At 42.0% G+C, this 144,179-nt stretch overlaps 2 protein-coding genes across 6 annotated transcripts; both read left to right on the top strand.

Moving 5' to 3' along the window:
* Positions 1-15,932: 15,932 nt before the first annotated feature.
* SPI1 (Spi-1 proto-oncogene) lies at positions 15,933-45,394 on the top strand. 3 transcript variants are annotated; one of them, XM_044436814.1, is made up of 5 exons: positions 15,933-16,210; positions 31,524-31,617; positions 39,105-39,319; positions 41,883-42,033; positions 43,372-45,394. In XM_044436814.1, the coding sequence occupies exons 1-5, from the start codon at positions 16,166-16,168 to the stop codon at positions 43,686-43,688; spliced, it is 822 nt and encodes a 273-aa protein (XP_044292749.1). In that variant the 5' UTR covers positions 15,933-16,165; the 3' UTR covers positions 43,689-45,394. The 3 variants fall into 3 exon arrangements, with proteins under 3 accessions (XP_044292749.1, XP_044292746.1, XP_044292745.1); XM_044436811.1 differs by having other exon boundaries at positions 39,102-39,319; XM_044436810.1 differs by lacking the exons at positions 15,933-16,210; positions 31,524-31,617; positions 39,105-39,319 and adding an exon at positions 41,333-41,755.
* A 7,435-nt stretch (positions 45,395-52,829) lies between these two features.
* MYBPC3 (myosin binding protein C3) lies at positions 52,830-142,902 on the top strand. Of its 3 annotated transcripts, none has more exons than XM_044436234.1 (35): positions 52,830-52,988; positions 68,972-69,238; positions 70,514-70,621; positions 72,073-72,159; positions 72,264-72,412; positions 73,264-73,381; positions 77,942-77,990; positions 81,182-81,226; positions 83,306-83,362; positions 84,858-84,860; positions 90,117-90,140; positions 91,418-91,584; positions 92,517-92,649; positions 95,402-95,404; positions 96,229-96,353; positions 99,016-99,121; positions 108,926-109,092; positions 109,473-109,638; positions 111,240-111,346; positions 112,617-112,646; positions 112,767-112,894; positions 115,775-115,858; positions 116,901-117,060; positions 119,446-119,550; positions 122,646-122,834; positions 125,900-126,034; positions 127,204-127,371; positions 130,279-130,367; positions 133,246-133,441; positions 135,353-135,492; positions 135,791-135,950; positions 137,014-137,150; positions 137,944-138,130; positions 139,449-139,491; positions 140,816-142,902. In XM_044436234.1, exons 1-34 carry the CDS (start codon positions 52,964-52,966, stop codon positions 139,457-139,459), a joined length of 3,825 nt encoding a protein of 1,274 aa, XP_044292169.1. In that variant the 5' UTR covers positions 52,830-52,963; the 3' UTR covers positions 139,460-139,491; positions 140,816-142,902. The 3 variants fall into 3 exon arrangements, with proteins under 3 accessions (XP_044292169.1, XP_044292168.1, XP_044292170.1); XM_044436233.1 differs by having other exon boundaries at positions 112,767-112,903; XM_044436235.1 differs by lacking the exons at positions 135,791-135,950; positions 137,014-137,150; positions 137,944-138,130; positions 139,449-139,491; positions 140,816-142,902 and having other exon boundaries at positions 112,767-112,903; positions 135,310-135,479.
* Positions 142,903-144,179: the final 1,277 nt, after the last annotated feature.

Raw genomic sequence — 144,179 nt, 5'->3', positions numbered from 1 at the left:
TCCCAAATTTCAGACAATTTTTAAGGGAAGTGCAACCCCATTCAAAACAGGCTGAACCACAGATCCTTGACTGACCTTCTGTTGGGCAGGAACATCTGTGTGCTTCCTGGATGAAGTTTCAGTTTTTCCACCCCTGTCAAGTACATTAGAGCTACCAGGTATCCTAGAGGTTTAAGCCAGATTCAGCAATTGCACTGAGACTTTTGGATTCATGGTGAACCATATATAAGCTCTTTCCAAGGTGCCTAGCTAGCATTTTTATTGTTTTACAAATTTTTGTCAAGAGTGAAAAGAAAACATCATTCGAGAGTCTGCTGGGCATTTACAGTCAAAAGAAAATTTGCAGTGTATTCAGACATACAGGAAATGCATGCATCATGTAGGTGGTCTCCAAAGGGACTGCCAAGATGGAGTCTGTAGAAGATGCTTTTATTATCTATCAGTTACATACACTGTTTGAAGGAGGGTGGGGGATTAAGACAATACAAAGAGAGAATTTCCAGGACAGGTAAACAACTGGCATATCGAAGAGTGTACCTCCAAAGAGCAGGCCTTTCAGGACAGGGACATTAACATTTCTAAGGCTTATGTGGGAAGCAAGACTTCTAACATGGATTCCTGTTAAGAATCTCATCTTAAATCTAAAGTTGTATTTACAGTGCCAGGCTTTTAGCAGCCATATTATGGCAAAGCTTTTGCTCATCTTGTCCTGCCACTTAACTTTAGTATTATGGCTGGGATGTTAAAATAACTTCTTTATACTCACTCCAGAGCTTGTTAAACCAAGTGCAACATTTGACCTCACCCCTTTCAAAGGCAGATACACCAAGGTCCAGCTGTTTCAAGGTGAGCCACCATGGAAACTGTTTCTTATAGGATGGGATATTAAATAAATGAATGCATCTATTTCAGTTTTGAAACTGTTTTCCATATCGTACTGCAAGGAAGCAAAACAACCCAAAGACCCACATGGCCCCCAAAGAGCAAAGTGGTTCTTTGGATTCAGGTCTAAGGGTCGAAGTGATATATGGGCAAGGCCTAGCCCTAGAGGATAATAATGCCTTTCCTGTTAATCACTGTATGCAACAACACAAATGGGTGCCAAACAAAGCAGTTCTTCCTCAGCTACCTAATTAACAGGAATTCTGCACTCATACAAGTGAAGCCATAAGAATTATAAATACACAGTCTTGGTTTTGTTTTAGCACTGGCTCCTCCTAATCGCCAACCATCTCCTGCAATGAAACAAACCAGTTCCCTTTTTTAAGTGACCACATGTATCATTTAGGGAAACTCCAGAATATGCTGCACAAATTCTGATTCACTTTTGCCCCCAGAAGGATTGATCTCATTCTGGGAATTGCTATAAGCTAATCCAGCCCAGCACGCTAAAAATATGGCAACTTCCTTTTTCTTTCTTTTATTATTGTCAGGTTTAATGCAAGGTTAGTACGCAGTCCGATGACCTCCCGGTGTAGTCTGGGGGGCATAGGATTATTCAGCGTCTCAGTACCAAGATCCTGTGACCTCAGAGTTTGGACTCCGATAGCCAGACCCTCCAGACATAGTCGGCATAGAAAGAACGGCACCACCTGCTACTCCCAAGGTGGCAAATACTCTTCAGAGGGGGAAAAGGGTGTGCTGGATGTGAGGAAGGAAGAAAGCTGCAGCCCTGGATTTTTACCAGTGCTTCTTGGTATCTCAGCCTCCTTCTTTCCCCTCTCCAGAGCTTTATCTGAGTGACTGAAATCACTGTCTCAACAGAAATCAGAGTGCAAGGTGCAGTGCAGATGCTTTGGATCACAGGTTGCACATCAGCCTCCACCTCCAGGCAGGGTTGACAGGCCTGTGCTCCTCACGTCTTCACCTGTTCTGCCATCCTGCAGGTGACCAACAAGATTCTGTCCCTGCTTGTCTCCAGTTGCTTTGTACTAGTTCTAGTTCAGGAGCCATGGAATATTGGTTCATAGATAGGGCACAGTTTGCAGAACCCTTTTTGCTACTTTTAAAAAGGCCCACAAAATTCTGCAGGAATGCATTCCAATTCTTACTCAAGAAAATTAAATTATGGTTTATGTATAATGTAGAGAAATGAATGATATTTGCTTAGTGGACATACTTTATGCCACTTTGGCCAGTTGCAAGAAGAGGGATGCAAAACTATATAAGGTATGTTCCTTGACCTCTCTACCGTTCAGTTAAATTTCATTTCAAGTCTAAGCACATTATTTTGCAAATGTTACCCTTCCAGACATGATCAGTCTCCTTTTCTGGTACAGATACATTATTACTTTCAGCAACTTATAGAGTAGACACTTACACATGGCCAAAAATGGGGAAAGGTGTCACCAAAAAGAGAGCAACGGAGGGCACAAATTTGCATAATATTTGCCTGTGAAAATATTTGTTTTTAGGGGCAATTTTTAAAAAAGTACGATTCAAATAAAAATATACTCAGTATCACTAGAACGGAGAAGACTGACTAGGTGGGAGATCACCAGCAGCAGAGCAGAAGAAAATGCACAGGCTGTCTTGGTTCAGCTGCCAATTTAGGTCAACTGTGCTACAAAGCTTCTCATCCAGGCCAGGTGCCTTCTTTGTATATATTTTGGTGCTGGGCCAAGACGTTCTTATTCTCAGAGCATTCTAATTGTTGTTCCTTTTAATTTATATTTTAATATTTGCTATTTTCAACTAATGAATTTTAGAATTTTAACCGTGATTTTGCAGACGTATCCACTATGTTAATGCTAATTTATGCTATTCACTGGCTGGTGGTCCTGCCGAAGTGTGGATGTTTTACTGGTCTTGATGTTTGTTATTGAATTGTTTATGTTGTTTTTATGTTTTGTTAATGGTTTTGTTGTGTAAACTATCCAGAGGGCCATATAGCTATTGTGATGGTATAAAAAGGTAAAAAGGTAAAGGTTTCTCCTTGACGTGAAGTCCAGTCATGCCTGACTCTAGGGGGCGGTGCTGATCTCCATTTCCTGGCCGAGGGAGCCAGCGTTTGTCCCCAGACAGTCTCCGTGTTCATGTGGCCGGCATGACTAAACACTGAAGTGCACGGAACGCTGTTATACACAAGCGTTAAATAAATAAAGCCATCACAGTGCAGCATGGCGACAACCCTGAAGTGGGTGACACCAGAGGGCTCTTCTGGGGGAAGATGCTTTTGGGGAAGTCACAAAGCCAAGGCTCCCCTCCACAACACGTGTCTGTTGGGTTGCTCAGAGCTCTTGGGGGGTATTTTTCCCTCCCAAGGGGCTGAATGTCTTCCCCCACTGATTGAGGCCAAGAGGGGAATCCTGTGGGGGTCCCAATTAGTGTAGTGGCAGGCAGAGGGCAATATGGTGTTGAGGGTAAAGCTAGCCAGGTAAGGGATTAGATAGTTAATGGTGAGCCGGGTTCTGGTCCTGCTTGCATCCTCAGGCCTACTGGTTGCCCTGCCAGCCTGCCCTTGGACCCCTGGATGTGGCTTTTGAATGCCAGGTCAGACTTAAAAGTGAATCAGGCAGCTGATCTGGCATGAATTACCGAGACTTGCGTGGGTGAAAAGTCTCTCCCAGTTATGGTCCTCCCACACCCAGGGTACTTGGTTCAGCATCAAGGAAGACCTGAGGGCTGGGGACAGAGGAGAGAAATGGCTGTGCTCTCTAGCATCCTTCCCCAACCTTGTACCTTCCAGACATGTTTGGACTGCAGCATCCATAATTCTCAGTCAATGGCCCTGCTGGATGGGAATTCTGGAATTGAGGTCCAAATGCTTCTGAAGTCCACCAGGTTGGAGAAGGCTGGTCTACAGGATTCTGTGTGTCTCCAGGCTCCCTACTAGTCTACCAGGTTTGCATCTGAATCAGTGAGAAAGATTAAGGATTCTGTTGATGTTTTGGTCTCTTATAGGATAAACACACATGGCTAAAAATGAGGAAAGGTATCACCAAAAAGGGATCCCTATCTGAAGCTTCTCGGGACTTCCTGGACTCCATGACACTCATGATACTATCCCAACATGTCATTGGCACAACACAGATAGTGGGGCACACTCTGGTTTTGTTTTCTTCAGGGAGACATGGTGAGTGATCTGAAGGTGAGGGATTTTGAAATGGTCCCTTTTGACATGCTCAGATCATTGCCTGCTAAGAAGGAAATAAGGGTGGGAGGATTCATTAACATGGTCCATCTCTGGAGGCTAATGCATCCATATGAATTCCAGAGTACCCTTGATATCTGGCTGATATGGCTGGCGGTTTGGTTGAATCCCTGGTTGATCTCTGTAATATGGAGATGACCCAGGCAGTTGATACAATTGGTCTTGAGTGCCTTCTCTGTTGTGGAGATCATAGAGCTGCATCACATACCCCAGAACTAAGAGGGAAATAATACAGAAGATGGCTTGGGTATAAATGAAGAAAAGCTCCTAGTGGTTGCAATCAAGCCCTGCTAAGAGGCTACAATATTTGGGGCCAGAGAGGGCAGCAAAAACCCCACATCTTATTATCCAATCTTCTGTTTGTCACCCAGTGGAGGATCATCCAGGGCCTGTTATATGCTGGCTCCAAGGAGAACTTAGATTCATCAGAAGCCTGCTCCAATATATTTGCTAAGTACTTCCAGGATAACACTTTCACTCTGGCGTCTTCTGGGATTTAGATTCCAATTTTGCAGCAGTTGAATCAGGTGAGTGTCTCAGGACACACTCTGGTCCAGTTTTCCTAGAAGACTTTCAGTTGATGCAGCTTGAGAATGTTGACCAAGTGCCTGGACAGGTCCATACAACCATGTCTGTTTTGGATCCTTGTATCTGTTGGCTGATAGAAGCTTGTAGGGAGGGAGCAGCTAGCTGGGCCTGAGAAGTGACCTATGCCTCTTTATGGGAGGGGTTGTCCCCATGCTTCCTTAACTTGGTGGTGATGAGACCACTCTTGAAGCACATCTTCAGGAGGCAGATCTCTCTCTGGACCAAGAAGACCCAAATAGAATTAGGCTACTGGCAAATTTTCTCTTCCTGAGCAGTGTGATTGAGTGGGTGGTGGCAATCAGCTCCAGGCACTGTTGGATGAGACAGATAATCTGGATCCATTCCAGTTTAGGTCTGGTTTTGGTATAGAAGCAGCTTTAGTCACTCTGTAACTTCACTATGCCAGGTGAGAAACAAGAGGAGTATGACCCTGTTGATACTCCTGGATCTCTCAGCAGGATCAACCAAGGTATCCTTCTGGGGCAGCTATCTGAATGGGAGTGGGGAATACTGCATTGCAATGGTTCCACTCCTGCTTGGATGATCAGCTCCTGAACATGATGCTTGGGCAATATTACTAGCCCTGTGGACTTTCCAGTGTGGGATTTCTTTGATTGCATTGGGGGTTGGTTTGGTTCCCAGTGCTATTCAATGTCCACATGAAGCCATCAAGTGTCTAGATGTGCTAAACTGTGTTTGGCTGCAACAATGGACTGGATGTGGCCTAGCAAACTGAAGATAAGTCAAGATCAGGGTGCTGTTGGTGGGGGGTTCTGCTAAGTGGATGGAGGGCATGCAACCAGGGGTTGCAATCCCCTTAAAGGAGCAGGCTTGTAGCCTGGGGATGCTCCTCAATCCATCTTTGTTACGTAAGACCCAGGTAGCCTCAATGGCATGATGCACCTTCTACCAGCTTCAGCTGGTGGCTCCATATGCCCCTATCTCAGCAAGGATAGTCTGGTTTCAGTAATCTACATTCTGTTATTCTCTAAACTAGAATACTGCAAGAACACATGGGTTAGTCGTATTGTCAGCTGTATTTAGCAGGCATACTGGTATGGTCTTATTTGCTTAAGTTATGAAAAAATGATTTAAAATTTTAGTGTAATTTTATGATATTTTTGCTGCTATTTATATTTTATTTGTATTTGATTAATTAATTTATACCACTCATATAACTTCAGCTATGGGACAGTATAGAAAGAAAACCAATATATGGATAGATGACTTATGCACCTGCTCAGTCTTCAGGCGCTAACTATTGATGGGCAACTTCAAGGTCCTTGCTCTTCCTCCTGTTGGTGATTTGACTTGAAACCAGACTTGGGCTGCACACCCCTTCAGACAGAGGACAATTCCAAGGAGAGGAGTGTTTTCAACCAGCGCTCCAAAGCAGAGAACTACCCTCTGTAAAGAAGGACACCTGGTCACCCTAAGTCCCTTAACTCTCTTCTCTCAAACACACACTTCAAGGGTTGATTTTTCTGTTAAGAAGAAGTCGTCACTCTGCCTAATGGGACTTTGAGTAGTGTGGAAGTGCAGAAATGTGTTAGTTCTTCTGCCGCAGATGGGAAGACATGTCTGTGGGATTTTCTGCCTCATATGCCAAACTTTCTGCCCTTTGGTATCATATACCTTGAGTTGGTGGGCAGCGTGCATGTGGGCTTCTCCTGCTCTGCTCAGGCAGCAGAAGTTTTGGCTAGCACACCTATATTTACTGTTCATCTTCTCACTGGTTTCTCTTCTGTTTCCTCTTAAAGCCTTTTCAGCCTTTAAAGCCTTTTCAGATTCAGGGCTGAGTTCTGGTCATTCAATTCATTACCTGGATTTACATGAAACAACAGCCCATCATGGGCTGCTACTCATGATGCCATGTTCTGACAGCATGGACGGATTTCCCCAGGGTAGCTTATACACAGGCAGTAAGTCACCCCAAGAACCCATGGCTTGTTCTAGGGGTTGCTTTACCCATTATGGGTTGTTGCTTTTTTCTGAACCCAGACAACTAACCCCATTGGCCAGTGAATCCACTAGCCATAGTGACAGAATAGCTTTGCTTCTTTTCCTACAGGGCTTTTCCTACAGGGCTTTCCATGATGCCCATGCATCATGGGGAAAAACCCAATTGTGCCAGCTGTCCTCAAAGTGCCTAAGTGACTCCCCACCGAAATTGTGAGCCATCTGAGGCTCGCTGCAACTTTCTAGCCTTGTCTTACGGAAAGATAAGGAAAGCAAGTGATCAGACATATGTCACAGTCCGCAGTGCACAAACCCCTCTTTTTAAAAACTCCCAGAATTTTGTCAGTCCTTTCCCTTGGGGAAAAAACCCAGGGGGAATACACTTTCCTGAGCATCTAGAGGCTTGGGAAAGTGAAAAATATACAGCCTGGTGGGAACTAATTTGAGGATTTTCCTGTGAAGGGGGTTTAAATACCCCCAAACTGTTTTCACCACTGAGGAGTGCTTGCAACTTTCTTGACAGCTTGTCATCTGATAACCGTCAGGTAAAAACAAAGTGGGGAGATGAATTTACAGCTTTGCCTGGGAAATATCCAGGTTTGCTATCTGCCACCCCTGGGAGCAGGCACCCACCTTGACATTGTCCCAGAAAAAGCAAGGAGGAAAGATGGTCAAGAAAATCCACAGTGGAGAGAAATACATTTGGAGTCTGTTCTGGACCAACACTGACTGCCCATTGGCAGTAGGCACCACCCTGGACTTTGCCCCAGGCAAGACTTCAAACTGCACCCCCAGTCGCACAACTGGGGTCATTCACATTTTCTTCAGAAAGGCTTGACAACCCCAGGCAGCCCCTCCATGGGCCAGTGGGGTACTTCAAAGAGGCTTCTCGTAGTTGTCAGAGAAAGCAGGTGTGGTTGCCAGGTTTCTTGGTCTCCAAGAAAGTAAGGCTAAAGAGCAATGGTGGGCCCAGAGTGACTCATCATGATCATCAAGGGGAAAGGTGAAAACACCAATTCCTCCTGCAGCATTTGGTGGGATACCCACAGATAGACCAAGGTGAGAAGAGAGTGCCAACAACCGAAGGTGTGCCCATCATTTGTTGGGCTCACAGTGTGTTGTTTTGCACACAGTCAACCCACTGTTGCTTATTGTCAGGGTGGGTTAACATGTCATGCAAATGCATCCATTTGGTTATTTCTGCACACCCATCCTGAGTTTGTTCAAAGGCTTGTAGAGTCTTAGATTGCACGCAGAAGTCGTGCTGCATTTCTTAAAGGCTTGTGCTTTAGAGCCAGAGCAATGTATGCATTTCAAATATTTGTGCCCTACAAGGCCTGCCATTCAAGAGGACTTACAGCATGTGTTTTTAAATAAGCAACCCCATAACCAGAGGAAAATGACAGAAGTAAATAAATAAATAACTGTCGACAGATGGCAAGTATGGCCTATCAAACTATGCCATAATGCAGGAAGGCATCAAAAATGAATTATTTAATAGCAGCAGCCCACATCCCAAAAGTTTACTGAACTGTGTGAGCTGTATATTTCTTCCTGAAAGCAGATTGCAACATGGCACTTCTATAGACTGAAGACTCTGGCATGCACAACAGCATCTACACACACACAGCTAGTCACGAAGTAGACCATAAAAAAGAAGAATGACGTGTATTTCACAGATGTTTCCTGTGGGGTCAGCAAGCTTGTGTTCTCTGCGTCCAGATACAAGCAAAAGAGCAATTAAAGGCATTACAGGACAGAGGGGGTGTTTAACTACAGAGTTAAATGAGCCCAACGGTCATTTCACTTTTCTAGAGAACCCTGGGTGCCACTGTGCTGGGTGGGGAGATCAGGGATCTTCAGCAAAGCATTCCTAACACAGTCACCAAATGGCAATGTCTATCATTCTTTGGGAGACGCCATGAAAGCTAAACTGGAATAGATTTGTGATATGAATCTGCCCTAAGTGGGTAGAGCCAGGGCACTAAAGAGAGATGATCCTGTTGTTTCTGAATGTGCTGCCCATATATAACATACAGCGGGCATATTCACATGACACATCAACCCACTCAGGCCATAAGCCAGAATGGGTTAGTTGTCCTGTCAACAACCCATGGCTCATTCAACAAATCAAGGGGCTCATCATGAGCTGTTCACCCTTCCCTTCCCTTCCCCTTCCCTTCCCTTCCCACCCCACTCAGTCCTCCCGCAAATATCCCAGGGGACCTCATGGCAGGACTGACTTGTCTCTCCTTCTCTGTCAAAATTGCAAACCACTTTCAGCTCACAGTGGCCTTTCTCTCCCTTTCCCCTCTCCAAGGCTTGTTATCTCTGTCTCAACAGCCACTTTCAAGGCATCAAGAAGCATAGGTAAGACGTGAGGTCTGGTAGTGTGCCAATAAATGTGTCTCTTATATTACAGACAAGGCAAGAGAGAGGGAAAATGTGATTGTGAGACAAGGAACTGAGATAAGAACTAGATAGGTGATGTTATATGTGGTTTGGTCGGAAGGAAAAAGAAAGCACCTTAAAGAGGATGCAGTGTGAGGGGAAATAACCTCAAATTGATGTGGTTGGCTGTTACAAGAGGGGAAATGGACTGTTTGCTTCGGAGGTAGCAGTTGCTGCTGCTGAATCTCTGCCCTATCAGTAGAGGATTATCACTATTTAAGGACAGTGAAGTTCAGGGAACTTGATGTTCCTGCCAGTGACTGTCAAACATTTTTGGATAAGGCACATCTCCTCTACAAACAACATTTTTTATACCAGATTAACTGACCTTTATTTAATTATTGCACCTTTCTGTCAAAAGCATTTATTTATTAGATTTATATCCTGCCTTTTTCTTTTTTTAAAAGAACTCAAAGTGGCTTACATCATGCTCCTCCTTGTAGACTTATCCCCGCAACAACAACCCTGTGAGGTAGGTTGGGCTGAAAGTCTGGGACTGGCCCAAAGTCACCCAGTTCGCTCCATGACTGAACAGGGGCTAGAACCCAGATCACCCGAGTCCCAGTCCTGTGCTCTTAACCACTGCACCACGCTGGCAAAGTACCACTACAGCACAATACAGATTAAAACAAAACCAGTTAAAAACGCAACACTAAACCCATGGCTAACTCACAACAACAAGAACCTGCCCTGGAAATCTGCCATCTGAGGCCTGTTTAATGGGGATGTAAGAGAGCCTTTGCAAGGGCTGCGTCCAGGATCTGGAACTCCTGCCAAGGGTGGATATCTTGATCTCCTCTCTGCCGTCCTTCTGCCAGCAAGTAAAGACATTTCTATTCTGTCGGACAAGTCAGAGGGGACAGGATGATCTCACAGTGGGGCCTGGGAGGACAAAAGCAAGCAGTAGTCCTCTTTCTCCCTCTCTATGATTTTTGGAAGGAGTAGCTGAGGCTGCTAATTTCCCTCCCTCTGGCCTCCATTTTTTAAAAAATCTCTGCTGTTTAGCTCCATCACAACCTCATATAGCCAATTGAGTTAAAAATAAAAACCAACCAAAAACAAGGAAGCTTAAAAGAGCAATTTCCCTGCAGACATCTTTCCAATTCCTCTAATTCCAGCTTCTTCCACAGTTGCATTTCTGTTTGGCACAGGCTCACATATCAACTATGCTTTGGTCATTAGTTTGTATGTCACTGCAACTTTGGCATAGATACCACAACTGAATTCCCTCATAAATCGAAGGGGCTCCAGTCTAGATCATTCCCTGGCTCCTGTATCCTATACAGAACCAACTTCCTAAGAGTTGAATAATATCCACTGTTAAGAGGTTTTGCTTTCCTGGAAAGTTAAAATTGACCTAACCTCTTTTCTCAGAATTTAGGGAAGCCCATGGAATAATAAGGGTTTTTTATGTTGGTGGCCTAAATGCAGAGGAATGTATTTGAAAAGGCCTTTGCGATAAGGCAGGGTTATGGCAAGTATTTAATTTAGCTAAACACACTCTATCCTCCTACAGACTTTAGCTGATGGACACAGATGCCTCGGAGGCACTGCCACCTTCTCAGCTCTCGTGAAGGCAGGATCAGCCCTTACACAGGGCTCCTATGTCTGCCAGCTAGGAGTAAGGCAATAGTGCTTTTGTTGTATTATTCCATGCACTTGCATGATTAAGAACTTCAATTGGCCTCATGATTTGTTCATGAAAATCACATCTTTGCTATTAATTCGTTTACACTTGTACATCTGGTTCAATTGTGCATTGCACACATTACATTTTCTGTTGTTCTGTACAATGGAACAATCCTATTGGGATGCCTGTAAACTTCCAAATTTGTAAAATTGTTCATAAAATACTGCTAGCAAGAGGAAGTTTGTTTTGCTGCAATTAAAATACCCAAAGTAACAGGGAAAGAACAAAAGAGACCTCCAATATTTGGGTGTCTGATAATGTAACCTCACTTAAAATGATTTTTAAAAGTCATTTTTACACCACAAGGAAGGTTGGGAACCAGAGTTCAATGACAAGGGCTAACATTTAGAACAGACAATTCCCACCAGTATGCTAAGATTTAGGGACAAAGCAAGAATTTAGTGATGTGCTAGGAATCCAGTTTGAGGTTGGGAATTCCTCCGATTTTCTTGGCTCGGTTCCCCAGACTCCAGTCCACTTTCTCTCCGCCCAGAGTCTGACTTGTGCTAAGGGAGATATCTCGCAGGAAGCCAATCCCACTGCATATCACGGTGGACTGGTTTGCAAGCATATTGGCCACATGCCCATTGCACAAGCAGAGTTCTGCTTCCAGACATGTGACTCGTGGGCTTTTGTGTATTATATGGGCCTTGTGCCCATACACTATAGCTGGTGGCAGGGACTGTGCATGCACACTTAGCACTGCTGGCAGGTCATACATGTTGTGCTTGGTCCAGGTAACTGCATCCTTAGTGGGAGAATAATTCACTAGTCCTCATGAGCACTTCAGTTTTGATCTCAGCTTGGTCCATTTCCTAGGCCAGGAATGAGCATGGGAAAGGGGTTTGGTGATTAAGGGAAGCAGATGCCAGGCGGATCTTTACATCACTGCACATGATAGATGAAAGACCGATATATGTTCATAATGGTTGGCAGAACAGTAAATAGATCCGCTGCACCCATGGCAAGGCACATAGTTCCTCTAGCAAACAATGTGCTGCCCTTTCATAAAACCTGAGGTGACCATTTCATAATAGAAGGGAACAACCCCGTGATTATGAAAGCTCCCCAAAAGTCATCTTGACTCAACTCCTTTATCTCTTTATCTTCTATTTTAAGGCTGTGCAGTTCTGCATGGCTTAACAGCAACTCACTTTCAACAAATACTAAATATGAAGAATATTAGTTACTGACCTATTGATATCATATTGATATATCAATAGATATCATATTTCCCTCTGTTGCAATAACAGAGGTAATTATAGTTTGGTCAATTTTTGCATTCTAATTTCATTTTATGGGGAAACCTGGATCTAAAGATTGGCAAGAAAGCTTTTATTGAACAGATGGAACAGATAAGCCAATTTTTATCCAAGAGCTACTAGCAGGTTCTGATGGTGAGTTTCTTCCATCCTCTGCTTTGTGTACTAAAATGAGTTGCCAGGAAAACTGAGAAGCACCACCTGCAACTGAAACATTTGCAGGAAACTGGGTCTGACCCTAGTGCTTTCACTGCTTCAGAGTCTCTTCTGTTATTGGAAGAACGAATCAGGGCTGAGCAGCTCTCTCCATGTTTATAAATACGTTGGTGAATAAATAGGATACAAAGGGTCTTAAAAATGATGGAATAACAAATTTGATTGCCCTATTTTGCCCAGTCAGTGGATTGCTGCAAATCTATCTCAGAAGGGTTAAAATTTTAGGTCATGTTGAATCCAGTATATTCTGATATACTGGATGCCACAATATCTTTTCAATGCAGGTTTATCTAAATCAGGTAAGTGTTGGAGGTGTAAGAGAGCTAAAGTTTTTCTCACTTGTATGTTCTATCAGTGCCCAATGGCTACCTCTTATTGGAAAGATGTTTAATACTTACTGATACACATGTTCTCAGTTACTGTACCTACCTTTTCTTCAAACTTAATGCAAGGTCAATGTAAAGAACATACATCATGTTTTCAGTTTTCACTTTTACTTGAATTTCAGATCCTTTATTATTTTGGATACAACAAAGCATTTTTACAAAGCTGCCCCTTCAAAGTTCAACATGAACTTCTTTTCATTACTTAAGGTTGCAGTTTATCCCATGCATCCTTGCTTAGGAGGAAGCCCCATAGAAATAAATGGGACAGTAAATGTGTGGAATTGCACATTAAAATCTGTCATTGGAGCAGATTTTGTCATTTAATAGATATAATTGCAATATTTCATAGATATCAAGAATCAACCAACCTTTGCATGCAGACATTATACTTCCTTCCATCTGCAAATGTACTGGGGAATAAGCCCTTTTTTACACAGTAGGATGATAAAGAAAACGAATAAAATTAGGCTGTACTATTTACTTCTCAGTGTAATATGTGACACGCATAAATTTGTAGTGGAATAAACAAGATGGTAGTCTGGCATTTTAAAATAAAGTATCTATTCAAGCCAGTGTCAGTGTTTCATTAGCTTGGCAAATACAGGAAATGCAAAACTCAGAGTAAATGTCAGTGAGTTAATGGCCTTGAAACCAACCAGAAGCAATATATAGCAAACAATCTGCTGCCCTTTCACAAAACCCGAGGCAAACATTTTGCTCTGCCGGCCTCATCAATTGAAAGTTTCCCAAATGTCATCTTGATTCAATGTCTTAGTTCAATGGTCTCTAGTTTAAGTTCTCATAGTCTGATGGCTTGATAGTTTGAGTTTTAGTTTAAGTTCTCATAGTTGGATTTCCAAGGCATAATAGCAACTAATTTTCAACAAATACTTAATATAAAGAGTATTAATAACAAGTCCATTGAGTTTCTGTCAAGGACTCCTGTCATTGTTAAAAGGAATATCGGTGACAGATTTTTGGCTAATGATACCACAGTTCCTTCAAATTAGATCAATTAAAACTGGGCTTGATGTAGTCATGACAGTGGGCTGCAACTGTTCCAGAGCTATCTCCATTCTGAGAGAGTTGTCAAAACAGGAATTTCAGATCCTTCTAAGAGAAGAGCTTCCCTTTAGCACTTTTGAGGGCAACTATGAATACTAGTTAGTACCATTCTTATCTTGTATTTAATCACTGTGAAGGGTCTTCAAGAAATATCCAGATTTTTGCTTCAATTTTATCTATTTTTCTTTTGTTTGATGTCAGTATGCTTGGTGAATGTCATAATGCTTGATGGAGAATAGTAGTGTCTTACAATAAGTTTTCAGAAAATGCAGTCCTTTATGGCACACTGAAGTACAGGGCAAAGTTTGATAGCACTTAGCTTTGTTGGGAGATGCATCCTTCCATTTTCTACCACCGGAGTACATCGTAATGCAGTTACCCTTCAAAATGCTGGATAACCTGGATACCTTTACTCTTTGCTGTCTGCTGTTTTTTTCCTGGTTCTGTTTCCTGGCTCTCTTTTCCCCCTTAGAACATATTCTGTGCTAGACTTCAAAATTCTGCACATACCTTTTCCAGTTGTACCTCTACTTTCTGCTTAGAATGCCACAGATGCTTGAGATTACTCCACTGTCCTCTTGGTATGCTCACACTGAGGACCAGAAGCCACAGCCTTTTGCCAAAATTCCATGATAATGTATTTTTTCTGTTTTTCCATGGGATCGCCCCACATTGGACAACACTTAGAACTATTGGTCTTTCAACACTTGTAACATCCTGCATTGATTATAGATCATTTCCTTCTTGCTTCTGAAACTGGACAGGTTTTTACTTACTCACCCATTAATTTTTTGAAGCTCAAGTTCTTTTCATTCAGTTTATGAAAAAAATGTACATTTTGTTAAGCTACTTTCAAAAACAACCCAAACAAATTTCTCATCTGCATAGCCAAATTCAGTAGGTAATATTCAATTTGGCTCATCTGCACTGAGCAAATATTATAGCATGGAGATATTTCTTTCCCAGCATGGAGAGATCACATTATATCTGTGTATCTTATAGCTATTAAAGATGAACAGCCAGTCAGAAAAAAAGATGACAACCCCTATTCAGTACTATAGGAATGGTTGTATATCTATGCATTCAAACCTAGACTTTGAAGAACTAAAGTATGCAAAGTTGTCTGTATGGATGAGGAAACCCATTAGCTTTGCTTTCTCCCACATTTGATTTTTCTTAAAGTTGCAAGTTCTTTCCATCCACTTTATGAAGGAATTTAAAAAAATTGTTCCCAAAAATATGAACCGACCAGAATCTCATCCACCTGTAAGATTAGTCAGTCTTTATACAATGGTGACAGGTTTTTGCTTATTTTGAACTGGTATTATCATGCAGAATGTCAGCATGTAAAGAAAGAATCAGAGGAGATGCCTTATGCAAGAGCTTCTTTGCAGATTAACGGAACAGTGAATGGATCCCATGCACCCAGGTCAAGGCACATAGACCCAAAAGCCAGCCAAATTATTTTGGCACTTGGGTAGAAACTCCCATCAGCTCTTGTTCCCATTTCAGGAGGAAAAACAAAAGAATTGTTGCTCTTACTTCCACAAAACCCCAAAAAACCATATTCTTCTGCCCAATGGTACAGCTGGCCCCACCAGTTTGAATGCTCTTCAGATGTTGTCTTGGTTCAGTGTCTTTATTTCAATGCATCTGCTTTAATGTTTCATGCTTCTGATGGCTCTCCTTTCCAATGCTTGATTCCTAATTCTGCAGAAATATGTGATTTGAGGAATACTAATTTCTTATACATTGATTTCCTTTCTAATGTCACACAAAACATCAGTTATCACTTCAATTCTTTATTACTGAGATGGAGTTCATGTTCCCAAATGACTTCAGGAGCAGGTTGTGTCACAGAAACAGGCCTACGCATCATAAGGTCTCCTGAGAGAAATGCAAAGAACTGCAAGCTAGGAAAATGCGTAAACCCTTTGCAGCCAAGAAACTGTTATCTACATGCTCCAATGTGGTAGCTTTTGCCATTAGCCCAAGCTATGATGTTTTCTGGTGGTTTGTTGCAAGCACCTGCCTTTGCCTGATCAGTCTGGCGACAGACTTCCTGTTAACTCCTTGAAATGAGATTTATGCAAACCCAGCTAGCTGTTGTGATGTCACGCTGGGCAGCAACAGCTCAAGGGCTATCTCCATTCTACAGATACTTGGTGAAATCAGGAACTTCAGATCCGTCTAAGGGAAAGCCTCACCTTTAGAACTCTTGAGGAAAAGTATGAAAATTAGTTAGGGGCATTCTTATCCCGGGCTGAATCACGACAAAGGGGCTTCAAGGAAGACCAGGATTTTTGCTTTAATTTTTATGTATTTTAATTTTGTTTGACGTCTTTCAAAAAAGCTGGATAGTCGAAATTACAAAGTTCACAAAGAAGTTGGCTGAATGTTGCAAGCTTGCAAAATGGAAGGATTTTCCCTCATTTCCCCTGTGAGTATGTGAAATTATTTCCAGATTTGTCTCTTTGAGTTTACTGACCATTTACTAAAAAAAAAAAGAAAGAAAGATTTGATGTTGAAAGGTGTCAGACTTCCAACATTCTTAATGTTTGTAAACTCCATGTTGGTCCTTGGTGAACATTAGTGGCTCCTTATTTAATGAATAGGAAGTTGGCATTTCCTTTCATCTCTACCTGCTTTCACTGATAAGGCACTGTGTTAATTTAGAAGCATAGTAAACTCATAGACTTTTCTGCAAAAGTTGGTTTTGTGGTTGAAAAAGTTTTGTCCAGTTCTGTAAGGTGTACGCATTCATAATACATGGCTTTCTGTGAAGCGGAGGCCAAGACATGGCCAAGAACAAGCAGCTGTATTCAGTACATTCTAGATGTATCTTCCCATTTTACAGACTGTATTTTGTATTCAATATGCAAGCTTTGCCTAGAAGTAGTCTGGATCAGTTTTTTTTAGGATGGTTGGTCGACTGTTACCTTAAACAGAGTCAAGATTTGCTACTCTGGACTCACTCAGCTTGTCTCAGCTGCTCCATCTTAAATGGGGTGAAACCAAAAAGAATCATGACTCCCATGCCTAGACCGATCAGCTGAAGTTCTCATGATAAATTTCTAACCCCCCTTTCTTGTTCTCCATACAGATTTGTTTCTTTTAACTTATTAACATTTCAGATCTGCTGGCCAGGCCTTCCCTTGCCTTTCTCCTTTCATAGTTTCATATGGTTTTCATAGTTTTCTAAGACTACTTCACATAAATGCAGTCTAGAAATTTGAGCGTTATATACTTGGACAAGTATGTAGAGCGGATTCCATATATATACCATAGGCAAGCTTAAACCTCAAAAAAATCTTTATAACCCAAACTCAAATAAGGTTACTCAGGATTAGGTCTTGCTGAATCCAGTAGGTCCACCTTACTTGTAAATTAAATATGTATGTACTGCATTTAATTTTAAAGTCATGTGGGAATACCACGGTTTCCCCAGATAGTTCCCATTAGCTTATCTTAACTGTGCCACAGTATTTGAAAAACACGATAAATAGATTTTAATGACTTATGGTTTGAGGTATGCTTGTGCAGCTGGAAAGGACTGGCATTTCAGAACAACAACACTGTATTTTCAACTTTCGCTTTCACTTGTATTTCAGATCCTGAAATATTTTGGACATAAGTAAAAGTTTTTACATAGCTGCCCCTTAATCTTGCAGTCCTATGTATCCTTACTTAGGAGGAATCCCTAATTAGGAATCCCTAATTGGGCCAGTATATGTGTGGATTTACATATAAAATTACTCTTAGTTGTGCAGACGATGCCAGTTAATATGCATAATCACAATATTTTATGGGATGGGGGTATTGGGAACCAACAAAACATTGCCTACAAACATTATACTCCCTGTTGTCTATACACTCATCCGATAGGTCTTCTCTCAGAGGATTTTCGCAAGTAATGCTAGGAATGCAAGTATGTGTACAGGTACTGGGGAGTAAAGGAAATAGTCCTTTTCTATTCAGTGGGATTTTAAGTAAACCCAAAGAGAATCAGGCTGCACCAATTGCTTCTTAATATAGCATGTGGCATTTATACATGTTGTAACGGGATGTATAAGATATTAAGTGCAGAATCAAGTCAAAGGAGAAGTTTCGTTATCTTGACAAATACAGGAAATGCAAAGCTTAGTTTAAATGGCTGTGGGTATGTGGCCTTTGCAACAAAGAACACAATAATTTAACTTTTTTTCTGTACATTTTTCTATCACATGCCATGATTTCTTAGCAGTCAGGCAGACTGTAACCCAAATCTTGTATCAGACTATACTGCAATTTTTTTAGCTACCCCCCTCAGATTAGACTGGCTCCTTTGGGGGTGTTTCCACACATGGCTACACATGTGTAAATGTTTTAAATTTAAGTCATTCCCACATCATATGTGATAAAATGAATGTTTCCTCAGTAAAAATGTGAACAGACAATGGTCTCAGCTGTGGTAAACTTCCATGTCCATAAAAATATGGGATTTTCCCTGAGTATCTGAAGTTTATATATCCTTATTTGTAACCTCCAACTCCATGCTGCTTTACATGTGTAAATTTACATATTTACATTTATATCAGACTTTCTCAACCTTTTTATCTGGGTGGAAACCTTGAAATAGTTTTCATATCTGTATACTTTAGTATTATATTACTACTACTACTATTATCTCCTTAGTCCAACTTATATACATGCACTCAGAAGCACCATGAAATTTGATAGTATTTCTATTGTTGTTTATTTTTTTAGTATGACATACCGCCCTGCCACCCTTCCCATAAGAACCACTTCACAGATTAAACAAACTGTCCAGGCAGTCTGAGCTACCTGTGGGAAGGGTACCCCAGGCATGAAGACCCAGAGATAGACTGCCCCTGCCAATGGAGGCTTCACTGATGGCCCACCACTTCATCCTTCTGTTGTTTACCAGCTGGGGCCCATTTTTGACTCCTTCTCCTCAGTGCCCAGTGCCCATCTGTAAATCACAGAGGGTGTGTGCAGTGAAAGGAGGATGTGAAATAAGGGCCACTGCTGGTCGCTTAACATGGGATCACTGCTGTACTGCTCCTTACAAGCCGGAGATGGTTGCGCTTCCAGGCATAGCCCCTTTCCGTCTCCCAGGGCCCCCTCCCACCTCCTAGGCAACCTGAGCAAGTGGAAGGACTCTTCCGGCAATCGCTCATGTGTATGTTCATAGCAGAAACACAAACACACATGAATGTGAAAACACCATGTTTGTTTCCCTTCTATATCCCTGGGGTCTCTTGTGGAACCCTCAGCGACCTTTTGTGTAATTCTGGGGTTCTGGGGGCCCTGGCTGAGAGAGGCTGGTCTAAACGCATCGACCTGGTCCTTTCTGGGTGCGTTCACATTCTCTCCTAGCAAGCAGCATGAGGTAATATCCTGTCCAGAAGGGTGGAAGCCAGTAGCAGTGGCATAACTGTGTGTGTATATGTATGTGTGGAAGCTGCACTCTTTAGCAACTTCAGGGGGATGACTACTGTTTGCGGTGAAGCATTATTATGACTGCAACCCTGTGGAAACTTACTGGAAAGTATGTTCCACTGAATTTACTGGGGCAGACTTCTGAGAAAACGTGCATAGGCATAGGCTAAGAGAGATGGCCATGGATCAAAGCAGGATTTATGGTTTCTGTTTAATTTTTCTATCACTCTTGAGGGTGGCTCTGTGTAAAAAATTCAGCTTTGCCTTTAATTTTTGGTTATGGGTTCAATGGTTTGAGTGGAGTTAGGGGAACATAAAAATAGTGCGAGCAGAATCTTCTCCTGTAATAATTCTTACCTTAGGTATTGCTTAAAGCCTTTCTACAGTATGAACATGAGGAATATGACATGGATAACCAACTTGGTTTGTTGAATGGTTGGATAACCAGCCATGAAAAGGACACCCAAATATGAGATGGGTTGATTCCATACAGCCTTGAGTTTATAGAAGTTCAGTGTTGGAAGACCAAGCTATGAATTCTTTGCAGCCTGCCCTGCCCTTCCTGAGCTACCAGGCTGTCCCCAGGTGCTGGAGGACAATGTCCCATTGCCAGGGTTCTCCTATCACCCTGGTCCATTTCAGAATAAGTTGACAGCCATTATATCCTTTGCCCCAGAAAGCAAAACCCCTTGGCCCTGCTTGTCGGGTATTTCCAGATGGATGACTCCTAGTGTGGCCAGTCAAAAGGCTGAAGCATTTGCATAGGATGGGATAGAAATGCCTTAAATAACTAAATAATAATAAGTAAATAAAAGACATGGTGAAGCTATTCCAACTTCCTTAACAGATATTTTGTGGTAAGAAACATGGAAGCAGCAGTGGGGAAACATGGAAGAGTTCCAGATAGAAGGCAGTGTGTTTTGCCTCATCTGGAAACTCTTGGTTTGTTGGTTTAAAGCAGGATGCTTAAAACAAAAGGGAAAAGGAAAGGCTATACATTGGGCTCAGTTTCTATGATATGCTTTTTGTGGTAGAAAAGATACTACAGAAAAGGGAAAGTTAAAGCATTTGAGGCTTCTCAGTTTAGAAGAAAGTGACTAGGCTTGACACAGACACGACAAAGGATTACAAAACTATAAATAGTCTGAGGATAATAGGCAGAGGGTCTTCTTGTTTATTTGTTTGTTTCCTTCAGAACGCTATGACTCCTTATTGTATTAGTGGCAGTAATACATTCTTATTTGCTTTTACTGAGGGCTTCTCTACATGTGACACTTGCTATGCCCTTGCAATCCTTCACTCACTGACACTGGTGGGTCCTCTGCACATCACCATCATCCGTGAGGGCCTCTCCTGCATCTCCCAGCAATGTTTGCAACTTTTTGTAGAAAGAGGAAAGCCAGCTATTAAAATTCACACCAGAACAAAGCCTCCTGTAGAGTTGCCATTCCACTCTACAACCACAGTGCCACCTTGTGGTTGTAGAAGAAGCCCAATTTTTAATCCAGATATATTTGTGAATCATGCAAACTATTTGTGGCCTGTTTTGAAACAGTAGGCATGACTTTGACTGACTTTTCAAACTGAATATGAATGTATTTTCCACTAGGCAAAAAGGGTCCACATGGGGTAACTTTGACAGATTTTGTTAGCTGGCAAGTCTACTTGTTCAAGGTGAGAAGTCCATAACAATAGTTACTGTATATTTCTTCATGCATCTATAAGGCATCTGTGCTTGCTGTATTGTAACATGTTCCTTGCCACTTTGAAGGATGGCCAAAAGTAGCTTAGGCTGAAAAGGCTTACCGTTGCATTAGTTTGGCCATCTGTTTGGCACCATCATTTCTCCATTCAGCATATCTCTGATGATTCAGAATTTTACATTTCATAGTAGAACTCAAAGACATGATAAACTCATGTTTATCAAGAAATCACTACAGCCACTGAGGGTGTAGTGTGATTAAACACTTCTTGCAGGTCACCCTTAGTTCAGTACAGTCTGTGGAAGCTGGCCACCTTCCCCGCTCCCTCAGAGTCCCAGTCAGGGTAGCCATGCTTTTAACTGCAGCAGAGCAAAATGGAGTCCAACAAGTCCTGTTTTCCCTAGCATTGAAACCCAGTGACTTGGAAAGCTTCAGCCTCAGAAGATGTAGGTTTCCAAAGCACTATGAGAGAAAAAGAACTGGCAACACTCTGTGAAGGCAAAATTATCCAGCAATCCTCTGGATCATTGGATAAATGCCACATTGATTCTTTGGATAAATGCCATATTGCCCCTTCACTGTAGGAGGAGGCACCACACCCTGACAACCAGTGGGCTGTTTAAGGGTTGTTGTCACCCCCAGTGGGTTGTTGCATCATCCCAACAATGGCTGAAAGCTCCTGCAGCTTTACAACACACTTTCCTATTAATCTTGATACATAGAAACAGAGTGAGTCAGAAGGGGTCTCCCAGGCCATCTAGTCTGACCCCCGGCTCCAGCTGGCTCCACTCATGATATGCCCACCATGTGCATGTCCAGCCTATCCTTGATCACCCTCACTGATACCTGATAATTGAGTTGCCAGAAACATATAGGTGCAAACTCTGTCCTCCTAAACTGTTGCTGTCTCAGCCTCAGCATATGACAAATGGAAGACCCATCCTATTGCCCTGGGATGGGTAACCCAGCAGTGGACAAAGAAGCTGACCCAGCAGAGACCACTGCTGAAGCACCCCCGCCTGAATTCAACACAGTGCTCTTCCTGCAACACCAGGTGGGGCGGGGAGGGTTCTGCCTTTTCCAGGAACATTTTCCCTGTCTTTTCTAGGACATAATGTCTCTCCTCAGCTCATTGTGAAGGCATGCTCCATGCCTCCAACTTTTCTGAAATACAGTTTGATTGGCAGGTGCTGTAAAGCACCTTATTTTGGTGTACTATTACACAGTAGCAAATGATGGGATCTTTATTAATAATATTTAAACTATTTAGCTTTTCTGCCAAAGGCACCAAAGGCCCATAGACGACCTCTAGGGTAGAAGAGCCTCCTCAGCTGAACAGGTTTAGAGCACCTGCAGCCCAGCACACTGTGCTCCAAAAGGCGGGACATCATGCCATGTGAGCACAGCCTGGGGCTCCCAGGGTGGGTTGTGTTTCCTAGGGTTATTGTCATCTACCGGGACTTGTTGTGTCATCTGAATCCAGACCTGACCCAGCTGCAGGCAGCCAGTGAGCCATTTGATTGCAGTGGCAAAACTCCCTTGCCACGTTTCACCAGTGGCTGCCAGGGGAGCGGAGCTGACAGCAGGTTGCACCCCGCCTTGGCAAGGAGGAGCCCATTCAGGTGGTCCTTGCTGGGAACAAGAGAGCAGCTCTTTCTAGCCGTTGGCAAGGGCTGCTCCATGGTACTGCCCTGTGATTAGTGTGGAGTGGAGCCAGTCAGGCATGCCGGATTCTTCCTGCCCCCTGCCAAGGGTATTCCTCTCAGGCAGGAGGCAGGAGGTGGCGATCCAACTGGTGGCACCACCCTGTGGTTGAGTCGGCACTGCCAAGTGGGTTGGAGACCCTTGCCTCCTGCTGCCTCCCTCACTCTCCCCACTGCACTTTAGGGCAGGATCCCTGTTTGCGCCAGGACGAAAAACATGTCTCTTCTTCTTTGACCCATAATGCAATGGAGGGCTCATGCCTGAAGCTCACCAGTGTCAGCTTCCAGCCCCAGCTGGAGCAACATGGAGGGGTTGCCTGCTGCAAGGCGGCACTTCACAGTCCCTGCACCTTGTCTAAGCTGAGGCCAGAAGACAACCCAATAGCATTCAAGACACGGGCCTTGTTTGTGTAATGGGGACTCCCTTACAGCCACAGGAGCTGAAATCAGGTCATAATTGTGGCTATCAGAGAAAGGAGACATGTTCCTCCTTGCGGTGTCTCCTAGGAAACTGCCTTGAGGAGCAGAATGGGAGGAAGGAGCAGGAAGGAGCAGGCATAGGATGAGTCTGATCCTCTCCCAGGCTCATTGTGAGTACTTCACAAAACAACCAACTCACTGTGACTTATTGCTAAAATGGGTTCCTGTGTCCTGCAAACTCAGACGTTTTTAAACTTCTGTTATAAAACTGAATTTCCAGTGGAACTTAGTAGCTTTCTTCCACTATTGCCTTACACTGTTCAGTTAAAATCTTTTTTGCTCACCAAGCCTGAAAATTAGTTGATTTTACCTTGGTCTGCTACTATCTAGATGGTTTTTAAGGGGACATATCCAGCAGGGTGCAACTGCCGACATAGCTATTTCCCTGAAAATGCAGCACATCAGCTAATGCTGGAGCCAGTTTGTGTTACTGCAGTGCAATTTGTTGCTTACTGCCCATGGTTTTATTCTGCTGTGGAAGTAAATTAAATAAAATACAGTATTAGGTTATTGCAAAGTTACTGGTTGATTGTAAACTGTCTTTGGCAATTTCTTGGAACTGTGATGTGTATAAAAAATGCAAACAAAGTAAAGTGAATATTTCTGGCTCTTGTTTCAACATTGAACCAGAAACCTTGTAGGCTTGCCCTGGGAACCTCTTTGGAAGTGCTTAGGCAGCAAAAGCAGAGGGTATGAAGCCCAAGTTTGCTGTAATCCCAAATTGATGGTGGGTTATACACATATAATGGATATTTAAACATCCCCCATCCAGAAGTCAGAGAGGAGGTTGGTATGGCCTGAGAAGGGATGTTTAACATGTTCTTCCAACTCTTTCTAAAAAACCATACAGTTATTTTGTAATTCTTTCCAAGGAAATGAGGTTAGGCTTGTCCGTTAAACCAGCCTCAGCTGCGCATCACGGGGAGTCGTGCTGGGTATTTCTGAATCATCTGCCAGAGAATATTTATATCATAATCAAAAATAACTAGATTTTTACATGGTACATTTATATGAAGGGGTTGAATTAACTCTATCATATGTTGCACACATTAGTTGTTGTGGCTGCCCCAACACCTGATTTTCATTTTCAAGTAATGAGCTTGAAAAATTCTTTCCTACTTGAGGCATACAATGATCTTCTCAAATACAGTTCCTCCTAGGGTGCAGGAGGTGACCTGCACACAATTCCATTTTTAAATATAATGGGCTGAAATGAGCACAACGTAATATGACATTTCGGCTTGTGGGAATTCCTGCACAATGAAATATGAAATGACCACCAACTTTCTCATTGCATTCAAATAAGGAATACAACAAGTTCTAGAGTGTATGGGAAAAACTAAAGTGAGGCAATCATCGTTTATCTACTGATTGAAAACTAAGAGATTTTTGCTACATGTAAGGGAGCTACCTGCAGGGAGTGGCACAGGACATCCTGAAAGACAGGAGTGTCATCAAGGCAAGAGTGTTCTCAGTCTTGAGTTCCATATTCTGGTGCATGGGGATAGAAGGGTCAGTCCACAATATTCCGAAAGTTGCTCTGAAGTGCCTGTTTTGGGTTGCACAGCAAAGGCTGGGTTCACACAACATGTTAAACCCCCTGGGAATTTTGACTGTGCACTGTGGTTAGAATGCCTCTGGGCCTGAGCAGGGTTCTGTGCCACCCTTTCCCTGCTCTTCCCGCTTCCTCCCCTGCTCAGTCCCCCCAGGGCCACTGCACGAGCACCAAGATGCCCAGTCCGCTGAGCCATGGCAAGCCATTTAGCCCTGCCTTGACTTCTTAATGAAGCATTCTCTGTGCTTGGGAAAGTAAGGGCAGCCCAGGGCCACACGAACACCCCACCAGACCCCCAAGGATTCTGCTGCAAAGCATGCTTTCTATACAGCACCCCTTAAAAAAAATTCTGAAAAAATAGCAATGAGCTGCTCAGTTGCAATTTGGCACAGACACATTGCTAACCAGGAGTGTGTGTAGGTTTAGAAAGCACCCTTTGCTGCAGAAATTTCAGGGGGTTTGGGGGTGCTTATGCGACCCTGGACTGCCCTTACTTTCCCAAATGTGGATAACACTGAGGCTCAAGGAACCCCCTCCCCCAAAAGAACAGTAAGAACCAATTAAAAAGACTGTTTGGAGGGACCCCCTCATGGCCTCCCATTCAAAGTAGGAGATTTTTTGTTTCTTTTTGCAGGGTGCTAGGAATCCCCAACTGTTCACTCCATTTTGTAATTCACCCTAAGTGGATCGCTCATTGGGAAGTGGCAAAAGCTGAGGGAAATCCCAGTGTGGAGTTACATGGAGCTCATGATTTAAAGAGACAAGCCTGCCTGCCCTTCTAGGGGTTCTCCCAAATTTTGAAATGACCCTCCACTGCTAGCAGGGAGGAGTGGAGCTTTTCCTACCTGACCTAAATTTTGCTCCGATGTTTGGAGTGCCTGAGAAAGGCAGTTGCTGGCTAGTCCCTTGGCTCTGTTGTTTGTTGTTTGTACTTGATCATGGCTTATTGTGTTGTCTGAACTCAACAAACCATGATGAGTTTATTAAACCTCCACTACACACCATCCTGGGGGAAGAGTCCTTAGCTCAGGCCTTACACTAAACTAGCATGGCTTAATGTTTTGTGCAAACCCAGCCAATGTTTTAGAGATTTGTAGAGATTCTTTTTGTAACACAGACGTTGCCAAAAGTACAAGACATCATTTCACTTGTCCGAGATGTTCATGCTGTCAACAGCTTTTACGGTGAAAGAGATTTATGAATGCACAAGATGGCAAGTGTGGAACTTTGAATCACTTTACTAATGGTAATACCAGCCACATGATTTATACTTTTGTTTGTCACTAAGTCTGATTTGGGGGCTGGGGAACCTGAACCATGGAGGGGAGACAGCAGTGGGCAAGCCAGCTCTGCTGCCTCCAGGCCCACCTCCCTATGTTGGTGGCAGGGGTCGGAAGAGAAGCTCCAATGGCATTGACCTGGATGTGGTTACAGTCCTCTGGGCCAATGGTAGGCCCTGTGCAAGCAGGATTCCCAGTCATGCACAGAGGAGTAACTGTGCCTGGTCCGTGCTTGGCAACCCATCTTCAGACCTTCCCTGTCAACATGGGGTGAGGCCCATTCCATTTCCTAATGCCTGCACAGGGCTATTGGAGTCAACATTATATGGGAAAGACAAGCTACCCACTCCATTGAGAATTACAGAACATACTAACAGATGTGGGAGAAGAATGCAGGAATCACCATTGGTGCAACAATTTGAGAAGAAAAAACCACACCGAGTCATAGTGCAAATTTTATGCAATAGAAAAAAGTAAAATCACATAATGGAATACTTAGAAACAACATAGTTGAAAATAGGGGCCTTCTAAACATATACTTTGAATATCATGCACTCTCATGGTATGAATGGAAACTTAGATTTGGTTGCTAGGTTGGGAGCTGGCTGTGGAGCGGTAAGGGTCAAAGTAGATTTGATGTTAAATGTATCTTTGCATTTTGCATTCAGTTTTGTTTTGTTTAACACAAATAGCTGCCACTTAAGGGAGCAGAAAATTACTGAGACCACAGCAGATGTGGAAAGGGAGTTTAACCCTTTCCTCCACTCTTACCAGCATGATCAAAAAAGCTGCCATTTGCATCGGGAGGAAAGCTCCCATTGCTTCTACAGAACTCTGGATAAGACCAAAGGGTCATTCAAACAAGCATCCTGCTTGAAGTCAACCACACTGCTGGGAAGGTGTTTCACAATTGTGTTAATTTCCTGTAAGTCCATGCAGCCATTAGGAAGTGCTAGAGAATGATAACTTCCACGAGTCTTTAGCAATTGCTATGGTATGCCTCTTGGGCAAGGACTTTCCTTGCACTGTCAGGAAAATATGCTTTTCAACCATTGTCAGGCAGCTCAGGTCGAGTACACTGAATCAGATGCATATTGTAATAGGAGACATACTATTGCTGCTATAAGCACAACAATAAGGGCTACATTTCTAACCCACTGTGGATCTTCTCAAATTATTAAGAGTTGTATCATTCATATTTTATCCCCAGGGCAAACTTTTTAGATGCAATCTTTTCTTTTACTGGGTCAGCTAAGACAGTTATTAACTTATTTTTCCATGTTTTGAGCTTCACAATTTTAGGTCCCTCATTGTGGAGTTTTCAAGAAACTCACGGTAGCTATGACATCTAATTAGTATTTTTCCTCCTGCCAGAATATGAAATTGTGTTTATCATAAAATTCCATCCTTCACTGCCCCATGAATACTTGATATTACAGAACATACTAAAATGGGCTATCAGGCAGTCACCACAAAAGTGTTTACCAGGGTATCCTCTTTCTAGATAAATTTCTAGGGCACATTCTTCTTATATGTTTACTGTTTATCCATATTTTATTACTATACAGCAACAGAATATATTGTAATAATATATAAAATAATATATACAATATATTATTCTGTATCATCATGTGATAGGTTACAAGACACACATAGGGCAAGATCTATGGAGATCCCCTGGCCTGTTTTTCTTAGATGATTCCTCAGTATTAAGATTAGCCCTTCTTAAAAAGCATGGAATTGCCTGAAACCAATACAGTGAAAATGTGTAGCTTTTGTTTAGATAGGAAGTGGGGACCAGCCTGTTTCATGGGTTCCACAAGAGGTATTGCTCTCTTTGAGAGAGAGTTACACATCTGTGGCAAGAGAGATATCCCAGGTTGCAGACTCAGTCGTGGGTTTGGCAACACCATAGAACCAGGCCTGTTCCCATGTGCAGCTTTCCTGTGTAGAGTTATCTCTTCCCCAGCTCAGTGGGCTAGAAACAAAGCCCCATAAGATACAAGGAGTTTCAAATGTCCATTAAAATTTATACATTTTCATACTTCAGGTTTGATTTGTGAAATGTCTGCCAAAAAAGCAGTGCTGGTTACAGAAGTACTGCTTCTTCGGAGATCACATCTTCAGGGTACATGATCTCCTCTTAGTCCCTACCAGTCCACCAGCTGGAGCAAAACCAGCACCATTGGCCTGGCTTGGCCTATCCTCATGGCTGGCTTCTTGTGATTTTCATGGGGCTGTCCAAGGAGAAAAGATAATTGCCTTTCCCCAAACACACTTCCTGAACTCCTTGTTCTGGCGTGAGAAGCCTCCTTCTGGAAGAGTCCCAATCCACACAGACTGGCCACAAGACCATAGAAAGGAAACAGCAGGCAACTTTCAGATCCCTTTCTGACTTACATTTCTTTGACTATTTCTGTAGTAGTAATTTCTTTTCTCTGCTTGGCAATGTTGATGCAACTACAAGAAGGGGAAAAATGGGTTGGTGGACTACATGCTGTCTCTCTGGGTGTGCATCTCCCAGCACTCCCCACCACTGGACCTGCAATCTGGAGCTTAGAGGCCAAACTCTTGACAGGCACGAGGTGGAGGAAGGCTGGTTTAAGGCACTGGCCCATGAACTTGCCCAGTGGATTAATTCCAAGGCTCTCACTGAAAATTCGAATGCCTTTAAGCATTTTCTTCCATGATTCCAGAGTAATACAATCTGAAATGCAGAATCAGGGCCAGGGAGCTGAGGGGCAGATCACACAATTTGCATGTGGATCATCCCTGATCTAATACCCTGTAAAAATATCTGCTCCCAAACCCTGCAAAGTCACTGCCAGTCCACATCAACAATACTGAGCTAGATGGACCAATGTAAGGACACTCCCTGCATTCCAAGCACTATGTACAAACTTAGGCGACACCAAGCCAGTTCTTCAGTTTCCATGGATCATAGTCTGCTGGATGCTTATCCATCTACCTGCTTTTACAACCCCAGTCAGGCAGCACAGCATACACAAGAGGTTCATTGAGCTCCTAATGGACTGCTGAAAATGCATTGGTGGGCTACATGTTTTCTCTCTGGAGGGGCTTCCAGATGCGCTACAGATCTGCGAATAAAAATTCAATTTTCAAAGATTAAACAGGCAGTTTCTGATTACAAATATGCAAGAACCTTCACTTATTCTGCCATTCCCTTTTCCATGAAAGGCATAGTTGTTTGGACTTGAGGAATATATGCTAAGTTTCCATCTGAGCTCAAGGACCAGCATAATTTGAAATTCGATTGATGTAGCACATTTTTGGCATAGTGGAGGAATGAATCACAGCATCTGAGTTAGAGCCCACTTCTGTTCAGAAGTAGGGAGGCTGAACTTATAGGACTTGTGCCCAAGAAAATGCATGTGACCTCAGTGTTTGATCAAAGCTGAAACACTTTAAGATTTTTCTTTCCAGGTCTGTTTCACAAGGAGGCCTCCTAGTACTACAATCTTCCTTAATGGATTCTATTTCCTTATAAGAAAGAAGACAGGGTTTATTCATTTATGTATTCTTCCATTTTTCAATGACTATATGCAGCCAAACTTTTCATGGCAATGAATATAATAAAAGCAATAATAAAATAGAGTAAGAGAGCAGAATAGAGCAGTAAGGTCTTGCAGATGTATCTGGGGACCATAGGATTATTTTTGAAAACCCGAAGCAGTACCCTTAAGGGTGGAGCCAGGGATTTTACTGGAAAGGGCAACTTTCCAGCTTGGATTCAACTCTTTATCTGAGCAGACGTCTCTTTTTAGCCTTGACGGAAGGCTATTTAGAGCTCAGACTCTCCTGCTATCTGTGGAGTCCCAATAAAAGAACTGCATTTTTAAAGGATTGCCCTGAGTTTTGGAACCAGAGGGAAGGAGGGCAGGGACCTGCTGATGACATCTCCATTAGACAGAGTGATGCAGTTGACTAAGGAGCTAAATGGGGTGTCACAAATGAAAACAATTTTTTATTGATAATGTTGGCCAGGTAACCCATCCTCACCCACAGAAAAAGTCCAGAAAAACTACCTGTCTCAGAGGGCATTTGCCCAGCATTATTCAGGATACTCAGTGTGTAGAGCTTTATAATCTTAGGGTCTTTCTTGCTCCCATGTGGTACCCGCCACTTTGAAAGGGAAATTGAGTAACCTGGATGATTCTTCACGCATGGGTGGGTGGCATTCCCCAGGAAAACAGAAGTATCAAAGCAGGGAAAACTTCAGGACAGTGAAAAATGCAGAAAAAGTGTGTGTGTGGGGGGGGGTCCCTTTCCTTTCCCTCCTGAAAATGCCCTGCCCCTTTGAAAACCCCAAGCAGTGCTACACAGCTCCTGTTCCCAACTAGCTAGATCACTGAACAAGACCACTTCTTTTGCTTGGGAGACTCCCTGCAAAGCACTGGGACTGTAAATTTTTATTGAAAACATTTGCTATAGTTTCTAGGAGTTCATTGTGGGGTTTTTTTTTAGTGGAAAGCTGAATCATGAGCAATAGGACTAAGTGGAGAGGATCTGGTAAAGGAACAAGAACCTGGGTCAGGAAGTCTGAGTGAGGACCTCATACTCACCCTTCCCCATAGCAGAGGGGCAGCGCACACCCTTTCCACTAATGAAATCATGCAAGGTTTTTTGGTGATGAAACATGCCTGTGCATGCGTACATGCTAATATAAACCTCCCCATTTACAGGAAATTATCTCATTTATGGTTTAATGCACTTTATTTAATAACTAATAAGAAAGTAGAGTTTGTTTCCACAATAGTACTTTTATGTGGAATTGCCATCCTTTGTTCACCTGCATTTTAAGGAGAATCCAAGCAATTTTTTGGGTCATTATAGCCCTGTGTTTTCTTATGCAGCCCTTTCAGGTTGTTGAGAATACAATTGTGGCAGTTATTTTGAGGTAAACCCATCGTGTCTGGCTTTGCATGTTATGGCATAACCTCTTATTGAAGGTTACATATTCAAAATGGTGGTGGCACCCACCACAGCAAATCATGGGTTCAAAACCGACAATGTTTTGCCCTTACATGCAAATGATGACACAGACAAGATACTATTCCAACAGCAATATTATAATTGAAGAGGGACTTCTTGGACTATCGCAGAAAAGCCAAAACCTACCTGGAGCTCTGTTTTTTGTTCATTTGTTCTTAAAATAGAAATATGAATCCTGAATGGATCATGCAGCATAAATTAATATTGGAAGAAAATACATTATATTTATGAAAATGAACATATTAAATAAGCAAAATGGAATTTATGAATGCTTTATTCTTTTATTATTGGGAAGAATGTCCCACAGAACATCTGCTGCTTCATGGAGTAAATCCAAAAATGCTGAAAGAAAAGCAATCCATCTGTGTGCTTCTACTACATGAAAAATCAATTTTAGAAATGCAGTAAATGTTCTGCAAACTTGTTAAAAACTTTCTGCTTCTCCACTGACTGAAATATATTGTCTCTGTAGATGTTCCTCCCTACACTGTTTGGGCATCCTATTCCTCTGGATGGGTGAAGTGCAAAATATTGACTTTTCAGTGTCCACACCTAACAATTCTTCCTCTCATTACAGCCCTCTGAAGATCTGATATCCTATGAATCAGACATCTACAGACCATCCCATGACAGTTACCAGTATCTCAACAGTGATGCAGATAGTCATGGTGGTAAGTAAATGGAGGAGTACCCAGGAATACCAGAGTGAAGCGTTTTTGAACATTTAGAGATGAATTGATGGACATTTCGAGGGTTGATGTGTCCTGCCCATTTATGCAGCAATAGCGCTTTATGGCATAATGTGCAATACCAGCAGTTCTACAACACTTGGTTTCAGTAAATGTATTTTGCAGACCATTTTTGGAAATAGTTGTTGCAAAAGCATCTCAAGGACAGAGAGCTAGGCCAAATGACAAATGTCATGTTTGATTAGTTTCATTGCATCCACCCAGATTTTTGGTCTGGCTCTTCCAAAAATATGTATAATAAACCCATACTACCTAGCTAAGTGCAGGAACATCCAATATTATTTTCAGCTATTCCCACAAGACAAAATTGTACTAATGAGGAAGGGATTGTTTGCTGCTGAGACACCTTTGTTTGACTGAAAGGGGCTCCTTCCACCATTTTCTCTGGGACCAAAATGGCTGCTTTAAGCAGGATCTGATGGGAGTCAGCAAGCATCTTGGGACAGTTTTCCAGAATGGCTTCCCTATTACCGGAAAGAGAAATAAAACAGACATTCCTCCCAACCACTTAGACATACCCATCCATACAATTATAAATAGGTGGCAGGTGAGAACAGGGAGAGAAAATCTGTCAGCGGGACCCTGCTATATGTGTGTAGGCTTTCCTCACAACTGGGGTCCATGCAGGTTCTGGGTTCATGAGGAGAACCTATGCAGAATTAGTAGGATTCTCTTCTCCTTACAGAGGCTCTCTCCCTGGGAGGGCAGCTAAGCGAGGGACAGAGTGGGGAGGGGGAGTTGGGCCATTCTGTCCCCTCCATGTGATTACATTGGCATAGAGGGAAACTCTTACATAGGGCAGTGGTAGTGCTAAGATTTTTGCCTTTGCTTGTGCCCTTCCAAACCTGGTTCATCAAACTCAAAGACACAACAATGTGTTTAGTAATCACATTGCATGCATTTCCAAGATGGTAGTAATTGTTTTGTGTCAGCCTTCAGTCATCACAAGACTTACCATAAAACATCTTTATTAAAGTAATTCCCCCTGTGAGCTTGCAATTCTGTCAGAGGCCATCACAAGCTACAAGGTCAGTGTCTGGTGCTTCTCTCAGCATGCAGTCCATGAGTCCAGTGCTTAGGCCCCCTGAAAACAGTGGCCAACAATAGTTTCACCCCACACTCATGTTTCCACCAGTGGCTGGAAGCTTTGCCAAGGGGTGAGCTATTGTCTCCTACAGAGGGTCTGAGATACTCTGGGAGTGGCCTCCATGAAATGTTGTCTGATCCTTGGTCCTAGGAAGGAAACCTATGACTTGACCTGGAGCTATGCCTGAGGGCATATTTCTGCTCTGCTCTCTTATGCTCCCAGTAGGCCCACAAAGACATCCCTGAAATGGCCTCTCCTGCAGAGCCCTCTTCTTGCTGCCAAGGAGGATGCCCCTGGCTGATCAGCAGCTACCTCTGCCAAGGTCAAGTCTAGGGATGTGTGAGGAATCCATTTGTGGGTGGGAAACCATTGGTCTCTGGTCCACTTTGCAGCAGCCCTGCGTGTGAGTTCCTGGAGGGCATGCCCAGCATTCGCGGGGAGCTCACCAAAGATGGAGCCCTTCACAACTGCTAGCAAGTCCCACATTCGGTGCAGCAGCCCAAATGGCTGCAACACGTGGCATGAAAGAGGTACATTGCAAATGGTAATGTGGGACTTGCCAGTAAATGAGGCCCATGTGACAGCTGGCAGCATCCCTTTCCACTCCATGTGTAGCAGTTGTTTGTTGCAGAAGAAGGCTGCCAGTTGAGCAAGCTTTCTTCCATGAGTGTTCGCAGGCTTTCCCTTGGCAAGGTGGAGCCAAGCATGCGAGCAAGTCTGTGAATACTAGAGGGATGGATTTTGCTGGGACTCATCCCAGCCCTAGCTGAGTCTTCCACCTGAACAAAATTAGTCATGTTAGCCTCCGATGCCTCCCTTCTCCCCTGTTCACAAGGCTGGGGTAGGCCAGGCCAAGCTGAAACATCTGGGCTCCTCTTACTCACAGCTGGACAAGACACTACTCCCTCCTCCTCTGAGCCCAAACCTATGTCTGAGGTGGAAGTTCTACCTGGACTGGGGATAGGTCCTACAGCAAGAACTAGATGGCCAATTAGCCGATGCCTGGGGTATTGTTCTTGTTCTTGTTGTGACTAGAACTGAAACAACATAGACTCAGACCTGATAAAAGGGAACAGTGAATGGGGTTTGAAATCACAGGAATGAAGGAAATCCCATTCCTGCTAAGACATAACTTCCATGTTTACAAAATGGTGATGTCTCCATTTGTTATTCTTTTGCTGCCTGAACTAAAATAGTTTTCTCTGTTAGTTCAGAATATTTTGAGTATTCTGGGCGCTGGGGCATTACTACAGCACTATATATATATATATATATATATATATATATATATATATGTATAAAGGTAAAGGTAAAGGTTTCCCCTTGACATTAAGTCCAGTCATGCCTGACTCTAGGGGGCGGTGCTCATCTCCGTTTCCTAGCCAAGGGAGCCAGTGTTTGTCCTCAGACAGTCTCCGTGGTCATGTGGCCGGCATGACTAAAAACCAAAGTGCACGGAATGCTGTTACCTGCCCACCGAAGTGGTACCTTTTTATCTACTTGCATTTGCAGGCTTTCGAACTGCAAGGTTGGCAGGAGCTGGGACGAAACAACGGGAACTCATCCCGTTGTGCAGATTCGAACTGGCGACCTTTCGATCAACCAGCCCAGCAGCACAGTGGTTTAACCCACTGCGCCACCTGCAGTCCCATATATATATATATATATATATATGTATATATAATAACATATAAGATATATAGAATGCTCTTCTGAAAAGCTTTCAGGCTGCTTACAAAAAATCCAGTTCCCATTAATACCTTCCCTGTTCCTTTGCTCTCCTGTGTACAAGAAATGGTAGCATCAGAGCATATGTCAGTTGTGATTCTATATTTTTAGCGAAGGAACCAAAGGCCCCAGCTGCACTTTTATTAGGCCACTTGCAGGCACACAAGCGGGTGAGTGCTGTTGCACCTGTGTTCTGCTTGTGGACATCCTATGCACATCTGGGTGGCCACCATGGGGGCAGAATGCTAGCCTACGTAGGCCTCCGGGCTGTTCCAGCCGAGCTTTTCTTAGGAGAAGGAGTAGCCATCTCCGAACAAAAAAGAGAGCAAAGCATTCACACTGATTCGTGTTTCTACATTTTCCTCTGTTCTTCTCAACTCACTTTTTTGATTCTTCACCTCTCATCTACAGCTAAATCTCCTCACTATTGTCCCTGTGAAATTTTGGATGCACTTCATAGAAAAAGGAGAGGCTAAAGAGATACTCAAATGGTACCAATAACACAGGAGCAATGTGGGCAGTGGAAGGGCTGCCTTGCAAACCAGGCTTGTGAATATTATACATCATAATATTTACATCTTGATTTGAGTTTGTGTTGTAATAAATACCTTTGTTAAAGTCTGGTGAACAGAAGGCAGAAATATAAGAAACATGGATGGAAATGTCTTTTTTGCTGTATCAAACACATAATCAAAGGCAGGAGGAAAATCTAAAGTCCTCTCATATGGGAGAAAATTTTCCGTAGAATAGATGTGGGTAACACAATAAGACCTTTAGTCAAAATAAGGATTTTTGTATCCCAACAGATGAATAACCCCACCCTTGTGACTAAGGAGAGGGAAGTGAGCTTTGTCCTTCCTATAACCTCCGCACAACATTAAAGAAAACTGCTCTCCTTGTCTCCATGGCAAAGAATCCTCTCACATCCTCTTTCACTTCGCATATTTTTTCAGAATGACTTCAGTGTTGAAGCCATCTTGCTCCTAGTGGTATCTTGTTTTGGCAAAGAAGCATCGGCATCCTTTTGTCCTGTAAGACAACTCTGCTAGATCAGGCCTAAGGACTATCTAGTTCGCTTTCTGTTCCTGCAGTGCTCCCCACCCCGAGGTCTGTGGGGAACCCATGCCCAAGCTATGCTGCCTCCAAAACGAAAGGCAGCAGACAGCCGTCAGCCATTGATAATCTTATTTTCCATGTCCTTAGTGCTGGAAGTTAGAGAAAAGGAGTAAGAGCAATGTAGCGAATCCTTAAAATTTAGTGAGAATATGTAGGAAATTAAGTCTCATAGCAAGTGGTGCAGCACATGCTTTAAGGTACCATCTCACTACCCTGTGCAGATTTAGACAGAAAAAGTGGCCTTCCATTCCCAGCATGCCCCAGGCAGCTACATTAGTTGGGGCATGCTGGGTTTCTGGGCCCTTTTGTTCTGCCTGTGCTAGCATAAGATTGAGTGCTTACTTGCCTGGAGCTGAGTCCTGAACACGGGCAGTTACAAGTTCCTTGGGTAAGAGGACTGGGAAAGGATCTGCCTGAATTAGGGAAAGCTACTAACAGGCAGAGCAAACGCTACTGGACTCGGTGAAATCAAAGCTGAGTTAGCTGATATAAGGAAGCGTCTTAGATTCATATGCTAGCAATGATGTCTGTAGTTGTACATAATTATGGTGTTGCTTCATGTCAAGATGGTGGACTGAGGAGAGTCTTGCAGAACTTGCAGCATAATAATGACTGTGCAGTCCTGTGACAGTTTTAATTCACAGGCAGGTCACCATTCGGCCCACAAAGATCACTGCCCAACACATAAATTAAAAGGCTTGGGACAGTAAAAAGATCTTCTAACTGCACAGAGAAGACATCAGGCAGAGTCACCAGGCAGGTCTCTTGGGGTGCAGGGATACCCCACTTCTGGGAGGGACCCTGCTTCTGTGCATGGCCATCAGCTGCCCCTTGTTCAGTGGGGATGCTCAGAGAAGGGCCTCATGGCTTCAGGGCTCTAGTGAATAGATATGAGAAGAACCAATTTATCAGGTATGGAGAGCCCAAGCTAGTAATGTCTTTAACACTACACACACACACACACACACACACACCCTCTATCACTTTGAATTGGATCAGGAGGCAAAAAAGAACTGAGAGTTGGTGAAGATGATTGATCTGGCATGCTAGATTTGTAACACTTGGCTCCACTATTCTCCTGCTAAAGTTTGCACATCTTTTTCAAAGCCAGTCCTACATACAGTGTATTGCAGTAATCTAAACAGGAAGCTTAAAAATGATAATGGTTTTGATCCACAGAATCCCTTTAAAAGATTAAACACAAACTTAAAAACTTAAGATCATTAAAAAGCAAGTCATGTAACAACTCTTCAATCAACAAATCAAACAAAACTACAGTCGATTCCATTTTAAAATAATTTGCATTTAATTCATTTGAAACATTAAAATGAAAATGTTAAAATGCTTGGGCAAACACACCCAAAAAGTTGGTCACAGAGCATCTCCTTTGGAAAGGTATTTGAAGTTTGTGATGTAGCATATTGAAGCCAAGCAATATAGGATGAGGTGGCCAAAATACCAGGGTGAGCTGCTGGAAGGCATCTTCTGTCAACCTTCTCCACCCTGGTGTCTTCCACATGTGTGGATTAAAACTCCCATAATTCCCAGACAGCCATTGGCCATGCTGGGCTGAAGAAGGTTGCTAGAAATACCAGTGAGCAACCACATGCTGTAAATTTGGTCCTAGGGAAAATGCAACAGATGCAGCCACCTAACATGTTGAATGGTAGATGAACTGCCTGCTAACAGAACCACCATCTTGCCTGGATTGAGTTTCAGTTTATTGGCCCTCATTCAGTTCATTACCCTGCAGAAGCACTGATTTAGTGCCTCCACTGCCTCAGCAGTTTCATGCAGGACTTATACAGCATAGGAGAGCAGATAAAACCCTGCAGGATCCCACAGCGTCCCAAAACTGGCAGAGTAAAGCTACGCCCCCACCATGACTTCTAAAAGCAGCCATCCCAGGTGTGAGCAAAATCTCCAAAGAACGGAGCTGCCCACATCCAGCTTTAGCCATTCTAGACTCAGAGGTGGCTCTTTCAGGATCTTACCTTTGACCTGGTCATAGCATTTTTACATCATTATGTGCCAGTGCATTTATGCATCACATCATAGATCTGTTCAGCTAGTTAGAGAAGATTTGTACATATCTTAGATGGCTCTGTAGTAAAGGATTGGGAACATGTAATTTTCACATGGTTTCTGAAAGTGTGCGAGATTCCTCAGCAAGCATTCTACATTATTTTATTTATTATCATGAAGATGGGCCTCTGGCTGTTGTACTAATAAAACTTTTATAGGGCTTTGCATTCATAGATATGTCCCTTGAGGCACTCTGTCCAGGCAATAATGGTTTGTTGCCAAATTTTGTCCATTCAGCCAGCTGGTTTGTCATTATGCACTATGCAGAGTGATTATAATTTACTGATGCACCATAATTGTGAGTTTATTTTAGTTTTATTCAAGAATATATGGCACTACCCTGGTGAGTTAGCTGTGATACATGGAAGTAACTTTTAATATAAATATAGCTGCAAGTAGGCCTATTGACCACTAAGTCTACCACTAAGCAAGGGGACTAGAAGCTCGATTTCTATCCCACCCAACCACTTCCATATACAGTCAAAACTGAGTTTCAGCCATGACATCAGCTGATGCCTCCTCTGGATTGGACCCATCTAGCCACCTCAGTTTTTGACCCAACAACAGGAGCTATGACTCTCCCACCATTTTAAATTCCCCTTAGTGCTTCAGAGGGAAACTATACTGGGGAGACTTTTAAATGCTGAGCAGCTCCCAGCTTTCTGATGCAGATGGCAGAGCTATGGCTGCTCATGGCCTAGAAGTAGGGTGGCAGATGCTGTTGGATCCTGCCAGCAGCACTTTGCTGGGCATGAACCCACAGCTGGCCCTGCTGAATTCTGCAAAGATCCAGCTTCTGCCCTGCCCGAATTCAGTACAGATTCATAGAAACATAGAAACACAGAAACAGAGTGAGTCAGAAGGGGCCACCAGGGCCATCTAGTCTGACCCCCGGCTCCAACTGGCTCCGCTCATGACATGCCCATCATGTACATGTCCAGCCTATCTTTGAACACCCTCACTGATGGGGCCTCAACCACCTCCTGTGGAAGCCCATTCCATACCCTCAGGGTCCTAACTGTCAGGAAGTCCTTCCTGGCATCTAAACTGAACCTTGATTCCCTGAGCTTTGCTCTGTTGGAGCGTGTCCTGCCTTCCTTTGCAAGGGAGAACAGGTATCTACCCACCTCCGTGTGACATCCCCTCACATACCCGTATGTCGCCAACAGATCCCCTCTGAATCTCCTCTTCTCCAGGCTGAAGAGACCCAGTTCCCTCAGTCTCACCTCGTACGGCCTCCCCTGCAAACTGGCCACCAACCTTGTGGCCCTACGCTGCACTGACTCTAATTCCAAGTATTCCAGATGGAAGCAAGCTCTAGGTGCACCCCCCCCCCACCTTAGGATCCCCCACTAAGGACAAAGGCCTGACTATTTTCCTTCTGTGTTAGCAGGTGAATTGCTTTTTTCTTCATCAGACCGCTACTGGGACTATCACCCCCATAACCTGCACACTGAGTTCGAGAGCTTTGGCGACAACCATTTTGCAGAGCTCCAGAGCATTCAGGCACCTCAGCTGCAGCAGCTCTACCGGCATATTGAGATGGACCAGATGCACGTTCTAGATACTGGGATCCCTGTCACCCACCCTGGGATCAACCACAACCAGGTACAAATAATACCCCAAGAGGTATATTTGCAAAAGTCTGTTTACTTTTTGGTCTTTTGGCTCCTAGTTTAGCATGACAGCCAAGCTGAAGCTCCTGTAGTTGAAAGCTGATAGAGAATGAGATAACTGGATAATGCATAGCAGGAATGGTTGCTGTTAGCACCGACACGGATCGGCAGAGTAGCATGTTACACGTGACACTGCAGGCTTTCCCAGGTTGGAGAGCACCAAGTTGGCACAAGCTGCAACAGTATACAAGATTTCCTTGCTGTCTTAAAAACAGACACTTTCGGGGCTGTCATTGAAGGGGTGTTATTAAATCAGTAATAGTGCATTACTAAATCTATTATTATCATTTGCTAGCAATAGCAAGTATTACTATTTCACTGAGAGGATTAAGAGGTTTTAAAACCCTTTCCTGCACTGCTGGAGTCCCAGTGAAATTCCCTTTCCTGAAGTTGCCATTGGCTCTAGGAGTGAATCTCCCATTAGCCCCTACTGGAAGAATTATGGAAGTGGAGGAGTTTCTTAACCCTTTGTATTCCAGACTGTACACATCCCCCCCCCCCCCCCCCCCCCCCCAAGGGATAAAATAAGGGTACATTCACCCTACCCTCCCTTCAGGGTAACCTATCTAGAGGAGTACTTCTAAGAACAGCAGGTCACAGTGCTGCTGGATTGAGTGGCTATTTCTGAGTGTGACTGAGCTGTTACAGCTACCCTGTGCGACTATGGAGTTTCACTTCAATTGCAAAGCAAAAGAATAAAGGCTCAAAGAATATTGCTCTCATTCTACTCAAGTCCAGATGTGAAACCCCCAATTACTTCAGTTGGATCCTCTTAAAAAATAAGGTCTGCTATCAGTCCCTAAGAGAAGATGGTATAGGCCCTGGGGTAAACCTTCCCAGGTGAATGGCAGAGAATCATTGAAATGGGAAGGAACCATGCTTTGGCCACAAGTTTCATACATCTGGACACTGCCACAGTGGTGTGGAAAGAAATAATGGAGAAATGTCTCCCATAGTCTTGAGTACAATCATCTCATGCAGGTAGCACAATGCATCTGTCTCTTTAAAGCCTTGGTAGAAATTTTCTGTCCTTTTCTGTAATACCTAAGGACACTGTAATATCACAGAGAGTGAGTTTAAAAAACTGGTGCAGCCACACACACACACAAAGCAAATATGAGATACATAGATTTTAACCTAAAATCAGAGGAAAAAGAGAGGGGATGCATCCCTTGAGTGTGGAATGGAATTTGTGTTGAGAAAAAGCGTGTACAAAAAGGCCCGAGCAGCTTTTGAAGGTCAGAAATGACAAGTTCCCCTTTTGTTCTTCTCTCTTTCTGGGGGCATTCATCCCAGGCATCATCTCAATCTTTTTAAAAAGCACTTGTTGCCATTTCATGTAATTATTAACAGTAGAATTCACACTGTGCTTTAGTATATGTTCTTAACTGTATTTCTTCTCTGGGATTTAGCACAGTGACTCTTCCTTTCTAACTTCTCCTAAGTTTACAATATTCAATACTGGGAATGTACAAAATGCCACAGGAGAACTTCCATTTCCTTAATAAGGCTTTTTAGGCTTGCCTCAAAATATCTCCCATGTTTCACCCATGGAAAACTTCCAGATCTCTACAGAATTTTACAATATGCAAAATATTGTGCCAGCCACAACCACTGGGACATTTAACTAGCTGCCGTTAAACTCTTGATTTTCCTTGCTATTCCTCATGTCAGGTTCAATTCTGGAGACAAATCTAAGCCTGCCTCCATTTTCTTCGCTGTTGTTTTGTTTAACTTTATTATGCACAGTATGACTCCGTGGTTAAGGTCAGTCATTTTACACTTGAAGATTTGGCAGGAAATGTGCACACACTGTTACCCAATCCCAATCCTTCCTACCATAGTCATCACCTCCAGTTGATCTGCCAAGTCATTAACCGTCCGTCACTGTACCCCTGAAGCAACCCAATTGCACATTCTTTACTGAGGTAAAGAATAGCTTCAGCATCAACAGAAAAACATGAGATGTCCACTGCCTGAACCGCTGGGCAAACTGAGTCATGGACAAAGTGTTCTTGCTTATCTTTTATTTCTAGGCGTCCCTTTTTGTTCCAGCATTATTTGTCACATATTTCCTGTACATTTGAGCAAAGACAAAGATCAAGCCTTTGGTTCTATAAACAAGCAGGGCAGTATATATGAAAAAAAATCCATTTTGTCCACAATATCCTACTTCACCTTTTTGCCAGTTGATTTAATCTGTGACTTGACCAGGTATTGTGCTACTCAGAAGGACATATTTCTGCCACTATTCAGGAATGTTTGGCAGGGAAGCTTTACAGTAAAAAGCGAGATCAAGCCATATTCACAGTCCTGTGGAACTCTTTTTAATGTATGTCTGTACATATCTGAGCATACCAATGGGAAGGTAAGCATGTAATTAATCAATAGTTCCCTGATTTCCTTCCTCTATTACTCTTGCCTCTCACTCCCTCTCATGGGGTGCTGTTTCCTCAGATGCTCTTTGGCCTCAACACCTGTCTTGTCTTCTACAGGTTGCCTTTGTGCCTCGCATATGTGTGCATCCTGTTCATCAGCGCAGCTCTGATGAAGAAGAACTAGAGAGACAGAGCCCTCCATTGGAAGTGTCAGACGGGGAGACTGATATTGGGGAACCTCTTCCTGGAATTATGAGTGGAGAAGCAGGTCAGCAGGGCAAAGGCTGATGCACAGCTCCACTTTTCTGCCCTTCTTTCCTTAGTTCAGTCCTTGCTTGTGAGAACATTTCCCCCTCCAACTCCACTCTCAGGAACTATCCTCCTCCTTCTCTTAAGCCACCCTCTGGTTGCTTACAATACCGATTGTAAGCAACTCAATGCAAAGGCCTGTCTGTTTTTGTGGCGGGGGGGGGGGGGGGGTTGTCGTACTCTGCAAAGCAGGCAGAGTTCTTGACCATTGGCCATGCTGACTGTGGTGAATGGAAATTCAAATCCCAAGCATTTGAAATGCACCAGTTTGGGGAAACCTGTAATAAAGGTTCAGCTGCAGTTCAAAGCACACACTGAATATTCTATATACAATGTTGTCCATACTTTAATAATGTTGTTCATGAGGCCTGAAAAGGGAAGGCATGCTTTTAATAACATCTTGACTCCAGTACTCTATTGCAGTTGAATACCTTAATTCAACTTTCCCCGACCTGGCACTTTCCAGATGTGCCAGAGCCAGGCTTCCACAATCCTCAGCCAGCAAGGGCCCTTGATCTAAATTGTTCATGCTGCTGGAGTTTGGGTTGGTTTCCAGGACCTCTACCTCTGGAGCCAGGGGTCTGCTAGATTTGGCTGCCTCCTCCTCTTCTGGATCAGAGTCTAAATAGCTGTTCAGGATGAGGGTCCCAGCAGCTCTGTTGCTGTTAACAACAACCACTTGGGATAGACAGATAGACCTTCTGTTCTATTTACTGGTCACCAGACATCTTTCTGTTCTGTTCTTCACACACATGTAAAATGTCTCATGTGGATGAAATGTGTCTACATTTCAGCATGCTTTTGAACCCTCCCACAATAGCTCCACTTTCAACAGGTTTTACATGTATGTTAAAATGTTTTGAGGATCAAATAGCTTTTAATACTTTAAAACTGGGCATATGTAAAACTTCTCCCTCACCAAGAACATATATTGCACTACTGTGGTTTAGGTATATACTTTGTTTGATAGTCATGGAAATCTGTGATTCCTGCGCCATCACTGATAAAAAGCTGAAATTTCCACTTGACATTCAGAGCCTGGACAGTGTAAACACTTCCTCCTATGGCCATTGATTTTCTGGGAAAGGAATAGCTCAACAATAGAGTGTGTGATTTGCCTGTAAAAACTAACAGGATTAATTCCTGGCACTTGCAAGGAGGACTAAGAAAGACATGGTTTTGAAGCCCTGGAAAGCCACTGCTAACTTATGTAATAATGGTCTGGCTTAGTATAAGGCAGTGTCCAGTGTTCCCACTAAGTGACCTCACATCTTGTCTTCTCTGTTTCTTCCTACAGGCAGTAAGAAGAAAATCCGATTATACCAGTTTCTTCTTGACCTGCTTCGTAGCGGAGACATGAAGGATAGCATCTGGTGGGTAGATAAGGAAAAAGGCACGTTCCAGTTCTCCTCCAAGCACAAAGAAGCACTGGCCCATCGCTGGGGCGTTCAGAAAGGCAATCGCAAGAAAATGACCTACCAGAAGATGGCACGGGCATTGCGAAATTATGGGAAGACTGGGGAGGTCAAGAAAGTCAAGAAGAAGCTGACATACCAGTTTAGCGGAGAGGTGATGGGAAAGAGCGGCATTGATAGAAAGCACTATCCTCTTTGAGCATAAGCACAGAATCCTGATAAGCCATAACAGGGGCACCTGGATTGGACTAAGCAGTAGAATTCTGAAAACCTCTTTAATATGCTTCCTGTGCCCTCCTGTGCCTATTACTTATCGAGGCTTTAAACATCCAATGTCTCTGGTACGAATTCCTTTCCTCAGCTTTGAAATTCCAACAGATTTTCTTTGCTTCACCTTGAAAGACTGTGCCATAGCTTACAGCTTTTAAAACAGCATTAATAAAAGTTTTGGTTTATTTTGTCCTGGATAGAGGGAAGTTTGCAGACCTTGAAAATATATCTTACTGTACAAGTATTAATAACATGAAGATATTTAATAAAGTCAGGTATAATGAAGGCATAGCCTTTGTATTCGTCCATAACTGCTTGTGACTATAGCAATTGCTGAGTATGTTATCTACTACACACACCTAAACTGATTTAAATGACTGGGAGATTTTCTACATGAGGCATTTATTGTATGCTTGTCATTCCCTACACACAGTTGTTTATAGGTTCTTTAGATAATGACATCACCCTTCTGTTCTGCTTTGTAAACAGCACTTTTTGCAGCTTTTTTTCTTTCTTTTTTTTTAAGAATAAGAAAAAATTGTATTTTTTTCTGAAGACAGAAGAAAATGCTATTTCCATTTGTGCATTTGCAGTATGCCACCATGCCTCCTAGAGGTTATGTGGTGGAAAAGCAGAAAGGGGAACACTCCTTTTGCAATGCTTAGATCCCAATTTTGCTGCACAACCAAAGATAGATGCAGCAAGTCAACAGCCTCATGTAGAAAAGCCCAAAGATCTTATAGTGCCTTAACGACTTATACTGGAATATATTTGTTAGTCTTTAAGGTGCCAGAAAGACCTTTCTTACTTTTGCTGCAATATTAGTACTCTAATTAGTACCCTAGAAAATTAAACTGGATTATTAAGCATAAATATAATTAAACAATTATAATATACAGTTAATTATTTACTTGGAAAATATGTATGATTTTTTTCAGGATTTGATTGCCACAGTATTGTTGATTCATGTTATCACTGCAATAGCTACCTTTGAGTTTTTAAATTGATTATTTTCATATCCTCCCTTCATTTCCTTAAAAATGAAGGAAAATAGAGGCAAAGATATTCCCAGTTGTCAGATCCTTAAGAACATCGTGGCTTTCTTCCATCCCAAACTGCAAAATGGGAACAGAGAGGACCGGGCTCAGAAAAATCTTTCCCTTTCTCCTACTCTGCAGCACTGTTGGGATGGAGGAAGAGCATTCCCTTCTGCCACTGAAGATTTTGCTCTGGGTACCCTTTTTCCAAACTCCAACTCCTCCCTAAGTTATGAAGAGAAGGAAGGAGGAGGGTAAAGGAACAGAAGAATCCTTTGCAGCCTAGTTCCTTCCTCTTCAATCTTTTGTGGCTCCCAACTTATTCACATTGAAAGTAATCACAATGAAATATCAGTACTGAAAACAGTAATTGATTAATCTGTATTGAACTTATGGTATACATAGCAGAATTGTTTTTTACTCGTTTTCATAATGTTATCACAACAGGCCAGTAAAGTGAACCGATATTATTATATTGAACTGGAATTTAGAAATATAATGTCAAAGTAGGATGAGGAGGCATTTTTTTGGGAAACAAGATGTTTAAAAGTATTTTGGAATTGATGTATTATTTAATAATATCCACTTTCATTTCAGACCTGCTTTTTCTCTTCCTTCTTATTTTTTCATGTGGTTTCTAAAAATATTAAATCTGTGACTGGTAAGAGTTTCTACCTCTCTGACCACTTCTGAACCACAGCTGTTAAAGGAAACTGATGCTCCATCCAGCTGCATTTTTCAGCATGCTTATGTTTAATGCAGCTGCTTTTTTCAAGTCTATCAGTGATTCCATCAAACTCTGAGCCAGTCTGCACGATCAAAGCAGCCAGCATGGATAATTGAAAACTTGGTGAGTTCTGGCATATGCTGGTGCATGCTGGCAGCCATTCTGAATATTCAGTACAGCTTGTCATGTCATCCAAACCCAGGTGGCAGGGATAGTATGAGGATCAAACAGCCCTTGCATAGCCCATGGCCTATTCTAGGGTTTTCCAAGGAGTGTTTAACCTTTGCACAACCCCTACTATCCAGATTCATTTGACACGACAAGCCATGTCTTGAATATTTAAAACGCCCAGCATGCACTGTGGCTTAAACATTATTTAAGTAAGCCACAGTGCATGCAAAATTGTGCAAAATGGGTGCCGTTGTTCCATATTCTTGCAGAGATTCCATTCCTCTATTCAATGGTTTCCCTTCAGTCTAAGTGAGGGAGTGGAGTCCTGCCTAAAACCTGGAGCACTCCCAAAGTTTGGAAATGGGCACTGTGAATATCAGAAGTAGCTCTTTTAGAATGAAAAATGGACAGTTTTTTTCCAGATGTCATAAAGCTATTTTGTCATAGTTGACTATGCCATTGATTATATATGCCATCAGATAAGCATAGAGCATAATGGTTAATATGTATAATTATATTCACCCATATGTCAACTAGGGATAGAAGAGAAATTTGTTTTCTTTGGATTTTAATGTGCACAAACCTCATGTTGCACTTCTGTATGCATTTGTGAACAGAAATGAACAGTGCCCTCCAGTGTGGCTCTTTGTAACCCTCCAAACTTGAAGACAGAAGGAAAATGGAAATATAGGTCATCTCTGCACTTCTCACATCTCTGCACTTCTCCCATCCTGCAAAGCACTTTGTGGAACGGGAGAAGCATATTTAAGTTAAGGGTTTCACTTCTGCTTGTGAGGAAAACAGGCTGCGAGATCTCGCCAGAATGCGTCAAATTGTGGCATTGTCTGAGTCCTTTCCTCCCTGCACATGAAAACACCAACCCTATGTTGACTCCAGAGTCAGTCTTTCATTTTTGTAGCTGCACCCTGCATAGAAAGAATGCCCTAGCTGCAAGGGCAGAGGGAGGCCAGTTTGAGGACTAAATTCCAAGTGCAACTTTGGAACACATTTCCATTCTCAATCGTAGTATTGTGCCCAAAGTTATCTTTCAAAATCCATACTGCTCAAACTTTTTCATGAAACTCTTCAATCAAAAATATGTTCAAAATATTAAGGAAACATGCACACAGAAATGCATGCATTAGAAAAATACATGACAGTAGGAAAACTACTTCCAAAAAGCATGGATTAGACCAAATGCATACTGAAATGCATTTATTATGAGAAATACACACCATAATATATATGAATTTTCAGGAGAATTTTAAAAATACTCTCAAAGACCTGAAACTTAAGGTCTGAAAAAAGTTGAATCTGAGAGAAACCAGAGGTGACCTCTTGTTCATTTCCAATCTCAGTATTTCCTTCCCTACCAATAACCCTCTTTTATCCCATTTCTTGGATTTTTCATTGTTATCTGAGCAGCTTAAACCTTTTGTGAGATTAGTGCATTCCCCAAAGCACAAAAACATTAGTGGAGTCATCTAAGATATGTAGATGATGTTCATGGTAGCATTAGTTGGAGCATTATACTTACTAGGAAGCCAACAGCCTGGTAGGTTTTTCAGATTAGGAAAAAAAAAGAATGGTGGAATTGGGGAACACAGAGGTGCTCCATAAAACCATGAATAGTCTGGAGAACAAAAAAGCAACTTGAAAGCAGTGTTAAAAGTTGGTGTCAACCAATTAAATTGATTTCTCAGCTCACACCTGATAAAGATGACATTGAACCTGGAAACAGTTTCTTTTCCTTTTTTAAGGCAAGTAAAGTTATTCAGAACAGACTGCGCATACAGAAGGCAGAGCTAGGCAAAGTCAGACTGCTCTCTAATTTGCCACAAAGAAAGCAAAGTTTATATATATTTCCATTACACATGTGTGCTACAAACATGCTGATGTAAGAAAGTTGCATTCTCCTAATTCCTTCAGGGCAGGCAAAACTGTTTTTTAGGCTGGAAGACACCAGCTCTTTAATACATTCTGGATTTCATTTACCTTGCTCTGTTACCTCTGTATATCCTGTCCCTGATTTGGTTATCTCATCATTTCAAGTTGCTTGCTACATGACTTTGCATTCCAAGATAATGGAGGCTGTTTCTCCTATGTGACCTTTACATTCTTGAACAATGGAAGTGGGTTGTGTCATCATTCCTTTGCCTAAACAAGGGGAATTGTGCCTGCAGAGCTCATGTAACCTCACTGTTTACTCATCACATGGAATAGAGTTCAGCATGGAGCGGTCCGACTGCTGACCCTTTCCACCCCCCAGCCTGGGAGCAACAAGCCTGGGGTGTCACAGGGGGTGACAAGAGCATTGAGCATGCTGGGAACTGTTGCAGTACCTGGATGTTTGGCATGCACACTGCTCCTCAGGTTGGGCTGGGGCCTTGTAGTGACACCCCTGTATCTCTTAAGCAAACCCCTCGGGAGGAAATCTACCTCTGTCTTCTTTTGTTATGGATCCAGCCCAGTTCCTCAACCTCCTGTGACAAAAATTCTTCTGGAAATACAGGACACTGCATTTCAAAAACAAGCCACAACTGTTGCTGTGAGGAAGGTCAGAAGCCCACATAACTGCAACCAATCAGACATGTGGGTAAAATTATTTTCCAGCCTCATCGACTGATGCTCAGCTTTTAGCCACTGCAAGTTAAGGAGCACAGCTAAGACTAAGAAGCGCATGTGGGTAGAGAAGTGAGCAAGAGCAATGTTGAGGTCCTAGCCCAGGTTTTCTACTGATGGGCTGGGGCAGACCGAAAGGAGAACACTCCTCCTCAGGTCTCCTCACAGGCCCAGCCCTCTTGGGAACAAAGGCCCATGCTGTGAGAAGGCCAGCAAACAGTCTTTCTTTATCTTCCTGTCATATGATGTGCACTGGAAGAACCTCTAGCAAACAGACATACCAAGGGTACTTATTTGTTCACATCACAAGACATGCGTGCACACACCCACCCACCCAATTGGAATTGCTGCCACCAGATAGGATAAATGCAGGCATCTTAGCTTGCTTGTTAAAAACTCAGGCACACGAAAGAGGAATAGAAATTAATTATGCTATTCATCAATAGAGGAAGACATTTCATTTTAGAAAAAGTATACCTCTGAGTACCAATCCCCCACCCTCAACTCTAGGCCACTAAATTCATGCCCCAGTCAGTCTAGATACAGAATACTTTAAACTGACCTTTCCCAACTCCCACTATCCTAAATGATGAGAGTTGTGATCCAAAACCTGGAAGGCACTAGGTTGAGCAAAGTTGCCTTAGATGGTCCTTTGTGAACTCCTACAAGGCATTTCCCATATTTTTATGACTTCGATATCTGTGTCATGTACAAGGTTGCCATATTATGCATGGGAACAAACAACCATAAAATGACTGTGTTTCGGCTTAGGGATTATACTGGATTACATGTGGCATATGAGTCAGCAAGATGACATATTTCCAAAAAAGGCAAATATCATGTTGAGTTGCAGATGCAACACATGCAAAATACAGGAACTGTGACAGAAAAGCTGAAACCAAACTTTGACACAAGGTAGTGCTTCACTTTATTTTTGTTAGAATTATCTGAGCAAGATCCAGAATGCAATTTGCAACCTTTAAAGTGAGTGTAAACAAAACTAATGCAGCCCTATTGAGCCACAGAGCATTTCTATTAATTCATGGAGTGTACAACAAGTGAATTGAGGCCATTGCGCAAACAGCTCCTCAAGGACAACACCAAACTCCCTCCCAGGGTATGACCTGGCTACATGGAGCAGAGGACAGGTTCTGCAACCTTCCAATGGGCTGCACTACCAAAAGAGATAGCAGGGGATGCCTCTATGTCCATTCCCTCCCTGGTTTTGTTTGTGTGGCGGGGCCTGGATGGATCTGATGAAACCACTGAGTGAAATGGGGCTGCAAGAGGTCTGAAGATGCAGCCTTCTTCAGTACTCTAAGGAAGAGAGGGCTCTATTGTCCAAGCCTGGTTTAAAGGCAAAGGCCATAAGAAGAGGGAGCAGGTGCTTGGAAGGTTCTCATCTACACTCAGCAGAATGAGGAAGCATACAATCCGCCTGGTGACAGTCTTCTCCACAACCAGTACTGCATTTCTATTTACATCACAGCAATTCTTTCTAATTCTGCATCAACTATATACTAGCTCAAGCAAATGTTATACAAATCTATGTACTTTTTGGCAGATTTTTGGGTGATGCATTTCCTCTGCTTTGACAGTGCATCACTGGCCACCCTAGTTTTTCCCATGGTACACTATCCAGTTCTCACGCCATGTCTCCTAGGCTCAGGCTCATATCCTGTGATTGCCAAACATGCTTACCTAACTGCAGGAATTATCAGTAGCGATATCAGAGGGACATTTTACAAACAGCTGTGTGGAGTCTCTAGTCCAGGGGCTAAATATGGTCCCCTGGATGTCTCAGTGCAGCTCTCCAGGGTTCCTCAGAAGGTCTTGCCTGGTCCCCTTTTCCTCCAGCCACTGATCATTTGGTGCTTTCATAGCCTTTGTGCAGTTCTTCCACTTTCTAAATCCCTCTTCTAAGATTTAGGAGAGATCTCCACTAGAGCCCCTTCTGTTGATGAAGGAGCACAGTTTAGGGCTGAGTGAGGAATCTATTTGGGGGTGGGAATCTGGGTCTGGTTCCATGGACTCTAGTCCACTTTGTTGTGGAACTGAGCCTGAGTTCCTGGTGGCATGCCCAGGGTATGAGCACCCCCATACCCTGTGCAAGCAATATCTGTCTTCCAAGCCGCCTTTGTGCAGCTGCACCAGACGCAACAGAAGGTTGTCGGTTGTGCAACCTCTGTTCTGTGAGTGTGTGCGGACTTCCTCAGAGCTCGACTCATTTTCTAAGACCAGGCCAAGCGCAAGAGGAAACATACCAATGCTACAGGGATGGATTCTGGCAGGTTTCATCCCAAGCTTAGCACTGTCTCAGTTTTTATGCAAAGTGCATTTATCACAGTTGGAGCACATGCTAATGGATACAGCATAGTTGAAAATAGGAGCTTATGTCATGCACAAATGCAACTGCCAGAGAAAATGAAGGAGTTGGAAAGATGATGTGTGCAGAATTTTTTTAAAAAAATCTGTGAATGAGGCACACATGCAAATGGATGAGAAGTGGAGGGGTTTTCTTCTACACTGTCATAAAAAGTAATGGAAGAGAAGGGGATGAGGACGGGGACAGGGAGAGGTGCGGAAGAAGGCTGAGTAGGATAAAACCTAGTGAAATTTATCTGTCTAGTATTCAGAGTTCCTCTTGTGTTAAACCTAGTCTTGGAAAGCAAGCCAAGCTGAGAGGAAGTCCACACCCTGCATCATCTCATCAGATGGCCCACTTCAGGATGCTGTAGGTCTCGGGAGAGCAAGGTGAATTTTTCCTGATGGATTCATTTAGCTATACTAGCAAATAGATTGGAACTTGAGATAGGCTCAGCAGCCTGCTAATGACATAACTAACACTGAATGAGTTGTAGGATTCAGGGTGTGATTCTGAAGGATCAAAATGTGCAGTGAAGGGTATATAAAGCATATTAACATTGCAATGCTGCCACCTGGTAGCCAGTGGGTCAGTGGCAAAAGAAAGAAGGGGAAATCATCCATCATCCTTTTGGCCTTTCAAATGTGAATGAGTCAGAGCCAAAGAAATGGGTATTTTAAAACTAGACAGCTGGAGAGTTTATATAAGAGTCATAATTATAACAGGGCTGCCATTATATTCCCAGTTTTCAGAGCTGCGGACTGGAAGCAGAGCAAAACTAAGTTTCCACTTAGTTTTCCCCATTGTTATTGCTTCTGCACTATGGAAGCCAAAGGCCCCAATTCTCAACCCGAATTCACTTAAAGACAAGTAAACAATTGACTTAATAACAACAATAAGTAGATTCACACACCCAACTCTGCACAGTTTGCACTGTTTGCTTTTTTTTTTTTTTTGCCTTGACCTACCAGACAGATACATCATTTCCATGATTTTCACCCTCCTAGACAATGCAGTCCCCAAAGGGTTATAAATATTTTTGCTGTGATCCCCCCACCCTGCTTCTCTCTCCATGCATTTCTTTGCTTTCCCCCTGCTGCAGAAAGTAAACAGGGTGAAAATAGGAACAAACTGAGCATTGGCATGTGTGTTGCCAGGAAACTGTGGGTAGTAGAGAACAGATGCTTAGAGCAGCCCTCTCTGTTGCCTCTCCTTCCCCAGGGCTCTATGGTGTTTTTAACCACAAAAGGAAAAATAGTAGTTCCCAGGCCCAGACATCATGCAAAGGAACCCAACAAACTGTGCTGAAATCCCATGACTGGGTTTGGATGATATGACAAACCAATAAGAGTGAAAAACCACCTTACTGCTCATGACATTTGACCCCAGCCAGTGTAAATTTTGATGATGGCGGTACTGTATACCAAAAGCACAAGCAATAGGGCTCATGTAGCTCTGCTTTCTCGAGGTAGGGGCAAAGTGCATCACTGTGCTTTTTGTCTCCCACACTCACCCACAATAGTGTCCAAGTCAGTGAAGGGCAGGCCTTTCAGTGTCAGATGGGAAATGTTGTCTCATCATGATAGTGCTCCTAATGCAGTGCCCACTCTTCATTAATGCCAATCAGTACTGTAAATGCAAAATTGGGAGTCAACTTATGACCATTACTGAGCTGAGGGTGATTTCTGTTTTTGGACTGAGTAAAGAGACAGCTACTCTCTACTCCCATATGTCTGTCTGCCTGTCTGTCTGAATGACTGACTGAGTGAGGCCCTTTTATGTCCCGATCCCATTCAAGGTTGTCATTCAAAATTCTCATGGCTGTGTTACAAAGCAGGATTACTCCCACAGAAACAAATGGGGCTTAACTTCGACTGGGTTGCACCCATCCTCCCTGAACGATGTGGATGTAGAGATTTGTAGACACAGTAACTATAAAGAAGCAGAGGACATGTGGTAGAAAGGGCTAGGCAAACAGCACCATTGTGTGCACTGGGATTTGCATATGCCCTCCATCAAATGAGCACCAGGGCCTATCTGGGGTGGTTTACACTCCCTGACGCATGGAACCCAGCTATATTTATCCCGGCTGAAGCATTCGGTCAAGTGCTCTGTACTGTTGATAAGGTGGCAGTGCTGACAACAGAAGGGGGAAAAGTGGGAGGAGCAGGAGGGGGCTTCCCAGGCGTATTTCTTTGGCAGGGTGGTGGTCTTAGGAGTCATTCAGTCTCCTCACAGTTTCAGTCTGTTCCTGGCTTTCCAGCTCACGACCAAGCCTTAGGATGCCTGAACCTGCAAAGAAACCAGGTAAGGACCATAACTGGAGGCAGAACAAATGAACATCGCCTGCTAAGATTGAGACTGCTAGGTGGAGCAGCTCTCTTCATAACACAGTGAAACAAGATGCCTTAGCAACAAGGATACTGAGGGGGAAATAAACAGGTGGTTTTCTTTTGAAGCAAGCATATAGAAGCCTAATTCTAGAGTAATTAAATTAAGTGGGATTAGTTTCTTTAAAACAAACACATGCCACAACCACATGCCCACCTCATCACAAGGGCAAAACTGAAATTGCTTTAATTTCCACGTTGTTTATTTCCTCTCCTCATCACTTTCAACTTTGTGGAAGCAGCTTGTGTTGGTATCTCTCCTGGAAAGTATCTGGGTAACACAGTGACTCCCATTATTATGTTTCTCCTTCATTTTCTTCCAAGCAAATGTAAGTTTACAGCAGACTGAAAAGACCACTTTGATTTCTGTCACTAAGATTCGTCCTTGTCGTTTCCGGGATCCATGAATAGGACATTTAGCTCCTTCATCTCCTTTGAAAGACAATACCAGGACAGAATTGATTTTGTTACCAGAAAAGGCACTGGATACCTTCTGTGAAAGAGAGCTTAAGTTTAGAGAAAGAAGTCATGTTTTATTATTGTAAATATTAATTCTCTTTTAATCATCTACCACAGCAAAAGCTACATTATTTAGAACTTATCTGTAACAAACTTTCTGAAAGTTGTGTACATGCTTTCTATCAAATTCCATTACCAGGTAGTATTGTTTGGAAAGTTGTATGTAACTGAGGTTTCATAGAATACAAAGTTTGTAAACTGCTTTGCTGTTTTGTCATCCGTTAACTAGAGAGGATGGCATTTCCAAGACTTGCAACATATGATATACCCCTAATTTAAGAAGGTCTAAGTTTTGTTTCCTATTATGTTTCTGAATATTATATTAAATATATTCACTTTTAAGAAACAGCACTGGTTTTGCTGCAGGTTTTACCACTGTGTCCAGTTTACTTATAAGTCTGTTTGAATTACTTGATTCATGTGGCCCATTTGGCTGCTTGACACGCTGTTTTTAAAAGATCCTCGTAAAAATATTAGAGATGTACATGTAAAAGTGTGATGCATAAACATATGTCTGTAAATACGTTTATAAATGCATTTGTCAGGAAGCAGTGACTCACCTCAGCTGTTGGAACATTTACATCAGAGGGCAAGCAAGTCTGATATTTTATAGTGATATCACAGTCATAGACTGAAAGGGATCCTGAAAAAAACAAGATATGGGAGTTGTTTTACACATCACACAGTAGCAAATCCAGGATATGCTTCTGAGTGACATAGTCAATCTCAGCCAGCAGACAATTGTACCTGTTTAGTACAATTGACTGCAAGTCTGTATTTGCTGCATTCAAACATTATTTCTCAAGCATAAACTGAAAAGGGGTGAGCTGAAATTTCTCAGAAGAGATTTGGAAATTTTATTTTTCAAGTTCCTCATGAACTGTTGTAAAAAGTCAATCCTTCCCTAGAGAATATTTGGAAAGTGAATTGAGTGGAAAATTCAGGGCACAATCTGGGATCTATAGTAATATGGGTTAATATTACTTCAATATTGTTAAGAAGCCTTTAGGCTTCTTAGAGCATTGCATCTGTTCATTCACCCTTTTGAGCTAATAACATAGCTCAGTATTAACTGAGCCAAAAAATTTTAGCAGATAATTCCCTCTACTATCCCCAACAAACTGTGTGAGAATTTCACCTTGTTCCAGGGAATATTTGAGAAAATGGCTACCCCATTTGCTCCCTGCAAAACAGCTGGGACATGAGCAGCCACACACAGGATGTGAGTGCAAAAGTCTCCTCTCATGCAACTGGTGTGCATAGGAGGGAGCTGGAGGTGGCATAGGGCGATCAGGATTCATAGCCACTGATAGCCTTCCCCCCAAGGATTTGTCCGATCTCCTATTAAAGCCATCCAGACCTGTGGCAATCATTATGTTTTGCTGAAATCAGCTCCATAGTTTAACTATGCACTCTGTGAAGAAGTATTTCCCTTTATGTGAACTGAATCTTCCACCAATCAGCTTCATGGGACTACCCCAGGGAATGAGATGGTGAGGGGAATCTCTCCCTGTCCACTTTTTCCATCCCATGCAGCTCTATAATGTCTTCCCTTCCTTGTTTTTTTTCCTTCTGTGCTAAAAAGCCCCTAATGTAGTAACTGTGCCTCATAAGGGAATTCCTCCAGGACCTTGATAATTTTAGTTAGATTTTTCCATACTTTTCCCAACTCTACAATATCCTTTTTTAGGTACAGTACTGCAGAATACACTGCATTCTAAATGTGGTCCTTCTGTGCAAGGATCAGCCTGAGAATCTATGAGAAGCCACAAATCTGATCTAGGACCAATAAATCTATAATGATTACTCCTGAGGAAACAGGGGGCCAAGGAGTGTGTGTGTGTGTTTGGGGAGATGGAGAGGATAAAATGGACAGGAAAAGCAAAACATTTGGAATAAAGGGATTTCCATGGCAAATGTTTCCTTGACTCATTTTTCGTTTCCAGCTATGGTGAAACCCTTTAGCATTTTTCATGCTCTTCCACATTGGTTACTGCAGAACCTATATACAAACCTTCTTTCCTTCCTTCGTGAAGTCTGGACTAACACATTGTAATAATGTATAATAAGGGAAGACTTACAGACAAATAGAGATGGACCTAGTCACAAGATATGTTGGGAGAAGAAGCAGCAGAAAATTATTACATTTTCTAAGTGCTGGAAAGGAAGGACAGAAGGAAGGGGGAAGGCTAAGCATGAAAGTAGGTATTTTTATATTTTGTAAGCTGTCCTGAGTGCTTGGCGATAGGACAGAATATAAATGCCTGAAATAAATAAATAAATAAATAAATATTCTCGAGCCAACTGATACAGCAGCCTTTGTAGTCTTAACTGAGCTAAAGAAAGGCCAGAATCTCATGTGCAAATAGATTAATGATGGGGCAGGATGCTGCTCTTGTTAGATATGAGCCTTATAAAAAGGCTGAATGTGCTTCATTGGAAAAGTAGCAAAAATAATGCTGCTTCTGAGGCTTTAATTAGTAATTAAACCGTAATAAGAAGTTACTAATAATTATCAGCATGATGCTTCCTGCAATGTCTGTCTTTCAGATGGTTCACTAATGGGATGAATTTGGGCTAACTTAAAACATTTACCCTACAGTATGTATCAATCATGCTTTTAATAATTTTGAAAACTATTTGTATTTTGGGTTGGCAGCTTTCGGCAAGCTATAGTGTGAGCCAGTGCAGGTTTTGCAGATAGCAAATATCCAGTTTTCTTTTATGTCATGAGGAAGACAGTTGTCAAGTACAATTAAAGATGAGAGGCATGGTGTATGTGGGGGTTTGGGGGGGGGGGACATATGTAGTAGCTTTGCTGTTTAATGTAGTTTTGTCTATTTGTAATTATTTTTTTAGTAGGCCTTAAATGTTGTAGGCCTTTCAGAGGGTTTGGTTGAGGCATGTGGCAGGGTAAAATTTATTTAAATGCATGCATAAGTTATAGATGGCATATTACAGAGAAAGGGAACAATAGTGTAACTGAGTTCCTAGTCAGATTTATGTATCTGGTTTGGATGATGCCTGAACATTAAATTCATGTCACCTGCTTGACCTCTGAAAAGAAGATAAATGTTCCTACAGCTCTGAAGGGTGATTAGTTTCCATTTTGCTCTGCCCAAAATTGATAAGTTTAGAACTTCTCATTGACAAGTTTTCTGTACAAATAGGGAACAGTGACAGCTCTAGGTTCCAATCTGAGAATGACTATTCAGTCCAATCACAGTACTGTTGGAAAGTAATTCATAAGGAGTTAGCTTCCACAGAGTTAATTTCTCTATCCAGTCCTAGTTTGGATTGCCGCCTCAGCATTCCAAACCAACTTCTAGTCTAGTCATCACCGCCCTCCTTTCCAGACTAGTGCTGTCCTGTCACTGTTGGTGGGTGTGATCAGGTGTTTTGCAGGTGTTCCCTTTCTTCCTCTCTGTCTCTCAAAGCCAGCAGTGAACTCAGATTGTCCATGGAGAGGGAACAGTCTTGCATACAGAAGATCTTGGCTTCAGCCCCTGCCAACACCAGTTAAAAGGATCAGATGGCGCTGCGAAATAGTTCTGCCTGAAACTCTGAAAAGCTACTGCTAGTAAGAGCAAGAAGTGTTGGGCTGAATGGACACCATCCCATGTAAGGGAGCTTCCAGGGTTCTTCAGTTGCTTCCAATATTGCAACAGAACACAACAGAATCAACAATCCTTCTGTGCCTTCTATTTGTTCTATAAGGGAGGGAAACTTTGGCAAAGCACGTGTGCCATTGTTCCACATGCGGAGAAAAAAATCACTCACTGAAAGCTCCTTCTGTAGAACAGCTAAAATTCAGACAAGTCCTTCCTGTCATATAATTTTGGCTCAAGGACTTGTTGTTCTTGCTATGTGCCATCAAGTTGTTGCCATCTTATAGCCCTCCAAAATGTCCTATCTATGACAGTACTGCTCAGTTTTTCTAAGTTCAAGGCTGTGCTTTCCTTTATGGAGTCAGTCCATCACACATCTGGTCAAGTGGTTGGAAGTCAAATATCTTACTTTTGTGGCTTTAAAAAAAGGACAGCTTTTTATAGGTTGTTTCCACATGAGCCATCCAACCTGGATTAGAAATCCATTCTGAGAAGCCAATGGGCACTGTTGCATTCCCATTTTTTTGTGTAGTTTTTCTGTCTTTTCTCAGGCCCAACCTGTGAAGAATTTTTTGTCTCTAATTGCAATACCGCCTTGCCTAGGTTGGACTTGCAGAGTGCTCCTGAGGATTTCAGGACGGTTGTTCATTTCATTTAGTAAGTTTCTCCCTTACTTTTGCTGGAGTACCAAATGCACCAAATCAGGCCATGCTTTGTAGACTACAGCAAAGCCTTTGACTGTACGAATAATGGGAAGCTATGGATGGTTTTAAAAGAAATGGGTGTGCCTTAGCACTTGAGCGTCCTGTTGCATAATTTGTATCATGGACAAGAAGCCACTGTTAACAGAATATGAAGACGTGGAATGGTTTCCTCGAGGCAAAGGTCTCAGACAAGAGATCATTGAATTTCCCTTTCTGTTCAATATGTACACAGAGCATATCATAGGAAAAGCTGGAATAGTATCAAAGGAAGAAGTGAAAATTGGTGGAAGACCCATTGATAATTTAAGATAGGCAAAGGATACCATATTCCTGGCAGAAAGCAGCAATGAATTGAAATAACTCCTGGTGAAAGTGAAAGAAGAAAGTGCAAAAGCAGGACTGCAGAACATTTATTTATTTATTAAAACGTTTATATGCTGTCCTTTGCCGCATCCTCAGGACGGCTTACAAAAATATCAATATAAATAGCAATAAGATAATACAAATTTCAATAAAACAATCAATAAACAATACATAATACAATAAATAATCAATAAAATAAATCAAATCAAATCAAATAAATCAAAAGTGACTGTTAAAAATGATTAAAAATACTAATTTTTAAAATACTGTTTAAATAAAAAAGTTTTAACCTGGTACCAAAAAGAATATAAACTTGGCGCCAGGCAAACTTCTCTGGGGAGCGCATTCCACAATCTGGGTGCCACCGCAGAGAAGGCCCTACTCCGAGTAGATGTCCTTTTTACCTCCTTCAAGGAGGGTTCCTGGAGCAGGGTCTGTCCTGCAGATCTTAAGGGGCGTGACAGCATATAAGGAAGGAGACGTTCCTTCAGGTATCCTGGTCCCAAGCCATTTAGGGGTTTACAGGTCAAAACCAGCAACTTGAATTGGGCCTGGACTTCAACTGGAAGTCCGTGGAGCTGGTAGAGGACTGGCGTTATATGAGAATAATGACTGGTCCCTGTCAGCAGCCTGGTAGCTCTATTTTGTACCAGCTGAAGTATCTGGGCCGTTTTCAAGGGTAGCCGCACGTACAGTAACATTAAGAAAACAAAAATCATGACCACAGAAGAAGTACACATTTTGAATGTCAACAATTAAGACATTGAAATTGGAGAAGATTTTGCATACCTTTGCCCAGTCATCAATTCAAATGTAAACTGCAGCCAAGAAATTAGGAGAAGACTGAGAAAAGCAGCAGTGAAAGGAACTAGGGCACTAATATTCATATTACAAGGAAAAAGGGCAGAAGACAACAGGAGCCAATTTGGCTTTACAAAACGCTTAGAGATTGTCTGAAAGCAAAAAAGGGGCATGGATAGGAAGTAGACGGAAGGCTAAGCTACAAAGGAAGAGCAGAAGCTGGTAGCATGGAATTGCAGGGAATGTGGCAGGAAGACTACAGCTAGGCATGAACTGAAGCTAGCAAAGGGTGCAAAAAGCAACCAAAATCTTATTCAGATATGTCCGAAGTAAAAGACAGAGGAAGGAAATGGGGATTTGCTGACTCAATGTGGATGGCGAAATGATAACTGATGACAAAGAAGGGGCAGAACTGGCAGGGATGGTGTCTGCATGTCTGTGTCAGCAGCATGTGAGACAGTGGAATGCCTAAGCCCACTTTGGCCTCTGGCCATTCCCACAGTGGGCAATCAACCCAGCGAGAGTATTCGTTTTTATGCTTATGCTTATTTTGGTGGCAATCTGAACCTCAGTCTGAAAAGCTTTCACCACTTATGTCTAGAAGGGTTATGTGTCTGTGCCTTATATCTGCATCATCTTCCCCTCAGTCTTCCCTCTCAAGGCTAAACATGTCCAGCTCTTTCAATCTCTTCTCATAGGGCTTTGTTTTCCCTGAATCATCCTTGTTGCCTTTCTCTGAACCTTTTCCAGATTGTTTGCATCTTTCTTAAATTGTGGTACCCAGAGCTGAACACCGTCCTCCACATGAGGCCTAACCAGTGCTGAGTAAAGGGACACGTGTACTTTATGGAATTTGAAACTGATACTTCGATCAATGCAGCCTAAACTAGATTGGCCCTTTTTGCAGCCACATCATGCTGTTTACTCATATTTAGCTTGTGATCTACAACAATTCCAAGATCCTTCTCCCTTGCGGTATCATTGAGCCAAGTATTCCCCATCTTGTAACAACGCATTTGGATTCTTTTTTCTAGATGTAGAACTTGTTATTTGTCTCTACTGTATTTCATTCTGTTGTTTTCAGCCCAGCACTCCAACCTATCGAGATTACCTTGAATCCTCTTTCTGTCTTCCAGGGTATTAGCTATCCCAACCTGCCTCCCGCCCCCGTTTTGTGTCATCTGATAATCATTCATAATTGTTCATGCACTTCTTCATCCAAATTATTTTTAAACAACTTGGAAAATCACTGGACCCAGGACTGAATCTGTGGTACTCCACTTGTTACCTCTCCCCAGTTTGAGAAGGTGCCCTTGAGGAGCACTCTTTGAGTCCAATTCTGATTGTTCTATCTAGCTCAATTTTAGCTAGTTTGCTAATCGGAATATCATAGCTGCCACTTTGTCCGCTAGGTCTTCCCCATTGGCTAGTATCAAGTCAAGGATAGCCATTCCTCTTATTCCTTCCTCCACTTTCTGTTGGAGGTTATCAGCAACACATTTTAGGAATATCTGCAAGGGGCCATGTTTAGCAAAATTTGTCTCCCAACAGATAGTGGGGAAATTGAAGTCCCCCATAATGACAACATCTTGCCTCCTTGAAATTTGCTCTTCAATTTGCTCTTCAAAAGTTTCATTCTCATCTTTTACTTGACTGGGTGGTTGGTAATCGACTCCAACCACTGTACTCCTTTTATTCCTTGCTCCATTAATGTTAATCTAGATACTCTTGATGGGGCTACTAAGCTCATCCCCCTGTATTACTGTACAGAAATATGCATCTTTAACATGGCATCCCTTTTTGTTCTTTCTGTTCTTAAACAGGTAACATCCTTCAGTTGTTGAATTCCAGTCATGGGAATCATTCCACCAAGTTTCACTTATACTTATCAGGTTATAGTTGCCCTTCTGTTTGTTTCCCATACTCCAGTATATAGAAATCAAAGACTGTGTGCTTTATAACCCAGCTTTCTTCCTACATTTTTTGGAAGACTATTATTGGGCACTGTTGGAGCTGCTCTCTCTGTTGTGGTGCATAAGCTTTTGTCTGTTGTTATGTCTAGGTTTACTTCTCCCTCCCCTGTAGGTTTCAATTTAAAGCCCTCCTGATAAAACTTCTTCATGCTGTGACCAAACACATTTTTCCAGTCCTTGTAAGGTGCAACCTATCCCTTGCCAGCAGTCCATCTTCCAGGAAGAGTAGTCTGTGGTCCCAGAATCCAAACCTCTCATGTCAACATCACCTTTTGTAGGCAGGAATTCACTTGGAGTATTTTTCTTTTCCTAGGTATTCCTCTTCCAGGAACTGGAACAATTGGAAAGAAATGTATCTGGACCCCAAAGTTCTTGACTTTCCTCCTTTAAACTTCAAAAGCTGACATTATTTCTTCAGAGCTCTGTTTGGCAGTATCGTTTCTTTCCACATGTATAAGGAAGGGATATGGTGACTAAACCTTCGCAGTCTTTCAGTTCTATCACTAATCTGTCCTCCAGGGAGACAGCAAACCTGGCAAGTCCACATGTCATCTGGACATGCATGTGTCTCCATCCCTTGCAGCAGGAAGCCTCCCACAACCAACACTCTTCTTGCTATTGCAAGCTTTGATATCATTGCCACTGCTTGGTTGACCTTTAGTCTCTTGTTCAGTGTTGCATGGGATGACTTGCAGCTCTCGCACAGTAGGCTGTCCTCCAGTCTCATCCTCAACTATTGAAAGTGGTTCAAGAGTTCCACCGCTTCCGCTGGTGTGGAGTGTCTTCTTGTTCTTCTGCACCTGTCATTCTTTCCAGGGCGTTTCCTCCTCATTTTTCCTTCTGTCGGGATTCTCTTCTTTTGCCTCAACTTGCTGTTGCACTTCTAGCTATTGTACTACTCTTAGCTATTGCAGTTCTGCAGCTCTGTCTAAAAACGACTTTATTACCTTGAGGGTGGACACTTGCTGCTCTAGTACTTTTGCCTTTTCTTCTAACAGGGCTACTAGCTTGCATTTGTTGCCTGTGTAGGCATGTTGCAGAAAAACAAACATTGCACAGACACTGCAGGGCACCACCACTGGGGACTCTTCTCGCTCCATTCTTCCTGCTGTCTTTTTTATTCTACCTGGTTGGGCCTGTTGTAGCAATCAGTGCTGTCTCCCGTCTTCACTGAAGGTTAACAGGACAGTCCTACCAGTAAATGGGAGTGTGATGCAAGGAAGGACATGGTGGTGCAGACAGGGACTAAGGTTGGAAAACGAGGAAGAAAACAGTGTTTGAAACATATAGTTGGGGAGAATGAGGCAGACACTGGTGGTACTCACATTTATTCTTTTATAAGTTTCATTCTCTGTAGGAACTGAAATATGGAATGAGACATAATTGAGATCTCAGACTGAATAAAAATACAGGTTTTCTAAATCAGGGATGAGGGGGAAATTGTTCTGTTAACTTTTTTAATACGAACTTATTTATGCTATGCTATGAGGAATACCATTTGCAAAAAATGTATATTGGAGAAAACATATGTGTTAGGAGAAATGTGCTTATGAACTTTTAAAAGAACACTGTTCAGGATGAACTAGATTTAAGATTAGAGAATTTCTCAGAGTTAAGGCAAACCAAATATAAGGCTGGAAGAATGAGAAACCAAAACTGACAGATTTGTCTATCCTTGTTCTAAAGTGAGTTTGTTTTCTTCTCAGAGGCTGCAAACCCAAAATAAAACTCTAGACAGTACTTAGCATGCTTTCATCAACAAATCTGGAAGTACTAAAGAAAAAAAGATATAAATATAACTTTTTTATGCATTATTGCACCAGCAGGGCAACAGATGTACAGAACCCTTAAATGCACAAGGTTATAAAGTAATCCACTGAGTGTGTGTTGTCCTGTCAGTCTTTTACTCATGTTACTGGAATTTTCAGCCTCAGCTGCTGAAGGGGAAGAAGAATGTAAGATAGAGAGACTTAACAACTTGGGATTAAGCGGAAGCTAACCCTGTAAGTGCAGAAAGTGCCTTTGCTTCTTTTCAGCTCAGGAATTTACAGAAACTTTTTATAGTTTCAGAGCAAAAAACTTACGAGCTCACTCACTGATGCATTTCCAGGTACACTTGTGTAGACTTTCCAAGTACACAAGTCAAATTCATTGTCAAAAATTATGCTAATAAAGGAAAAATAACTGTAAAAATATTGATTCAAATGTATGAATTAAACTATTTTCCTGTGTGGTCTAGATGTGTTCACTATACAGTACAGAATTCTCAGGACACACAATTTATAAAACTAAACAGAGGAAAATGGAATCTTAATGTGAAATATCAGATCTCTTACACTTGCAAGTTTTTCAAATACATTTTCATACCTGATTGAGCTAAAGACCAAAGCTTTTCAAGGGGCAGTGTGAAATAACCATGGTGGGGGTTGCCCCAGCTGCTGCAGAAAGAAGCCTAGAGGGGACTGTCTTTTAGTTACAATGGGATTGACTTTAGCACACCTTGTAGATTTAATGAAGGGCTTCCCTGCCCTTTTCCCATAATTTAAGCACTGCTTGGGTCAGCATGCTTAGAATGGGTCCAAAAGCAAGCAGAAACATCTTTTGGTGCTCCCAAGGGCAGTTGTTTCGGGGCTGTCTGGGGTGGGGGCAGACTCTAATGTGCAGTCCTTTTCAGGTGCACAGCTTTTTAAAAATGTGTGCATGAGAGAGAGAGAGAGAGAGAGAGAGAGAGAGAGAGAGTTATGTCCTTGATGCTTGTTTTTTTGTCAATTGTCTCTAATGCAAAAGCACTCTAGTCACCCAATTTGTTCTGGTATGCTAGCAATCTTAGCCTGTCTAAGGTCTGCCCAAGTTAGGTAGCAGGACTTTTTTAAGGCCTTAGCTGACAGCTAATGCCTGGAAGATTGACAAGATAAATTGGATTGCTTGGTTATCTTTAAAAAAAAATTGTTGACAGCCGTTGGCACTCCTGATTTTGCAGTTGCAATATCACAGCTATGTTCCCTGGCAAATTCATATGACTGTTCTAAATGATGCTATCCATACCTGGTAAGCATCTTGGCTGGTCTTCCCTGAGAGTGCAGCAGCTCTCAGTCTTGGCCCTACTGCTGTACAATGCATATTGCTGGGCAAGGTTGTGTAGAAAGTTGGAAGAAACTGCTCAGACTGGATTACCAATGCCCAGTCTTCTCCCTCTGGCAACAAGCTTGCTTTTTACACATGGCTAATTCACTCAATTGAGGCTGAATCCTGACAAGATGGAGGGAATGTGGTACTGGGCAGGAAGATGTGGGCTCGGGTATCCTTGGTGGATCAAGCCACCTTTGGCCATATGACTCGATCAACCAAGAGTTTCCAGGCTGGGCTATGAATCCAGATCCTTATCATTTTACAAGCTATAGACCTAGTAACTCTCATGCAGGCCTTCAGCCTGTTTGCTTGATTGCCCTACATAAGACTCTTCCTGGAAAAATTATATCTCAAAAGAGCTAAGTGAAGCTGCCCTTCCTGTTTGTACCACCTCATGAAAAAGGTCTGCTTGGATTGAGTATATCACTCAAAGTATAACATTTCTGGAAATTTTGATACCATGGGTGGGAAAAACAGATTTTTTTTCTATTTGATTGCTTGGTTTGTTGGTAGAGCAGGGAGAGGGAATGGAAATGCCAGGGGAAATTGCAGAGGTAATCAATACCTCTTAAAAGCACCAATACCCTTTTTAAGCACTCTTCACAGATCTAAGTAACTTTGTTGCTTTAAGATAGCCTTCTCCAATATATGCCCTTCAGATGCTTTGGACCTCAGCTCCCATCAGCCCCAGATATCATGGTCATAAGTCAGGATTACTGGGTGTCCCAGGTCAAAACATCTGAAAAGCACCAGAATGGGGAAGTCTGCTTTAGGAACATACATGTATAAATATAGGAACATAAATGTATAAGTTAAATCAATTTTGTGAGCAAAGTTATGCAGAACGTATTTTAGGTTCCTATTTTCCACTTGGCAGAGGAACTTCACCAAGCAATACCCAAACATTTGCGTCATACCAGAAATCAAACGGGATGAACTGGAGGTGGAGGCAGACTGGTGCTTGGAATCTGTTGCTGTTTGCAAGGAAGTTCAAGGGAATTCCTAAACCTGTTCCTCTTTGTGGTGTTTAGGAAAATCTGGTCTGAAGAAAAAGCTATTTGGAGTTTATTTATCTGGTAAAAATAGGTATAAGAATGAAAAACAGCAACCATATTTAATTTAAGAGTCTTTAAGTAACCTCAACATTTGGTTAATTAACTTAGTCACATTTGGTTGATGAACATCTTGTTGTTGTTTTAAATTTTGAAAAGTTGTCTCTAGGAGTGGAGGCAATCCCATGCCTAGGCTATAAAAATCAGGACCCTGGGGTTCTTTTAGGTAGTGAGGTCGTATTCTAGTGATAGCAGTTACAGTGTTTCATAGCTGAGGCAGCACTGCTTAGTGGTGAGGTCTAATTGTGAGCTTTATCCCAAGCTGTGGCAGAGAGTTCTGCAGATCCAAGCCTCAACATTATTCTTTTAAAAAGAGCATAGGTAAGATAAACCACATGTTGATTTGTTGGATCTGTTCATAGAGATGATAGAATCTACAGTGTTCCCCCACGTGTGGCTTTTATATAGAGCAAAAACCAGGGTGTGAAGAATGAATGTTGAGAAACTGAACATGTTCTAGGGTATGTCTATACATAAACTTTAAATTGACAGTTTTATAAGGAATGAAAGAGATGCTGGAAATCTTACAGAGAGGATTAAAGGAAACATTTTGCCCATAATATCATTATTTCCAGATGTTACATATAAATGTAACATCTGTAATCTTTCTATAAAAGTCTCATTACATAGCCTGAGTAGAAATCTATAAACACATTTCCTTAAATATTTTCCATCATTCTAAAAACATTTCATAATCCAAATCTGTTCTTTTTTGAAAAATAAACACAAATATTATTCCTGAAAACAATAGATCAAAATTACCCCCACACACCCCACTTTTCCATCACCCCAAGCATTCACATTTTCATGCTCCACTGATTGTGTGCTCCATTCTTCCTTTTGAGCACAATTTAAGATATCCAGAGGCAGATCTAGCATCCGGCACTTGTTGAAGGCCCACAGCCCCAGCAAGGGACTCTGGACTGGCTCCTCCTCTTCATCATTGCAAACTATCCACCCATCTCTTGCTCTGGCCCAACAGCAGTGGTTGGAAAAGGAGAAGGATAATTAGCTCCCTTCCTTCTTGCTACTGGCTCTCTGCCGGTCAGGAAACAAGTGGTAGCAATGAAGGAGGAGGAGAATTAGCAGCTGGTGACAATGGTAGTAAGAAGATAGGCTTACTGAGGGAGAGGACTCACTGAGGATGTTTTCTCCAAGAGCCCTCCAAAACCTGGAGTTAGCACAGTCTAGATGATGAGGGCAACTGAGAAACTACAAGCCCAAGGTATCCTGCTCCCTCAGCTTCAACCATCTGCAGGCAGACATAGGGGTGGTTTCTGCCACCACAGCAGGAATGGGTAAGGCACTTTGAGAGCAACAAGTAATTTGAGAACAACAAAGTAAAAAGCTCCTCTTCAGGAAAACTAGAAGTCTCCATCTTGATCCAAAGATCCAGTCGTTTAATTGGACTGACAGTTTTGCTTAAATGGAGCAAGACTTGATTCTACAAGATAATTCAGAGAAAGAGGACTTTATTCAACTTCAGTGGAGATTTGTTTTAAATGTAATGCTTATTATTCTCTTCTACAAAATACTCAAAGTGATGAGTGATAAAACTAACCTGAGACTAACAGGAGGATGATAAGAGGAAGATGTGTAAATTTTCCTTCTCTGTGTTTAAATGTTTAAAAACTAGCAAGGTAGTTTAAGAAGATAATATAAGTAGAATAACTTTCTCTTGTGAACAGTCTACAGAAAATGGCAGAAAATTCCTGCCAGTAGCATACCAAGAAAAGCTGCCGTTTAAAAGTTGGAACTTTTACAGGATGCATTGTTGTCATGTAATTAACATATTTATGGATACTTTGGTGGCTAACAGGATGAGTGGCAACAACTGGGCTTCTAGAAAACTATTTCTCTAAATCTTTTTATCCTCAGTGCTATGGGGAGAGGAGCCAAGTACCAGATGCTTGTCATGCAGTCGTCTTCTGAACTGGCTTCACTCCCAAGTGAGCTCTGCTCTACCCATTTGTATGCACTTGTGCAGTGTCCCCCTCTGAATTTGCTACCAGGAGATTCTCTCTGTTTTGAAAGGCTTCTGCCCCATGGTGTTTTGTGGCACGATGCCAATCACCGATGTAAATCTTTCATCTTCCAGTGAAAGATTTCCTGCAGCATCTCCTTTTTTTTTTTTTTTTGCTTTAACCAAGTTTTAAGCATCTACAAGGCCAGAACCTCACTCAAGTTGCAGTGCATATAAGGTTCTATATATCATATGTATCAGTCCTAAAACAACCCCTTGAAATCTCCTAGAATACTTTCGTTAAAGGAACTATTTATAATACATTTATATCTTTTATAGCAAGGCAGTGGATTGAACTGTCTGATGCTTTAGCTCAGATTAACAAACAGAGTTCTGCCCTGAGGTAGCTTGTTCCCTATGGGTCTCTCAGGGTGCCTGGAGAGCAGATTTTCCCTCTGAATTAGCTGGGCATTCCAGTGAGGAAATCAACTGTGTGATTTCTTGTCCCCATGGCAAACTTTACAGATGATGCTTTGCTGCCAATGGAGCATTAGCATCAGAGCTTGCATGGACATAGCACCTGGCAGACTCCAGATGTCAAGGACTACTGCTCCCATAATATCTCACTTTTGGCTATGTGAGGTAGGGCTGATGGGAATTGTAATCCAAAGTGTCTGAAGGGTATCAGGTCACCTACTCTGTGTCTCTGCTTTTGAAGCTACCCCACACTTCAGTTTAGAGGGATAGACAGAAGTAGTTGCTCTTTCTCTGGGCTGGAACAAGGAGAGAAAGGAAGGGGAAGCCAGCAGTAGCAAGATCAGAGACCTAACTTATACATACAGCAGGGTAAAGTGGAAGGAGGCTGTGTGCTAGAATGAATGGTATCACTCCAGACAGCAGATAGGAACCACATTTTGAATTCAAACCTCCCTGCAAATGTATCATATTCCATTTAGTATATCTATATCCTTTTTCCTGCCAAAAAGAAAAAAGAAAAGAAACCCAAGGCATCTTACATAAACCTCCTCTTCTTCCCCATTTTATTATTACAACAACCCTGTGAGTTAGTTCAGCCTGAGAATCAGTGATGGGCCTCAAGTACCCAGCAAGTTTGTGGTTGATTGCAGACTAAAACCTCAATCTCCCAAATTCCAGCCCAGTATTCTAACTACACTGGCTATCTATCTATCTACAAAGAAGTTGAAAACAACAGCAGCAAAGTGCTGAGCTAGAATCGCTGTCCCTTATGCACTCGCCTTCTGTTGTGAGTTCTTTTACATGGAAGAGTTCTTTTACATTTGATAGTGGTACCCCTTCCCTGAATTCTAGTACCATTATGCTCATTCTAGTACCTCATTCTGTTGCATGTTTAGGAACAATTGTAAACACACACACACACACACACACACACACCACACAATCTAGGCTGCCAAGAGATGAAGGACTGTTTTGAAACTCATTAGAGTGTATTTCCTAAACTCATGACTGCGATATTGAGATAAAATTTGAGCAAGAGGCAGAGAGAGTATTCTGTCCAAGGTGAATAACAATATTCTGGACCCATATTGCATAAGAGTGGCTTGTGAGTAACCTGATCCATTTTGAAAAGTAACATTTCTCCGGAAATTTCACATGTGATACAGGCAGAGGAGGGGATACTAGGAAAATCGGGGAGGCCTGTCTTTTCAGTGTTGTTGCAAGAAAAAAAAATCCTCTTTTTGTTTTCAGCTTCAGCTTTCATCAAGAAACCAAAGACAGCAGACGTGGTAGAAGGGGGTGTGGCTGTTTTTGAAGCAGAGACAGAGAAGACAGGTGTCAAGGTGAAGTGGCAGCGAAATGGTGTAGAAATTATTGCAGATGAGAAGTATGTCATCATGTCGGAGGGGAACAAGCACTCACTGACCATTAATAATGTCAGAAAAGAAGATGATGTGACATATGCTGTCATTGCTGGAAGTTCCAAAGTCAAATTTGAACTCAAAGTCAAAGAACCAGGTAAATGTTATATAGAACAATGGAACATTGTTATAGAACAAAGTCATACAGCAATAGCCTTTGTTCAAGGATAGTCTACCCATAAACATTAGAACAAATGATAATTTCCTCACAACTGGAAAATTACCCCCCCACACACACACTTTTGGCAACTGTAATCTAACTTGTGAATAAACTCGCCTTTCTAAGCAATTGTAGCTATATAGCACTATGGGCTGGATGCAAGAAAAACATTCCTTGAATGGAAGAGCTCCTTCCACCAGTGGAAGACCCTTGATCCATTGGATCAAGTCTTCCACTATTGGCTGAAGAGGGAAAGAGACAATCTTCATCAAATCTTGCCTCCTTTGAGGTCTCCTGTTTCCCCTTTCCATCTGTTCTGGAAAAATCGCCTCCCCTTTTCTGCCTCTTCCCTTTTCAGCAGGAGCATTTGAAGATGTTCACATAGGCAGAATAAAACTTTGGCTCTAATCCATACACTGCTCCAATATTTTACGTTCTTATAGGCCAAAACAGATATTACTACAAAGGTATAGCTAGCAGGTATGCCTTTTTGATTTTTAAAAGTAGGCACTAGGGGAGGAGGGTCTGATCCAAGTTAGAAACCTCGTATGTGGGAGGTAGAGGGCTTCAACTCTTCCCACCACACTATGGTCTTGATCCTAATGGTGGGAGGATACACCAACAATTTTTATTGCAAAATAATGATCCATAAAGCAAATGGATCACTACTGGACAATAAAAATCCTAGGATTAAGTCCTCCAATCCAGATTGGGCCAATAGTGTGTACATGTGTGAGAGACAGAGAGGGAAAGAATAAAACCCACCTACCTACATGTGAGGGTTGCAACGTGGATCAGGCCCTCTGTGCCTATTCTGCAGTATACATGAGAAAAGAATATAACTAGCAGCTATGTGATTTCTATTTTGGATTCTGACTGTAGGTAGCCCTCGTAACAAAAAATTTCCAACTCTAAAATTCAATTAAGTAGGGCTAATTCTGTAAAGAAGACTGTTTATATTAAGAAAAATTGCATTCCCACAGTCCTCATTTAGTTGTTGATTCTGTTCCAAGGATCTGCATTCCCTTATTGCTGACCTGGAATCTTTTGTGAATTCATCACAGCATTTGAATGTAGCATGAGATGAGAAGAGTGGAAGCAGCACACTGACTAGTGTCCACTGACTCGTCTCAAGAGCATCAGACCTTCATCATGTTCCCTAAAATAATATGGGACTTTTTATAACATTCCTTGGGTTCTGTTCATTTCCAGAGAAGTTGGAAGAGGTCCCTCCTCCTGAAGTGACTTCTGAACCAACTGTCACAAACATTTCCACAACTGCAGATACTGGACCAACAGATGGTAACAAGGGTTCAGAAGGTAAAAGTATGCAATGCTGCTGCTGTGGTTGTTGTTATTGTTGTTGTTGTAGGGTTAGTTCTGTAGTCCTTGAGAGGAGCCCAAGGTGGCTTACGAAGTCCTCATCTACATTTTATCTTCCCAAGAACCCTGTGAGATAGAACACAATAAGAATTAATGACTGGGCCATCATCACCCAGTGGGAACTAGAACCCAGATCTCCTAAATGCCAGGTCAGCATGCTAACCACTTCATCATGCTGGCTCTCTCTTTGATATTTGCTCCTACCATCTTTGACTATGCTCAGAATAACCAATAATCTTAAAAGGCTATTTTGTGCCAATGGACAAGTAAGACATTTTATTTAGCAGAAGAAGACAAATAATGAGCTGCATCAAAAAGGCTGACCACTGGAACAACAGTTCATATCTTGTTCAGTACGTGCAGCCAATTCGATTCTGGTGCCTTTGGACCAGAGTGGAAAAATAAAGCCATTTGCTGCAACATTTAAACAGTGCAGGTGTGCTCAAAGGTCCCTGTTTTCTGAGACTTGTCCATGGAAATTTTCTCTCTCATCTCCATTAACTCCTCAAGCAGAAGGCTTTTTCAGACTACTTGGAGATGCCAGTGTTGACAACTGGGACATGTTGTGTCCTCACCTTTTGTACAACATCACCTCACTGGTGTTCATATGCTCTGCTTTGTCTGTAACTGATATCCTCAAGGCACACTGGCTGAATAGAGAGGTAGTTAGCAAACCCGTGTCCTCTTTCATAGTCATGCATCTACTTTTTTTTTGGTAATTCATAATGATCCACCCATCAGAGATACTCATCTGAAATATGCATCCATTCGAACTTTATCAGAGAGTCATACCACATCAGTATATTTGTCCATCCAAACCAGTTTTGTTAATATTCTGACCAGCAGCAGCTCCTCAGAGCTTCAAGCAACACTCTTTTCCCACAGCTGCTGTCTGATCCCTTGAACTAGATATCTCAAAACTGAATCTGGAATGTGTATCCATACCATGTATGTGGTCACTGAACTAGGAATGAAAGCTCAAGTTTTCCTCCTTTGTTACTTAAGCAACGACACCCACCTCATTCACTTGTGCTACATATTTATATTGATCTGTGGGGCTTTGAGGCTTCCTTATCACTGAAGATATTCTGGTTTGTTTCTTCAGTCTTTCTGGTTTCTCAGACTGAGTAGAGCAAGGCTGCAGAACCTCAGTCTGAGGGCCTAACTTTAAGCCATGACATTCGGGTATTTTTTGGTAACTTTGGCCCATCCCCTTCACCTTTGGCCATGTCCACCACTGGAATGTAGACTGAAAAGTTTCTCAAAATAGAATTCAGTTCTTGTACTGGAAGCCATTCAACACCTCTGGTGTACCTGAATTACTCAGTAGTTAGGAGCAGATTCTGCAATGTTAGAAAATCAATATTTAATTCTAGTTTGCTTTCCAGCTCTTCCTACAGAAACCCAACAAAAGGAGCCTGTGGATCCTATTGGTATCTTCGTGTCTCGGCCACGGGATGGAGAAGTGACTACTGGTAGGGCTGTGCATGGCCGAGTCTTTGTAATGGTGTGCTCATAACTGAACAGGGCTTTTGCACTACAAATCATGCATTCACCCTAATACCACTTTCTTCCTAAGGTGGGAACATTACATTTACTGCTGTAGTGGCAGGTGAAAGCCTACTGAAGAAACCTTCAGTTAAATGGTTCAAGGGAAAGTGGATGGACCTGGGAAGCAAAGTAGGAAAACATCTCCAGCTTCATGAGACGTATGACCGAAACAACAAGGTACAACTAGCAAAACAAGGGCTTGGCCCTTCTGTCTTTTTCCCAGCCTGAGTTTTGCTGTTTGAAAGCTAAAAAGACTATTTCCCCTGAATTCCCCTGAAGTTAGCAGCAGGCATTGCTCTTCTGTTAGAAAACATTTGTTAAATTGGACCAAAACTGGTAAGCTTTTAGCTAAGGAACCAGTTGCAACTTGCTATCATCCATATTCTAGGCCCAAGATGTGTACCATTGCTCTGATAGATGGGAAATATGCTGTGTATCTATGTCACAGACAGAGGGTTTTGAAGGCATACCTTGTTTTTAATCCTGTCTGTTCCTCATAAACAGAAGAAGGCAACTTGTAGTTTTGGACTACAACTCCCATAAGCCATGGTCAGCATAGCCGGCAGTAGGGATCACAGTAGATATGGCTCAAAACCTCAGGAGGGCACTGTTTTTCCCACACTTCGGGGTATCATTTCATTAAGCCTCATAACATTTTGACATCTCTTGGCATAGCCGTTGAAGCATTTCAGGTCTGTACCAAAGCAACCTTGCCCCAACCTCTTCATGAGGTATTATAAAGCAGACACTGAAGCATTGCCCCAGTGCACTTCTGTGAATCCCCGTATTGTTATGGTAAAACGGTGGGAATTTGAAAAAAGAAGGGCAAAATGTTTCCTTTAGGAGGCAAGAGGAGGAAAGTGTTAACTATTCATACAAAAGAGTGTGAAGGATGCTCTTTGGGCCATCCAGGCTCAAGAGAAACTCTTGGCAGGCAACTTTACATGTTCATTTTTATACTCAGGCAGCAGGGTCTGAATGCAAAATGTCTCAGAATATATTGTCCTTTTCTTTCTTACGCTTTTAAGGTTTATGTGTTTGAAATGAACATTATTGAGGCTAAACCAACCTACGCAGGGGGATACAGATGCGAAGTGGCTACTAAGGACAAATTCGATAGTTGTAATTTTAGCCTTGTTGTCCATGGTAAGTTCAGAAGTTTCTGTAATTGCAGAGTTACTTTGCATTGCTGGGGTGCTTCTTCTCTCATTGCATATAACATTTCCAATCCAAGACAACAGAACTGCTTACAAGGTTAAAACAAATAATAACATAAATAAAATAAAATAAAATAAAATAAAATAATAAAATAAAATAAAATAAAATAAAGCAGTCAGAGTGACATTGGCAGAGGAGTAAAGTAGGAATTTTGGATTGGGGAAAATGACAGGATTCAATGTAAAGACTTTGTTCCCCAACTTGCCGTTATGAAGATATGGATTATTGAAAAAATAGCCTTTATTTTAAAGGACATGTTCAAGAACTCCTGGCCCCTTATTGCTCTCTCTTCTATTTTTTTTTCTGTGTCATTTTTATATGTGTTGGCTCCATCCACGTCATGCACTTATTTGCATTAAACGCACATGCACATACATTGGAAAGATGTGCATTTAAATATCTAAAATTTATGAAAAATGTTTCAAACATATTTGTGGGAGGCCATATTCCGATGTATCCCTTCATGGTAAAATATCCACAACCAGAAATGCATCCACACTGCCAGAAGGTACATGTTTTAAAATCAAAATATTAGGAAAGTATCAAACTGTCAAAGCAAAATTCTAGGTAAAATGTTTTTAGTCTCATGGGGTAAATTTCTAACCCCATAACAAACCTAACTTTGGTGACGTAATGTTCTCCAATCAATTCCTATTGTTTTAATCAACCTATTCACATCCAGAATCCATAAAGCTGCTTTCCTAGACCAGTTATCTTTGGGAAAAACCCATGGGGTCATTTTATACCCCTAAGCCTTTGCTTGGTTGTGTGGACATTCTTGCTTAATATCATGAATATTAAGGAACATTCTAACTTTGCTGGAACCGCAGTTGATAGTTAAGTAACTGAAAGCCAACAGCCATAAAAATATACAGAGACATGTTTATGGGGCATTTGACTATCCCAAGTCTTTTTCCAGTGTTTCTCTTGGTATTCCATGAAGAAATACATGGCAGAAAAAGAGTTTTACAATACTAAACCAGTAAATACACTTTTAGATGAGGTGGAATTCTTTTTTTCCATACACATTTCCCACTCCTTACTGAATATTGCATAAGCAACACAGTATCTGTACCTTCTAAAAGGTATTGCTTTTATTTTCTACTTGAAACAGTACAAAATATTGACAATTATTAAAGAGTCAAGGTAAACTTTTATTATAAATACATACTTTGGTTTTCTAGAGTTACAAATCTGTCTCTGGTGAATGTGCAAAACCATTGAACAGGGAAAAAGATCTTGGACATATTTGTGTCCCTGATGTGGTTTTGTTTCTAGAAAGAAAATGTTAAGTGATACATGGATGGAATTTAGGGAGGTTATACTGTAGACAGTAGACAAAAAAGGTTTACATTTTAGGTCCTTTCAGCAATGGGAAATACAGTCAGAGAAGCCTTTTAGACTGCCCTCTAGCAGAGTTTTAACCAGCCTAACCCTAAACACATTTGCAGTCTTGAAAAACAGAACATGTCTTGTTACATTTGTTGTTATTGTTTGTTTCATTTTGGAAATGTTAAAACAGTGTAACTGCAAGATTAATTCTGCATCTTCATTCAGTTTTGGTTTGCCAAGTCAGCAAAAATGAGAATGTAAGAATATAAACCATCAGTTCTGTTCTTTGCAAGGGTCACCCGTAAAAGGGGAAGTGCTTTCACATACACAGCCTTTACCCATGAAAGATTTGAAAAAAATAAGTAGGAATGTGATGGAAGTTACCTCATTTCCAAATACAGGAAGTTGCAGAGGCATATTTTTAGATGAGTATTTTGGTCAACACTACTGCTTTAAGCAGTTCTGAAGAAATATCAATTGTCAAAGTTTATCACTGGTTAAACAGCATACAAAGACCTTATTTTCACATAACACTGGCAACTTGTGGGTTAATTCATACTACCATTTTAAATGTGCCACCTTGGCCTGGTTGGACGTTGCCCTGTGACATGTGAATCCAGACACTATGGGTAAATTGTGGGTTGACCTATGACAATAGGTGTAGCTGTAGGCAGGTTAGCCCACAGTTAGCCATCATTTCAATGTTTTCATGTCACAGAGCAACCTGCAATCAGTAACATCAGAGGTTTCATATTCAAGCAGGTGGCAGCATGCACCAAGTTTGCTCTGTCGCTGGTACATGTTGTAGGTTAATTAATCCATGCTTTATTGCCTTCATATAGGGCCAAAATTATGTACCATTGATAAATATTCGACTTATTTTTTTGCCTTAAGGAGCGTCTTGAATCAACACAACCCCCTATAACAAACCCAAAAGAATGAGAAAAATGGGAGTACCTTTGTTCAGTTTTCCGAGGCAACAGCCCCACCTAGAATGGTCTCCAACCTGATTCCTGTCAGATGAGTTGGACTATAATTTTTAGCCCTGAGCACTTGGAGGGCAACAGTTTAAGGAAGGCTAATGTGGATGGAAACAGCAGAAACAAAAGAAGACAGCGCCTGTAATGCTGTAATTCTAAGCACTCTTGCCAATTTTTACTCTTGCTGTTTTTATGCAAGAGTGCATATGCAGTGTCAAATAGCATCAGATACAGGAAATAAAGGGTTGCTTTGGTTTACCAGTGACTCTCACAAAGAGTGTTCGGTAGGCAATGGCCTGAATTTTATTTATTTATTCATTCATTCATTCAGTCAGTCATTAGATTTATATCCTTTCTTTTTTCCTTTCAAGGAACTCAGGGAGCCTCAAATGATTCCTCATAGCAACCTCATAACAGCAACCCTGTGAGGTAGTTTGGGCCGAGAGACTGTGACTGGCCCAAAGTCACCCATTGAACTCCATGGCTGAGTAGATTCTAGAATCTAGATCTCCTGAGTTCTCAACCACCACACCACTCTGACTGTCCTTAAGGAAAAAGAAAAAAGGCATGTAATACAGGCTGGATCCAGCAAAATTCTCCTGCAGATGGAATAACCCCTTCCATCCATGCAAAGTTCTTAATCCAGGGGGAGCTTCTCCACTGGCTAAATAAGAGAGGAGGCCAACTTTTGCTGATCCCCCTGCCTGCCGCAGTACCCTCAAAGTTCTCTTCCAGAAGGCTGGAAGGCCCTCTGAAGCAGTGGCGGAGGTGGCACGGAGGCTGGCAGAGGGAGTCTGCAGAAAAATGTACACCCCACACACATACACACCTACACACGAGTACAGTCATTTCCCACCAGCAGGACTGTTCTCGGTAGAAATTTGTTCTTGGGCATTTCTGCTGACAGAATAAAAACTCTGAGTCCAATATATTATGGTTTTGTACACTCTAGAGGCTTTCTCTTTTTATATGACAGCAGCACTTCCACTGAACGTGTGATTCATTTGGTTCAAGTCAAACTCCTGACAGATTGGCAAAGGCAGTACAAGTACAACTTGTGGCCTTGGAGAACTGAATCAGCCCATTGGCCCTGTATGCTCCAAGACAGTAATATTAGCCTATTGCAAGGATAATTATTAGTATTATTTGCCATTAGTACTCTTTGCTATAGAACATTTGTGCCCATGCCACACACACAAAACCCAGCTTCCATATGCAGTTGCACTGAGAAATCCAGTCACACTCAAGCTATCACAGAAACCAACCCTCAACAATGAAAAAACAACCCACCCAACCCAGATCTCTTATTGGTGTTGGTATTCAACATACATTGTGTTTTCAGATTTCCTGTTCTTTTCAGTGGAAGAAAGCAGCATCACTGTTGCTTAGTGTTGACACTAAAGGAATATATTTATGGAGTACAAACACGGAGAATGTGTAGCCCAAGAACTTTTGGAACCCCCACCTCATCCCTAACCATTGGCCATGTTGTTAGAATCCATTAAGCATTGAAATCCAGAAACATACAGAGGCCGCACAGATCCCCCACCCCACCCTGCTTTGGTGTAGGAGCTTCATGTACAGACTAAAGCATGAACACTGAACTCTGAATCAAACCATCCAGTGGGCCTGTTTTAATCCTACATCTGTATCTTCTAATCCATACTTTTGTCTCTTTAAAAGTCCCCTAAAATTTAAGTCTGGTAAGATATTATGACTACAGATGGACCTTTGTCCATCTTGCTGTTAGCATTATACCAGCAGAACTTGGCTCGATATGAGAATATGCACTCCCAAGCATTTAAAAACTATAGACTTCCAATTGATTTTAACCTCTATTTGCACATTTTTCTCAAGAATGCTCCTATAAGGATCAGTACAATTAAGTGCTTATGATAGTTTCATAGGGTGAATTAGTCAGAGTGAACTGCCTTTTCTAACTGTTGTGAGGTTTTGAGATAAAAATCTAGATCTTCTGTTCATTCCACCTTCCATCTCATGTTATTGCATGGAACTTCATTCCCCAAATGAGTCACCCAAGTGAAAGAGAGAAAAAACGTTGATGTGCTTTTGTGGGATGGATTATGCAGAACATTTGTCTTTGATGCAAACATATCTGAATTATTTCCCTATCTTCCCTCCCTCCCCCACACCCCATTAATCTACACCATCACAGAGGCACCTGCACCAGGTGATTTAGACATCCGCACAGGATTCCGACGAGCGTGAGTATCATCACAAAAGGTTTCACAAAATGTTTCTCACAGTCAGTGTGAGAAAGTATGCTTGAATATATAGGTATACCAGTGAGGGATCCCAGCATAGATCCAAAGATGTCTAACTGCTGAATTCTTAGTAGCTACTCTGTGCTTCAGAGACTAGCTGTGATTCAGAGGTGTTCATCCATAGGAAGGTGTTGCACAGGTGTTGGTGACAACCACATGTAGAATTCTCATCCCATCCACACTGTTGTCCCCATCCAGATCCTGCAATATGGATAAGGATCACATTGGCTAGATTCAGGTGTGACCCCACCTCTGTGATTACAGAGCCATGCTTACAGTCCAAGATGCAGGCATCAATCCAGGGGATGCAAATGCATTGGGCACACCTGAGCATGTCCAGGTACATCATAATCCAGCAAGCAGGCTTCTGTATATGATTCAAAGCACAAGCCTGGGTTCCCACTTAACTGGGACCCCATTTGTGCATCTGCTGCATGAGTGTGGGAAATGCGGGAGGAGAGTGGTGCAGGCAGGCTGACGTGACACAGACACCATGCAGCCTCCAAGTGATTCAGGAGATGTGGGCCATGTCACCTTCTAGAGTGCATTCTGGGAGCCCATCAGCACTGACTTAGCAGGAAAAGATGATGACTAGATAGGTCTTAGCACAGCTATTGTATCCAGCACAGTTTTTCCTTATAATATTATTTATATACTGTCCATCAGTCAAATGATTGGTTAATGATTAAACTCAGAAAATTTATATATTATTATTTGTGCTGTCCCCTGTATAGGAGGGTCACATTCAAGTTCTTGGGATTTTAATGACATGCATGCACTTTCATAAGTAATTCATAAGTAATTCACATTCATAAGTAATCACAAACAGCATATTCTATATTGTTCTATATCATTATTATTATCATTATTCATACCTGCATGAGTTATGAACATCAAAATGTCATTATTTGTTTTGCGGCGCCAGGCTAAGGCCTTTTTATTTAAAACTTATTTTAAGTGTTAATTTATTATGTAGGATTTTAAAAAATTTTAAGCCGAGATGCACCGGGTTTTGATATTTTTAGTGTATGATTTTTGTATAATTTTGTATGTTTTTGTTTTTGTTGTGAGCCGCCCTGGGGCTTTGTTGCGATGGTGGCGGCACAGAAATGTTTTAAATAAATAAATAAAATGTACCTAATTTGTTCAGTTATTATTTTCAAGAACTATTGAAGTCTATAGACCTGAAATATTTTTCCTAGCGTGCATTTTGTGTGAATTAGTTTTTCCACCCTAACTGTGGCGTTACATATTGTGAAAGTGAGTGTTATCTTTTTGTGAGACTCTTTATAGTCTTTCTAGTCTCTTTTTGATGGTTAAATGCTTCAGACACAGTAGAGCTACTTTTAACACTAGGCCTTTGTTCTGGATTGCAACCTACTAGAAGCTGTGGAATTTCTTTAGAACTAAAAATGGTCATGAAATCTGAGTGGACAGTTGTGCTATAGGGTATATTTAGGGTATACAGTTGGCTCCATTTCAGTTTATAGCAATGAACAATAAGAGTCTAAGAACTTCATACCAGGATTAACAAGACGATCATTTCCTAGAATGCCCATCCACAGTTCCTATTTTGTTCTCTCCAGCCACCATACACCCAACAGCTCTTTCTACAATCATGCTTCTCTTTATGTTCTTTGATTTCCCTCCTTCCTTCCTTCCTTCCTTCCTTCCTTCCTTCCAACAACTCTTTTTCAGCCTGAGGAATGGCTGCTCCTATTCTTATTCTTCAACATTGACCTCATTTTCTTCCTGAGCTCTCCCCAAGCATGTTTTGCTACTGCTGTCCGTATTGTGATGTTATGGAAAGCTGCAGAGGTCAAAATGAGCTGGCTGAGAAGCCAATCTGGGCCACTGCGACATTCTGTAATGGCTTGCTGCCGCAAATCAGTGGCATACAGCCAATATTTTTGCCATCGTCACAAATTCCAGCAGCATGGTTGTGACAGGGGCTGTTTCTGTGCTACATAATTTCATCAGTATCATCTGGGCTGGACAGGTGGGCCTCTCTGCCCTTAGGTACACACTCAGCCCTGAAGCTCTTCCTCCACTGTCTCAGGCCAATAGATGAGCAAAAATATACTGCTTCCTTTCAGTCCAGACCTGAACACAGAGAGAGTATTGAAGCAGCACATAGATATCTGAACAGTCATAGATCAAGCCTTATAGAAAAAGAAGATTAGGATGGGAGGGGACATAGTTTAGTAGCAGAGTACGTGGTTCCAGTAAATGATGTCCCTGGTTTGGTTATTAGCACTGCCATTGAAAAGGACCTTGGGCAGCAGGATGGGGAAAAACCCCAGAAAGCTTCCACTTTGCAGAGAACAGGCAGATTTAGGCAAACAGAAGGGTTGACTCCATAAGAACCAATCACACAGGTCTCCCCAGTACCATGTATGTAGATACGTCTACATCAACATATTCACATTATAAAGTTGGCTTCTTGAGACATTTAAGCTCCTAACAACACCCTCAGGGAATGCAGGGCAGCATAAATGGGGTATCCCCTGCTCTACCCATTTTAGTAGCCCTTATAATAAGTCTATGAGGTCAGTTTGACTGAGAGAGACTGGTCCAGGACTCTGTTGTGGGGACAAGTGGGAGCCCTCTGAACCAATCACAAGAGTTGCCTATTTTGGGGGACCCTGAGGCAGATCAGGGGGCTTGCACAACTTTAAGGGAGGCAACACCCAGCCTTAACCTCCACATCATAGTTAGCCCCCTCTCATAGCCAGAGACTACCTAGCCCCAGGCAACACCTGTGCCAAACTGTCAAGGTTCAACCCACCAGCAGATGCAAAAGTGCCCACCTGAAGAATAAGGACTCTCATGTCACTTCCATTTAGCCTGAAGTGCCTGATCCTGCCTAATCCTGGAAACTAAGCAGGGTTGGACCTGGTTGAAATCTGGATGGGTGACTTAAAATGTGCTCTGGCTATGGGCAGTATAGAAATGTAATAATAGTAGTAGTCATAATAATAGAATTCCCTTTGTAAATGTGTTGCCTTTGGAAACACTGTGTTTGCATGTCAGAATTGGGAGATTTGAAAATAGCCAGCTGTTAGATGAGAAGATACTGGATGGAGTGGAGCTGTGTGCATCTGAATTTTGTGTTTGTGACTCTCGTTCAGGAGTACGGCAGGAGGCGGGAGACGGATGACTTCAGCCTTCTCCAGGTAATCACATTTGCCCCAGGATTCAGCCTCAGTCCTCATGATGAACTGTCACCCAAAGGCCAGTTAAAATATAATGATTACCATTTGGGGTCCATTTGAAACTTATGCACATTTCACAATCCACTGACAACCATGCTAACTGGAATCTGAACATGTGGTCATGGAATTAGTGTGGCGAACAGTACAAGCTGATTCTGTTTGTGCGTGGCATCAAGTAGAGATAGATTATTTTGCTGGGAGAGAATGTACTGGGCACACAATCCACATAAATGGTGAATTTCATACTAAGTACCTGGATGCTTTTCTGTATTCCCCTGCATCTCATGAATACTCCCTTGGCTACATCAATCAGACTTTCGCTAATCATCCCCTCCCTGCAAGTTGAGATCACCCAGAGAGGCCCTAGATTTTGCCCAAAAGAATTTCACATTTTTATGACAAATGTAATAAGAGCATGGCCTTTTCAGTAGTTGCCTCAATAATGTAGAATGCTGTCTTGGGAATTGCATTTGGCTTCTTCACTAGCCATTTTTTAGAAAATGATACAGACTTAGCCTGTTTCACTTAGTCTTTGACGGTGTTGTCTGATAAACGTGTGACTGACTCATTTTCATTCTTGTTTATTCACTTTTTCTTTTATTGGTTTTAGTTTCTGGATTATATATATAGTGAAGCACTCACTAAAAATGTTGAAAACTGATACTTAAATAATGAATGTTGCTAAGAGTTCATATGGATATTAAAAAGCTATTCTCCCCCTCCATAGCCTTATATTCCAAGGAGAATTTAGTAAATGATGTTATTTCATTACTCCAGCAGTTCATTTACTCCAGAAATAAATACCAGCAGATTTGGTCAAAACAAATATTTAGACAATTGAATTTGGTCAAAAGGATATAGATGGATTTTAGTCCATCTTCATCTAAGGCCAAATATATGATTTCTATCTCCCTTGGTTTCTTATACTCCTTGGATCACCATGGTGCATTGAATATAATGCAGGTTTTAGTGGATCTCAAAATACCTTCATGAAGCTCTGAATTTTTAGATATAGTTGCAATATTTACATAATGTACTTACTTAATTCACCTTGAATGTTTCAAACATGCACACACATCGCCTTTAAGCAAGAGCACGCACATAGTTGCACTGAAGGTCAACTGGTTCTGTCAGTGGCTCTTGTCAAATTAGGAAGCGCAGTCAAACATTTTGAGTGTTCTCTGTCAAGTGTAGTTTCTATGCTATCCTTTGCTCTTCTCATGATAATGCTCTGTGGAACCACTGAACTATTATGACAGAGCAAATACTGATAAGACCTAGAAAAAAACTAGAAAATAAATCCTTGACTATCAAAAAGATGTTAGGGTTGCTTTCTGAAAAATGTTGTCTGTTGTTATTTCTTATATTGGAGGAGCTATCCAACAGTGATGATAGGGAAAGTAATTTTGTGATATATTATACAAGATCTATGGATTCAGGAAATCCATTCATTTTGCTTTATGGGCCACATGGGATAATAACGGCAGAAAAGAGAAATAAACTTGTATGATAGAGTAGCAGGTGCAAAGGAACTAGGCTTCCGATATGATTTCCTCCATAAATCAAGAAGAAACAGCAAAAAAATAAAGTAACTGTGGTTTCCTTGAAGTATGCAGGCTTCTGTTTCCTTGATTCATCCTGCTTTCATCTCTCAGCACAGGGTGACCTGTTGCAGGAGGTATGGCATTTCATGTGAATGCCGCCTACTGTGTGGGAAATCTTTCTTGCTCTGCAGGACTAGAGGGAGCAAGCCCCTTTGGCCTCCTGGTCTAAAGGAATCACTCATGCAGATCTGTTGTGATAGCACTTCCATCCTCACCTTAGACCCAGAATATGATGCTCCTGATGCTGGAGAAGCAGCAGGATGGGTGGGACAATGAAGATGGAAATAATTTGGAAAGCTTCACAAACTACGTGTGAAATGTCTTTGGCCTCTCATCCACAGCATCCTGACCATTTTGTGAAGCTTTCTTTCCTTTTTTGTTACTGCCCTCTGTTTCTGTACTGTTCACTATCAATGTTACTTGCTTTACTGCACAGTGTGGATGGACATGAAGAAGGCAAAGAGCTGGATTTCAGTGCCTTGTTGAAAAAGAGGTAAGCATACAAAATGATGAAAGAAAAGGCTGGAGATGAGTTGGATTGGGTCTCCTCTGCAACCATTCCCAATCTGCGTCCTCATGAGCATGTACTGGGTGTCAGTTATGGCAGCTCCTTTGATCTGTGACCATCAACACATGCATCCTCCCAACTCTAGGCTGCATTCTAGAGGGCTGCAGGGAAATGTTATCCCAGAGTTGTAGATTCCTTATAGTGGTGCTTTCACATGGGTTGCAGAGAACTGCAGGGGCATCCTTTCCTCTGGACACATGGGAAGCTATTGTGCAGCCATTCCATCTTTTCTTCCTTAATGGATTTATTGGGGTAATAAAAAAGAAAAAAGGGCTTATGAGTAGAAAATAATGCTGTCTGTTCCCTCCCCATATACATTCCTGTGAACCAGGCAACATGATGTCATGATAAAAGCCTCATTTGGAAGCACCCTTAATTTCAGCAAAATTAGAAACTGTTTCCAGTGGTTCATGAAAATGTGCCCCTAATCACTCAAAGTGAGTATCAGATTTTGGGTTCCAGTGACACTTCATTAGAACCCAAAATGTACATTTTTATTTAAGAAATAAAACAGAACTAGTCAGAACAGAAGTTATGGATCCTTAGGGGTTACCTAGGGGATCCTGAAAGCATTTCAGCATGTTTTTTTTAAGTAACATTTCACTTGGGTTATGCCTATATGGTGTAGCAGCATCATTGAAGCTAAGCAGGTGCGGGTCTTCTAAGTACCACTGATAGCTGACCACAGGAAGTATTACATAAAGACAGGACACACACACACACACAAGGGAAATCAATTTTTAAAAAACACTTCAAACAAATACACAAGATTTCTCTTGTTGCCCAGTTATGTTTCTCAGTTTCAGTGTATGGTTCTATAGAAGGGCCCTTTCATACTTTGTGGTTTACAGCTGGATAGATGAATGCAAGTGGTCAGAAGCAGTAGACAACTGAAACTGGTGTGGGAAAAGAGGGAGGTATAACTATGGAAACTGAGAGGTGGAATTCATGAATGGGTAAAATAATTAATGTGAATGAGAGGAAGAAAACACAAGCAGAACATCTGCCTAAGTGTTCCGTTCCAGAAAGATGTGCGAAAGGCAGTAGAAGTGAATGAAACCCAACAGTGCGGTCACACGGTGGTGTCATGCCCATCCCTGACTGTGGCACTATGACCCATTCTAGTGCACATCTTGCTATCTAGTGAATTTGTAGTCACGGGGGGTGGGGGGGAGCCAAGGACTTTCTCACTCTAGTTTGCTCACACTAGTAAGCTGTAATCTGCACCAACTCTCAAGGAAGGTTGTCTGTTTACCACAAACAATTATTATTCATTATTTGACATCTTGTATTTCTCCCTTTCCTTTGCCTCTTCTTCCATTTCTCCCTTTTTCTGGTTTCTGTTTTGTTCACCTGCACTTTGCTGTGCTTTCTCATCTCCATACGGAAATCCTTCCTGGAATACTGATGCCTGGAACAGAGAGTAAGAATTTATTTTTATTTGTGCATGGAACAGAAGTATCAAGGCTGTAGGAACTGTGCAATGCATAATCATCCCTTTTCTTAAGCACTTGGATGGAGCATCATGGGTTTTCTACCTCACATGTTATTTTAAAGTACTACAGTTTATGAGGACAGAGTTCCATTCATTTGCTTTCCTAAATGATGAAGTTTTAAAATTAGCAGAAGGGTCTTTAATTTTTCATACTATAGAAACACTGTTATCCAAACTTGGTTATCCAGAATTTCCACCTGAACATCAGATGTAATCTCGTATATATATTAGACTTGTACTTCTGCATGTTCAATTACGCATACATTTCTTAAGAGCCTCAAATAACCAAGGCAGCCCAATTTCTCTAGTCAGTACATCCACAGAATTTAGATGGCTAGTCTTTGCTGATCATGTCTATGCTTGATGCAAAGACCCTTACATTGAAATAGCCCTTATGCAATAAAATGATTTAAAATAACTTAGAAGTTACCTAGTGGCTTCTTTTAGTGGTGTGATTCCAGGCAGCTCCAGTTGTGCACTGGTTGCACATTCATTCAAGTAGGTTTAGTTATATGAAGTGGGGTCACACAGCATAAGCCAATGGACCAAGGGTCTTTTAAAAATATATGATGCTTCTCATGATGCCAGAACAAGCCATGCTTTGTTCACCATGGTTTATTGTTAGATAGTGAACTGTAGGTTGCCCATGGTGAACAACCCATGGTTTGTTATCACAGCGAGATTCAGACCACACAATAACTCACATTCCAACACCAACCAACATTTCTGATGATAACCCACATTCAACTCTCAAATGTGGGTTCTTGTGTTGTCTGAATCCAAACCATGTTTTTAACCTGAATGTTAGAATCACTAGTTTGGAACCCTGAGATCAATTTGCAAAACTACTGTTCATTAATTAACTTATTTATTTAAAACATTTCTATGCCGCCCCATTCGCAAAAAGCCTCAGGGTGGCTTACAAAACAGAATCATTACACAATCAACCTTAAAAATTTTGGAGACATTTCGGCACAGGATAAAACCCAATATAAAACCCAATAAATAATCAATTAACAATTAAAATAACTTAAATAAAAAGGTCTTGGCCTGGCGCCGAAAAACAAATAACGATGGCACCAGGCGGACCTCTTTGAGGAGCGCATTCCATAGGTGGGGTGCCACCGCAGAGAAGGCCCTCCTCCAGGTACTCACCCTCCTAATATCCTTCAGGGAAGGTTCCTGGAGAAGGGCCTCTGCCACCGATCTCAGGGGGCAGAAGGGCATATATGGATGCAAGCGCTCCTTTAGATGACCAGGTCCCAAGCCGTTGAGGGCTTTATAGGTGATAACCAACACCTTGAATTGGGCCGGGACTTTAATGGGAAGCCAGTGAAACTGACGGAGGACTGGGGTTATATGAGAACAACGCCCAGTCCCCGTCAGCAACCTGGCAGCTCTGTTTTGCACCAACTGAAGTATCCAGACTGTCTTCAAGGGCAGCCCCATGTAGAGCGCGTTACAGAAGTCTAATCGGGAAGTTACCAGTACATGTGTCACTGTCACCAGGCAATCGTTCTCCAGGTAGGGACGCAGCTGATGGATCTGCCGAAGCTGAAGGAAAGCGCTCCTCTCCACCGCCGTCACCTGAGCTTCTAATGACAGCTCTGGGTCGAGGAGCACTCCCAAGCTGCGAACCCTGTCCCTGTAATGGGGAGTGCAACCCCATTCAGGACAAGGTCCATGTTCCCCACACCGAAGCGTGACCCACCTACCAACAGGACCTCCGTCTTGTCTGGATTGAGCTTCAGTTTATTGGCCCTCATCCAGCCCATTACCTTGACCAGGCACCAGTTCAGTACAGCCACTGCCTCACCTGGATTAGTTGAAAATGAGAGGTAGAGCTGGGTATCAACAGCGTACTGATGGTTCCGCAGCCCACACCTCCTAATAGGACCTCTCTTATTAATCTAGGATTGTTTTGTTTTCCTTCTGTACCCCAAAGCATGACTGGCAATGAAAGTATCTCTAAAGATGTACAGAAGATTGCTTGTTTCTTGCCACTGAGTTACCTCAGACAGCTACCATGCATCATGAAATAGGGGGCAAGTCGTTCAAGGCTGGGGCATGGCTTCCAGGCGTGTTGGAGACATAGCACCTCTTTATTTTTAAATAAATTAATAACTAGGAATTGGAAAACTCCAGAACTGACTGACTATGGGGATTTAAAGAAAAGAAATATTGTATTTCCTATGGTTGACTCTGTTCAGAACAGAAATTAAAGCTACAATCCTATGGACCCTAGGAGGATGTCCCCTGTGTCATAGGGTGTGTTGAGTCTCTCCCATTGCAAAGAGAGGGAGAAAGAAGTCAGCCTTCAGACAGGAATATTTGAACTTGAACTTCACCCACTCACTTGCTGGAGAAACCTCATTAGCTGATTCTTCCCTGGTTTGGGGACTTTAGAGGTAGAAGCAAGGCAGCAGACTGGGAGAAGCTGTATGCCCACAGAATCCACAGCTCCACTGGCCACCAGAGATACTCTCAAGTTTATGCCAGCTCAGAAGAAAAAACACTGCTTTTTCCTCCCTTCTCTCCTGCCAGCATGAGCCTGGCAGAGCTTGGGTACAGCGGTTCATTTGCCTTCCAGTCTCCTCAAGGCATCATGTAAAATTGCTCTGTGACTGTATATCCTGAGTTCAGTTTGCTTCATGGTGCCTTCAGGCTTGTGCCACACAAACAGGGAGATTAATATTTCAAATTCTGAGGAGAGGGGAATCTACAGAATATTTAAGTCTGTTGTCACTGAGCCATTCATTTAGTTTCCCAAACAACCCATGTCATAATGGATGTTCAGCTTAATTCTACATGTGTTTGCCCAGGACAAACTGGAGGCCACACAGCATAATTCACACAGTTACATTTATCTCCTTTAAGCAAATTACAAAGACAGGATGCCCAACCCAGACTGAGTCCCTGGCAGGATTACAGGGCCTTTTAACATGTTGCCTTCTGCTGCAGTGGTAACCCAAATTGAGAGACCCTGCTTGCTATTTGCTTTCTATTCGCATTGGAAGGAAAGTACCCATGTGCACCCATGGAAGCTTTTCTTTCAATGAAAATCGTAAGCATGGGAGCAAATAATGAAAGTCATATGTGGACTGGGTACCCCCTGTCTGCTATTTTTTTAAAAAATGCCATTACTAGTTTGTTTACTTTGACCCTTAGAACTAAACCCCACAAAGTTCAGCTAGATTCATTTCCAGTTAACTGGGCTTTATATTTCAGTTTTAGTTAGCTAGCTGCTGCGTTTAATGAGTTTGTTTTTCATGTGAATACTTGGCTCAGAAAATGAAGGTTTTCATTTGAATACTTACAGTGAGCACTACCAGTCTTTCCTGGAGTTATGTAAGAAGTGATCCAAATGTTCTCTTTTAGAAATGCTTGAGGACAGATGAAACTCAAGGAAAAGCCTTTCCCAAAGCAGCAGAACCGATCCTGTGGTTGTCACATCTTTTGGTAGGGTTATCTAAAGAGATGACATTGGCATGCAGGTGCCACAGGCCAAGGAGAGGTCAGGAGGAAGGGAGCAGTTGTCACTCTGCTCTTGCATGGGATGGCGAGGGAAGACCTTGAAGGAGGTGACAGCTGACAGGTTTGAATCCATCCAAGGTAACAGGATAGGGCAGGGCCATCTCTGGGATGTATGCAACTATTTTTAACTCTTCTGCACGTTTAGCACACATCAGCAGCTCGCTTTGTGTGCAGTGGGTTCAGTCTGAAATACCGCAATGCAGCCTTTCCCAACCTGGTGTCCTCCAGATGTGTGGGTCTGTAGCTCCCATCATCCCCAGACAGATTATGCTGGCTTAGGAGGATGGAGGTTGTAATCCACTGTATCCAGAAGTTATCAGAAGTCCCAGGCTGGTGTTTTAATGCTCTCTGGTTCATGGAGAACCTGTAGTGCTATTTCAACAGCATTGATCCCTCACCCTAGGAAAGCTGTACACTGATGATTTGTGAGAGCCAAAGAGGGAAGACATTATACAATATGCAGGAATGGCTTGCCAACAACATGGCTGAACAGGCAGGTGCAGAGCATGCCTGGTTCCCCAGTCCCATGACTTCAGCAACAGTAATAAAGACAATCATGACAGGTACCAAAGGTCAGATCTGCTTGCAAACAGATCTAAAGTGCAACAGATATTTATTCTACACCATCCGGAGAACTTTGGTTATGGGGTGGCACATAAATAAAATAAGTAACAAATATTAATAATGTATTTCTACAAGCCAGGTGAACTCTGGCTCAGGGATGAGGAAGAGGTAGTCCTCCAGATGCTGATGGGCTTCAATGCTAACATGCCCATAAATGGAGATTATGAGAATAGTAGCCCAGAAAGCAAAGGAAGTTTCAATAGAATGCTAAAGTCAGGGTTACAGTTGCTTATTACTTGTTCTATTAGCATTTAGACAACTGTCCATTCTATTCTCTTTACTTGTGGCAAAGCAGTCTAAGTTACATTAGCCAACTTCAGGTTTTTCTACCTGAGGCTGTTTATGTGCTGTGTTTACATCCAGTTTTGCACCAGAATTGAGATCCAAGCATTACCAAAAAGAAATATTTTGTTTCCTGCTTTTCAACAGCACCTCTAGGTGGCACTGTGAAACAGTGGACTAATGCAAATACACAAGTGAAAAAGTGTGTTTTTCCCCAAAACATATTGTGGCATGTTCTCTGCAGTAAAATAATTATAATAAGAAGAAGAATGCCTTCCTAGAAGTATACATCAATTTCTCCTGCTATTCTGATTAGGGTGATATGATCAACAGGAAGTGGATTCCCTCCATGCAAGCAGGACAAGCAAAACAGCAGGTGTACTTTTTATTAGCACAGAGGGAATGGCATACTAGAAAGATGTTCAGCTTTAGGAAGGGCAATCGAGTAAGCTTCTACCATTCGTTAAACCAGTTTCCAACAAAATGACAGCAGTACAGAGATGGCCCATTTAAGTTGCAATAAATTACAGGGTATAAGATGAGTAGAACTGGATTGTTGTTTGTGAGCAGTGGCTTTTCTGGCAGCATATTTCAGTGTAGTAAATCTTTAGCCTCCATTCCAAGGAAGGGCGGGCCTGCTTTAATGATGGCTGCTAATACTAACACATGTTGCCCTCTTTCTTGCTCATGGTGATGCTGCTGCATGCTCTTCCAAATGCTTCTCTGCATCGTTCTCAAGTCCAGCAGTTTCTTGCGCTCGGTCAATCGGTAAGCGTTGCACTCCATCTCCTAGGCTAAATATCAGTCAAGAGGGGAAGCCATTTCAGTTGTCATAACAAATACAAGGCGTGTTGTAGCACCTTGAAGACTAACAATTGTATTTAAGTGTATGCTTCTATGAGCTAAAATCATGCATCTGATGAAGTGGACTTTATGGAAAGCTTATGCCATAATAAATGTGCTAGTCTTTAGGTATTACCAAACTTTTTGTTGATTGTATTAATATGTTTGCAAAGAATGTAAAGAGATTCACATGCTTAGATGACCTAAACTATAAATCAGAAAACCATCTTGTGGGATTTACAAGGTCAGAGGTCCAAAGTTAATTCTATCTTTACAGCTAGCATTTGCAAGTCCAAACATTCAAAAATCGCTAGTTAGTTCATAATTCCCTATATATCATTTTAAGAGAAATTGCTGCTTACTATTCACAAGCAAGAGAAACAAATGGAACACAGATTCTATATACAGTTAAGGGTTTTGAGATGATCAAGGTTTCCACATGGAGACCCAGATGCATGAATCCTAAAAACTAGTAACATGTCCTCTTTTACACCTGTTTCATGTCCTCTATTGCTAGGTAGAGAAGGCTGATATTGTTGCCAAATAACTTACCTGGGAATCTCAAATATCCAGTTGTTGGTTCTGATGTATTATTCTTGTCCAACATTTATCAAGACATTCTGTCCCCATGGTAATAGACCAGGATTCCTGGCTTGCCTTATTCTGGTTTAATCATTTAGCATGCTGATGCTCACAAACCATTCACTTCACTTTTATCTTCCCATCTGAACCAGTAGTAATTGATAGCTTATTGTTATATCCAAATCCAGTATCCTAGTTTGTTCCTCTCAAACAAACCAGGATTTGTAAGACAACATAACCAAGATCAAAAATAGATGACTTGCAATCCTGGTTTTTGAGGAGAAACAAGCTAGTCTACTGGGTTTGAATGTCACATAAGCTATCCAGTTCTGGTTTATTTACCTGCTTTCATAAAAAGGAGGAAAGTGGTAGTGAACAAGCTGTACATGACAGCATGCTTCTCGCTCAAAAAAGTCAGGATAAGCTTATCATTGTAGGCAAATGTGGCCTTAGTGTTATATGTGATGTGAATGTATGCCTTTTGCATCCCACCAAGAATGAGACAATCATACAGACTGACATTTTAATATATAGGGGAATTCAGTCCTAGAGACACATGCTGATGGCCAGGCTATTTGAATCCTAATATGGTATAATATAATGATTGCCCCATCTGTCAGAAATGAAGCAAAAACGGAATCACAGCCAGAAATTGATGTCTGGGAAATTCTTCGGAATGCTCCTCCATCAGAGTATGAGAAGATTGCTTTCCAGTATGGCATCACTGATCTGCGAGGGATGTTGAAACGTCTTAAGCGCATGAAGAAGGAGGAAAAGAAAAGCACATGTAAGAGAACTGGAGTGCGGGGGTGGGATTCTCCCCACTGCACAAAAGGTGTCTGCTTTTAGGAAAAATATGCATAGCATGGTCCTCAAACTTTTCTAAAGAAAAGAAAAACCTTGTGAAAAGTGCTTTCAAATGTTTGTGTTACTTCCCTAATCCTGACTTACTACAAAGAAAAGAACCAGCGGCTTTAGAGAATTAGGACTGGGTCAGAAAAATGAGAAGAACAGCAGGTGAAAGGAAAGCTGTAGAGGTACAAGTGGGAGCTAAGAAAACTCTGCAATGCTGCTTGAACTAAAAAGGTGGAGAAATTGAAGAATTCGGATTTACCAGGATTCGGTTGAAACAGACTTAAGACTTAACCTTGCTTAGGGTGCATTCCTATTACCACTGTGGCAGATGTTCACAAATCTTGTAAACTGGAGGTTTACAAGCATCCAGTGTGAGACGTTAGGCCCAGTGGTGGCCCTTTCCAACACCACTGGGCCTTGCACTCTGGATTTTATCTGGACAGCCATTTCCAGCCTTCTAGATTTAGAGCCAGCAAGCAGGAGGAAAGGGGCTGGGCTGCTGACTGTAACTGGAGCAGCTGTGCTGCCCCAGCCTCTTTCCCCACCTGCCTCTGGTCTAGGAGAGATCAGGAGCAGATTTGGGCAAGAATGGGAAATTGAAGGGAGAAAGGGAAGAGGGAAAATCCACCATATCAACACATGTCTGCTCATGTGCCACTAGATTTCACCTACTGTCCTTTTGCTGCCTCTTATACACCACCCTGGAATCCACTGAATGAAGAACAATTTAGAAATGCTTTAATTAAAAAGTTTGTAGATAAGCCCTTAGATATAGGAAGACTTCTTCCTACTTGCAAGTACATTACTAAACTACTAATATTTGGAGAAAATTACTCTTGGCTTTGCAAACCCTTTTCTCTCCAGCCTTTCTCAAGAGACTCGAACCTGCTTACCAGATTGACAAAGGACAGAAGATCAAGTTAATGGTGGAACTTGCTAAACCAGATGATGAAGTGAAATGGCTAAAGAATGGACAAGAAATCCAAGTGAGCGGCAGGTAATTGAGATACTTGATACTAACCAACAGAGAAGACAAGGTGGCAGCTACAGGGACTCTGGGGGAAAGTGACTATGGCATACTTGAATCCTTGATTCTAAAGATTCTAAAGAACAAAAAAGCGAAATGTAGCCAAACATGTACCCTGCATTTTAGGAAAATCACTTTTAATAAACTCAGAACAATGATAAGCAAAGTTCTATGGCAAAAGTCCAAGTTGGATGGGAATTTTTTTAAAGGAAATTCCAAAGGCAGAATTACAAACAATTCCAACAGGGGAAAGGGTAGAAGAAAACAGAAGAAGTTCATGTGACTTCACAAAAACACTTACAGAGGCTCTGAAAACAAAAAGGAAATGGAAGGAAGCCCAGGTTACAAAGGAAGAATAGAAGCAGGTAGCATGCAGTTGCAGGGAATTCCATCAGGAAGGCTAAAGCTGAATGAACTGAGGCTAGCAAAGGGTGTTAGTGCAACAAAAAAGCCTTCTTCAGATATGTCCAAAGTAAAAGACAGAGGAAAGAAATAGGTGTTCAATTAACCAAGGCAGGTGGCAAATGATAACAGATGACAAAGGGCTCAATTCTTACTTTGGCTCAGTCCTCTCCCAAAAGAAGATCCATGACCTTCCTGATGAAGGGGAAGTACAAGCTGAAGGAGCAGGATGGGAGCTCAATATTGATAGGCAAGTTGTCAAGGATCATCTAATTGGGTTAAATGAGTTCAAATCTCCAGGGCCTGATGAAGTCCATCCTAGCATCATAAAGGAGATGGCAGAAGAACTCTCAAAACCACTCTCTACTGTCTTTGAGAAATCATGGAGGACTGGGAAAGTACCAGATGACTGGAAAGGGCTCATGTTGTGCTCATCTTCAAGAAAGGAAAAAAGAAGAACCTGAGAACTACAGACCAGTCAGTTGCACATCGATCTTTGGCGTAGATTAAAACAGTCAGTCTGCAAACACCTTGAAAAGAATGCAATGATACTAGAAGCCAACATGGATTTCTCAAGGAAAATTCCTGCTTTGTTGTTGTTGTTAGTCGCGAAGTTGTGTCCGACCCATTGTGACCCCATGGACAACATTCCTCCAAGCCTTTCTGTCCTCCACCATCCTCCGGAGTCCACTTAAGCTCACGCCGACTGCTTCAGTGACTCCATCTAGCCACCTCATCCTCTGCCATCCCCTTCTTCTTTTGCCATCTATTGTTCCCAGCATTAGGCTCTCCTCCAGTGAATCCTTCCTTCTCATTAGGTGGCCAAAGTATTTGAGTTTCATCTTCACTATCTGGCCTTCTAAAGAGCAGTCAGGGTTGATCTTCTCTAGGACTGACTGGTTTGATCACCTTGCAGTCCTGCTAGACTATTCTTATTTCATGTTTTGATTAGGTAACCTGCTTGATGGACTGTGGGAATGCTATGGGCATAATCTGTTTTGACTTTAGCAAAGCTTTTGAGAAAGTGCCCCATGATATCCTGATCTGCAAACTAGTTAAGTGGGCTACATAGAATAACTATCGTCTGGATCCACAGTTGGCTACAAAATCAGACTCAAAAAGTGCTCATCAAGGCTACCTTCTCAAACTGTGGAGAGGTAACAAGTTGGGTACTTCATGGTTCTGTCCTGGATCCAGCTTTCTTCAACATTTTGATTAATGATTTGGATGAGGAAGTGCAGGAAATGGTTATCAAATTTGCAGATGAAACAAAAGTGGGTGGGATTGCTAACACCCTGGAAGACAGAAAGAATATTCAAGGTCATCTTGATAGGTTGGAGCACTGTTGAAAACAACAGAATGAAATCTACTAGGGATAAATGCCACATTCTGCACCTAGGAAAAAAGAAACCAAATGCATCATTACAAGATCACAAACTGAATATGAGTCAACAATGTGATGCGGCTGTAAAAGAGGCAAATGCTATTTTAGGTTATATTAATAGAAGTATCACTTTCAAATCCCCTTCACTCAGCACTGGTTAGGCCTTATCTGAAGTATTGTGTCCACTTCTGGGCACCACAGTTTAAGAAAGATGCAGACAAGCTGGAAAGGGTTCAGAAGAGGGCAACAAGGATAATTCAGGGACTGGAAACAAAGCCCTGTGAGGAGAGATTGAAAGAACTGGGCATGTTTAGCCTTGAGAAGACTGAGGAGAGATATAATACTCTACAAGTACTTGAAAGACTGTCAGAAAGAAGAAAGACAGGATTTCTTCTCAATCATTCCAGAGTACAGGGCACGGAATAATGGGCTCAAGTTGCAGGAAGCCGAATTGCAACTCGATATCAGAAAACATTTCCTGACTGTTAGAGCAGTACAACAGTAGAACCAATGACCTAGGGCAGTTGTGGGCTCTCCCACACTAGAGGCATTGAAGATGCAACTGAACAGCCACCTAAGAGGGATTTGAGTCCTGCACCAAGCAGGGGGTTGGACCCAGTGGCCCCCTGGCTCCTTTCAACTCTTCCATTCCATTCCATTCTAGAACGTAATAATGGAAGTGGTTAAATATTATAGTCTGGAATGTGGAAATTCTAGTCCTCATCGGGAGTGAGAGACAAAAAATAAAAAATAAAAAATGAGCACATCATCTGGAGGGAAAGGGGAAAGAAGGACAAAGCATATATATGGATGATGTAATGGGGGGAACTATGTAAGACTGGTAATGAATATAAAAATTTTCATGACTGATTTTTCTCCTCTTTTTATTCAACCTATGCTTCTGGAATGGACTCATATCAATGGCCTGCCCCTTAGCAAGTAAGTTCTCATGCCATATCTTCATGTTTATGATTTAGCTAACTTTCCTTTTTCACAAAAGTTTGCAAAGTTAACATATAATGAACTCATTATTTTACCATTTCTATTGATTTGGTTCAGTGCTTCATAGATATTTTGTCCTGATTAAGATGTAGAAGGCAGAATAGTTTTTGGGATGTTCTGGCTTCATTCATTACTTCTTCTGGTCAAATGCATAATCCCTCAGGGAACCAGAAATTTTGCAGGCTTTCTTTTTGTTATTCCTTATTATCTATTTTTATTATCTGTTTTTAGCTATTTAAAACTTTTTATTTTTCTGATTGTATGAAATTTTTGTTCTATCTTTATCATCTCTTTTTATGGACAGTGTAAAACACTCAGTCAACTTTAGCTATGGGACAGCATGAAAATGCAATAAATAAATAAATAAACCCTTTGTCTCCTAAAGCAATATGTGCATGGATGAATGCCTCTGTTTTATTATGAAATTTATAAGGAGAACCATGTTCTGTGCATCTGCAGAAATACTATTTGGCTAATAATGCTTTTTTTAAATTTGCTTTCCAAGAAATTAGTTTTCCTGGCAACCTTGTATGTGATGAAGGCTAGAGAAAGGGCATGGTACACCTTTCCCTGGCATGCAGAAGAGTATGGGAGAAGTGAATCAAAAACTCTCTTATTTTCTGCTGTGACTCATGATAGGATGATTAACTACCTAGAGAACTTTGGCTATTGGGCAGTATAGAAATGAAAATAATAATAACAACAACATATAGTTACCTTTTCTGTCTTGATAGCTTTGGATTCTATTTTCAATTCCCCAGATACATTTTTGAGGCCCTTGGAAATAAAAGGATTCTGACCATCAACCACTGCTCACTGGCAGACGATGCAACGTATCAATGTGTGGTTGGTGAAGAGAAGAGTTTTACAGAACTGTTTGTAAGAGGTAAGCATAATGTACTGTTGTTAGATTGGGATGTGGGAAAGGTTCAGAAATCTGTGCCAGATCCCTGATTTTGAACTTTTTCCATGCAAAACATTTTCAAGGCAAAGCACCCCTGTTGTTGAGGGATGTGAAAAGGCCCCTGAAGAATGAAAGCTCTACCTGTTTTTGGTGTGTGCTGTCTGAGACTCCCCAGTCTGTTGCTGTTGCACTCTTATAACTGCATCCGAGCATCTTCTTTCTCCATTCCTGCATAGCCCAGCCAATCAAGCATCACACAGAGAAAGTGATGATGGCATGGAGCCATTGAGCCAATTAGATAAAATTAGGTGCTTATATCAGCTGCAGACAAACAAAGCAGCATTCTCCTCACCCTGAAGCCTCAGTCCAGCTCTAGTCATGCCCAAATGTGTTGAGGTCAATATGTACAATAACCACATTTATTATTGTGGCTATTTATTAAATTTCTCTAAAAGCCACTCATTAGCATCATGCTTCTTTGGCAGCCATTGCAATAAAAATGTCAATAACATTAAATAAAATCATACAGTTAAATATTATAATAAATAAACAAGACACAGCATATATATAATCATACAAAAACATAAATTAATAAAATTAATACAGTAAATTAAAAATAGTGCTGTCAATATAGATGTAGTGCCATAGGTAAGTCAAAAAAATAAAGTTTTTGCCAGGCACCTAAAACTCAGTAAACTAGGGGCTTGACAAAATCTCCAAAGGCAGGGCATTCCACAATTGGGGTGCCGCCACAGAAAAGCCCCTCCTCCTTGCAACCTCCCCTGAATCTCCTTAGGGAGAGAAACTTGTAGGGGGTCTCCATTGATGATGTTATATGACTGGTAGGAATGTATGGAGTAAGGGGCTCCCTATGTCTGATGGACCTCTGAGTATACAACTTGGCCAAAGTTCCTTGTCTTGCCATGATGCATCATCAGTTCAGTGGTTTCATTGCCATCAAGTGTGGGAAAAGAGGGTGCATTGACCAGGATGCTGAGGCCACATGGCATGTTCTTTCTCACCCATGCACATTTGCATCTCTTTGGAGCACCTCCATGAACATAGGGAAGTTTTTGCAGGATGCTCAAAAAACCTCTTCCCTGTTCCAGTTTGGATCAGATCTATAGAAATCACTTTTCTGTTATAAACCTCACTGGGTAAGATGTTCACATTTACCATCTTTCTGCCTAAGAAACTGTTGTGAGCTTAAGTCCACAGTCCTTTGTACACTTGGGAGTAAGACTGGTTGAATTCAATAGAACTTACTTCCAAATAAACATATGAAAGTTTAGGCTGCATGATGCTACTCTGAGTATTTTTGGCATAAGAATGAAACACAAATTTATTACATCAACATTTTAAAAAATACACAGTCTTACAGACTGTACTAAAACCAGAGGATGTACTAAAATGAAATATATTATTTGTAGATCTTATATTGCTTTTGGCATATTTTGTTTTATAATGCTTTGTTTTATAATGTTTGGCTCTGAGACTTACAAAATATTAAGGGTAGTTTCCAATATGTAGCTTGAGCAGGAAAGCTGGAAATAGACCAGTACAAAAGAGTAAACTGTTTCTAGCTTAGTCTGAGAGGAGTTGGGACAGACTTAGGCCTACTCAGTATGCATGATGCCTACGGAGGGAGGGCTGAACTTGCAGCTGCTCCTGAATCTCTGCCCTGGAGCAAAAGCAGTGAGATTTGAGTAGGCTGTGGCAGGAAACAGTCCTGATCAGCACTGAACTCCTGCATGTAGCTGCCACTTGTAGCCCCTTCACGTCTCTGATCAAGTGTGTCACTTTAGGGTGTTGTGGGAAATTAAAATGGCAGTGAGACTCAGCCACTTGGCATTGACCCAAGAAAGGCTTGGTGCAGAACATGGGGTGGGTGGCAGCTGCCCCAGAATGACAGGTGCTGAGACCAGCTCTGCATCCTACCCTGAATTTAGCAATATGAGGGCAGAGACATGACCTGTTTTCTGAGAAGCTTAGTGGCAAGAGGAGGAAAGGCCTTATTAGTCATCTCACCAAATTTAAGAAAGGTTTTAGGCAATCCTATGACCTCATGACTTTGGGGATAGGGGAAGAGGAATATTCAGAGCTCCAGCTACAAGGTTGCAGGTTACGTGTATCAAGGTCAGGGAATATTCAACTGCACCCTTCATCCCTGTCCCTCTTCCTCTTCCACTCCTTCCCTCTTAATTTGAAGTCAGCCACTTCCTTCTTCCCACCACCCTTCCCTTCTGCTGCTCTGAGACCTTACCAAGGTTTAGGACAGAATTTTCCAGATCTAGCTTTTAGAAAAACAAAACTTAGAATCTCTTATATTACGAAGACCTCATAAACTGTGCCAAATTTCTGATTTACTGCAAAGGAGGAGGAAAAACTAACTGGGCACTCCCCTAGTTTTATAGTTTCCAATATGTAGAATCCATTATGTAATTTGGCAGTTTAGCCCTGGATATTTTTCTGAAATGCCCATTGGCAAGCACTCTGGGAGTGCAAGGATCTGTTGTCCTTGGTTTCCAAAAAGGGAAAAATAACTTGCTGCAACAAAAAGTTGGTCAGAAAAATTGAATGAATGTTGGCATAGTTTCACTTCTGTATTCAGTCCTCCAAATTCATGTGTCCTGCTCTTTTCTAGAGCCTCCCATTCTGATTACTCATTCTCTGGAAGACCAGGTGGTAACAGTTGGTGAAAGAGTGGAGTTTGTAGCTGAAGTGACTGAAGAAGGGGCTGCTGTGAAGTGGTAAGCGCCAAGGAGTGGGATCCGGAAATGTGGGGGCTCCTATTTCAAGGAGGACTTTCAGAAAATACACCAATTACCCTTCATCCCTATCCCTCTTCCAGGGTTAGGAATTCTCAGACACATAACCACCATTTGTTAGAAGGAAGATGAAAGGTGATGGATTCCCAGTATGGTGCAGTGGCTAAAAGTGTGGGACGGACTCAAAAGACCTGGGTTCTAGTCCCCACTTGGCCGTGGAGCCAACTAAGTGACTTTGGGCCGGGCACAGGCTCTCAGACCAGCGTACCTCACAGGGTTGTTGTTGTGATTATAAGATTGAGAGGAGGAAGGGAGTTTCTTGAAAGGGAAAAAAGGTGGGATATATATACAATAAATCAATAAATAAAACAGGCCCTGCTGATTTGACCCCTGAGGCAATAAGGAGGGGGCACCCACATAGTCTCAAGGCAAGAAAAATAGTTTGTTCACTTCCTCCAGTTTCCCCAGGAACTCCATTATACAAATCTATCTGTGTAAAGGCTTTTTCACATGCTATAATTTTCCCACATTCACTACCAAGGAAAGAACATGTATGCACCCCACAGTTTGTGAAGTGAGATGCAAATATTATTATTTTTATACTTTTTGCCCCCAAAAGGGCAAAACCAGAAAGTAAAACCATTTCCCTGCTAGGGTGTCTGTTGCAGTGCCTAACTGCTGTATGAAATGCCGTTAACTGAGGGCTGAATGCAGGCAGGCACAAAGCAAACATAGAGCTCTCAAAATTTCTCTTTCCCAGGAATGCTAACTAGAGAATGTGCCAGTCATGGGAGAAATTCACCAAACAGGAGAGATGCTGGCTGCCCTTTCTATAAGAACCACCAGCCCTCCTCTCTGAAGGTCTCCCAACTATTTCTTTATTATCTTCCTCCAGTTTTGAGACTGGACCAACAACTGAGAGAGCATTTCTTTGGGAGAATAGGCAAGCGCTAGGAGGTTTCACTATAGTCCCCCGTTCATCAGCTCTTCCTGAAAGTTTCTCTCCCTTCTCCTTGAGTTTATGTCAATCAGCAAACATGGTTTTGGAAACATTTGTTTTCCAGGGTGTTCTAGGCTGCAGTCTTAAAGCCGACATTGAAGCGGAGTGTGTCCCCTTCCTCCCAAATCCTCTGCTAAACATATGAGTCATGTGAGAGATGTCTGGGCTCTCTGGCAGATGGTTTGCTGTTGAAAGGCACAGCACTGACACATGGGCACTACAGATACCACATTCCTGGAACTGGAGTGGTATTAGCTAGATAGCACAGCACTTTATCCAAAAGGCCATGGGATTAAGAGCATTCAGGCCAGGGGGCATTTAAGGCCTACCCAGAATTGAGATGACTGATCTGCTTTGAGAAAATCTGGGTTTGTGGTGGAACGTTCAATGAAAAAGTTGACTCAGTGCACAGCAGGTGTGGAAGGGCAAGCTCTGTGCTGGGCATAGTTAGGTACAGCATTGGAAACAGAACTTCCAATGTCATACTGCCCCCTATACAAAGGTATGGTATGACCAAACTTAGAATATTGTGTCCCATTCTGGTTGCCACCTATTAATAAAGGATGTTGTAGAGTTCCGAAAAGGGTAACTCAGATGATCAAGCAGTTGGAGCAACTTCCCTATGAAGAGAAGTCTCAACACCTGAGTTTGTTTAGCTTAGAATAAAGATGGGTAGGGAGAGGCACCATAGAGGCATACAGATCGGTGTGTGGTGCAGAGAAGGTGGATGGGGAGATCTTTTTGTTTTTCCCATAATGCTAGAAGCAAGGATCACCTAGTGATGCTGACTGGTGAGAGATTCAAGAAAAATTAAAGGAAGTACATCTTCACAGAGAGCATAACTAAACTATGGAATTTGCTTCCACAAGATGTGACATAGCCCTATTTGGAATGACTTTAAAGGGGTAGCTGACATATTCATGGGGGAAGAGGCTTTCAGTGGCTAGTAGACCTGGGGGCTGTATACTACTTCGAAGAGCAGAGGCAGTGTGCTTAGGTACACTGGTTGCTGGGGTCCTTGGGCAGGAGGATGCCCTTGTCCTTGCATGCTGCTTATGGGATCCTATAGGCAGCTGATTGGCCCCGGGATAAGTAGATGCTGGGCTCAGTTGATAGTTCACCTGATCCAACATGACTATCCTTATGTTCTTACGCAGCCTAACTTTGGATGCATCATCGTCATCATAGCAGTGGCATTTGGGTTTCACCTTCTGTTCACAAAAGGGACCCTCACGGCAACTAGCAGCTATTTTTAGCACACCCAATAACATAACATAAAATAGGAACAGAAAACCAAAACAATATTAACAGTTTTGATTAATCACATTAACCAAACCATTACTATAACATTACTAGCAACCTGCTGCAATTAAATTAAAGGTCAAACAAAGATCTGAACACTAGTGTTTTTGTCCTATCTCCTAAATTCAGCAAGTGGAAAATTATTAACCAGGACTTCCAGAGGAAGAGGTTCAATAACCTTGGTTGTAACATTGCCTCCTCAAAGAGCAGCAGGATTCAAAGCAGAGCCATTGTTGGAGAGCTAAGTGTGTAAGCAGGTTCATATGATAAGAGGCTGCTGTTGAGATGTGGCTGTCCCAGCACATTAGTCCTTGGAGGCTGCCTTCTGCAAAGAGCCCAGCTAAATGTTGTGAAAACCTCCTGGAAGGCATCTTCATACAGTGTCTGTGACATACAGTTTTTTTTTCCCCACACCCAGATCTTTTTATTTGTTTTTCAGATATAAAACAACTGGGGGAGGGGGGAGAGACACCAATGGTTGTTCCAAAGATTTAGCAAGCAACTCCTCATTTCAACACATTTACAAGTAACAAAGGTCTCTATCAACCTCTTTTCCATCTGGTCCCTTCACATCTCAGTCATATATTTATCCAGCCTATGCAACCAGTTATAGACCATAAGATTGCTTTTGGTAACGAATAGTAATCACAAACATTTGAAAGAATTATATTTTCTTTAACCATTATTTAGATTGTTCATAGTAAACCATCCATCTGTGAGTAAATTCTTTAACTGGTCTTCTGTTAACATAGTTAGCTTCGCTGTTGTTGCATACTGAGCCAGCTTGTTTTTCCAGTCTTCCACAGCTAGGCAGTCTTCTGCTTTCACTTTGAGGCAATTCTCACTCTTGCCACATATTTTTATATAAGTCTGTCATAATCTTTGGGATAGTCTCTGGGACAATACTCTATCTATCTATCTATCGATTTATATCCTGCCTTTTTCCTACAAAGGGCTCAAAGCAGCTTACATCATTCTCCTCCTCCATCTTATCCCCACAACAACAACCCTGTGAGGTAGGTTGGGCTGAGAGTCTGTGACTGGCCCCAAGTCACCCAGTTGGCTCCATGGCTGAGCGGGACTAGAACCCAGATTGTCTGAGTCCCAGTCCCGCACTCTTAACCACTACACCACACTGGCTCTCAGTGTAGTTTTTGAGATACATATTGATCAGTTCCTTGTAGCAGGTGACTTTTTCTCACTTCCTAGCATTTCATTTTCATTAATACAAGCTCTCTAATATACATTCATTTACAACCCCCTGCCTTTCATTATGCTTTCCCTTCCACAATGATTAATTCATTGGAAATAAAATTTCTAGCTATTAAAAATGTATTTCGACCTCTGCGAGATAGTGTGTCTATGTGTATGACACCCACCTGTGTGTACACACCTGTGTATAACTTTTGACCCATTCCAAAAGAACGTAAAACAGCCAGAACATTTTCTTGGGCTTTTCCCCAGTGTGAATTTCCTGGAGCCTGTTAAGTTCAATTTTATGAGAACAACCTTGTCAGTATTAAGAACCTTCCTACTGATTCACTCTTACTGAGATTATTTGATGTGATTAACCACACCTTGCTCTTAATCTCCCTCAGTATACTTATGCCAAAACATTCAAATCATTTGCACCATGAAGCTTCTTTGATGTAAAGATGTGAGCATGTCCCAAGCTCCCTTTATACTATAAATACTAAGTTTTTCCTGCCTCAAACTTATAATTAGAGTCCGATAGGTCTGAGGGAGCTGTTAACCAAGAAACAGTCTGGGGTAAACTGACAGTACACATACGTCTGAGCTGGGTTCGGCAAGTGCAGCTGAATCTCTCTCATTGGCAGTCACAGCTGGGCCTTCCTCCTCATTCCTCCTCATACTCAGTAACATGTTCTTGGCATTCATTGGAAAGGGTAACATACAGCTCTTGTTAGCCACCCTGACAGCTACTGGGTGGTATAGAAATCTATAAATAATAATACATTTAATACATTATAGGATAAAGCAACTTGCGATGTGGATTGCTCACATCCTGTGATGTTTCCATATTATCAAGACATGTTTTCTTTCATTGAGTAGTAATGGCGTGGAAACTCTAAGGGTGATGAAGGCAATGTACTCTTTGTTCTCCTGCAAAATAGGATGGTAACTTTTGAATTACCAAAAAAGAGAACAAAAGAGGTCACAGATTTGCATAAATTTTGTGTGCTAATGTATATAGACAGATGCACATTTTGAAACAGTTATTATAATTTAAATAGAAATGCAGTGCATCTCATCATAGTCTGGAAACCTGTGACCAGGTGACTTGTGTGCTTTGCTCAGTCTGCTGTCCAGATGCTGATGAAGGTCAGCTTCAAGCCCAGCTTGAGGGTTCTTTATCTTTTAGCTTGGGTTGAACAGCTTTTCAGATGGAGGACACTGCAAAATAGAGGACAGACCTCTAGAAGCTCTTCAAATAGAGGACTGTTCACCATTAGAGGAGACATGGCCATCCTTGTCCAGTGGCTAGCCACTGGGTACCCCCATGGTCTAAACAGAAGCAGAAGGATGTGCAGGAGACGACCTTTGTTGGTAGCGGCAATGAGAGAGATACAGCTATCTACCTGCTTTTACAGCAACAGCAAAGAAATAGTTATTCAGGTGGGCCTTTTCAGAAGCTAGATTCTGCTGCTTTTCAAGCTGTTGTCACATTGCTGTCAGCCTGATTACAATTGAGGTTTTTCATTTGAAATGTTGTTTGAAGTGAATTTAGGCCCTCTTTATGGATAGAAAGCTTGTCAGCTTTCTCACATTAGTTTGCTTTGTCTGAATGGCTTTTATGGAAGTTGTTTTGTGTAGTCCTGCTGAAAGGCTGGGTATAAGTTCATAACCACCATCACCATTTGCCCAGCAAGTGTGTCCACCCCTTACAGCTGCTGCACGGGGCAGCTGCCAGACAGAAGCTGTATCTGGCAATGATATAGTCTGGTAATTTTAGACTCTGGACTTCATGGTCTTACAGGAGAGCCTTCTTTAGCTGGCAAGGTGCATTATTTCATTTGCTTCCAAAGTTGGTAAGGCGCCTCCTGTGCTTGGGGACCCCCCCCAGTCCTTCCACATGGCATCATGCAGATTCCACATATCTTCTGTGTGCTTGTTGTAATGTGTAAACCAGCCTTGCCTTTCACTTCCGTATTTAATGCTCTCATGATCATTTGCAATTGTAGGTGCAAAGCTATAGACTGTTTTCACAATGCCTCCAGTGTTCTCAGAGCAAAGTGCTAGTCCTCATCTACTCTTCTCAGGGGCAGGGGAGAGGGACATGATTTAAACAAATGCACAAAGCTGGTAATTAGCTATACATCACACTTAAGATAAAATAGCACAAGTAATACATTTGCTAGTCAATGTTCTTTTAAAGTTATCCGAGGATCATAGAATAAAAGAGTTGGAAAAGAACAGAAAGGCCATCATTCCCAGCCTCTAGCAGAATGCAGGACTCTAAGTTAAAGCATCCCTAACGGATAGCTGCATCTTGGATGCCTTTAGTGTGAAAGAGCCCATGACCTCTCTAGCTAATTGGTTCCATTGTTGCATTGCTCTAACAATAGGAAGTTTTTTCTGCTATCCAGCCAGAATTTGGCTGCCTGTAACTTGAGACCATGAAACCATGCCTTGCATTCTGGCACGATCAAGAAGTAGTCATGACCCTCCACTGTGTGACAGCCTTAAGCAATTGAAAAGTGCTGTCATAGCTCCCTGCAGTCTTCTCTTCTCCAGGGTAAACATGCCCATTTCTTCCAGTCTCTCCTCACAGGGCTTTGTTTCCAGTCCCTGGATCACCCTTGCTGCCCTCCTCCGAACCCTTCTCAGCTTGTCTGCATCTTTCTTAAACTGTGGTGCCCAGAACTGGACACAGAACTCAGGAGGAGGCTTAGTCACTGCTGAGCAGAGAACTAACACTTCATTTGATTTGGAACTGATACTTCTATTAATGCAGTCCAAAACAGCATTTGCCTTTTTTATACCCACACCACATTGTTCACTCATAGTCAGGTTGTGATTTACTGCAAGTCCAAGATCCTTCTTGCTTGCAGTACTGATGAGCCAAGCATCCCCCATCTTGTAACTATGGATTTTGATTTCTTTTTCTTAGTTGCAGAAGTTTACGATTGTCCTTACTGAATTTCATTTCATCTTTTGCAGCCCAGTGCTCCAGCCTATCAAGATAACTTTGATTTTTCTCCTGCTGCCTTCCATGGTATTAGCTGTCCCACTTGCTTTGGTGTCATCTGCAGATATGATAATCATTCTTTGAATCCTCATCCAAATCATTAATAAAAATGCTAAAGAGCATTGGGCCCAGGACTGATCTCTGTGGTACCCCACTTGTTGCCTCTCCCAGTTTGAGAATGTGCCAGTAGAAAGTGCAGTTTGAGCCAGATTCATTAGTCAACTGTGGTAGTTGTTCTACCCAGTCCACTTTTAGCAAGTTTGCTAATCAGAATATAATGGGGTACTTTATCAAAAGCTTTGCTGAGATCAGAAACATAAAGTCCACATAAAGAACAGATTCACATTGCTCCACTTAATTGACTGTGCGCCAGAACTGTGGACTGAAAGCAGAGACACTGTTAGGGAAGAAAGCCAAAAGACAATTCCTGTAGCAACAAGAAAGAAAATGCCTATATGGATGACAAAAGAAACACTCACATTTGTTAAAGTCAATAGACAGTAATTCTGCCAGTTCTTCTGTCAATTATTCCTCTGGGATACAGTTCATCAGGCCCTGCAGATCTGAACTTATTCAAAGTAATTAGGGGTTCCATGCTACCTGCTTGTACTCTTTGTTCTTTGTACTTGTACTTTGTTCCTGCCCCTTCTTCTCCTTCCTGTACATGACCTTCTTATTTTCAGGTCATATTTAAGCTCTTGATGAACCCACATTTACTTCCTCTGCTAATCTTCTGCCTTCTTCTTTGTAGAAATTGTTTGTAATTGTGCCTTTAAAACTTCCTTTTTAAAGAATTCCCATCCTTCTTGGACTCCTCTTCTCATTAGTTGCTTGCCATGGAACCTTACATATCATTGTCCTAAGCTTATTAAAACTGGCTTTCCTAAAATCCTTGGTATGCATTTGGCCACAGTTGGCTTTTGGTTCCTTCAGAATCAAGAATTCAAGTATGACATGATGACTTCCATGCAAGGTTCCCATGAATGCCACTTTATCTACTACATCATACCTGTTGGTGACATTCAAGTCAAGGCTGGCTGATTCTTTAGTTTGCCGGTTTCTTTATTACTGTAAGATACAGTTCATCAGGCCCAGAAAACTGGAACTCATTTCTCCCAAAACTCAGCATAACTGCCAATATCTGATCCTCTGGCTCATAACTACTCCCTGAACTAAATTCTCATTACAAATTATTGATAGCTATGGAATGGATGTAAGACAAAGATTAAAATGCAGTTGTCTCCGTTTTAAAGATCGCCAGAACCCAAAAGAATTTATGACAGACCTCTAAAACGGCATCTCCAACATGGGTTTCTATCATTTCAATGGCACCAGAAATTAATCTGTGTCAACACAATATAAAATTGTTATGGAAAAATGCATGTTGCCTTTAAAAGAAAATTCAAAAACATAAAATATAGCAATAAACATCCAGAGTCTAACAACATGTAATGCTAATCAAATAGTTTGTCCTTGAGTGAAGAATTTCTCTTTCACAAATAACCACCATCAGGACCTTGGCATGTGGGGAGCAGGAAACGTTAACCTTTGGCACCTTACTGCAGTCCCAGTCTGGATCTCCAACCCACGGGTGGCTATTTGCAAGGGAATAAGTTTACAGAGAAACTACAAATAGCAAGCATACAGAGGAAGGGAGTGGAATCTGGACCACAATGAGGAACTAAGTTAAATCACTCTAACACCCCATGCCAGGCTTCAGATCACACCCCACCTCACTGCCCCAGTTATTTCTGAAAAGCTCTGTGCTAATACAGAAAACCGCATAATTGGCACTAAGTGTAGCTTAGCCCTCTCCTTTTCTATTTATCTGATTTGAAACGACTTTGCCTTTCAGAATGGAACCTTCCTGTAGGGCCCTGCATTTAGAAACATAGAAAACATAGAAACAGAGTGAGTCAGAAGGGTCCTCCTGGGCCATCTAGTCTGACCCCCCAGCTCCAGCCAGCTCCGCTCACAACATGCCCACCATATGCATGTCTAGCCTAACCTTGAACACCGAAGGGGCATCAACCACCTCCTGTGGAAGCCCATTCCATACCCTCAGGGTCCTAACTGTCAGGAAGTACTTCCTGGCATCTAAATTGAACCTTGGTTCCCTGAGCTTTGCTCCATTAGAATGCATTCTGCCCTCCTCTGCAGGGGAGAACAGGTCTCTACCCACCTCCATGTGACACCCCGTCACGTACCTATATGTCGCCAACAGATCCCCTTGGAGTCTCCTCTTCTCCAAGCTGAAAAGGCCCAGTTCCCTCAGTCTTGCCTCATACAGCATCCCCTGCAAACCGGCCACCAACACTGTGGCCCTACACTGCACTGACTCTAACCTGGCTATATCCTTCCTGTAATGAGGGACCCAAAACTGAATGCAGTACTCCAGTTGCAGGTGCACCAGAGTCATATAGAGTAGTAGTAATACCTCTCTCGATCTAGAAGCCACACTTCTGGCTATGCAACCAAGGGTGGCTTTTGCCCTCTTGACCACCGCATCACACTGCTGACTCATGTTTACCCTGCAGTCAACCAACACCCTGAGGTTCCTTTCACAAGTGCTGCTCTCCAGCCACTTGTCCCCTAACCTGTACTTATGACACCCATTCCTATGCCCCAAGTGCAAGACCTTGCACTTATCCACATTGAATGCTGTCCTGTTGTCTCCTGCCCACTTCCATAGTCTGTCCAGATCCTTTTGGATCTGGAGTACCTGCTCCTCAGTTGTGGCCACTGTCCCAGTTTTAGTATCACCTGTGAATTCGTTCAGAATTCCATCTTCCATGTCGTTGATGAAAAGATTAAACAGGATCGGCCCCAGGACAGAGCCTTGGGGGACCCCACTTGTCACTGGCCACCATCCCAATGATTCCCCACTAATATTTACCCTCTGCTTTTGGTCAGTCAGCCATGCCCTAATCCATCGGACAGTGCATTGGTCTATCTCAAAACTCCTCTATTTCTCATCCAGGATATCATGGGGCACTTTGTCAAAGGCCTTGCTGAAATCCAGGTAAACCACATCCACTGCATCCCCTCCATCTAGCCACCTTGAAACCTTGTCATCGAGTCCCACAAGGTTTGTGTATTCCTGCTGGGGTTTGCATTTCATCAGCATGAATTAATTCTTTCCCATGCAACATCTAGGGGGGTAAAACTGTGTCCACTTCATATATGAACCAGTTGGTTTCACCAAAGGGCACACAATGAAATGTGGGCAGCCCAATGACTGCCACGTCAGCACAATGCAATGTGATCCTTCTAGGGAGAAAGATGGAGTAGAGCTCACTCGGGAAGAGGCATTCAAATACCGCTTCAAAACAGATGGAAAAAAGCATTACCTCATCATAAATGAATCCACCAAGGAAGATAATGGGCACTACAAGCTGAAGACAAATGGTGGCGAGTCTGTTGCTGAACTGATTGTACAAGGTGAGAGCTAAGTAATATGATTTTTCTTTTTAATGTAAATTTTGGAGACCAGCACTAAAGTGCTCTTTGGTATAATAAAGGCGGATAAGTAGTTTGCTAACTGTGGTGCGGCTAATCGTGCGGGCCTCCAGAGTGTATTAAGAAGGATTGTTAGGCCTATGTGCCGGATGTAATAGATATCCTGATAGTAACAGGTGTCTGCTTATCAAGTCTCTTTAAAGTCATTCACGTGCTCTGGATGTCTCTTCCTATTTCGCCTTTCCCTAAACAGTTTCTTTAGCCTCTTCTTTTTGTAAAAGCCACATCAATAACTTTGGTCCTTTGTTGACCTCTGACCTGCTGATGTTTGTGTTGCTTCATCCCCAAATTCATGACCTCAGAGAAGAAGCTGGAGGTGTACCAAAGTATTGCAGACCTAACAGTGAAGGCACGGGACCAGGCTGTGTTCAAGTGTGAGGTTTCAGATGAGAACGTGAAAGGCATCTGGCTGAAAAATGGGAAGGAGGTGATCCCAGATGAGCGGATTAAGATCTCTCATATTGGCAGGTAAGTCATGCTTCAAAATACTGAGCAAGGACATACAAGTTCCCTTTGACTGGATGTGGTGAAAGAACAGGGGTGGTATATAAACCAGTCTTGCATGCTGGGTTTTGTGATAATCAGACGGTTAGCTTCCCTGTGAGAGGGAAGCAGATATTTAAGAATGCTATTGGTGTTTAAACAGATATAGAGTTGTATATAGCCAGCCATTATGCTATAGTGAATACTGAGATTCCTATTCAAATTCTGATCTGAGATGAACGTTGTGAATGTTCAAAAATGATATATTTTTCCCACTTTTCAGACATGCCCTAATGAATGCCATTGATCTGCATTTAGGTGACTGCCAACAGTAAATGGGAACATCTTTGAATTTCTAGGAATTCAAATAGTTTGTCTGGGACTGTGCATTCAATGTAACATGATGGCCTACACTGTATATTGAAAATCGCCACTACTTTATGAAATGCCCCCAGATACCTAACCGCAGTGTGCTGTTGTTGTTACATGCCAACTCATCACCTCTGGCATGCAGTGACCCCATGTATGAGTGCCCTCAAAATTGTCCTGTCATTGACAGCCCTGCTTGGCTCTTGAAAACTCAAGGTTAGGGCTTCCTTCATGAGATCAGTCCATCTAGGATTTGGTCTTCCTCTTCTTCTGCCTTCAACTTTTACTAGCACGATTGTCTTCTCCAGGAAGTCTTGCCTTCCCATGATGTGTCCAAAGTACAACAGCCCCAGTTTCATCATGTCTGCTTTCAGGGCATGTTCTGGTTTGATTTGATCTAGGACCCACTTGTTTGTCTTTCTGTCAGTCCAGTGTATTTGCAAAGCTCTCCTGTAGCACCATGTTTCAAATGTCTCCATTTTCTTCCTGTCAGCTTTCATCACTCTCCAGCTTTCACTTTATTTTAAATACATATTGATCAGGAATGCAATCCTGTGGGTGATCTTGGTCTGCAATAAAACATCCGTACACTTGATGACCATTTCTAGTTCCTTCAGTGCTGCCGTTCAAAGTCTCATTTGGCTGCAGTCTTCATCTGAATTGACAACTGAGCCTTAGGACTCAGCCCAGTCCACTGCAATCTGTGGGAAGATTCTAATAGCCACAATGGAGCCCTGTCTGCATTCCATGTGTGTAGACGCTGGACCAGCCCATTATAGTGTGGTTCCAACATTTCCATTTTTTCACCTGGTTAAGAAAATTGTATGTATTGGCTCATATGAGCACAGACAGGGATGTTAGAGGCTTGCATAGATGCCTTCCATCGCCTGTGATGACCTGGCACAGTGCTTGCATGTGATCCCAAGGAAAGAAGGAAATAGTTCGTTGTTGTGCCCTCCAGGATCCCTCCGGGCGTGGGCCTGCAGGTAACTGGACTGATGCCATACCATTGATTTTATCTTAATCAAGTGATGGTCCTTGCCAAAAAGCCATATTGGGAGACAGGTTGCCATATATTGCTTATTTATCACAACTTAGAAAATAAATATGTATATATACATGTGGGATTCTTTCTAACCTTGCCCTTCCAGTTTGAAGATAAAATTTGTCCTGCATAGTGAGCTATGCTCTCAAACAAAAATATCTGTGTTCTTCAGAATACATAAATTGACCATTGATGATGTAACCCCAGAAGACGAAGCTGATTATTCCTTTGTACCTGAAGGATTTGCATACAATCTCTCAGCACATCTTCGTTTTTTAGGTAAGCGTCCTGGATTCTGCTTTCTAATAACTGGTAGGAGTGCAACAAGGCTTGTTTTTAAATATACAGTTAATACATAGGCATTAGAGACCCACCAAAGACCCTTTATTTGGTGTGAGAAGATATGGGAGGTTTGGTGACATTTAAGTATAAAAACTAATACTGTAGTATTAGTAAATCATCACCACCACCACTGTCCCATTTTTCTAGCCTTTTGAGTATTGAAATCATTTCACATAAAACTCTCCGTTACATTTACAACAGCTCTGTAACACTGATATCATTTTACATGTGCCGGCAATAGAAAACAGGGAGTGGAGACAGAGGTTGGGAAACACACTTATGGACAGCTTAAGCCAATGATCTGTTCTGAAGGCAAGAATTCTCTTGCCAGAATGGCTTTTCTCCTGGTTTTGACAAGAAAAGCCGATCTGTGAGGACATACTTCCCCTGGAATAAATTGAGAACCTCTCATTCACAGGAGCTTCAGTCATCCAATTAATTTGGCACTATTTTCTGGCAATTCCTAAGAAAGATAAATAGTATATAGTGGTGCCTCATAGTCTGAACAACTCTAACTTCAAACAATCTAGAGTTTGAACATTAGAGTTGAGATAAAATGGTTCCAAAATTAAAATGATGCATCTATGTTTGAACTACAAGCAAAGTGAAAAAATCACGGTTGTGACATAAGCATTGTCTGTTGTGCTCCCAAGTTGTCCTTCATGTTTTCAATGCTTGCGTTTTCAGAAGCAGTTCTGGAAGTCCTCTTTTGTGAGTGTCTCTAGTTGTGCTGTCATGGCTGCCTCGATGTCCTGAACTGATTTAAAACATTTAACTTTCATGGTCATTTTGACTTTGGGGACAAGTCTCAAGATCTGGTGAACAAGGTGGATGAGAACACACCATAATGTTTTTATTTGACAGAAATTGCAGTACCAGAAGCGGTGTGCATTTTGAATTGATTCAGGACATTGAGGCAACCACAACAGCGCAACTAAAGACACTCATGAAAGAGGACTTCCACATCTGCTTCAGAAAGTGGCAAGGACGATGGAATAAGTGTGTTTGGAGTGAGGGGGGTACTTTGAGGGGGATTAATGACGATGTGTCTTTTACTGTGTGTCCCATTTTCTCCTGTCATCACACATGCCACATGCTTGTCCTTACTTTGTCATCTTACTCAGTAGGAAAGTGTTTTAATTAAATTTATAATCAGTTCCATTCTATAACCATTAGGTGCATTTATCCTTTTCCTGTTTTCTTCTAGAAATTAAGATTGACTTCGTGCCTAGGCAAGGTAAGGGCAGTGTTTATTATTCTACAACCCCCTGAAATAGAAGCTATGTAAAAGTCTCCCCATTTTAGACTAATTCTCAGATATGTTGGAAAATGCCACTTTTCTATGCTTTTGCTGCAGAACCACCCAAAATCCACCTGGACTGCATGGGCCAGACTCCTGACACCATTATTGTGGTGGCAGGAAACAAGCTGAGACTTGATGTACCCATATCAGGAGATCCAGTGCCCACCGTGATCTGGCAGAAAGTAAGCAAGGTAACACAACCTGAAAAATGCTGCCGTGTCCAAGCTGACTTGGTGCTTTTGCTCTTACATGATTTATTTCAAAATTCTTACTTGATTTTAAAAAATTCTGCACCTAAAAATATTATATTATTTTTTTCTAAATTAAAACAATGAGGAGGCTTTCTGTTTAACTATCTAAGAAGACACACTCATCTGGAAATAAATCCTAAAGCAACATAGCTTAGTTCTTAGTAAGGATGTATAGACTTTGTTAAATCAGTTCTGTCTGGGTTTTGCAGATTGTCAGGTGTCTTTTGTTCCGTGATCTGCTCGTGGACACAGTCAAATTATTTATTTAGTTAGGAATGTATAAGAATTTGTTCCAGCTGTGTGCAAGTGTGAATTTGCACATAACCAACCAAAATATTTTTTTTAAGTCTGTGAGTTCATGGAATTGCACTGGTCTGCTGCAGAATCTGCAGATCATTTCACAGAAATTCAAACTAACCCATTGCAAATTGCTCCAATATGTCTTGTTCTGAGTGTGTTGAAGACCATTCTGTCTATTTTTTTAATTTTTATTTATTACATTTCTATACTGTCCAATAGCCTGCAGGCTGCCTGGGCAGTTTGACACTCAGGCTGCTCGTGCTTATGTAGCCAAAATGATACAAGCCATACAGAAGAGGGAGGTATCAGCAAACTAGCAAGGACCAAGGTTTGCAGAAATACAAAAGATGGCCGGTTGGGGTGGTGGGGACAACTCTCTAAAGGGGACCTAAAAACAGCTCACTGAGGACTAGCAATGCTCAGTGGCTATACAATGATGCCAGAGTGCTAGTGGGTGGGGGGGGGGTCATGAAGTAACCCCATCAGCCACTGGTTTTCACATCAACTACATTTCTGTTACTGTTCAAGCAATCAGAGAGGTGCTATTTGTGCACAGTGTTGGGAGAACTAGGGGGTTGTAATTTTTCCACTGCCCAAGAGACAAACTACTGCTTGGTTTTAAAAAGGTAGTTTCCACTTTCATTCAGCAATGGTAACAGCTAGTCCAGTTCTGCAGCCCCAACTCTAACTATGAGCTTTATTTTTTAAGGAAGCGGAAGTAGGAGAGAGGAGGGGCATTTACATGTCAGAGAGAAAAGTCCTGGAAAGGCAGAAAAGCCCCTGAAGAACCCATGAGTTGCTGCCCCACTTTGCCAAGCCCCAGTGGGGTGGGGGGCTTCCTCTCCCCCACCCCCACACTTCCCTGGAGGGGAGGAAGGACCATGCCAAGTGAGCATGCACCTGATGGCATACCCAGCAACTGAAGCACAAGAGGGTGGAGAGCTGGCATAAAGCTGGCAGGATCAACCCCGAACAGAAGGAGAGGGCCAGCACCCAAGAGACTGAAAATGAGCAGTGTCAGGAGTTACTCTGCTGATATAGCGCTGTAGTGAATGCTTGGTGTAGCTGCGGCCCAGTCAGGAAAGATAACTGGTCAAAGACGGTGTAGAAAGCTCCACTGCCCTTTGATCGCAGCAGCACCACACTGTTGTTGCGGCACCTAGTTGTGGGCCTGGCTGGATCTCAGGGCTGAAGGGCAGCCCAGGAAGTGGCAGGTGATGGGGGCAGTGACAAATAGGCTCCCAGGCCCGCATGGCAGGAAGGGACCCCCCCCCACAAGTATGCTGCAGTCAAGCATCCCTTTTCTTAGGTTTAAAACTTCTTAGAGTTCAGGGGCTGCCAGTGAGGCATGTGCATGGCGGCAAATATATTTTATCATTTTTATTTTAAAAATATATTATCCTTTTCCACAACAACATGCTGCTAGTCATCAAGGAAATGTGCTCAGCATTAGTATATAACTAAACAGTGGGGCATTTAAAAGGCATTTCTTCCTGATTTAATTCTGTACTGTAGATCCAGCTTTTATTTTCCAATTCCCATGAGGCTTTTCTTAAATGATTATTCCTTTATTCCAGTTTACTGTGAGTACCTTTTTGGCATGTTATAACATTTCTAGGGTGCCATCAGATTGAGTTCCCCTTTCCAAAAATCCTCCTGAAGGGACGGGGCCACAGTTCCCCGGAAGAACACCAGGTTCACACCTACAGTGCCCCAAATTCAGCACCTGGAGGCTAGTGCTACGGCTGGGAATACAACTCGGAATAGCCAATAGTGGGCTAATTGCCTCAATGCCCTGGCTACATTTAAAGTACCCTTCTAATAGTGGTTAGAACGTTGGACTGGAGATCTGGGAGACTGCGGTTCTCATCCCCACTCAGCCACAAAGTTCACTGGGTGACTTTGGGCCAGTCACAGACCGTCATCCAGCCACCTGCTTCACTACTGAGGCCTGATGGGTCTCCATGCTACTGTTAACCTCTTCCCCTACCTATGCCATTCAGTAGGGTTCTGCTCACCCTCTGGGGCCCAGGCAATTCACAATTAGTCCTCACACCCCCAGAAAGGCCAGGGATCCATTTGGCCCACTTCTCCTTAGGACATCAGTATGGAAATGATTCTTTTCAATGTAGTAAAGAAGTGGAGAAACATTTTTTGCAGTGCTTTGGCCTTAACAGAAAGTAAAACAAGTTGGGTCTGAAGCATGTTGGAGGACTTGATCCCGAGGCCTGGCAGCTTCCCTTTTCAGAACATAACCCCTGGGATTTCGGTGAAGCAGTTCTTGCTCACTGCCAGGTGCTTCAAGGCCTCCATCTTTTACCTGCTGCTGCTCTTGAGCACTCACCTATGTATTCCAAGGTGTTGCCAAGGAAAAATTACCTCCAACCTCACTACTGCCCAACCGCTGCCCTTTAAAAAATACTGTGGCAGACAGCTGCCTAGAATCTCCAAGGCTGATTCTGCTTCTTCCGTTTTGTTCAGTACAATATAATTCTTTCTGTGTCTCTCCAGAACAAGGAGCTGGTGCTAATGAATGACAAATCCAAATCTACAGAACCTGCAGACATGTGTGGAGCCTCGAGTAATGAGAACCAGGCAAGTTCTTCATTCTTCAAATACTCAGGCAGAGTCATTCTGACTCTGAACAAATATCAAGATCCTGTAAAGCACTCTGAGCTGGGAAGAAATGGGAAAATTCACCTGTGCTGTAATGATACATAGCTATTTCCTTTTAAAATGTGATTATAAGTTGTTTCTTCAAACCCCATTCACATGCATCTACAGTAAAGCTTTTCACAGATGTTTTGAGTTTGAACACCCCTTCTAAACATACGCTGCCTCTAAAGGGCCTCTGAACAAGCGCCACCCACCTGTCCCACAGAGGCATGCGCATACATCCTGCTGCTATCTGCAAGGGTCTGCCAAGCAGCAGTGATGCTGCATCAGCATTCAAAAAGGAGCATGCCTGATCCCTTTCTAAGGCGGAGCATAACAGCAAAAACAGAAACTCTTTCCCATCCCTTACTGATAAAGCAACAAAGTGTGCCATCATCCTGACACATCTGGTGTGGATCAGTCGGCATCCACTTTCAAGGAGCATTCACTGTGCACAGATCTGGGCTGGTGGAAGGGGACTTCAGGAGCCTATCTGCCACCCCTTAGTTTCATGCTGCACCCCAGAAGTCTCACCCCTCTTTCCTGGGACAAGCCTCCAGAGTTTTAACTGATCTAGGGGAAACTAAGCAAAGTTCTTCACTCCAGCGTAGGTTTTGATTTGACCGTGAGGAACAGAGTCAAAGCACACCCTTCTTCTCTGTTCACCAAAGCAGATTGTATTAATTTCATTCCACCCTCTCTTGTTTATGAGCTAATTTTCCCAACAAAGACAGGGCAATGCCATACGCCTTGCATTTTCTTTCTACCTACAAGGTTTAATTTAAAGGTTTGATGATAGGGGCATCATTGCCCACCCAGGTGCCGGCATAGTTGTGCTTGCTCACACAACATACCCCTGAGATGCCCCTCCTTGGACTCCATACCAAACTGCTTAAGATGCTGGGCAGGCTTTCCTCTGGACAACCCGGGCGAACCCGCCCCCCGCTCTCTCTTTTTCTCTTTTTGTTTTAATTCCTGACAGCAAATTGCAGATTCGGAAGGCAGAGTCCGTGTGGAGAAGTATGCAGATCACTGTGTGTTCATTATTGAAGGTGCTGAGAAGGAAGATGAGGGTGTCTATAGGGTTACAGTAAAGAATCCAGCAGGAGAAGATACAGCTGATATCACTGTGAAGGTTATCGGTAAGCAAGAGAGAGGCACATCCCAAACCCTTAGGCATGCCCATTCTCTCCTGATACCAGTTCTAATTCTATGACCTAGAATGAGTCAAGACCAAACCCTTGAATATTAGAGATACAAATCTTAACTAAATAGGACAAAAGTAACTTTGAGGTATTTTTCAGGTCATTTTGAGATTATTTTTCAGCCTCTCACCATCAGTCCTAATGTAATTTGGCCAAATACCCCTTACCTTATTTTAACATATGTCATATTTAACCACAACTTGACTTTCTACTGATTTCAATTATATTACCATTTATTACTCAAAAGGAACCATTCCCATTATTTTACAGTAGCATAATAAGTAGTACAGTGCAAACTTTGTGCCCCCTAAATGTTAACTTTTAAGGCTTTTCACCTGCTATTTTGTGGGGAAATTGTTTCACAGTAATATTATACCTGATAAAAACATCATACATCAATAATATATGCTGCATAAACGTTTATGTCCTTTAACAATGATAGAAAGTTGCCCATAACTACTGTGTTTTCAGGTATGCATAAATCTGAAGAATAATTTGAGTTGTCAACTGACTGAAATTGTGTAGTGATGTGAGCTTTAGTATTACATTAGGGTGCAATCCGATGCATGTTTAGACAGAACAAAGTCCTATAATTCTCAGTATGTTCCAGCCAGCCATGAAGGCTGGAGGCTGCTGAGAGCTGCAGGACTTTCTTCTGTCTAAATGTGTGTACAGTCGCACCCTTAATCAGTCAGTTTACATATATTTAGAACAATGCTCACAGGAAAAAGTGTACTTTCCTTGTTTCAGATTGGGGTGAGAAACCTCCGGTCTGCAGCCCATGTCACCTTTGATTCTGGCCCAGACCTCCATGCACCGCTCACTGGTTACACCACCCTGCAGGCGCCATCTTGGAAAAAACATAATTCTTCCTTTTTTTGGAAAAAATATGTTCCATGATTGCTTAGTGACACAGAGAAGTGCTGTCCATAGTGGGTTCATCACAGCCATGCCCAGATCCAGTTATACTCCCTGGAAAAAATGGATCCGTAACTAGGGCCAGTAGAGACTCAGTATCTAAGTCCAAGCATTTAGCTATCCTAATCACCTGCTTGGTAAGAAGTGGACATCAGCCATTAATAACAATGGAGTTTGATCCCCAGGGGCCACATTTTGGGAAGATGGGGATGCGATCAAGAATAGTGAAGAAGATAACCTGGCATAATAGTTATCTGGATATGACACTGGGTCCATAGACTCTGGGGCCACTGATGTGGGGCAGAGGTAGGGGTTGTGCTGATGCTCAACAGTATCAGGAATCAGCAGAGCCAAGAATAAAGCAAGGTACACCATGTGAGTTATCAACGGTACTGAACCCGATGCCACTTTGATCAGAAACAAGCCCAGCATTTGTACCACTGGCAGGACTAGAGTTGATGTAAAGACCGGTGTTGGAAGAGCCAAATGTGAGGACCACCACAGAAATGGAGGTGCCCAGAGTCAATCATGCAGGAGGAACAGATACCAAATGGTGATAACTGGAAAATTCCATTCCCATGCCCTTGTCTGAGATGGCAGGGTATCTTCCAACATGCTTCCTACACACCCTTGGTTGAGACCATCTGCTTTTTCTTGAGCAAAATAGTCACTTGCAGAAGTTGTTCAGAGAAGAAATTTGAGGCAAGACTCTCTACCCCAAATCTAATGGAGCCACATGGGCTGATGCTAAGAGTGGCTTAGTCTCTGATTTCAAAGTAACTGGGACAGACTGGATATTCCAACCGCTCTGCCTCCTCCACCTCCTCCTATCCTGTATGAGGCTGGAAGGGCCCACTAAGACTTCACTTATTTAATCTATCCAAAGCTAAAGACTGTCATGGAGTTGGACATACTTTGAGCTTAGACTTATTTGGCAGATGCTTCAGTACCAATCCTGACTGCAGAGAGCTGGGTCCAAGTAAAGGTCAGATTTCATTCAGATGGAATAGACTCAGATAAGCTGCCATGCAGTTTTAGCAAAGACATCATGTTGCTGGCCTCAAACAGATCAACAAAGAAGAGATTTGTAGAAGACAATGTTGGTCTGCCTAGCTTGGTCCCACAGAAGAGCTCTTAGATGAAACAATCTAAGCCTGCTTTTAGCATGCTTTGTAAATATTTGACAGTGCAAGCAAGGACCAACCAAATGACAAGGTAGATTTACAGGAAAAGAATGAGAGAATTAAGAACAACACTACACAGCAGCCCCCCAAAATCTGGGACAATTACAAGAACTAGAAAACATTCCTAAGTCTGTGGTGGCAGTGGCAGATGAAAAGAACCCACCTTTTCAGGGGATGTTATACCCTTGCACCTAACATACACATCCCTTTCTTTTTCCAGATGTACCTGACCCACCTGAAGCTCCCAAAATCACTGAGGTTGGTGAAGATAACTGCACAGTGCAGTGGCAACCTCCTCAGTATGATGGAGGACAACCAGTACTGGGTAAGAATTTATGTAGTGATAGACTCACCAGACAACTTAAAAACAACAACAGCTAGTAAGCCTGAGAATAATTTCCTGTCTGCTCACAAAATGATATATATTGTTTTACGATTTTAAGGACAAGGTGTACACTACCTGTCCAATTGAAGGACAGGTAGTAGACATCTTGCATTACACAAAAATGGTGACAAAGGAGATGGGAGAGAGTTCTGCTTACTTTGGAAGGCTCAGAGTAGAAAGCCATGATGAGAAAAATGTTTGCTGATTTCTCTCAACTTCACAAAAGGCAGAGGCAGAAATCACTTCTATTGTAACAATTGACCCTGCAACAAGTTCAGTAATGGGAATATTAAGTACCAAAACTGGAGGACAGGAAGAAGTTGTCATCAGGCCACTGCTCCATATATTGTTGGCATGATTAAAATCAAGGGTCTTCATCCTGTCTTTTGTCGGGCTTTTCTACATCCATTCTCTACTCGTGGTCGTTTATGGTTTTTTAGAAAACATTGTGATCTTCCAGATTTGTTTCTGTGTCAAACCAGCATTTTCAACAAAGTTTTTAGAGGAGGGAAAATGTATTGTTTCATTGTTACAGTGAAATGAAGACCTATTTCTTCAGATATGTTTGCACTGTTTCACTATACTACAGTGCCACCTAAAGGTTATGTAGCAGAAAAGAAATACAGCAGGATCCCAGATCCGCTATCTGGATTACTGCAGTTTCACTTAACCAAGGTTGACAATCACCCCTCCACATTTGTGGAGGTTAGGGATGCAGAACCCCAATTAAAGTGGGAAATCCATGAGTATCTCTAGGGAAAACCTGAAGATATTTCTAGGGAACTACGCACTCTGTTTGGGGATGCTACGGTCTTTGTCTCAGTTCTGCTAGTCAGCCCCACTCATGAGGTTTGTCTCTCAGTGGGCATGATGATCCTATAGATATTCATGTTCTTTCCACTTTTGCAGAGGTCCTGCATCCTAACCCCTGTCCACTACTATCCATGGGTTCAGGCGTTCACTGGAAGGCTCAAAACCTATCCCTGCAGATATGGGGGTCCTGCTGTACTTGTGCAGCGCTCGAAGTTCCATGCTGTGATTAAATCAAAAATAAACACAGTGGATTAACATCTAATTAACAGCCTCATATAGAAAAAGTCCAAGTGTGAAATTGTGCCCAAGGCCTGCAGGAAGCACCATTTTGTGGTAAAGCCTAAATGGTTTTTGGCAAAACTCTTTTCTAGGCAATAATCTTCTAGATGAAACATATGAGCTGACATCCTTGAATCCAATTTTGCACCTGGAAATTTAATTAAAAGGCTACAGTGCAATGGATTTTTAATCATGCTTCTTTTCCACTTAATAACATCACAGGTGTTGCATTTCAGCATAAAAGGTGTTCTTGCTGACACCTGTGGAATAAGGCTGCAATTCTAAGCACAGATACTAGGGCATAACCCCCACGGAGCAGAGTGAGACATCTTTTGCATCACACAAAAATCAAATCAGCATTCAAACCTTAGGAAGTGTTATAAAATTCATTCATAAGTTCCAGGTCTGCATCTTTTGGCTTTGATTAGGCATGGAATTATTCTGCCAAAAGATGGCTACCTTTAGAGGAAAACCTTAGCATCCAGACAAATTGAAATGTACCCTTATGAGTTTCTGTATGTATCTATTCCTAATATTCCAAATGTATTTCTTAATTATGGAATGACTACTTGCTGGTGACTGAAAAGTCACAAATTAGTTTAAGAGATGCATAGGTGAATGAGCCTTTAATACTCTGGATTTTGTTAACAGCTCCAATAAAGGAGATCACACACAACAGGAAGACAGAGCTGATGCTGGGATTTATTACATAATTTGGGCCCTTGATCCTCTGTCCTTGATGGGTGCTGATGGCTGTTAGAAATTGGGAGCCCATCCATAAACACTGACTGGCCTTCCCTTCGGGCCTTTTGAAGAAAGTTGCTTTTCCAGGATCAGTTGAAGTCAGCTGAGATGCCAGTAGACATTTCTGGAAAACAGGATTGACTCTGTCTTCCATGATTTCTACAGCTGAGTGTTTCGCCTTCTGCATAGATGTTAGGCAGGATCAAACAGTGGTCATGGGTTGGTTCCAGCTTGACTCTGAACAGAAAAGCCTCTGGGTGTTTGAACTGAATTCATAGACGGGTGTCAGGCTGTGCTTATTTTAGCCACTATCCTGTGCATGTCTGCATGGGAACTGGCCTCATGAAACATAGTGGGACACCTTAGAGGAAACACCGGGGATCAGACTGTATAAAAGTAGGCTAAGTTAATGAATCTGTGGTTGGTTGATACGTCTGTAAGAGCACAACCCTAAGATCTTCTCCTGATGTGATATGGGAGGCCATCCTTTTTTAAAGTTTGAGCACTGAGGTCCTCTGATGTCAGTGCTTGAGCTCCAAAGACCCCCTGCCTCACACCCCCTTGCAGCCAGAACCACATCAGCTGCCCAACCTAGTCACAACTAGGCCTTGAAGGGTGTGCTGGAAGCAAGAGGTGAGGAGGCTGGAGCTGCGGAGTTGTGCTCATTCCCAAGTCATGCAGCCTTTTCCTCTCTCTTTCATGGGCCCTAACTCTAGACAGCCCAAAATGGCCTTTGAGACCAAGTGGAGGGTGCAAGGCACAAGCGAAGTGAGGATTGCAACTACACCTTGCGCTGTGCTTTGAATGTTTGTAAGCCTTGACTGTGCCCTCTGGGTGTGAATTAAGGACCAAGCTTATTCTTAAAACTGAGGATGAAAGACATTACAGTGATGGATTTTCCTTTCCTTGTTTTCTCATTAAATTATAACCCACCTTGCTCTTTGTTGAATAGCCAAAAAAGCACCTGTGCTGAGGTTTTGGCAGCATGCAAATAGGTTGCATCCAACCCAGTGCAAGCGTGTAGAAGCCTCCTGCTAAAGAACTGTGTGTCCTTTTTAGTAAGCCCATCTGACACAGTTGCCAAGGATCCCCTGACCCTCGGGAGAGCCTTCTTGTGGGGTGCAGGAGACTGTAGGATGGAGGCAGCAGCAAAGAAATCCTCTGTTAGTTTCCTTACATTGTTTTTGTTGAATTTGTAGGATACATTTTAGAAAGGAAAAAGAAGAAGAGCTACAGGTGGATGAGGCTGAACTTTGACCTTCTGAAGGATCTGACTTATGAAGCAAAGAGAATGATTGAAGGAGTTGTTTATGAGATGAGGATTTATGCCGTGAACTCCGTTGGCATGTCCCGGCCTAGCCCTGCCTCTCAGCCTTTTGTGCCCATCGGTGAGTGTCGCTGCGTCCGGTGTTACTTCCGAAGGGGGGCAAGAGACACACACAAACAGAATCACATCTTCTGCCTCTACATAACAGGAACACAAAGACCCATATTTAAGAGAGCCGACTAGCTACTTATCTGCTTTTTCATTTCTAACTTTTTAAAACTCCTCCATGTAAATGGGAGCAGGGTGGTTCTCCTTGCATGAAATCGCTGATGAATTCTAACTGTTAAAATTAGAGGTGTGAGAGGCAAGCTGGGTCTTGGTGAGAGAGGGAAACTAATTGACAAGGACCTCCCTTTGCTTCTCAACTTCCCCTACTCCATTATGGGTGCAAATATCACAGTATACTACTCAGTGCTCCATTTAACACCCCCCTCCCCTGGACCTACAAGGATAGCTGATTAAGAAAATATCCATGGAATTATTTTCTATAAATAATCACTATGACCCTTACCATGCAGTGTTTCTATCAGTCCCTGAACTACAGACAAACTGTATGAGTCTGGGGGCAGGGGGAAGCATCTGAGCAGCCGAGGTGGAGCATTGACAAAAATGACTAAAGAGGTGGGTCAGCTTGCAGAAGACCCTAAGCTTTCTGAAGATGCCAGTATGAACCCCCAGGGCCCCACTGGTGGTCCAGAAGAGAAAGAGGCATTTCAGGAGGAGATGGTTAACTCTGATCTTCAACCACAACTCAACAATGGCCCTGTGGAGCAAGGAAAAATACAAAACCAGCTGCATGAAGCAACTGAGCTAAAAGGTCGGAGGTTTTCCTGGATTAGAAATGATCTACTTGATGAGAAATAAGGTTCTACCCAGCAAGTTTGGAGATGAGGCACTGGGTTTGTAAAGGGCATTGTGTGGTAATGTGCTCACATCCATGTTCCTCTTACGTGTGATGCACATGCTTTTTACAATGACTTTTAATGATTGGCTTTAATTAAATGTAATTTCAGGGAAGCAAATGAGTAAGATGCATTTGTTGCAACACCATGAGGTGGGATACTAACATTAGATTCTCCATCTGTTGTGTGATTATTTTTTAAGTGGGTCTAATGTTGTACAGAACATTCTGCATGGTTGAAATATTTTAAATAATGCACACAATATGTTTAAATGTCGCAGCAGATTGCCTTATGAAAAACACACATGGCATGCCAAAAATTGTTTAGCTGAAATGTGTTTTCCTTTATTCCCACAATCAGAATGATATGAATGCTCCAAAATTATGGAATAGCTGCCATTTTATTTATTTATTTATTTATTTATTTATTTATAGGATTTGTTTAAAGCCACCTGTTAACATCATTTAAAGGCCCTTTGCAATCTTAGGTGAATTTTTTTTGCTTACAGAACATTTCAGCTTTGCAGTCAAATATAGATGGAAAAGATACTTCTTTGGTTCAAACTGTCTTTAAGTACTAGAAATTTTTATACCACAGTAGTGCTGGAATCTAGTATCACATATAGTCACAGTTATGACTTCTGAACCTGAAGGTAATCTCATTCTTCTCCAAATTTATCACCATAGATCTGTGACTTCTATAGTCAGTAAACATAGGATTAATTTGGGATCATCTACATGTAATCCAAATATTTGCTGGTCTTTGCCATCCTCGTGCTAGATGAAGTCACTGAAAACAGCCCAATTTCTCTTCCTTTGCCCTCGCTTCCTCCCCACACCTCATACTCTCTTATAATTACACTCTCCACATTCACTCACCTAGGACTCCTGAGCTCTGCCCCAACACCTCCATTCAGGCCTGTAACCCCTTCCTTGCTGCCGCAGCTGGAAGAGCAACGAGGTGCAGCATGCCCCTTCTGCACCTGAAACATGTGTGTGACGGTAGATGCATTCGTGCTCATGTGCTCCTGTCATGTGGCACAAGCAAAATGGAACTTCCTCAGTCTCTTCTATGCGCTGGCAAAGTGAATGTAGAAACTGAACTGCCTCTGTCTACTTCTATACCTGGAGCTGACGAGAGACTGAGGCACACCGAAGGAAGAGTCAGATCCAGCTGAATTCGCGTCACCAACTGATTTGGCTCTTGGCTGTTCATTTAGTGAATTCAGGACACACGGAACTTGAATGTACTAAGGTGTCCAGTGCTTTGTTCTGATATTCCTCGTTGCTTCTGTGGAGTACAGAGTCCTCATTGGCAGTCATTTTCCACTTGGGAGGTTCAGATATATCAAGGAAACAATGTCAGAGTACATTCCTTTTGTGACATTTTGTTTCATTCCAGTTTTTTATACTAGTCATCCAGGCATGTTTGTACAAGGAATAAATGTATGAAAGAAGAATTGTGAGGGAATTTGTTTAATATTGATGTCTAGGCTTTTATCACCACAGTGGATGTATCCACATTATTTTGCCAGTCTCTTCATTGTCCTTTGGTCTGGAATGTATCCAGAAAGCAGTTTGATGTCCCTTCCTGCTCAGCTTTTAGCTGTTAACTGTTGAGTCTCCAGAAGACACTTTAGAGATTATTTTCACATTTTTGCTAGCCCTATATCCTTCATTTTATGTCATAGCAAGATAAACAATTGCCCCATTCATCTGTTCTGACCATGAGCACTGATCATTAAAATCTAGTATTTAGAAGCTGGGTCCAGTGAAGAATGCGGCAGCTTCCCTCCTTACCGGTCACCAACGGCATTTAAGTCCTACTCTAAGGACATGGTCTTGATTGTCTATCAGTTTTCAATCCCTGTTTAAGGTGTCGCTATTGATAAGCTCTATAGGAGATTGTGTCTCCTAATAGGGTTAAATCAAGATTAATCTACTAAAATACAAAACAGGTCCTTCTTTGTCACAGCGCAATATTCATGGAATAAAACCCAGTGCAAGAGTTCTCTTTAAAAAATTTTGACAGGTATCTGATGGGATGTTTTGAGAATGGTCATCTTAGATGGTTTTATACTGAATTGCTGACTAAATTTTTAAATTGCATTTTTGCAAAAGGAAGTCTTTTGATGCCACCTTTGCATTTTTAATAATACTGCTGGGTTATTATTTTATCAACATTCAACCAATGATTCAATGTCTCTGGATTTTATATTGTTTAGCTCCTCCAAGTGAGCCAACACACTTTACAGTAGAAGACATTTCCGATACGTCTGTTAGCTTGAAGTGGAGACCCCCAGAACGGATTGGAGCAGGAGGACTGGATGGGTACAACATTGAGTACTGCAAAGAAGGATGTGAGTTAGCTCTGGCACATTCCAAACTGTGCTTCCACTGAGCTAATGAAATGGTGTTCAAGGCTCGTCCTTTTAGCTGACTTTGCTAATGAAGGCAGGACACTTTGGAAAGGAAAAAGAGGTAAAGGGTGGGAGTAGCACAGCTGAGAGAGCAACCATGTGTCTGTCTTCAGATTTCTGAGATTGCAGGTGGAATCCCCAGAGTTTCCCTTCTAGAAACCCTAATCCTAATCATTACCTATAATACTATTTAATTTATTTTTGTTGTGAATTGCACCAAAACAAAGCAGAACACATTCTAACAAATATCTCCATATTACTTCATATATAAAAATGTATTGGTTAAACTTCAACAAAGGCAGACCCAATATCCATATATGGTTCCATTCAAGAGTAGTGTCTACATCTAAAATACCGAAACATAATCTTTGAACTACTACATTGTAGGAGGTGAGCTTTTGCCAGTGCTGTGTACCAGTCTTTTAGTTGTCAAGAGTATGGAAAATCAATTTACATGGATCATGCTTTCTTTAGGTTTCAAGAAACAGGTAGGTAATTTAAAAGAATATATGCATCAGAAAATATTAAACAATGTTCTGCCATAAAGTTTATCCATACGTTAACTTCCTTCTATTGCCTATATTTCTATGGTTATCATGGCACATAATCAGAATTAATTCATGACAGAGTTGGCAGCCATGAGCTGTGGTCAGCCACCAGCGCACAGGGTGGCTTTCGGCTGGCCGCTGTCTCTCAACATCAGCCCCTCCTGCTTCCTCGTCTTTTAGCAGGGAGATGAGTGTCCACTTGATAGGCTTTCATTTGATTGACACACATTTCTAGCCTCTGCAACATCATACATAAGCTCATGAAATCTTGCAATGTGTCTTCTTAAACCTCAATTACTCGGCAGACCCACTCTGAACATGCTAGCTTTTCCTCTCCCTCTGCTTAAATGAGCTGAGCAACCTTCTTTGCATTTACATTATCTCCAGGTTGCAATCTTAAAATGAGATGGTCTGCATAAACATACTTAAGATTGCTCATGAATGCTGTGAGCTATAGCCTAAAGCATCTGAAAGTTACCACATGGCAAGAGGCTGAATTAGACATAGTTCTATGAACATCTGTTTGAAAAAGATGACAAACAAGGGATCTTGAATTTGCAGCTACAGAATGGATTCCAGCTCTTCCTGACCTGACAGAGCGCACCTCAGTTCTGCTTAAAGATCTGGTCACAGGCGACAGACTTTATTTTCGCATCAGTGCTGTAAACCTGGCCGGTACAAGTCCACCAGCAATTATCAAAGAGCTGATTACTGTCCAAGAGATCTTGCGTAAGTATCTAAGGAAAGCTAACTTTAGCCACTGAGGGCATTTTTATTGATAAAATTAATGAAGAGATACTTGGAGGATGAGATGAATGGTTATAATGGAAGAATTTTTTTGGGAATAGTCTTATCCATGGTTAGGTTTGAAACCATGTTTCTGCACCTTTAGAGGGAGTGCAACCCTGTCCAGAACAGTCAGTGTTCCTAATTCCCAGACTAAGGAATCATTTTCCTGCAGTGACTCAGTCTTGTCAGGATTCAGCCTCAGTTTATTGACCCTCATCCTGCCCAGCACTGCGTCAAAATACTGGTCCAAGAGCTGTTAAGGATGTGCTAATGTGCTTCCCAGTCAGCTTGCAAATATCCCTTAATGGTGCCATTCCTGACTCTGATGAAGCAGATACATAGAGTCAGATATCAGAGTACACTGATCATAGATGCCTTGGGCCTGAAGAGACCCCTGTATGACTCCGCAGCTTCAGGTATAGTCAACCAGTGCTATCATCTGGACATGGTTCCTCAAAGAGGAATCCCTCAGGGAGGAGCAGGACCATCACAGCACCATGCCTAAACCCCCAAACTGCCAAACCAATCCAAAAGAATGCCATACTTGGTGGATCGTGGCCAAGAAAGACCACCCATGAGCAGCCAGCTCCCTTGCACAAGTTCACCCATCACCTGTGGAATGGAGAGTTGGTGCTTCTGGGCGCACCAAAAACAACTGAAATTGCTGATTTCTGAAATGGGGCAGGGTAGCATAACTTGTAGAAGAACTCCACCAACCTGTCTCTTTGTAGCTTTCCCCTAGAGGTTTCCCCCCAGAAATGCTAAATCTCCATTCTCCATTACTTGTGGAAGGGAATAAGTGGAGTTGGTCATTCATGGAATGGAAGCGCCAGTGGGCCCTTCTCTCAGGCCAGCGGCACTGGATACTGCCCAGTGGTATGAAAACATGCTGAGAGACTGAGGAGAATTGACAAGGTTGCATTCACCTTCTCTCTTTCCTGATAAAGGTCATCATCAGAGTGACCAAAACTAAAACAGTCCAAAAACCAACCTTGGATGCAGCCTGGAAAGGATCTGCATCACCCATTTCTTTCAAGAGTGTCAGAAGTTGCATGGCTACTTCCCATTTGTGAATGGGAACCAGTTATTAAGAAGCTCCAGGCCAAGGGCTGGTTTCTTGAAAAGCAGGTGCACCACCAGCTCTTTCAAAATATTAGGCACCTGTCCCTTTTGCAGTGCTATATTTACCACACAGGCGACCGATCTGCTATCAGTTCCCTATGGCTAGTTCAAATTTGACTTGAAGGGCAAGTGTCAAGAAGGCAAGCAATTGAATGTATTGCCTGAACTGTCATATCTATTTGACTGGGCCTCAAACTGATCCAACAAAACTGGAGCAGATGGAACATTGGACGCCTCATTTGGACTTGCATCAGCTTTAATTACTGAAAGGATTGGACCTGTTCCAAAACTCTGCCATCCTTTCTAACTGTAATGCCATTGTATAAGGGGAAAAAATCTAAAAATAATCATATAACTGCACATAATTTTCCTGAAACTGATCTGAATGCCATCCTTTCAAGTTTTGAACAAAATCTAGTAATTTAGGCTGTTTACATCAGGCAATCAATTTATGCTTCCATCTGATGTATAATGTTTTATGATGCTTGGCTTGATTTGCACATTTCTGATTCTGCTGTTCAGTCGACTAGTATCCCAGATTAATATTTTAATTGTATACAGTGGCGAGATTGACAAAACGCAGCAAATGACCCTGCATAGTTAACACGATTTTTTACCATGAGCCTACAGACAGTCAAGAGATTTCTGTGTTACTGTGGCTTCCATCCTCCCTCTTAGTCCTCCTGCTGTTGGCATGTATCCCATCAGCCATTGCACATAAAATTCAATCCCAACGTACATTGCTCCCTGCTCATGCTGCCAGCTTCTTCCTCATTGGTCTCTCCATCAAGGCTGGATGGCTGGAGTGTCTCCTACAGTTGCTGCTGTTTCATTGGGCTCTGTGTTACTTGCATACCAGGACCATGGAAACCATGATCCTGGGGTACAGTCAACACAACATGCCATAATTGTACAGAGAAACCACACACCAAAAAAGTTGTTTATTATTGTGATTTCTAAAGACCAAACTTACCCGGTAAAATACCATGGCTGAATTCAGACAGCATGACAGACCAACAGTGTTTTAAAAAACCACCTTGGCTTCTCGGGTTGTCTTAGCCCAGCCAGTATCTTTCATGGAGTTTTCTTCCTGAAAGTAGTTTTCCTGCCACTTAAAGGATTGCTGCATGCTTATCTCCAATATCTCACTTTCATGCTTGGTATACATTTCCAAGAAAAGTGAGGATAAACATGCTGCTTTCTGCACCTTCATAATCATTTATCAAAATACGAGTGGTCTAATTTAGCTGACTGGATCCCAAAAAGATGGAACCACTGATATAACTGCTAAATCCTCATCTCTGACTGGAGTAATCAAAGCGCAATCCTCAGAGTTCCAATGATGGTAGGATGACTCAGAACAACATTAGGAGAGCTTTCCTACATGAGGCATTGCTTGTGTGTTTATTATTCCTTACTCATAATTGTGTAAGTGCTCTTTAGGCAACATTGTAATTTAAATTTTTCAGATCACATTCAATTTGTTTGTTTCAGAACATGGGAAATGATATTGTCTCTCTTTCAGTAGACTTTCACTCTAAAATCAAGACTTCACAATCATATTCAGCCACCAAACATAGGATGATGGCTTTCACTCTAAATGTTTTGGATTTATAATAATGTAACATTAATTGCTATCATCATTCTTTACATCCTCATAAATTTGACATGTTCCATAATTTGAAATAAATTTAATAATCCTGTAATTTGATTTCTGATTCACAGAACGTCCCAAAATCTGGCTACCACGCAATCTCAGACAGACTCTAATGAAAAAAGTGGGTGATACAATCAACATTGTAATTCCTTTCCAGGTATGTGATTGAATCCATTGATCATAATATTAACTCATATCCCCAGTCCGGCAGTTTCCAGGGGACGTAAGTATGCCAGTGCTTTCCTGGAACTCCAATTTCTAGATTTCTTATTTGAGGGCAGCTTTGTGCATCAAAGTCCCACCCCGTGGAAGTTGTGGCTATGAAGCAGATCTGAAAGCCGCTATTCACTTCTGAAATCAGAATACATATAGCTATTCCACGTTGCGTTTCTCTAACCTGTTACATTTAAGATTTTTTAAGATATCAACATGCATAGTCAGTTTCAAAGATTACTCAGGAAATGTTGCTCATTCTTTGTGCAGGAGTTAAAAGAATTTTTGTTATTGTAGCACTTGAAAAGCTAAACACATTTCCAGAGCATACAAATAACAATATTTTGGCATTGGGAAAAATACACCACCCTTTACCCCACGCACACCATGAACAATTATGGACATAATTGGACTCCTCTGTTGCATCTTTTGTGAAATTTACCAGTACTGCTGGTATCACTAGGGGAAAGCAACGCAACTCCACCCCGTATGTCCATAACTTTTAGGTGATTGCTGTGCATCCTCCAAATCTGCTCTGGAAGGAGATTTCTAAGGAGAGTGATGGAAGGTTGCAGAAGTGATGGAGAGAGGAATTTGTGTTGTGCAAACAGACTTGTGCATGCACATAATCGGCTTCTGTCCAGCAGGCTCAAATCCAATTTTGCTGCATGTCACTTCCTTTTACAACATCTAGTGGCTTGGAATGAGGATACAGATTCTTTTCATCATCAGAAGATGTCCTGATGTGCTTCCCAATCAGCTACAGATGTATCAACCTGCTTTCACATGCTTTGTTCCATTCCTTATGGTGTCTTTCCTGAATCTGACGATACAGAGAAATAGAGTTGCATATTATTAGCACACTGAAGGCAGGTACTCCACATCTCCTAAGAGCCTCTTCCAGTTGCTCCACTTCTCCTAAGAGTCTCTTCCTGTTGCATCCAGGCAGAGAAGAGCCCTACATGACCCCACAGCTTAACTGCCATAGGCCTGCTCAGCCCATGGTCAGCCAGTGCTATCATCTGGACATGATTCCTTAGCTATGAGCTGAATCACTGAAGTTCCATGCCCCCCGGCTCCCAGGCCACCAATTTCACTTGCTGACTAACGAGGTGATGGTGCTTATGTAACTAAAAAGCCAATCCCTGTACCAGCTGATTCATTTCAAACCTTCTTTTGAAACAACTGTGATAGTGCTTCCATGGCCCCATCTATTTTAACTAGCTAAGCTACTTTAGAGGTTCTCTAAGGTTAAGCATAATAATAATTAGATTGATTTTAAAAAAAGTTTTAATCTATGACAGATATGCTATAGCATTTAAAAGTAGGTGATTACTGTAAAATTGGTAGGATCTGTATGTATGGGGAGACAAATAATGTATTTTTTTTCTTTTTCTGTGTTTAATGTGATTTTATGGGATGTCAAGGGATTGTGGCATTTAAATAAGCAGGAAAAAAGTTAGTTTGAACACTTGTTAGAATCTTGGTTTGGGCTTGTCACATCTACATCCTCAGAGTTTGCTTTACTGTTGGAAGCACTTATTGAGGTTCATCAGTTATATCAACCCACAATCCATGTTTAGAAGTATCAGTGAATAAATATGATACACAGGATGTTAAGCAGGAATGGAATAGTGTATGGATTGCCCTGTTTCACCAAATCACTAGTTTGCTGTTTTAGCATCTGTATCTGAAATGTTTTTGGATCTCAGGTTCTATCTTATCCAGCAAAAATGTTGTTCTATGCCCATTGGATGCTACAATGTATGTTAAATAATAGTTTGTCTAAGTTAGCTAATTGCTGGGACTAATGCCAGGACAGACCTAATGCTTCTTTTAACCCTATGTTTTAACAGTACTTAATTATTCATGAGTAGGTTGTTATGCAATAAACTTTTTACTGGAACACTCTTTAGTATTTACTGATGTGCATATCCCCTTAAATTATCTACCTGCTTCCTGGCAGTTAACACACAATCAGCAAAAATGGATTCTCTGTGCCCTTTCAACAGCTAAAAGACTGACATTGTACCATGGTAAGGAGGTAAGCCCACTTTTTACAACGCAATTAGTTAAGGACCTAATGACACTTTCAGCTTTTGAATGGGTGGTATACAGAGACCACTCGTGAAAGAATATGTAGATTTGGTCTGCTTTTGTTGGAGGTTTATGTATACATTCTTAGAAAGCTGTATTTTCAAACACACACACTTCATATCCATGTACTGAAACTGAAATATTCAAATTTATGTAGATATATTTTTCCTCTTTAAAGTTTTGCTTTGGTGATATTTTATGAGAAAAAAATGTATTTACGATGCAGCTGATTTTCAGAGCAGGTTTTTGGGCAGACGTGCATCACAGATGCAAGGGAAAGTTTTCTGAATTCCCCAAAACAGTCAGATTTCACAGGATGAACAATGGATTTTTTTCATGATTACTTCTTCGGTAGGAGAGGGCTCAAAGAATCAACCCACTCATTTTTAGAAAATTCCAGTCTCCATCTAATGAAAGGAAACTTCCTCCTCACCAACCTGTAGGCTGTGGCTTGCCTTGGCTTTTGGGATTTATGTGCTCATCACAAATAGCTCCTCAGGAAGCAGCAGACAGGCAGATGCAGACGAGAAATGAAGGAAACTCCAGACTGACTTTGTGATAGACAGGGCGCTGCACCATATATGTTAGGCTTCCCGTGTGCAAGAGTGACAAACGTGTCATGCCGAAGGAGAAGTCAAATATACTTAGTGATTTCCTTAGATAAATGATTTAAACCACCAAATATTCAGTAAATTACTTTCATTCTGGCATTTTTTCTTCTACAGGGTAAACCTAGACCTAAAGTTATCTGGACAAAGGATGGCCAGCCAATAGACTCCAAGGAGGTGGCAATTCGAAACAGTAACATGGACACAATCCTGTTTATCCGAAAGGCTGAGCGCCACCATTCTGGAATATATGAAGTGGAGGTGCAAATAGAAAACATGAGTGATAAAGTGACTGTCACCATGCAGATCATGGGTAAGAAACTGCTGGAGTCTTAGGAGTTTTTCATTTAAATTTAGGAACTCTAATACAGGGTTGCAGGAGTATGTACAGAACTTCGGATACTTGCAACAATATTCCCATTCATCTCAGTGAGAACAGCTGAGAGACTGAGCTATGCATCCTGACAGCTCTGCGTCTAATCTTGCCTCTGCTAGGTGTTCAGGGCCTAGCCACACATGACATCAAATGCATTGCTTGGAACATCACTTGTGTTTTGTTTTTTGTTTAATAAAAATAAGGAAGGAATGGTGAAGACTAAAACCGCAGCATGTGGGGAGGGAACATTTAATGCTACTGTCCTTTGCTCTGATCATGAAAACATGGCCACACTGCAAACGACAGTAGAAACAATGCTCTAGTAGGCCTCCACAGGAGACTTTTGCTCATTGTTTGTGCTGTGGCTGGGGAGCAGTGGTCAGGATTACAACAGGCAAGGAAAGAGTTAATCTTCCCTCCCACAAGCATCTTGATTGGACATCTGTAAGGTGCTGCATTTCTGAGCTGGATCAGACTCCTTTGCATTTGTTTTAATTGCTTTTGAAACAAAGTCGACACTGACATTGCCACAAGTACCATATTTAACATGATATGTAGTTAGGGCCTCACTGAATGCTCTTACTCAAGCCACCTTCTTGCCTGCAGCCTCAGTTCTCCCATATGGACAGAGGTGGTGTTAGGGCTTGGCCCACTAGGGCTACAGCCTCAGTCACTTCATTCAGAGTGCTGAATCTCTGGGAGGCAATCTGCCCCATTACCTTTTGTCCATGGGCACTCGCTGGAAGGTACAAAAGCCCTGATTATCTCTGTTGGGTCTGATTCCCCTGGTTTACTTGGCTTTTTGCCCACACAATCACCATCTTCTGCCCACCCAAATCTTCCTACTTGAGGTTTTTTCCTCTGAAATTGAATGCCTTCCTCTTGCCTGGCAATAAACAATAAAGAGATTACTTTGGCATCCTTCCTTCAAAAGTGCTAGGATTGGGAAGTCCTGGTAAAACGATGCACTGTGATTAGAAAGTAGAGGTGCCAGTCACAACACTACATCTCTTTTTCTCTCCAACCTGTAATTTTCCTTATATAACTCTTCTGAATCTGAAAAGTTCAGGAGTTTTCAGACAGGGGTTTGGTCCAGTTCAGGAAAGCCCCATTTCAATGGGCATCTCCCAAATCTGTCTGAATCATGTTCAGAATTTGTCCAAAGCTCACCTATGGGCTGTACATTTATTTCTGTGCCAACTTTAGAGCTGATTCTTACTTTTAATGCCATATACAGCCTAGGCCCAGGATACTTGGGAGAATGCTTTCTCCCATACATACCTCCTGGTTCACTGAATCCTAGCCAGGAGATTTCATTGTAGATTCTACCTCCATATCTAAAAAACATTATCAGTGATGGCCTTAGCCATCTGAAATCTGTCTGATCTGGGTTCTTGGCTAATTTAGAGCTGTTAAGGAATTTAAAAAAATTCTTAAAATATGGAAGCAGCCATAAAACCATTAAATGTGCTGCATATGTAGGTGTCCTTGGAGATGTCAATTTATTTTCTATACTAGTATACTGTTTATTTTTATTTATAAAATTTCTATGCCGTCCAATTACTTGCGTCTCTGTTAGTTATTATTGTATTTTAATATTTGTTTTAGAATTATAATTTAGCTTTTAGGACAATTTGTTCATTGAAAAACAGAGTATAAATTCTTAAATATATATCTGGCCATAATGCAGAGATTTGTCATTGTTGAGGACTGCCAACTACCAGTTCCCAACTGATTTCCAGCACAGACCGTAGTTAATAAGACCTTTTGTTTTCCCCTTCCATAACTGGTTTCTTTAATAAAAGGATCATGTTTTGCATGTGGATTCCTGTGCTGTAACTTCTGCAGATAAGCCGGGTCCTCCTCAGAATGTGAAGATCGTGGATGTGTGGGGATTCAATGTGGCACTGGAATGGAAGCCACCCCAAGATGACGGCAATGCCCAAATCACCGGATACACAGTACAGAAAGCAGACAAAAAAACAATGGTAAGGGCCACTGTCCCACACCCCCTTCCCTGCCACCAACCCAATGCCACACACAGCTTTCTCAGCCATGCAACCTACTCTAAGGAATAACTTATCCCCAGAAACAGTAGATGCAAGAATTCTGGCTCACCAGCTAATCTCACCGATCTGGCAAAGTTTCTGTCCCTGTTCTGCTTCACTTGCTTTTGTCACATAATGTGTTTTTGCCTAATGTTCCAGAAATCCAAGCCAAACACATCATTATGTGTGATTGTTGCAAGATCGCCCACTTTTCTGACACTGACTGTTTTAATTTCAGGAGTGGTATACCGTTTTTGATCACTATCGACGCACTAATTGTGTTATCTCAGAGTTAATTATGGGAAATGAATACTATTTCCGTGTCTTCAGTGAAAATCTGTGTGGACTGAGCGAAATTGCTGCAACCACCAAAAACTCTGCCTTCATTAAAAAGACAGGTAAGAGAGAGATGACAGGAATTTCCACCTCAACATTCTTATCAAAAACCATGTTTGCACATTTTGATGTCAAAATGATTGATAGTATTCATTGAACATCTGCTATTGAGATCTATCATAAAATTATATTTGATAACAGGCAGTTGATGTGTTCCAGTAACTGACAGGTGGTATATAATAGCTTTTTTAATATGTATCAATATCTTATTTGAAACATGTCCAATTTAAACCAATCAGCAGAAGCAAACAAATTTTAAAGTTTCAGATCAAAAATGTCAAAATGCAAATGTCATTTAAATGTTGCATTGACATTTTTCAAATCTGCAGATGGCAGAATGACAAGCATTTGCAGATCTTGTTTGCATACGTGTGCACTTATACACAAACACACACACCCTGTCATACTTCAGAGAGGCCAGGAAACAGAACCAAAGGACAGGGTTGATTCTTAATTCTTGAGGTCAGCAATGGCAAGAAATGCCATAAGAATTCCCCTATTCAGGCCCAAGTGCCTTTGCCTCTTGCTGCGTGTCAATAGCCATACTACATTCCCATAGGAAATAGTACATTTGGGGAAAAGGAAAGAGAAAGGGAGTGCATGCTTCAGATGAATATTGGGAGAAGAGAAAGAGGATTCTGGGAATATTGGAGAGGGGAGAAACAAAGGAAAACACAACTGGAATGTTTCCATTGAGGACAGATAGGAGTCCTGGAAAGAAGATGAGTGGGGGAAGGGAATAGAGCCAAGAGAGATCGGTTCAGAGCCTGCCCATTCATCTCCGTTTCCATGCATGAAATGCCATGGGCCTTTTTCTAGTCCCAAACATAAGTAGCTAAGGACTGCCTAACTAAAATTGTAACAAGAGAAAAATAGTATGATAGTGTGCCTTTCCATTAAAAAAATGGAGCAAGTGTTGGACAAGAGATTACCTTATGTGGCATGTCAACATTATTATTACTCTGCTCAATGGGAGTTGGTAATTCTAAGATAATATTAAATACTGGGCAAGATGAAAGAAATGTAACTCTTCCTTGAACCCAGCCTTTCTTTTTCAAACTACAGGTACAGATTATAAACCCCCCAATTACAAAGAGCACGACTTCTCTGAAGTGCCAAAATTCACTCATCCACTTGCAGATCGTTCAGTGATTGCTGGGTATAATGCTACACTCAGCTGTGCTGTACGAGGAAGCCCAAAGGTACATCGCAAACCAATTTTCTCAATACAGATGGAGAAAACAAACAAACCAGAATTCTAAAAGTTACTTTTTTCTAGTGCTTTTCTACTTTGTATTCTAGGCAATGTAAGACATCATAAATTCAATGTGTACTGAAGCGCTATAAAGCTTACCGACAGGTGGGCCAGAAAGAAATCTGGCTTTGAATCCATTAGTAGTAGGAGTTACTCTTCTGTAGCAGTGAGCCGCAGAAACAGGGCAGACAAAATGCCTTTACAGCAGAAAGTGCAGTGGCTGGAACTGCAGCACGTCAGGTCAAAAAATCACCCTAGGAGTTACATGATCTGAGGGACAGCAGAATGTCCGGGAAGAGAATCTAAGCCCTGGGAGAAGAGGAAAAGGAAGTGGGAGATATATTGGGGGTTGAGGGAACTGCAGAACACTGTCATATGGAAGATGGGCAGATAACCAGTGAAGAGGATAGGTGGCCCTCTGAGAAGACTAAGAAATGGCTGAGAAAAAGATTTAGATACGAACAAACTCATCCCTCTTCCTTAGGACTTGCGTACCCTACCAACAAGCCATAAAATACTATGAATGGGCCTGGTACTCCTCTTGCTCGACAATTCCCCAAGTCTAGTTGGCCTAAGTTTAAGCTATGGGTGCTGTTTCCTTTAAAGTGTCAAGCATCTGAATTTACAAGGTATTCCTTGGGGAAAAGATGTTCAGATATCCTCCTTCCTCTTTTCCCCAGTTTTGAAGAAGACCTGCTTCACCCTTCTTTCTACTAGTGTTTCTTATTTTCATTATTCAGCCCAAAATCTTCTGGTTCAAAAACAAAGTGGACCTTTCTGGTGATGCCAAATACCGCATGTTCAGTAAGCATGGAGTGTTGACTTTGGAAATCCGAAAGCCCAGCCCATTTGATGGCGGCATTTACACCTGTAAAGCTGTAAATGAATGTGGTGAAGCTGAAATAGAGTGCCGACTAGATGTTAGAGGTAAGTTGGAGATGTACAAAATCTCTAAAACATGAAACTAACAGTGGTTCCCCAACTTACAATTGTTCTCTTCAAAGAAAGATAACTGAGCAGGTGGAGATGGGGACCAAAAGATACCTTCATTCTGTGTCTTCCTCATGCCTGAGTACAAAGGAAGATGTATAGAAAAACTAAAGGATGAGCACAATTGTTTCTTAGTTGACCTGTGAATTACATCACAGAAGCTTCCTTAGAGCTTACAAGCCTATCTGAGTGGCAGCCAAGCAAGTGTATTCCAAATGTATTGACATGCGCTTACAATGCTTATCAGCACTGATACATCATTGCCCTATGCAAATTGTGGTCTGGGGAGTGAGGTGTTTCAAGCAAGTTGTAAGATAAACAGTGCAATGCTCAGAAATTCTGCAGGAGAATATTTGATTACTGAATGTTTATCTTGCTTTTCTATGCAACCAGGGTGGCTAGGGAGTCTGTGCAACTTTAACAATGAATGAGAAATAACTAATTGAGAGATACACACCCTGTCCTCCCAATCTATTCTGAGATCCACAAATTATATCGACCAACTTGGCTGAGTACAGTGGCATCCTGGAGTGGCATGCACTGTACCTTTGGAAAATGAATCTTTTTGAACAATGCCATCAGCATCCAAGGCTGCTTGCTATTCCGTGTGTGCAAACTGCACAAGCCGATCTACTGCTGGTAAATGTGACAGGAAAGCTAAAAATACGTGCTGACCCATGAGTGCAAAAAGCCCAAAACTGAGCGCCACATGCAGTACTTTGATTAGGACCAAAATGCCAGAAAAAAATGCACAGCCATTCAAGATCAACAGAACTTCTCACCAGGCCAGCCACTATTAGAGGGAAGGGATGAATGAAGAGAAACATTCAAAGATCAAGGCACCTTGATCTTTGAATGTGAACCTGAGGTCTGCAGTATAGACTCAGATAATGAAGAGAAAGGTCATCGGAATAGTTTGCTACTAGTGTTGCCTGGCCAATCTGTGGTTGGAGCATCACAGCACCACTCAGCTAAGCCCAGCTTGGCAATCCCCAGGACCAAAACTCCTCCACAAAAGCAAAAACTGCAAATGCCCTGGTGAATAAGAAACTCGTTCTTATACTCAAACTGCTAGATATTGCAGCTCATATTCACAGCTAATGAGGGAAACACACTTTATGCCTTTGTAGCATTGTTGTTGTTTTAATGATTGTAGGCCGTCCGGAGATGCCATGAATAAGGTTAATAACAACAAACAACAATTGTCAGTTCTTTAATATTTCTCAGACTTTCCTTCATATTTTACTTTCTGCAGTGCCACAGTAGAATGCTGAACTACAGGATGTCAGTGAGTCCAGGTATGGAAGCAAGTAACTCAATAGAAATAAAACGAGATAAAAATGGGGGGCTGACCCAGCAGGTCTGATGTCTTTGATGATTGATGTTTTTAGTTTCTTCTTTTTAGTTTGTAGAAAATAATAATAATAAAACTTATTTAAAAAAAAGAAGTAAAACAAGACAATGGGTGGATTGAATAGCTGGGAGAGGGAGAGAGAATAACCCGGTTTCACAATTCTAGAAAGATATAGTGGCTTGTTTTAAGAGCAGGCTGTGCAGGGTGCTGTTTCCATAATCACAGTCCCGGTACAGCTTGTTGTTTCTCTACACCAAGGCAGCATGTCTTACTGGGGGAGGGAATCCCTCCAATCAGCCCACAACAACCTTGCACCTTGTTTTTGTTTCTGTAATAAAACAGAACCCTCCCTACAAGTAGAATAAATGCAGTAAGGGGAGGGCTCAGAAAGAACTTTTCTCCTAGAGCTGCTAGCATTCTGTGTGCAGCAAGTTTCTAAGTGGAGTAGTCAAAAGTGGTGTTCTCCAAGGTACTACTACATCCCATGCAGACTGTGGTAGTATGTATACTAGAGCCCTCTTTTGTATGTGAGGCACAGCTATGCCAGTATTTCTTTAATGCTCAGTTGTTGTCCCTGGGTCATCCGGTGTTTACAGCACAGTTGAGTGCCATGTATAAACAGTGCTGAAACTGCAGAAGAAAGAGGAAGAGCTTGAGAGGTCCTGAGTGTATCGCTGTGCTCTCAGCAAGTGCATAAGCCAGAAGTATCACTTGAATGCCGTAACTGTGGAAGAAATGGGAAAACCTACTGGCATTTTGGGTTCTTGCCTTCTTTTTGTTTGTCGAGTCTGCTAACTGCATGCACACTTTCAACACTGTGCAAAAATGGTTGTTAAAAATAAACTGCATTCTTATTCACAGTGATGCAAACATTAGCTGCCAACCATCCCCAAAAACAACACAGAGGAGGAGGAGGGAGATGGGTGAGGGAAGCCAAAGTACTCTTTTTTTCACCAATTAATCCCACTGAAATCTGTATGGGAAAAGAGCAGGGGATGAAAGGAAGAGGAAAAAAACATGGTGGGGATATATGCTGCATCTCAGAAAGCAGTTGTGTAAATTGGCCCTTGGTCTGAGTTTTGGGTTTCAGAGTCAACAGTAGCAGAGCAACTTAACTCCTCCACCCAGGGATCTGTTTCACACTGGCCTACCACCTACTGGCTGATGAACTACATTAAAATGTGGATTTCATAATACATTAATAGTTACTGAAGCGGCAGGCTTGCTTACTTGCGACACTCAGCCCATCTCTTTTATTTGACTTTCAGGTCATTCTGCAGACAAGTTGGAAAGAATGGATAAATGACAATCTTACTTAATCTAACTATCTGCCTGTCTTTAAAGTGCCATGACTAAAGTGTAGGCTGAGAAGCAGACAACACTGTGTTGTGAAGCAAGATGCAGTAATTTTGCAACACAATATTCTTTGCCCTGCTTGATGGAAAAACTCTTGACAGATACCCTGATCTAGACCATCACATATGCGTATGAATCTCTCTGATGCAGGCTCCTCCTTTCATCTCAACAGACAGCGAAAATGCATTTTTGCGCACAGAGCTTAGAATCCAGGGGAACACTTAGGCAGGAAAGGTAACCCTTGACATTACTGTTAGGAGTCACTTGACTGAGGGGATACACTCCCTTGTATCAGCACTAAAATAGAGCTAGTAGACACACCGGCATGTTTAAAGGCGATACATAAAACCTAGAAGAAAAAAGACTAAAAGGCACAATCTCATGAAAGCTTAGACAGAAGCAGCTCCCAACATGCCCCCAGCCAGGGGGGCTTTTGCTTAAAAATGCACAGGAATGCACCCTAAGCCGGCTATGCTAGACAGTTTCTAGGGAACAGGTTCCATTGCACAGGGAGGGCTTGCTTCAGAATAATCACAGGATCGCTATCTAAAGTCAGTACCAAAAGCTTCCCATGCGCCAGCAGAAGCAACCGCTAAAATAATGTGAAGATAGCATGTCCTAGAGCGGTCAGAAATGAGCAGAAGCAAGTGCAGACAAAACACACCGGCAGAGCCACCAGGAGGCAGCTCCGAGGCTGCCTCCTTCCAGAATGCAGCTTTTGCTAGTTTCTGTGGCTGCTGCAGGAAGTGCAAGCTTCCCGTTGCACTGCTGGCCATTTGCACTAACACAGCCTAATGAGCACTGGATGCTGCTCTGTGACTGCAATCCTGTACATTCTTTCTTGGGAAATAAGTGACCTCAGTGGGGCTTATTTCTGAATAAACATGTATAGAATTGCATTATTAAGTGATCAATCCTATTTTCCACTCACAATCCCATTTTGAGAGATTCCAGTAGACATACAAGTTGTTACATGTAAGCCTTCTTTACTAGGTGTCCAACTGCTGTTCTGTATTCTTCCCTTGACCCAAAAAATAAAAAATAAAATAGTAAAGATTCAAATGTTATTCTACGGAACCATCAGAAATTTTGGCAAAGTGTTGTGTCCCCAGCCTCTGCTTCCCAGTATATGAAAACAAAGAATACACAGCTTCCTTTTAGAAACCATCATTAAGAATTATTGAAGTTTCAAAAATGGCCCGCTTTCCAACCATAATTGTATCATTATAATCATTGCTATTGAAATAGTTATTGTTCATTTAGCTGCATTTAGTTAAACCTGATTATAGTGAGATAAACTTCACAGTTTCTCTCACCAAGTCTCCATCTCAGCCTGTATTTGGGAGCTCTTCTCATTAGCTGTCACTTTTTTTAACAGTATTCTTGGTTTTGACATATGAAACATAAAATAGGGAAGTGGAACGTAGTAGTATAGAGCAACTCAGTAGCCATAGCCTGAAACAGGAACATGCAAAACCAGATCCTTGCCTTGCATAAGCAAACATTTTGACTCCAAGGGATGGAAGCAGCTATGTGTTAAGGGATGCATGCTAGAATGGCTGTGACCCAACCTGACCGTGGGCGAATCCTGGGCTGGCAGTGGCCATGGGCAGTGCTGCCAAACCTCGTACCCCCCTCTCATGTACAAGGACACACACAGAGAAGCACACAGCCTTTTCATACAGCCACTGCTTCCCCCAATCTCTGCACACAGTGCTAAGGCATTGAGTGGCCTTCTTCCTTGCTGGTGCTCAGTGACCTGGCACTGGTGTATGGAAAGTCACCAGCTTGACCCAGTAAGAACCAGGAAGTGGTTGGCAAGGAAGGCCACTGATCTGTTGCTCTGGGGGGGGGAATCAGCACCAGGGGGCATGAGGAACAGTGGATTTGTGGGGTGGCCAGGGCATTGGTGAGCCGTGGGGAGACTTCCACAGGCCACCCATCAACTGCAGGTTCTCCATCTGTACAGTTTTCAATAAAGACATATGAAAATGTGCAATATTCTGTTTTTCCTTCTTCCCAGAACTAAGAGAGTGACTGATGACCATCAAAATGAGATATTGTCATGGCATAAGTGTGTAGATTCACATTATTAGTATTCCCAAAATGTTTAAGGCTGCAATTCTAAACACATCAACTGCAAAATAAACCCTAGCAGACATAATAGGGTTTACTCTCAAGTACATACACGTAAGACTGTGTTGCACAGCAATTACAGTTGTGCATTTTTCATGCTTGCTTAGGTTAATAGCCTTTAATGAGAGTTGTATGAACTGTCTTAACTGATGACACTGATATAAACCAAACATATTGTAAGACTTTAAAAGAACTACTTGTGGATTCTGAAGCATTTCTCTTCAATGTAACCTACAGTGACCTACAGTCTAAAAAGCAAAAACAACATACAGAAAGAGCTGTAGCTTTGCTTCTTTATCAAACTTGAGATTTTTAAAAATAAAATGTGTTATTTTCATCCCAAGCATTCTCGGTGCAGTATATAGTTTAAGTAAAGTCATAGCAATAAAACTGAACAGCACAGCAACAAGCATCACCAGTGAAAAACAACACAACACATTTAAAAGATGAGAGTAGAAAGGCTGCCTGGCAATCTGTCTGGAAAGGGAATGTGAAAACTGGTGGGATAAAAGAACCTTCAGCCAGAACCTCTCTTTTTAAAGCAGTCAGAGCCAGAAAAAAGGCTTCTGAGGATCTACTGCAGCAACAAAGGTAGAATCAGCTCTCCTATCACAGACATTTTATGTCCTGGGATTGCATGTGATACTGACATGCAGACTTTAATGCAATAGATTTTTGCACTAATGGCTGTTCTTGAATCCAGCTTTGTTAATAGAGGCTGAGGCGGACTCAGTAGCATGCAGCATCTTTTATCAGTTTAGGCCGATATTCCAACTATGTACGTATCTGGTTAGGATAGTCTAGCTACTCTTACCTGTGCTCTGGTATCCTCTCTGCTGGATTACTGCAATGTGTTTGTACATGGGGTTGCCTTGAAAACTGCTGGGAAAATTCAGCTGGTCCAAAATATGACATGAGATCACTGTTGAGGACTGGCCACTGTGATCATGCTAGGCCAGTATTTTACCATCTGTGCTTGCCTGCAACTCCATATCTGGGTCCAATTGAAAGTACTAGGATTAACATGAATGAATGAACATGGCCTCCCATATGTATGATCCTGTACCCTGAGATTGTTCTCAGAGGTCTTTCTGTGGGAGCTCCTGCCAAGGTGACATGGGTAGCTACTAAGAAGGACTT

This window comes from Varanus komodoensis, unplaced genomic scaffold (genome assembly GCF_004798865.1).
Source record: "Varanus komodoensis strain SLA01 unplaced genomic scaffold, ASM479886v1 scaffold3, whole genome shotgun sequence".
In the NCBI taxonomy this organism is placed as follows: domain Eukaryota; kingdom Metazoa; phylum Chordata; class Lepidosauria; order Squamata; family Varanidae; genus Varanus; species Varanus komodoensis.
The sequence above is the reverse complement of the archived record's forward strand: the minus strand, read 5'-3'. Positions and strand labels throughout refer to the sequence as shown.

Coding starts and splice junctions, on each gene's coding strand:
- SPI1 (XM_044436810.1), top strand. CDS start 41,348: ATGAGATGTCCACTGCCTGAACCGCTGGGCAAACTGAGTCATGGACAA. Junction 41,756..41,882: donor CTGAGCATACCAATGGGAAG/GTAAGCATGTAA, acceptor TGTCTTCTACAG/GTTGCCTTTGTGCCTCGCAT. Junction 42,034..43,371: donor AATTATGAGTGGAGAAGCAG/GTCAGCAGGGCA, acceptor TTCTTCCTACAG/GCAGTAAGAAGAAAATCCGA.
- MYBPC3 (XM_044436233.1), top strand. CDS start 52,964: ATGCCTGAACCTGCAAAGAAACCAG. Junction 72,413..73,263: donor CGTATGACCGAAACAACAAG/GTACAACTAGCA, acceptor TACGCTTTTAAG/GTTTATGTGTTTGAAATGAA. Junction 137,151..137,943: donor CTGTACGAGGAAGCCCAAAG/GTACATCGCAAA, acceptor TTCATTATTCAG/CCCAAAATCTTCTGGTTCAA.